The following is a 104,156-nucleotide window of genomic DNA, read 5'->3' as shown; positions in this document are numbered from 1 at the left end:
ATTCTACTCTACTACCTTGTCTCTTTCTATTTTCTTTTTCATTCAAAAATGAAATGTGCATGTGTGCGTATTCATGCGTGTGTGTGTGTGTGTGTGTGTGTGTGTGTGTGTGTGTGTGTGTGTACACAGATGAGTCTTTTTGGACAGAAGCTTGAACAGATGATATAGGACACATTTAAAATATTTTGGGCTCAAAGTTGATGTGGTGGGAGATGCAGGAGGGCCTAAGGCTGCTGAGGTTGTTACTTCTTTCCTCAGTTCTCCCATGTCTATGGAAGATACTCCTTTAACTGGTCTCCAGGAGGTACAGGCTGGAAGAGTTGGTGCTGCTCATTTTGCCAGAATGCTTTGGGCAAATGGAGTCCTGGGCATCTATTTATAGTTTATGAACCACCATGAGATCATAAGGCCCGATACAGAGCTGTGGCTAACTCTTACCAGCACTACCCCTTTCATGGTGGGTCCTGCATTAACTGTGACAAGATCCCTAGTGGTCTACTCTAACTTCAGAGGAGCTGAAGGATTCCCCAGTCACATTCCACTTCTGAAGGGTAAGTGTTTGAATATGGGTCAAGCAGGGCTGAACAGAGACATTTGAGCCTTCTGGTCAGGCTAGTAATTTGATGTCCTTTCATACTGAGATCTAAAAAAGTCATTCAGTGTTTATTAAGTGGGAATAAGAAAAAGCAGATTTTCTATTCAAAAATATTTCGGTAACAGACTCACTTGTTAACTTCCACTGACCAAAGCAGAATCAATATTGTTAAAATATTCAGCCATATGTTTAGTCTTTTTCTCTTTCCAATTTAGATGAAATAGGTCACTTGTTCTTGGTAAATAGCAGTATGATATGCAATATTTGTCTTGGGATTTTTACTGGAATACTGATTTTTAATATATCATGACCCTTTGGGTTTACTGCAAAACTACCCAACAGAAACAGTTTGATTCAGCATGGTCTGCTTTTATTTTTAATTTTAAACATGCATTTAATTGTTTTACCTCATTCTTTTGGTGCTGCCTACTTTCTTTGGTAACTAGTGCTTTGCAGAAGAGGAAGAAGAAAATGAGGTAAAGGAAAAAGGGGCTTTAGAACTGTCCAAAAGTGATATTTTGAGGAGTGAAAGGTCTAAGATATGTTCAAGATGCCCAGCCTGGTGGGTTCTATCAAGATGGAGCCTGAGGTTTGAGGAGTTTCCAGACACCAGGGAGAATCTATAAGGCAAGAAAGAAAGAATACCCTGATAGATTACATATTTCTTCTAGACACAAACTTCTTCCTAATAGTAAACTTTAATAGAAATGGATCCTTTTATAGGGACAGTGAAGTTAATATTTTTGAAATACCGTGGACAACATAAAGCTTTTTATAATGGTATATAGAAAATTTAGAAACTTCTTTCACATGGCCATTTCTTATATTAGACAAAAACTGAGAGCATAACATTAAAATGTAATTTGTTGAAGATGTTTCTTACGGGGTTCAATCCTAGAGACTACCATGTGTAGAGCTTAATAGTAATCTACCTGGTATGAAGATAGTGCTAGAGAAATGGATGGATAGTTCTTTATATTCTTTTCCTTCTGTGTTGCTGGCTTTGAAGAGGACCTGGTACTAAACAATAAAGGTTCGTCTTTCTCAGGTGTTATTGGAGCACTGGTGTTCTGAGGTGCCTACTGAAAAAGACCCATATATTTTGTAGACCAAACAATCAGATAGAGAGAGCGTAGTTCACTGCGAAATCTTCATTCTTACCAGATGAATCCATCTCTGCAAAACAGGGTCCACAGGACTGGTTGGTGAACATGATTAACTTCCTTATCAAGAAATAGCTTTGAAACTATTTGGAGGAACACTTAATTTGTCCCAGAATATGCCAACGAATATAGCCTACCTTATTTTTGGCTGTAAAGCTATAGGATGTTAAAAATCTAGAAAATATTCTTGTAGTACATTCAATTAATCTTGCACTTACCACATTGCCAAACTTAGACATGACATATAAATATTTATGAGGTTACTAACATGGAATCTGGGATAATCTGTATAAGGACAGGACATACTGTCATCTAAAATTCATCTACAATCTCATAGTATTAAGAGTGACAGGCATATCTTAAATATTAAGAGAATAAATTGTCAATACCTTCAAAGTTCATACACCTACATTTTATACCAATAATTAACATACCTCTCCCTTACCTCCTCCTTGGAAGTAAACTATGTACAAATTAGCAATAAATGGTTAATATGTAAGTTACACATTTGCCTTATGTTTTCATTAAGCAGGTTCACAACAGATGTCTATCAGGCAACATCTTTTTTTTTTTTAACCTTTGATCATTGACTTTATTTGTGGAGTTTTTTGTATACACAAAAATTTTAATTTTCATATATTCAAATATGCCTTCACATTCTTACCTAGCTTTGGGGTTTGCAGTTTTAATTAAACAGGCGTTCCTAACTCCTATATTGTACATGTAGTTTTTTAGATTTGTCTACATTTAACTCTTATTAATTTTCAAAATTTTCTAAATTAAAAAAAATGTTTAACATCTTTATTGGAGTATAATTGCTTTACAATGGTGTGTTAGTTTCTGCTGTATAACAAAGTGAATCAGCTATACATATACATATATCCCCATATCTCCTCCCTCTGGCATCTCCCTCTCACCCTCCCTATCCCACCCCTCTAGGTGGACACAAAGCACCGAGCTGATCTCCCTGTGCTATGTGGGTGCTTCCCACTAGCTAGCTATTTTACATTTGGTAGTGTATATATGTCCGTGCCACTCTCTCACTTCGTCCCAGCTTACCCTTCCTGTTCCCCGTGTCCTCAAGTCCATTTTCTACATCTGCCTCTTTATTCCTGTCCTGCCCCTAGGTTCTTCAGAACCATTTTGTTTTTAGATTCCATATATATGTGTTAGCATACGGTATTTGTTTTTCTCTTTCTGACTTACTTCACTCTGTATGACAGTCTCTAGGTCCATCCACCTCACTGTAAATAACTCAATTTCATTTCTTTTTGTGGCTGAGTAATATTCCATTGTATATATGTGCCACATCTTCTTTATCCATTCATCTGTCGATGGACACTTAGGTTGCTTCCATGTCCTGGCTATTGTAAATAGTGCTGCAATGAACATTGTGGTTCATGACTCTTTTTGAATTATGGTTTTCTCAGAGTATATGCCCAGTAGTGGGATTGCTAGGGCATATGGTAGTTCTATTTTTAGTTTTTTAAGGAACCTCCATACTGTTCTCGATAGTGGCTGTATCAATTCATATTCCCACCAACAGTGCCAGAGGGTTCCCTTTTCTCCACACCTTCTCCAGCATTTATTGTTTGTAGATTTTTTCATGATGGCCCTTCTGACCGGTGTGAGGTGATACCTCATGGTAGTTTTGATTTGCATTTCTCTAATGATTAGTAATGTTGAGCATCCTTTCATGTGTTTGTTGGCAATCTGTATATCTTCTTTGGAGAAATGTCTGTTTAGGTCTTCTGCTCATTTTTGTATTGGGTTGTTTGTGTTTTTAATATTGAGCTGCATGAGCTGCTTGTATATTTTGGAGATTAATCCTTTGTCAGTTGCTTCATTTGCAAATACTTTCTCCCATTCTGAGGGTTGTCTTTTTGTCTTGTTTATAGTTTCCTTTGCTGTGCAAAAGCTTTTAAGTTTCATTATGTCCCATTTGTTTATTTTTGTTTTTATTTCCATTTCTCTAGGAGAAAAGGATCTTTCTGTGATTTATGTCATAGAGTGCTCTGCCTATGTTTTCCTCTAAGAGTTTTATAGTGTCTGGCCTTACATTTAAGTCTTTAATCCATTTTGAGTTTATTTTTGTGTATGGTGTTAGGGAGTGTTCTAATTTCATTCTTTTACATATAACTGTCTAGTTTTCCCAGCACCACTTATTGAAGAGGCTGTCTTTTCTCCGTTGTATATTCTTGCCTCCTTTATCAAAGATAAGGTGACCTGGGCTTCCCTGGTGGCGCAGTGGTTGGGAGTCCGCCTGCCGATGCGGGGGGCGCAGGTTCATACCCCGGTCCGGGAGGATCCCACGTGCCGTGGAGTGGCTGGGCGCGTGAGCCATGGCCGCTGAGCCTGCGCGTCCAGAAGCCTGTGCTCCGCAATGGGAGAGGTCGCGGCAGTGAGAGGCCCGCGTACCGCAAAAAAAATAAATAAAAAAAAAAAGATAAGGTGACCATATGTGCGTGGGTTTATCTCTGTCCTTTCTATCCTGTTCCTTTGATCTATATTTCTGTTTTTGTGCCAGTACCATACTGTCTTGATTACTGTACTTTGTAGTATAGTCTGAAGTCAGGGAGCCTGGTTCCTCCAGCTCTGTTTTTCTTTCACAAGATTTCTTTGGCTATTTGGGGTCTTTTGTATTTCCCTACAAATTGTGAACTTTTTTGTTCTAGTTCTGTGAAAAATGCCATTGGTAGCTTGATAAGGATTGCATTGAATCTGTGGATTGCTTTGGGTAGTATAGTCATTTTCACAATGTTGATTCTTCCAATCCAAGAACATGGTATATCTCTCCATCTGTTTGTATCATCTTAAATTTCTTTCATCAGTGTCTTATAGTTTTCTGCATACAGGTCTTTTGTCTCCTTAGGTAGGTTTATTCCTAGATATTTTATTCTTTTTGTTTCACTGGTAAATGGGAGTGTTTCCTTAATTTCTTTCTCAGATTTTTCATCATTATTGTATAGGAACGCCAGAGATTTCTGTGCGTTAATTTTGTATCCTGCTACTTTACCAAATTCATTGATTAGATCTAGTAGTTTTCTGGTAGCATCTTTAGGATTCTCTATGCATAGTATCATGTCATCGGCAAACAGTGACGGTTTTACTTCTTCTTTTCCGATTTGGATTCCTTTTATTTCTTTTTCTTCTCTGATTGCTGTGGCTCAAACTTCTAAAACTATGTTGAATAAGAGTGGTGAGAGTGGGCAGCCTTGTTTTGTTCCTGATCTTAGTGGAAATGGTTTCGGTTTTTCACCATTGATAAGCATGCTGGCTGTGAGTTTGTCATATATGGCCTTTATTATGTTGAGCTAAGTTCTCTCTATGCCTACTTTCTGGAGGGTTTTTATCATAAATAGATGTTGAATTTTGTCCAAAGCTTTTTCTGCATCTATTGAGATCGTATGGTTTTTATTCTTCAATTTTTTAATATGGTGTATCATGTTGGTTGAGTTTGCATATATTGAAGAATCCTTGCATTCCTGGGATAAACCCCACTTGATCATGGTGTATGATCCTTTTAATGTGCTGTTGGATTCTGTTTGCTAGTATTTTGTTGAGGATTTTTGCATCTACGTTCATCAGTGATATTGGTATCAGGCAACATCTTGAATTAAAGTATTTTCTGAAACTAACAAATAACTGTAAATAATTTGAAGTACAAAAGTAGTGATTTAAAAATATACAATTCAAAAAAATATACAATTCAGAGTTTTTACTTTTTCATGTATTTTTTAAATGAAAAATTTTCCTACCAATACTTTAGTTCTATCCTAGAAAATTTATTGTCTAAATTCTTAGAATAGCCTCCCAACTAATCTCTCTGACTTCACTGCCCATCCCAATATAATCCATTGCAGTATTACTACTCATAGAGTATGACTCTCAGAATTTTTCTTGAAAAATAATTGGATTACCAAAAAACTATACATATTTAAAATTTGATGAGTTTTGACATATGTGTACATCAGTGAAACCATCACTACAATCACATAATCAACATATCATCACCTCTAAAGATTCCTATGCCCTTTGTGATCCCTCCTTCCTGATTTTCCCAATCCTCACACCCCTGACATTTTCCCCCACCTCCCAGGAAACCACTGATTTGCTGTCTTATGTCACTATAGATTGGATTGCATTTTCTAGATTTTATAAAAATGGAATCATACAATATGTACTTTTTTTGGTCTGGATTCTCTCACTCAGCATAATTATTTTGAGATTCATTCATGTTGTTGCTTGTATCAATAGATCATTCCTTTTTATGGCTGAACAGTTTTCCATTGTATAGATATACCACCATTTGTCTATCCAGTTACCCGTTGCTAATCATTTGGGTTGTTTCTAATTTTTGACTATCACAAGTAAAGCTGCTGTCAGCATTTGTGTACAGTCTTTGATGGACATATGCTCCCATTCTTTCCTCTATTTTATTTTGTTCTCAATCTACTTCTAAACAAAAAGGGATACATTTATAAGAATCACTTTTGCTAGTAATTTACCCTGTTGGAATTAGCTAATTGATGGAAATGGACTGTTAAATTGGCACTGAGTAGACTTACAGGGATAAAAAGACTAAGCACCCAAGCTCTATCTGTCAGTCGCATGAAATCTGTGAATGCAGCTCCTGACAGAGAAAATTCATTTTCTACTCTCTTGCACAGAATCCACCTACATTTTTCTTCTTTATGAATCTTTTACATAATTAGTAACCAAATTACCTCTCATCAGGAAAATCTTTTACATGCAAAGTTATTTTTTTTTAATTTTAAGAAACATGTTGTTTGGGTTTTTATATACCATAATCCCTCTAGCCAAATGTTTGAATGTTATTTTTACATATTTGTGAATCTAGGTTTTTTTATTTTTCATAGCAAAGACCTAAAGAATTTCTAACATTGATTTTACTAGTGCATATTTAATAAATGTCTTCAGTCGCTTAAGTAATGTTAAATCTCAGCCTTTGTTTATATTTCATGAGGGAATGATGCTTTGGTGTGTTTTGCCTACTTAATGAATAATGGCTGAGATAGTTAAGCACATGCCTTTTAATGAAAAGGAATTGCATTTGGGGATTTTAAAATAGTGTTTGATTTTAAGTGATGTGTAATTAAATTAATAATTAAAAAGTCCACAAAATTCACCTATGAAATGAATTTTTTTTTAAGTTACATTTGTAATTCTGTAAAATCTGAGTTGCCAAGAAGAAAAGATCAAGCCAACTGGCAAAGTATTCTATTTCAGTATATTTAAAAATGGAAGTATTTTTAATATTTACAAATATAAGTGAAAGTAGAAAGGAGATAAACATGGATTCAGACTATAGATCTATCTTATTCTTCAGTCCTCAGCTTAACTATTTCCTTCTGAGGCTTTGCCTGAGTTTCTTTTTATTTTTTTATATAATTTTAAAGGTTACTTTCCATTTACAGTTATTACAAAATATTGGCTATATTCTCCGTTTTGTACAATACATCCTTGAGCCTATCTTACATGCAGTAGTTTGTACCTCCCACTCCCCCACCCCATATTGCCTCTACACACCCTCTCCAGTGGTAACCACTAGTTTGCTTTTTATATCTGTCTCTGCTTCATTTTTGTTATATTCACTAGTTTGTTGTATTTTTTAGATTCCACATATAAGTGATATTATACAGTATTTGTCTTTCTCTGTCTGATTTATTTCACTTAGCATAATGCCTTCCAAGTCCATCCGTGTTGCTGCAAATGGCAAAATCTCCTTCTGTTTTATGGCTGAGTAATATTCCATTGTAAATATATACCACATCTTTTTTATCCATTCATCTGTTGATGGACACTTAGGTTGCTTCAATATCTTGGTAACTGTAATTAATGCTGCTATGAACATTGAGGTACATGTACCTTTTCGAATTAGTGTTTTTGTTTTTTTCGGATATATGCCCAGGAGTGGAATTGCTGGGTTATATGGTAGTAGGTCCCTTCCTTTATTCTGTACCACAACTCTCTATTCATTGCTTTCATAGCATTTTTTTCAATTTGCAATTATGTATATTTTTAGTTTGTTGCTTGTTTATGAGATAAAATATCACTGTTAGGTTTTGGAGGTAACATGGGCAAAGATTTGTCATTGAATCTAAATTATATTGGGTACCAAATGTGGGTGGGGTCAAATGGGCATTTACATCAGAAAGAGTATTTGGGATCAAAGAGTTACAGAGACCAGAGCTCTTGGCACAGCTGAGGCACTTGGCATCATAGATGCTGCTGATGTGTAGATTATTGGGAAGAGAGATTGTACAAGTAATATATAAGCCTTTTTTTTTTTCTCTTTTTTAGAAGACCTTTAGGATTTGGGAATGGAATGAATTTTGGTACTCAATTTTATTTTCTCCTTTATCCTTTTTTCTCAGTTAGGATGGAAAAATCAGTCCTTTAAAGTATAAAACAGCTAGATCCCTTGTGTATGAGCAAGCACTGCTATGTGAAATAGTTCACATTTAGGCACAGGCAGAGGTGGGCATAGTGAGGCCTGGGTAGCTGCACTAGACTGCTTTCCCAAATTGTTCTTCTTTATCTTAGTTTAACAAATTCCAGGCCAAAGAGGGACTTGGGTTCTGATCTGTCCAAAGACTTCTGGAGTTGTCCTGCCCTCCAGTCCCATCTGTTCTCATATTGACTCTGAACTGTGGGTTGTGGATTTCAGGAACACAGACTGTGGATTTAATCATTGAGGTATGGTAGAATCTTATTAATAAAGAGATAAAGAGGAAAGGGGATTATGTAGCAAAAATGTTGTATTCTTGGGTCCATGATAGACTAAAGTCTTAAAGAATTTTACAAACCCGAGGGTTAAGAGAAGATTTAAAAGGCCTGTTTATGAAACATTGTCTACAGGAGTCAGGTTTATTCAGAGACAGTGAGAATAATGACACACGTATCAAGAAACAACAGCTTTAGGTTTTGCTTCAAGAAAAAGTGGAAGATGACAGAGAAGATGCATTGATCAAGACACAATGAAAAGATACACACTCTCATGAAAAGGACTGTGATTTTAGAGTCCAGGGTAGTTGCAAATGAAAGGGAAAAGAAAATGTATGCATACCAAAATGTTCAGAAAGCTAGAACTAGGAAAGAAGATTCAAGATTTTAGAGGATGACCTAGGGGGACTTCTCCCCCCCCCCAACCCTTTTCCCCCACCCCTCCTGCACAGAGGGAGCCCGGAACACAGTAAACTATTGAAGAATGCTCTTGAAATCTGCAGGCAGGGAGTCAATAATAAAAAAAATTGGGGAGCCTACCCTTAGTGACTGGGACAGCCGCTAGAGGTTATATAAGTTTTGGAGAATTTGATATTGGAAGGCTGGGAAAGTCAGCAGAGAATACGTCAGTCATTAACAAGGGAGTTCTTAGGTGCTGTGGTTAGTACGTGTGGGGAAGCAGATTTGGTTCTTGCCATGAGGGAGCATGTTTAGGAAATTTATGGTGATAGGACTCTTAAAAGAGATGATGAGATGTATTAGATGGGAGTCAGACAGCATTTCAGTACAATGAGTTCAGGCATGGATTAGGGAGGAGACTGATGGATGGTGTACTTGTATGTGAGAATTACCCTTTCCAGGGAAGGGAAGGTGGACAGGATTTGTTTTGGTAAATGTGGAACTCATTCATCTCATCTCACTTTCTGTAAGAAATCGAAAAATGTGGAATCTGGAGATAGATGTTAGGAAAACAACCATTTCTGGGTCAGAAAGCAAAGGTCCCAGGGAAGGAAGGAAAAAAGGCATTCTGAACCAACCAACAATAATAGAGCTACATAAACCAAGAAAAATATGCCAGTAGCTAATTTTAAGATTCAGCTAGGTGTGCCCGGAAGAACTCTGAGAACAGCAGAGGAAGAAGGGACACTGGAGGGAAAATGTGGCCAAAGGCATTTAAAGTGTAGCCACTGAAAGAATGACGTATTCTGGGCTCTGAATATTCAAAAATGGTAGGAAGGCCTGGATTTACTGGGCCCTAGAAACCCGAGCTAGGGGAAATAATAGACACGTTGTTCATCAGAAATATGTTGTTTTGTGTGGCTGCCATAACATTACCACACACTGGGGGGCTTAACAAACCAGAAATTTATTCTCACAGTTCTGGAGGCCAGAACTTAGCCTAATTACATCTGAAGAGACCCTGTTTTTTCAAATAAGGTAACATTCACAGGTTCCAGGGATTAGGAAGTGGACAGGTCTTTCGGGGGTGGGCCACCATTTAACCTACTACAGGCCTGGGGAGGACTTGTGCTTCTAGAGTCTACGTGGTAGGCTGGTTCTTGTTGTTATTGCTTTCTCTAGCGTGGTGAGCACATCTGATCAGGGTTGGCTTTCTTGTGATAAATTCAGCTGTCCTCCACTGTCTTTGTTTCTTTTCTTTATTCCTGACCCTTCATGGAGGTGATAGATTAGGTCAGCTTTTGTACTGTCAAACTGGCCATCTTAAAATTAGAGGGAGGGAGGGAGCCTCTACAGGAGACAATTTTACATGGGTCTTTGGCGTGTCTGCACCTCTTGCAAGAAGAGGCACTGATATTTTTAAGGATATTTGTATAGTGAAAAGCCTTAGAAGATAAAGATAGTGCCTTCCTCTGGAGCAAAGGGAAGCTTTTTTTTTTCTTCCCTAGTACAGTAAAGATAGTCTCCTTTTTGGGCAAAGTTCAGGCAGGTTTACTTGGCAGCCCTTATTAAAGGTTGGGATCCCCTAAGCTTGAGTTTCCTCAGCTGTGATGCAACGTACTGTGTGAGCAGCATCTTTCTGGACTGCCTTGTGATGTCCCAAGGGACATGGGGATAAGAGTAACGCACATGACCATGAAGCCCAGGCTGTTTGCTATGCAGTGAAGTAACACATCTTTTGTCTCTAACATAAGAATCTTGCATGTTCTGCCAGCATCCATGACACTGTAGCAGGCTAACTTATTAGCTTGCAAGTTGGGTAAAATTCCAGAGCTTTCACCGTTCTTGACAGCATCCTTGAGGCCTCCTGGCTTCAGCTGAATTCACTCACTTGACTTGGATAGGTACTGAGTGCGTATCCAACTATTGAAATAGTCAAATTCTGGTTCCCTTTTGGCTATCGTTCCTACTTGTGTGCTTTACCTATAGAACTCCAGGGGAGGAAGGGGTTAGTGGTAGGGTTTTGGGTGACATCTGCTGTTGCAGTGTAATTGGAGCTGGGAGAGTGGGCAAAAGATTAATTGTAGCAAGTTTAAGGCTGAACAGGGAGTTTATGCAACACAAATAAAAGTGTGATTATGTGAAGACATATGTACGAGTGAGTTTATTACAGTTTATAATAGTGGAAATCTGGAAGCAATCTGAATGCCCATCAAGAGGGTTGAATAAAATATAGTATATCCATGCTATGGAATATTATGCAGCTATTAAAAAGAAAGGAGTAAATCTGCATATTTGGTCTCAGAAGATAAACTCAGCACTTTATTAAATAAAAGGAAAGTTGTAGTAAAATAAGCATAGTCTTTTCCTTTTAAAAAACCTCTATATATTTGTATAAACAAAATAAAGACTTTGGGAAGATACATACTAAATTGTCATAGTTAGCACTTATTGCTTTTATAATCACACTACTCAGTAAAAGTGTAAGAAAAAAGTGCTAATAGTATTAAAGTGAGTGGAGGCTGTTATTAAGAGAGGGAAGGAAAGAAACAGGGTGGTATATAGAGTTCAGGGAAGTTGGTAATTTTATATTTTTAAAGAGTGGAAGAGAGAAGGAATTTATGGGGAAGTAGGCCCTAGACCAGGAAATCCATTCTTCCATCTGTCCTCTCATTGTCCTTTCACCCATCTTTCATCCTTCCATCCCCCTTTGCATTCACCCTTCCTCCCTTCCTCCCGTGACATTTAAGGAGGACAAAAACAGTGCAGGTGATACAGTGATGAAGACACTAAGTCTCTGTTCTTGTGCAGCTCCATTCTAGTGGGGGAGACAAAATATACAAGTTGCCAAATGAACGATATAATTGTAGGTAGTAGCAAGGGTTGTGAAGAGACAATAAAGCAGACTGAGGGTCAGTTTATTTTAGGGAGGGCAGGGTGGGGTACCTTAGATAGGATGGTTGAGAAAGGCATTCCTGAGGAGCTGACATTTGAGCAAAGGCCTGAATGACGTGATACGCAAAATCTGATGGAAGAGGTTCCACAGGCAGAGGGTCAAGCAAGTATAGAGATCCTGACTTGAGAATAAGCTTATCACAAAATGATGTCAGCAGAGAGAGTTGCAGAGGTGGGCAGGGGCCGCTCCTGGGGTAGGCGATCTAGGTTGTCTTATGGAGATGTTCTCCTCGGGTTGGAGTTAGGCAAGGAGGGAAAACTGTGCTTTTTAATGGGGTGTAGTCAACACTGCTGACTCATTCCATAGGAATCTTTTGTTAACTGGTGACAAACTTCTGGAAATGGGTTGAAAATCCATCCTGTTTCCACAGCACATTTCCTCTATGTGTTCAAAGTAAATGTTCTGTCCTGGCAGCCATTTTTTCTTTGGCTCCATGGCTGTTGAAAGCAAACTGTATAAATAATATTGTGCCAATTTTATTTTGGTCATCTCATCAGGACTGTCTTTTTTTCCCCAGAATAATTGATATGAAAAGCATGTATTATAATTTAAATGCAAATATCTCCTTGGGTTCTGATACATTTTCCAAAGTTTGCAAGTGGAAATCGCTTCCCAAACAAAGCCAAGAGTGTATTTAGCATTAATGTGCACATGTGGAGTTCATACAACTGTATCAGCATCATTGCTTTGAGCTTCATTAAAAATGGATTAACCTTCCAGGGTGTTTGAGATTAGTTTCTACCGAAGGTCTGCATAGTTCATGGTGTTATGCACTCACCTCTGAAAAATCTGATTTTCTTTTTTATTGGCACTTAAAAAAATTGTAATTTCCGAGTGGTCATCATGAGAACAGTGTCTTATAATAAGTAGGGTTTCCACAATACTCTGTTGTAAACAAGGGGGGCCTGGTTGGAAGGACACATAGTTTGTCCAGTACCAAGAATGATACACAGCAAGGGGGTGGGTTGACATGGAAACTTTTACATTCAAATATTGAGACCCCAAAGCATCGATTAACCCAGGGATGGCTGTGGGAATGTTATAGACCCTCCAAATGCCTGAATGTTGGGAGTTTTTCTTTTGGCTGCGGTCTGGTTTATAGGTTACTTTTAAGAGTATTTACTGTTATCTATAGTTTCTCAAGCGTTATTATTTCAAACATTCTTGTAACAAAATGGCTGAGTTACGATGAGAAGTCACTTTAACATGAGCTCTGGTTTTTATGCAGTATCTTTGTAGGTAGGCAATCCCAAGTGCATTCTCAATATAATGCCATTTGGACGTACAACATTCCAGATGATACCACTGGAGATAACATTCACACTTATCCTGCTTTTTGAGCAATACCCATACTAGGCAAAAATACTTACAAGTTTTCTTTTCTTTCTTCCTCATATGCAATCATACTCTTTTGTGCTACTACCCAACAGTGCATGCTTTGTATCTCCTGGTGGGAAGAGCTAAATTCCATTTGAAGAGAACCTGCAAAGCTTCGCATTGTTGTACAAAAGCCTCAGCTGCATGGTAGCCTCTAAATAGGGTCTCTATGACATCTGGGGGTGCTCTTAACCAGGCATGAGGTTTACTAGAGCGACACAGAAGTTTCACAGTCTGTAGAGAACCCAGCCAAGAAGCTACCCTTTCCTTCCCACACCCAGGATTTTATGGAACTTCCACTGAAACACAAAGAAGACCAGGGACCTCCCCAAGTAGGCACACTGAGTCCAGCACAGCACACCCTGAGGCTGCATCATGGAGTACCAGAAGGTGAGCAGACATTCTGTAGATCCCTGCAATAGAAAATAAGGAACTACCAGAACCACACTGAACTTAGAATATGAAATTTGAACAAACTCAGGTGGAAATTCATATTTTTATATATGAATACATGAGATGAGAATCCTTATACAAATTCTCATTCATAATAACTGCTAAAATATATAAGAAAGTGCTCAGTGCCTTGCAAACCAGAGTAGACTGTGGACCGCCTTCAAACACAGAAACAGATAAGTGGAAAATGAGAATTCAAGCGGCAAAGGAAGTGAAAATCTGGACAAGACCAGAGCAGAACCATTTTCCTCAGTTGTCTGGCTAAGAGTTTTACAAATCCTTGTTTTATGGTTTATTTTATGTATAATTGTGCTAAAGTTAACTTTTACTGTATTGAATTCTTCCATAGTATTTTTTCATATATTTTTAGAGACCCTGTTGTCTTTACAAAGTGTCAAGTTAAAGCACCATTTTAAAATTTGTTAAAGAATCTGAATTAGGTGGATTTTCAGGTCCAGGAAATCAGAGTGGGTCTACATCTCTGGGTTAATTAGTTGAAAACAAATCCTCTGAAATTAATTTGTCAACAATTAGTTTATCCAAAGACATTTCACCAAATGATTAATTGGCAGGGAAAGAATGTCAAAGCTTGTATAAAAGATAGGGTGGTTTTATTTCAATTCGTTTTTAATCCAATCCACTGTCTTTAACATGTCTCTTAGTTCACAGATTTATCAACTGCTTTAAGCAAATGAATGTCTTGCATATGTTTGAGCATTGTGAGAGTATTCACTGTCTGAATTGTCAGTCATACGTGTATCTGCTGCTCCCTGGGTCCTAGCTTGGGTGACCAGTGGAGGTGCCATAACTGGAACAGAGAAGCTGAGTAGAGGCTGGTTGGGAAGATTAAAGAGTTGAGTTCGTGGTGTAATGAATTTGGGTTTGGACAGGATGAAGTTTGTTTTATGCTATTACGGTGTAGGACTTCTAAACTTGATTTTGTGCTAAGGAAACACAAAGATGTAAGTTTCAAGATATTTTGTAATTTAATGCCTTCTTGTATAGAGGGCAAAGAAATTCCATTTTCCTCTTTTTGAAACTCTTGGAGTTTATTATCATTTTTATTTTTACTTTCTTTTTTCTCATATGAAGAGCTATAAATCTTAATAAGAAGTAAACCCAAATGTATATGTCATTGCATTGTTATCTATCAAATTTTGCCTGAAATGTTGGAGTGTGTATTCTTCTTTCTCCTGGGACTCAAGTGAAAGTGCTTAGTAAAATGTAAGGTACTACACAAATGTGATCTATAATTACCTTAAATGTTATCCAGATTTTATAGTTACCAGTCAATCAGGTAATAACAAGCATTTACTAAATTCTCTCAAAGTGGAAAACATTATATTAGGTAGTTGGGGGGTCTGAGGAACAGACAGAGCACAAGACCTCAAAGAGCATTTAGAAGTGAGAGGCAGAATAAACAAACTTGTAACCAAATAGATTATTCTGTGTCTAGTGAGACCTGAGTTATGGTCACCAGGTAAGTGATTTACATGGAACTCAGTAGAGTTCTGGGAGCACTTCTTCTCCTTTTAACATTCAGAATGAAATGTTCAGCTGCAAAACAACAGCTGGAAGTCGACTGTACTTGGATACCTGTGGGATGGTGTGGCTGGATTGGAATGAAAATTCTGCTAGACCCCAAGGATGACGATGGTAACCCCCCCTTAAGTATCTGACTGAAGTTACAGTATAGACATTGATCTTTCTTTCTTTTTTTTTTTTTTTTTGTGGTATGCGGGCCTCTCACTGTTGTGGCCTCTCCCGTTGCCGAGCACAGGCTCCGGACGCGCAGGCTCAGCGGCCATGGTCCATGGGCCCAGCCGCTCCGCGGCCTGTGGGATCTTCCCAGACCGGGGCACGAACCCGCGTCCCCTGCATCGGCAGGCGGACTCTCAACCACTGCGCCACCAGGGAAGCCCTAGACATTGATCTTTAAATCTCATTTGCAGACAAATTTTGCTAAGTGCCACCAGACACCCGTGTTAGAATGATTAAACATCTGTTGATAAAAATAAAGACACTGAATATCAAATTATATCAGATTATATCATTGGTATCTCTCTAGTTGATTAATGCAAAGCCTCTAGAATGAGATGACAATATAACAGAGGCCACCATGCCCTTATGTAGAGTCACGTGCTCTGCAGATCGCTCAGAATGACTTCTGGTGGACCTCAGGCAAATGTTTTCCAGTAAAAGCTTTTTATTTATTTGAGTTGAGCATCTACTATGTGCCAGGCACTGTGCTAGGTAGTGGGGCTCTGAAGATGAATATGTTGAACTCCTGCTTTTGGGAGGTCACAGTCATGTGGGAGCAGCCACTGTTAAAAATAAGTACCAGAGACAGTGAACAGTGCTGTCACAGGGACATGGACACAAGGCTGTGGAACCACGGCGACTGGAAAGGCTGCCTGGGACAGGCAGGAAGTCCATGAGGAAATGATTTCTAATGATTTACTTAAGTGTATTTTCCTGTGTTGCCACATTTGGGTTGTTTCTGGGGGTCTCATATAATAAAGAAATATTTTAACATATTCATGCATAAGCCTCTTAAAAATGTACTTTGGATTATTTCTCTAGAAAGTATCCCCAGAAGTAAAATTACCAGACTAAAAGGTAATGAAAAAATCAAGTTTCTCGATACACATTTTCAAATTACTTTAAAAAAGTGTTCTATCAACTATCACTCCCATGCAAGTATGTAGGGGAATACACCTTTTAATGAATTCTTACCACATTGAGTAGTATAAATTTTAAGCTTTGCCAGTTTAATAGGTGAAATTTTCAGTTTAATGTTGCTTTTAAAGTGTTTCTTTGAAGTTTGGGTGCAGGAGTATTTTAAATATCTTTATTAAATAACTTTCATGTCAAAAACTCACCAATTTTAAATGTACAGTTTGACAAATTTTGCAAAATATAAAGTCATATAACTAGTACAACATAGACTTAGAACATTTCTGTTACCCTCAAAAAGATTCTTTGCATCCTTCAGAAGGCCTGTTCCCTACTCCTGGTCCCAGGAAACCACTGGTCCCTTTTCGTCACTGTAATTTTGCCATTTCTAACATTTCATATAAATGAGATCATATTGTATGTAGCCTCATGTGCCTGTTTCTTTCACTTAGCATAATGTTTTTGAGCCAAAATAGTTTTATTGTGCACTTCTTTAATTATTTTTGGAGTTGAATTCTTCTTCATGTATGTTTAAATCAGCTGTTTGGAGGAGATAATATTTTGAACTATAACATTAAAGAATGACCAAGAATTTCTTAACTGAAAACGGGGGGGAGAGAATTCAAGGTGGTGGAAACTATATTATACAAAAGGAAACTTGGTAAAAGGCTTGATATAACCAGGGAGTGGTAAGGAGTTCAGTGTCCAGGAGTTTAGAGGGTGCTTGTCGGGAGATTTGGAAGAGGTAGCTACACTGGATGGGAATGGATTGTAAAGGGCCTTAAGATGATGCTGGTTTTCTTTCTTTTCTTCTGGTTTTCTTCCCCTGTAGGCACTGAGGTTTCACAAAATACCTAAGGAGGGCACTGACATTTCCCCTTGGTTTGAGCGAGACCATTCTAGTAACGGAGGTAGAAATGGATATGGAGAAACATGAGTCATACAGAACAAATCGGAGACTGTGTAAAAGAGGCTTTATTTGAGGACCATTTAGAAAACTGAATCAGTACAATTTGGAAATCAAATGAATATGTCAGGAGAAGGGGATAAATTAAGAATGATATTGGTTTATCTAGCTTGGTAGACTGGTTACATAGTTAATTTATTAGTTGTGATAAATAATATTGGATGCAAACCCCATATAGGAAAAATGATAACTAGTTCCACGTATGCGTTGGGTCTGTAGTCTGCGGTAGTTGCCAGTTTGAATTTTGAGTCGAAAGCTAGAGCTACAGCTGTGGGCCGGAGATGTAAATTTGAGCCATTGGTAAATAGGTAGCAGGGAAATATGTAAAATCATGCAATCTGAATAAAGTGAAAATAGAGGACAACAGGCTAGAATCCTGGGGCAACTCCATCACTGAAGAGCCTTACTGATTTAGTGTAAGCTGTTTACTTGTGGGAAGATCCTGATTTTATGTTCCAGGGCAGCCTCCCCTACATGACCCAAGGGTAAATCTGGAACAACCTAAGCTTATCTGGGTAGTCCCATTCCCCTTACCAGTGACTGCTTTAGGGTAGAGCCAATGAGACATGAAGAGTAATTGGATGGAAGCTTCTGGGAAAGATTTCCTCATTCTTATAAAGGAACATAAGGAAAATTGGCTAGATTTTGCTCTTTGTGGATATAATGATTACAACTGTAACAGCCACCTTGTGTTCATGAGGGGAGATAGCAGAGACACAGCTGACATCAAAGGATGTAGAACAGAAAGATGAAAAGACTTGGGTGCTTTATGGCATCCCTTGCGCCAGCCAGTTGTGGAGCTGTCCAACTTCAGGACTTGTCAAGTGGGATAGTTGGTTTTCGTATTCATGGAAGCCAGTTGAGTTGGAATTTCTATTAGGTGAAGTTGAAAATATTTGAGAGGTTACATTATTCTAGGTAATTTCATATTTATTATGTTTGTAAAAATTTATACCACTGATGTACAGTGCTCAGAATATACATAAACATCTTACAAGTAAGATAATACTGGGAAACATCAGGACTGGGGGTAAATCAAGGCATACTACTTGACATCTTTACTTCTCTAAAATTGCATATATAAAGTTATTTTTAATTGCATTTTTATTTTAAATTAGTAACATCTACATGTATGAAAATAATTGAAGTTCTTAAAAAAGAGGCAATCTCTGTGGATACATTTTCATCATGAAGGAAGAGGAATGAACCCATTCACTGATGTGTCATCATACTTCTTGTTTTGTTCCTCTGATGAGGTACTCTCAAGAATTGCCCGGGGGTGGTGTGGGTATCATTGCTTGAGTTAAAAGTACCACACTATAGGCTTCATTCTGGTATGTAGAATCCGAGTTTCCTGGATGAATAGATAGTATCAGTCTTACTGTAGAAGACTCTAGAATGCATATCCAGGACCTTCTTGAAGAAATTTCCAAGCTGATATGAAGTAAAAAAATGGGTGGAGTGAAGAAGATCCTATCAACAGCAGCTGAGACCTAATATTAAGTCTCTGAAACAATACCTGTACATCCTTGTTGAACAGGCTAAAGGGGGTTCACTTGATAATCCTGTAAATATGGCTGCAGCAAAAACTGTAAGCACAAATTTCTGGAGGTATGAGCATGACTTAATTACATCTATGCTAATGTACTTTTTACTAGAGAATTTTCTACTTTGTAGAAATCAAATCAGAGAGATATTAGGACATCAAAGCAGCTCACCACTCCAGATGGTCGACAAAGTCTGAATGCAGTCCTTTTCACCCTGTAGTGCCATTTTCTGAAACTAGCCCTAACTTAACAGCTGTACGTGATCAAAGCAACAGAAGGGAATACTTGACATATTTATGAACAGAAAGAAAATATTTCTGAATGCCCAGGGGCACAAATGAGCATCAGAAAACTAGTGTAATGTCAGATACCGGGACAAAAGCCAATGCCAGGCATTCTATTTGTCATTCTCACTCTTACAGACACAGTATATTTTGTAACTGCACAGTAATTTTTTACCAATGACAGGCTCCAAAGGTAGTGGGCTCACTTAGATTACAGCAGAGGTGAGATGCTGATTTTGATTGTGATGCACTCTCTGGTCACAGTATAATCACTCAGAGGCCGCCATGTCCACATTCCCTCTCATTTCCCTCTGTGGTGTTCAGACCAATTAAGCCATTAGTTGTCAAATAAAGGGTTCTGAAGAAAGTCCTTTTTACAAATGAGTTTTCTCAGATTTCTGTGCAGAAGTAGCCGGGGAAATTCTGTCCAAATGCAGAAAAGAATTTCAATGTATCAAAAATGATAAAGATTATTCGCTCAGACTTGAATTGATTTCTTGGGCAGGTCAAAAGAAATACTTGTAGGAGGAAACTAGGACATGAAGAGGGGTAAATCAGGTCCAGAGAAATGTGGCAAAGCGAGGGTAGTTGTGGGAAGGGCATGGAGAGGAAACAGCAGGAACCCTGGACCAGCTGTGAAAATCTCAGCATCAGCGTTCCAGTCCCTGACTCCCTTTCTCTATCTTTCCAACTCATTCCCTCTAGAACTCTGACTCTGAGGATTTAAAAAAAAAATTATAACAGCTCCTCCAATCCATTGATCCTGTGGGGTGCTGGTAGATGTTTAACAACTGGCTTTCCAATAAAAGTGCCTAGATTCGTAGCGTTTGCCAATTTCTGTCATGTAAATACTTCCTCCATGGCTAGTTTCAACTACTAACCTGAAGTCACTGAAGGCAGGGTTGGGAAGAGGCGTGGCTCTCTTGAGCTGATGTGAGCCAGTTCGGGCACATTACTCAAGGACACTATTACCTTTTCAGTGTCTGTCACCTCCTGGCCCCCTTGACCTTGCTGCCTCCCTTACCTGGGTCAAACTTGGAGACCATCAATGTAATCATTCCTTTGCATGCTTCCACTTCCATAACACTTTGCATATTCCTCTTTATTGAACTCAGCTCATTGTGTTTTAGTTGTTTATGTGTCTATTTTCTCATTAGACAATACATTTTGAAGAATGTATCTCTTAATCTTCAAGGTCTCATTGCTTACCACCTTGCTGAGCATATAGTGATGGCTGAATATATTTTTATTGAATAAATAAGTGACTGAATTAGAAAGGTAGCTTAGGAAGAAAATGCAATGCTCAAAAAATAGACAGTAAAATACAAATATATTTAAATTAGGAGAACGAGAGAATATGTATATGGGCGAGGGGAGGATGGGAAGAGAGTGTCCAACTGTACACGGGATGGAAGGATGCTCACAAAACTAATTGAAAATATGTTGGTAAGGACTTGTAGGAGCACGGAGAATCTGAAAGGAAGGGAAGGAATATTCACATTGTTTGAGGTAGAAAATAAAATGTCAAATATTTTCTCCCATTCTGAGGGTTGTCTTTTTGTCTTATTTATGGTTTCCTTTGCTGTGCAAAAGCTTTTAAGTTTAATTAGGTCCCATTTGTTTATTTTTGTTTTTATTTTCATTATTTTAGGAGGTGGGTCCAAAAAGATCTTGCTGTGGTTTATGTCAGAGTGTTTGTCGAAGGATTAATCTCCAAACTATACAAACAGCTCATGGAGCTCAATATCAGAAAAACAAACAACACAATTAAAAAATGGGTGGAAGACCTAAATAGACATTTCACTAAAGAAGACATACAGATGGCCAAGAGGCACATGAAAAGATGCTCAACATCACTAATCATTAGAGAAATGCAAATCAAAACTACAATGAGGTATCACCTCTCACTGATCAGAATGGCCATCATCAAAAATTCTACAAACAATAAATGCTGGAGAGGGTGTGGAGAAAAGGGAACCCTCTTGCACTGTTGGTGGGAATGTAAATTGATACAGCCACTATGGAGAACAGTATGGAGGTTCCTTAAAAAACTAAAAACAGAACTGCCATATGACCCAACAATCCCACTACTGGGCATATACCCTGAGAAAACCATAATTCCAAAGGGCACATGTACCCCAATGTTCATTGCAGCATTATTTATGACAGCCAGGACATGGAAACAACCTAAATATCCAACGATAGATGAATGGATAAAGAAGATGTGGCACATATATACAATGGAATATTACTCAGCCATAAAAAGGAACGAAATTGGGTCATTTGTACAGATGTGGATGGACCTAGAGTCTGTCATACAGAGTCAAGTAAGCCAGAAAGAGAAAAACAAATATTGTATATTAATGCATATATGTGAAATCTAGAAAAATGGTACAGATGAACCTATTTGTAGGGCAAGACTAGAGACATAGATGTAGAGAATGGACATGTGGACACAGTGGGGGAAGGGGAGCATGGGATGAATTGGGAGATTAGGTTTGACATAAATACACTACCATGTGTAAAAAAGATAGCTAGTGGGAACCTGCTGTACAGCACCGGGAGCTCAGCTCGGTGCTCTGTGATGACCTAGAGGGGTGAGATGGGGGGTGGGAGGGAGGTCCAAGAGAGGGGGTGTAGGTATACATATAGCTGATTCACTTTATTGTACAGCAGAAACTAACACACCATTGTAAAGCAATTTTACTCCAATAAAAAAAGATATAATGTCAAAATGATTATAAAAATATGCGAGTGAAACTTCCAATTTGCCCTCATATTACCTCTTGGTAATTTAACATTTTAAAAGTACTTTGTTGACAGTATCATCATGATAATTAAGTTTGCAGATGATCTGAAAAGAGAATGGATGGTATACTGGAGCATAGAATTCAATATGTGTTTCAACATTTTTGAAGAGTGGGCTGATCCAAAAAACAAGAAATTAAAAAAAAAATTGAAGTATAGTTGATTTACAAGATTGTGTTAGTTTCAGGTGTGTAGCATAGTGATTCTTTTCTTTTTTTGCAGATTGTATTCCATTATAAGTTAATACAAGATATCAAGTATAATTCCCCATGCTCTACAGTATATCCTTGTTATTTATCTATTTTATGTATAGTAGTGTATATCTGTTAATCCCATATTCTTAATTAGTCCCTCCCCACCCTTCCTCTCCCCTTTGGTAACCATAAGTTTGTTTTCTATGACTGTGAGTCTGTTTCTATTTTGTATATGGATTCACTTGAATTATTTTTTAGATTTCACATATAAGTGATATCATATAGTATTTGTCTTTGACTTATTTCACTAAACATTATATTCTCTAGATCCATCCATGTTGTTGCAAATAGCAGTATTTCATTATTTTTTATGGCTGAGTAATATTCCATTTTATGGCTGAGTAATATTCATAGGTATATACATTTACATTATATAGATATATGTGTATACACACATATCTATATAATATATATATTCATATATATATATATGAATCACACATCTTCTTAAGCCAATTATCTGTTGATGGGCACTTAGGTTGCTTTCATATCTTGGCTATTGTAAATAATGCTGCTATGAACATTGGGGTGCATGTATCCTTTTGAATTAGAGTTTTCATTTTTTCCAGTTACATACCCAGGAGTGGATGCAAATTTCAAAATTTGATAGCTATGGGCGATTGTTTGCTATCACCATTCACATTGCTCTGGAGGTTATAACAAATATAATAAGACTTAAAACACTGAAAAAATTTCAGTCACCTATTGTTACATAACCAGCAACTCCTAAATTTAGTGTCTTAAAACGACAATTCATTCCTTCTCAGTTGTGTCGATTGGATGGGTAATTCTTTTTATTGGTCTTGGGGAGAAAATGTGATTGCAGGGAGGTGGCTCTATATCAGAAGTTATAGGTAGGACAGGGCAGGATGTCTCGGTGCTTGTAGGATCCTTCTTCACAGGGAGACAGCATCCACTTCCCTGTACTTGGGAAGAGCCACAGGCTGCCTGACAGATGAAATACTTTGTATAGTTTTTTTGAGCCTTACTAACATGTTCTTTTCCCATGAACTACCATTCCAGGATGTGCGACACAAAATTCATCACTGATGTGGTCTGTGGCCCAAGTTATGATCCCAATGAGACTGGAGATAAAAACCTGAAGAAGCGGCTGGTAGTGTTTCACTTTACAAAATGCAAACTGAGCATAATCAGATGATTTGACAGGTTTTGACTTGTTACAGGCTCAACAGGGAAATGCTGCAACCATCAGTAAAGGATTCATCTCCCCTTCCTCCCAGAATTAGCAGCTATTGGTCATCATGTCTTGGTCGGGTCCCGTGACAGTAAAACTTTTAACATTTTTCTCCAGATGGCTTCTGTAAGTTTGGATGGAAGAAACCTACCTCTTTAAATTCTGCTCAAAATGAGAAATTCAGCCAAGAAAGAAGTCAGGGCAACAGTGAAGGAGTGCCCAAACTTTCTCTGTGCTATTTTAAATCCTGTGGTCCTTCAGTTTCAACCTGGACATCAGCTGTCCTCCGTTAACTCTTTAACTTACTTACTCAACATTTATTTATCAGTTGTCTACTTGGTGCTAGGTGACGGTGTTATGTACAGGGGATGTGATGTCAGCGAAACCAACTTTAATCCCTGGAACTTACAGTTTAGTGTAGGAGACAGATAATTAACCATACAAATTTTACTCAAGTAAAGTTGTGAAGAGGACGTCAAGGAAGTCTTCTTTAAGGAAGCAACTTTCTGTTGTGCTTTCAAGGAAGCTTAAGGGTTAACTAGGCAAAGAGAAGAGCTAAAAGGGTTTCTAGCCTCTGTGCAAAGTTTCTGTCGTTGGAGGATGGCAATACCATTGTGGGACCCATTCATGGAAGAAATGGAGAAATGAAGGCAGGGTGACCTTGGTATGGACTGAAGCTGGAGAGGCACTGGGGCCTGAGTATGTGCGGCCTTACAGGTTAGGTTAAACAGTCTCGTCTGTTCTAAACGTTATTTTTCAGAGTAAGGAGTTTGTGACCTAGTTGCATTTCTGTTATCTCATGGGAAAGGGCTGTTTCCCTCCCTCTGTTGGAGGGAGAAATTTACCCCTCTAGCCTCCTTGAGTTCTTATGGCCAGACTAGTAATGAAATTGACACAAGACAGATTAACAGGAGAAAAAGAAACAAATTGTAATTTGTAGGCACAAGGTCCCATAGAAATAGTACCTAAGGAGTGGCCAAAGCAGGCAGCTTTTATATTTTGTTTAGACAGAAAACCAATAAATCTGTGAGGAATTGCTGGGACAAAGAAACATAGGCTTTTGGTGCTCAATTAGTGAAGAATCTAAACAGAGTTTGGGCTTGGGGCAGTCAATTAAAGATGTAAGGAGGTTTGTTTATACAGGCTTCTCAGCCCCGAATTCCCTGTCTCCGGGTGATAAGGGTGTGCTACTTCCAGAGGCAGGGAGGGCACCTTCCGCATGGGATATTGATTTCCCTTTTTCAGGGAGACAGGAGGCTCAGAGTGTCCCTCTTGCATTGGCCGTTTCTTAAGTAACTTTAAATCAAAATTATCATTTTGCCATTGAGTCATATTTTGGGTGGCCTGCCCTGAGTCCCAACACCTCACTTCCTCCCTTCCTCCCTCCATCCTTCCTTCTTTCTGGTGGCAAACTTTCTCTTTTTCCTTTAGATGCATATGAACTCATGGACTTTAAATATAGTTAGATTGAATCCTTGTGATTCTGATTTGACCAAACCAATGGTACAAATTGCTTTTAGACTATCAGGGAAATCTGATTGTGGACGGGGCGTTAGATAATAACAACTAATTATTAATAATTTTATTAGCTGTGATCATGATACTGTGTTTATGAAAAAATCTAACATTTTAAAAGAGATTCATCCTGAAATTTGAAGGCATATGTAAGACTTGGGATTTACCTTAATTACTTCAGTAAAGAAAAAAGGGGAGATAGAGAAGCAAGTATGGCAAAATTTTGACAATTTTTAAATATGGGAGAAAAGGAAATGGGGTTTTATTGTGCCATTCTCTTTTGTGTATACTTGGACACTTTCATAATACGATTTTTTAAGTTTAGATTAAAAAAGAAATCAGCTCAATTCATCTTATTAATAAGGAAAGATCACCATCATATATTAAGGGGGAAAGAGAAAGCACTGTAAATTTAAAAAGAGGAATAAATGTGGAACTAGGTTTTTTCTGTGTGTGTTTGGGAGCAACCAGCAAGAAATAAGCTGCTTAATTAAAGCATATCCTTTTCTGAGTCGTGGCAGGTGCCTTGAAGTCCAGGCATCCAGCAGATGGCGCTCTGAGCCCATTTTACGTGAGGAAGGAATGTTTCCGAGGCTGCCCGCTCCTCAAGTGTTGACGCAAATCCTGAGCACCCTACGATGTCACAGTCAACACTTCATGTTTTCATAATTGACATCTGCCTTTATAAGTGACCCAACTGTCTTTTGGAGAAATGGCCCAACTGTCTTTTGGATTTGGAGTTTATTTTCTTCTGTCGTGGCTCAGGTTTTGGTATCTAATTCTGTTAACAGGCTTCACTGGAACTTGGGCATGAGTGTGTTACAGTGGGAAAAACTCTGGCCTGAGAGTGGTGAGCTGTGTCCTTGGGAGAATTTTGTCAGTTGTTTCTGCTCTTAGAGCCTCGATTTCTTGCCTTTAGACTAAGGTTGTTGGACCAGATGATCATTACGAGTCATTCCTTTGCTCACATCCTATGATCCTGCTTCCAATTTTCAGCCTGCTCTGGGGAGGTGACGTAAAAGGCACCACAGAAGTGTCCTTAATAAAGCAAGTCAGAGAGAGGATCGCAAACCAGATGATTTGATAACAGAGAGAGGGAAAAATTAGGTGAGAGGAATGGGGAGGAACAATGAAAGGGAGAAGTGGTGCAACCCCGGGATTAGTCTTGAACTTTAAGCAAATGCAGAGCTAGCTGTGGCTTCATTCAGTGGGTGGCAGAGGAGAGATTCAAGGCCGTTTCTGTCTCTAAGGCCCAGGGCCTTTCCCCACAGCACAAAGCCCCTCCCCAGCCCCTCCCCCCTGCCACCTTCAGGGAATGCAGGTTTTGTAAAGTGAACTGAGGCCGCGGGAACAGCAGGGCAACACAGCTATTGCTTCTGGCTGCCTAGAGCTCTACTTGCATCTGGAGCCCCTGGAGTCCAGTTTTAACTGTCTCCTCTGGTTCTGTCTTCTACTATCCACCCCTCATCCAGCGTCTATTCCCCTGTCATTCTCAGAATAGCTCAGATTTAATTCTCAGCTCCTTATGTTGAATTTTTCTCCTCCCTTTTGGCTTACTCTTTCTTCTTCTCTCCTTTGTACCGTTGTTGAGATGGAATGCCAAAATGGATTAAACTAGTGTGTACCAGTTAAGGGATGGGAGGTTTAGAACGAAGTGAAAGGATTCTTGTGGGGTGACAGTAGAGTGTCATCTTGACTGTGTCCCCATATATGGTGATAGCTGGTGTCTAGGAGCATGCTAGGGGGCCTCTCAAAAAGTTGGAAAACTTGTTTATTGGAAAAATGTTTCACTGATCAAATTAGATCCTGCTTTCTCAACTTTTGTAATGTTTATAGTTTAAAGAAAAAACCCTTGGTAATTATTTTTAAAATCTTGTTTATTATTTTTTCACGTTTATGTCTCATGCCATCAGCTACTCCGTGTGCACCTCAGGGATGGAAATTCCATCTTGTTTATTTATTGCCTCATTTAGCACAGTCATTGCACACAGGAGTGCTTTTACTTTTTAAAGACATGCATACTTGGATGTACTCCACTCTAACTTTGTTTTAGCCTGCTTTTCCGCTTGTGAGCGTCACTTTAAATTCCTGGTTACTCTAGGACTGATCTCAGTTTGATGATCCATGTCCTTGACTCTTTTTCTTCCCAATTTTCACTGTTTGCTTTTTAACTATTTTGCAGCTTTCCCCAGTTTTCTTCACAGGATGAAGTTGGAAATAAAAGGAGGTGAAACCTATTGATTTCTGTTTTGCTGCTTGTAACTGGTAGAGCTTGTAGGGTTGAAGTAGAGGTTGGAGAAAGAGCTGGCAGCTGGTGAAAATGAAGTTTCTGAATAATTTGGGGTTTGTTACTCATGTTTTTTTCGTGTTGACTAAAGAGGAATGGATAAAGAAGATGTGGTACACATATACAATGGAATATTACTCAGCCATAAAAAGGAATGAAATTGGGTCATTTGTAGAGATGTGGATGGACCTAGAGAGTGTCATACAGAGTGAAGTAAGTCAGAAAGAGAAAAGCAGGTATCGTACAATAACGCACATATGTGGATCTAGAAAAATGGTATAGATGTTCTTATTTGCAAAGCAGGAATAGAGACACAGACATAGAGGACAAACGTATGGATACCAAGGGGGAAAGGGCTGGGGTGGGAGGAATTGGGAGACTGGGATTGACACTTATACATTACTGATACTGTGTATAAAATAGACAGCTGATGGGAACATACTGTATACCATGGGGAACTCTACCTAATGCACTGTGGTGACCTAAATGGGAGGCAAGTCCGAAAGGGAGGGGATATCTGTACACGTATGGCTGCTTCATTTGGTTGTGCAGTGGAGGCTAACACAACATTGTAAAGCAACCATACTCCAATAAAGATTAATTAAAAAATTTAAAAATAGGTTATGATTTATGATTCTATTATTTCTCATCATACACCAGGGCATATCTAACTCTAAATGCAAAACAAAAAGTGTCATGCTTTCATTGTCATTCTTCATTGAAAGGAGAGGCCACTCTCAGAGCCATATCCTGGATGGAGAATTTGCCTCATGGAGCACCCAGCATCTTAGTGGGTGTCCAGGGTGATGTGTCCTGTTCAGGATGGGTCAGAAGGCTGTGCAGAAAAGGAGACAGTTGTCGAGGAGAAGTCTGTGTGGTATTAGATTAGGTTTTCTGTTTTGAACCTGCACAGTAAGTTATCTTGAAAAGTCTCCCACTAAGTAGCAGTCAGAGGGCAGCAAAGGCAACCTCATAGTTTTTATGGGTTTTACTGCTGGTGAAGTCGTAGACCTTGACCATTTCTAGCTAGAATGCCAGACCCAGAATTTTAGGACAGTTACTTTTTGCCCTGTTTTCTCTTCTACTCAACAAATATTTGCATAACTATGAAATCCAAGAATCAGCCCCTTCTCGCACTTAGGGAAAATGATGTCTCATGCCCATTCCTGGGTCAGTTCTTTAAATCTGAAAATATCACTTACTGAGGGCTGTGTCTGGAGTTGAGTTCACTAGTGGGTTTGAAGTCACAGAGGGCAGTTGTATCAAAGAACAGTGTCAGAGCATATGGCCACAAAGGAGTTAATTTTGAAATTGAACGCTAAATACACCGTCCTCTGCTCACTCCTTTTCCCTTGGTACCCTTTCTCCATTGACCCCTTACCTGCCACCATTACTGTTCTTCCCCCATCTCTCTGCTCTTTGGAAGCCCTGCTTCCATTTCTGGGTGGTGACCGGGAACTTCAAAATGCTTTTCATTATGCAGAGCAATTTCATTCTCTTTGTTTCCAAATTTCCAGAAGCTCATCTTTTTGGAGGCAAATGGTGCAGTGAAGTGCTTTGTTAAGTAAAACACCATCTCCCCCAGAGGAAAATGTGAGGGGATAGAAGTAGCTGCAGTTAATTGAGCACGTGTGTGTGTGTGTGTGTGTGTGTGTGTGTGTGTGTCCACTCGGCTACCCTTACTGTGTATTAAGCCCCGTGATGGATATTTTAGAATATCATTTTCTAAAGTTTTTGGAAAGATTTATGTAAACTACAGTAAGGAACATATTTTACTTCACAATCTATGAAATATATATATTTATATTTACATATTTATAAATATATATACATATGAGTATATGTGTACAAATATTTAATATACATACACAAATACACATATTACATATATTTTACACAAACAGTGCCTTTATTGGAAGGGCTATGTTCTAATATTTCATATACTATTTTCTATTTTCTTCATTTAAAAAAATGCAAGTCTTGACCCTCTGACTTGATTTCATGACCCCCAATGAGTCATTATCTGAAATTTGAACAACACGGCTTTGAGATATTCTAAGATCTGTAAAACTGGGGCCTCTGTTCTCAAGCATCCCCGTGACAGCTGCATTATACTTTGCCCACTTCCATGCTTTAATTGGGCATGAATAAAATTCCATATCTTGCATTTAGAAACTCATCCTAGAAAGCTGGCAGCCCTCAACTTGTGTGCTCTACCTGTGCTGTCCTCATAAATAACCCAAATCAGCATTTGAAAACTTCAGTGAGAGCTCTTATTCTGGAATTTCTCAGAACAGTGTTTAAAAAATGTTTTAGTATAACATGGTGGAAAATTTGGAAAGTAGAGGCCATAGAAACATAGTCTGTACTTTGTTAACATCTTGTGGCATTTCACTGCAGCCTTTCTTGCTATGCATATCCAAACTAACTTTTTATTGTAGGCCCTTTTTGAAAAAACTGGAAAACCTGTTATTTTCCCTCAAATCTCAAGTAAGAATAAGAACCCACACATAGCACATAGGGACTCCATGTATGCAGAGAGGCTTGCTGGCACGGACACTCACACACACACACACACACACACACACACACACACACACACTCATAGAATGGAGGAGAAAAAAATTTCACTGCTTGACTTTAATATTAAATCTCACTTTTCTCACATTTCGTACGTTTTCACGCCTAGTGTCTGGCTAATCTATTTTCTAGGCAACTATCAGCAGAAAAAAAAATGTGAAAGTGATAGCTGGACTGTAATGTGTGAAAAAGCTCTCAGCACAGATTTGAATATATTTGGGAGGGCTGAGAGTGTCTTAGATTGTCAGAAAATTAAGAGATGTGTTTTAAATAATGACTTTCACATACAAGCTTTTGAGAATCTCTCCCAAAACTTTTACAATCGCTCAGCTGTAAAGTGGGGGGAAAATATTAATGTTATATCTGAGGATAGTATAAGTCAGAATTAGGTGAGATTTCTAGATTCTATCTAAAAATTGAGGCGCGTTGGATTTGCTCTGGGTTTATGTAATGTTACAGTCACGCATCTAGCATTCTTTATCTAAGGAATAGAACCACTTACTAATGACCTACAGCCCTGTTTTATAAAATGTTTTTCACCTTCACTTAGTTGATATATATATTCTTTGTAATTTGAGGCATTTGTCTCCTCAATCTTTTATACGAGATAAGGGAGAGGGGTTTTATTTCTGGGGAATGACGATCACTGCTTGGAGGTCTTAAGACACATACCTATGAGATGAGATTGAAGATTGTAATCACAAGCTGATATAAAAGGAATAACATTGTTGCAAGTGTAAAATGATGAAATTTCTTACTTAAAATATCTTCTTGTTCTCTTCCATTTTTAGTCTAAGCCATGAAGCTTACCCTTCTGTGGTAGGAGAGGATAGTATAATACACAAGAAAGTAAGATCTTGGTTGAATGAGAGAGATAGGGAGAAAGAGGGGGGCTGGGGAAAGAGGGGGGAGGGGGGGAAGGAGGAAGGGGAGGAGTGAGAGAGCAGGGAGAAGAATTATTTAATCTTCTTTATTTTGGTCTCCCTCTTTAACATATCAAGAACCAAGCTTGAGGGACCTGAAAGTAGAGATTTAGAACAGTTCTGTAGGGGTAAACAGGAGGAGAAAGTGGGAAAGGCCAACCCTCCTGGACCCAGGAATAGTGAGAAACAGAAAGAGATGTAGAAAGAAGACAAGAGAAGGAAGACGGCTCTCTGCCCCAGGCTTTCAGCCAGAGCACAGATGATGTTTTTCAAAATTTGAGGAAATACCAAAGTTAGGGATAATATGCTCACCTTCTCGTTTGGGACCCCACGAAGAGTGCCCCCTCCCGATGTGTGGCAGCCCGATAGGACAGTGTGGCCAGACAGCAAGTCTGTTTTGACTTTTGAGTCTCCCTCAATCCCCGTGTGGCATAGACGTCGAGTGGAGAATCAGAATGCCTGCCTTAGACAACCCTACGCCTGTTCAGGGCCATGGTGACCTCACAGTGGAAGCTGAGGGTGGAGTACCCACGCCTGGGGGACCACACAGAGGATGCACCAGAGACTTAGAATGGGGCCTAGCCATCGAAAGCCAAGAGAAAGGAAGCTGAGAGTTTAAAAATGTAGTGGGTTCATAGAAGATTTGAGACGCAGTACGGTCAGCAGATGAGGAGACCATAGCCATTGGAAAACTAGTTTGTTGCCCACGGTTCCTGAGAGGAAGGGGCATGCCATGGCGGGGGCAGCAACATGGGGAAGCAATGAGGCTGGTCAGGAGGTGGGCCGGGGGTAGCGCAGTGAAGGTGGGGTGGTAGGGAGGCGAAGGGAGGGGGAGGGGAGTGGAGAGGAACTATGGGCAAGAGTCCTTTTTTTTTTTTGGTTTCTATGGGAAGGAACAGGCGAGACAGGGTATACAAGCTTAGGATTGGCTAGTTTGAATAATTTCAGCAGTTCTGCATCCTAGGGGGATGTCCCTAGTTGTGTGATACCTGGCCCTGGGGTGATTAGGGCAGGTATACAGTGGGCCTGGAGTGTGAGAGCCTAATTGAGGAACCTAATAAAGGTTGCAGGTGTGGACTCCAGGTTGGCTTGTTTGTATTTGAAAAGCCTCCACTCTACAACCCCAGAAGGGGGACTCCCCCCTCCCTAGGAGGGGACTAGTGACAAGGGAGACTCAAGCCTGTTATTGTGCTGTGTAGAACAAGGTGTTTCAGCATATACACACAGGGCAGATGTTGAAGCATCAAGTCTGCAGAGGCTAGAAAGATGGTTAACACACGGCGTCAGCAGTAATCTTCTAGCAGGCCCTGGCTAAGTCAAGGAAGAGAGTCCACAAATCTACCGCTGCAGATGTCAGCATGGAGATCAGCAGAATGCCCACAGGTAGACCAGGTCACCTACATCCATTACGTGTGCCAGACCGGCCATTCCACAGTGGGACCTGCAAGCGCTTGGAGGGTACCGTGAGGAAGTGACGGTCCCTTCACTCCGCCTGCATGAGGTCATTCATTCACCCACTCATTCAACGGCTACTGTGAACCCAGAGGTCAACTTGGACAGGAGAGTGGTGTGTGTACATAAGAGAAAAGGCAGGATTAAGATAGACTGAATGTTTTACCCAAAAGATGATACCTAATAAAGGATTGCTTCGTTTATTAGATTGGATGATATATTAAATGAGGTTAGACCATTCCGCACATGGAGGAATAGTACATGGAGGCTTGGCGGGGGGTGTGACCATTTCAATTGGAAAACGACGTGCTCTGTGTTTTTGCCAGATAGAGAGGTGGTCATGAGTGAATCTGCAGTCCCATTACAGTGACTGCATCTCTTTCTCCCAGCCCCTTGGAATACGAAAGTGGTTTGGGAATTGTGTTGGTAGAGAGTTGAACAAGAGGAAACTGAAATGCAGAACTAGAAAAAGAAGTCTTTCCTCTTTCCTAAACTCATAAAGGATCATTTTAGACTTAGGCAGACGATGTTCATCCCTAGCTCCCACTGTGCTGTGGGGCTCGTGGTACGAGCTAAATCTCATAAGGTTCTGTGAGCTTGACCAATACTTGGCCTTCGTTTTTCAAGTAACTACAGGACCCCCAAGGCCCTAAACACTGAAAAGAGACTCGAGACACTCGTTACATTATTGACTAAACAGCAGCCTCAGTTCAGTCTTCCCAAGTTATTAGCCACTTTATTATTTAGGTTGTCAAAAGTCGAACCAGTTTCGCACAGTCAGATACTGAAATTAAAACACTTCGCCTCCTTTCTTAATTACCTTCAGTGAATATTGAGTGCCTTTAATGGGCTAGGCGTCGTGTTAGATACTGAAGATGCAAAGGTAAAGAAGACATGGACCTGCCCTCGAGGAGTTTATAGTATAATGAAGAATATAGAAAAGACAATTATCAAAATGGTGACAGAGGTAACTCCTCGGTTTTACAGGTGCATTTTTGGAAACTTGGGAATGACTTTCTGGAGGAGAGGCTAATTTAATCTGAGTCATAAAGGGCTAGTAGGACTTAGCTAGGTAAAGAGTGAAAAGAAAAATGTGGAAAGACCTAAGGAGAAAGCATTTAGTTCATCTGGACTGGTGAAAGGAGTACTTCTAAAACTTGTACCATGACACTGGCACTAGTAAACCGGCTTCCATAGGCTGTAGTGTTGCCAAAGATATCCCCCAAATCTTGTGTGTGACTCACTCAAGCATCTGTAATTTGGGGACAAATGGACCTAGGCTGATACTTTAGCCCTGAGACATTAAAGAATTTATTCAATATCTCTGAACCTGTTTCTTCAACTGTAAAATGAGGATAATAACTTCTTTGAAGAATTATTATGAAGATTAATTGAGATAAGTATGTGTGTATCATGCATATTTCCCTTTTTTCTTTACTTCAAACAATTGATGGAGTTTCTCAGCTTTTATGACATTTTTCCTAATTAAGAGATATTGCTAGGTTTTATCCCGCTTTTAAAGCTTAGAGCAATTAATGGGAAGGGCTTTTTTTTTTTTTTTCTCTGTGATTGCTAAAGTAAACTTTAAGAGTAGGGACCAAGGGAATGATAAACTTCCTTCACAAATGATTCTTATCTAAGACAAGAATGTGTTACCTCAGAGGGTTAAGTCATCAAAGGAGAGGAGAGCTACTCTGGAAGAAGATCAGAAATCACATAATGAGCAGAACTCATATTTGACACATTCTTGGCATTTCATGACCAAGGAAGACAGTGACAATTAATTATGACACTCTCTCCAAGCTGACATGAGGCTTCAGAGTCCTTCTTAACACTGTGTTCTTCAGGGAGAAGCTAAAGAAAGAAAGACTTCCTTGGGGAAAGAAAGATTTCCACCCAGAGGTGTCTTCTTGAGAGGGTCCCTTCCCCCTCACAGAGTTGGAGTTAGCTTCCATGCAGCACCAGCCAAGGGGCCTTCTTCTGGGTTGGGTTGCTGTGTTGTAGCCTTGATCAGATCAATGGTTGGAGCAGCTTAAGAAGGGCTTGTATTACGTCATGGGAATTTTTTGTCATAGTTGTTGTTTTTGACTTTTATATACCAAAGCCTATTTTTTCCGCTGCCTACTAAATCAAAACCTGACTTACAAATAAAGGCTTGAACAAATGTAAGAAAATTATAAAGAGTTACAGGGTTGGTCTCACGTTTCAAATCATAATTTGCCAGAAGAAAATTTCCTAAGGCAAGATTCCTTTTTTCTTTCCTATGGATCTATTCATTAAGGTAACAATCTTATAATTGTCTTTTTTATTCTTCCATGAGTGATTAGAACAGATGGCAAAGTTGTCATAGCCTGACACCAATTTATAACCTGTAGTTTCAAATGGATGTGAGTCAAAATAATTCAATGATGATTCCTCTACTATTCCTCGCAGGGCAACTACCAAGAAATTTTATAAAATCAGAAAGCGATAGAACCTCTTGCTAGTTATTTAGAGTCTTCATTTTTTGTCTTTGAGGTTACCCGAAGGAAGCTTGTAGTTATCATTCCCAAGTTTATACATTGAGAAGTGTTCCCACAAACAAAATCAGGAACTTGGGCTACTCAGAGGAAGTGCTGATCTTTTTTCCTATTTTTTTGTGGAATTCATTGTAATTTAATATTTTTATATAACAAGTGTAACCGTGCTCTCAGTGTCATCGTTTGCCTGATCCCCCATTTGCCAGGTCTGGGAAGTGGCAGGATGCTTTGTAACAGGTGCCCAGTACAGCACACATGCTTTGCACAATGAATAATTCAGCCCTGATAACGTATCTGTTTAGTGTCACGATTAAACTAGGCAACTTGCCACATAAAAGATAGTATCCAGCCTAATAATTCGGATTAAATAAGATGTGTAATTTACCTGGCAAATCTGAAAAGGTTTTATTTTTGAGAAATGCTGGAACACGTACAAAATCAACCTGATTATTACATTTTTCAGACATACCAGTTGCAAAGATGTTGATGTCCAATAGAGGAATATATCTGTGTGTATATAGTTAGGACTCATACCACCTATTGCACATTAATTATATTTTAATTAGGTTTAAAACTTTGTGTCAGAGTAGAAATATTGATATTATTTGATTTTGCTGATTTTTTTTCTGAAAATTATCCTCCCTGTTGTTATACTACATTTTTTGTTTTTTTTGGTCCATAATTGTGGGAATATTAGCATAGGTTGATTTCTTTCATTCCCTCCCTCCCTCCTTCCTTCCCTCCTTCCTTCCCTCCTTCCTCCCTTCCTTCCTTCCTCCCTCCCTCCGTTCCTTCCTTCCTCCCTTCCTTCTTCCCTCCCTCCCTCCCCCTTCCTGCTTTTTCTCTCTCCCTCTCTCCCTCTTGCTCTCTCTTTTCCTTTCTACCAAACAGAGACTTATTTAGCTTACTGTTTCTCTCGGTGGGGCTATAAAGATGAATAGGTTGACATGGATACAGACTGCTATAATGTAAGCCATAAAGTGATTGCTTTGAAAGGGTTAATGTAATGTGCTTCTGTGATTCTCAGTGTGGCAGGGTTGTTTCAAAGTAAGCTCCAAGCCAATGTTATTTAGATTATTGTCCTAGTGCCAGATTTCATGCCCTGAGAGTTAGATGACACTCTCTCCAACTTAATCATGTTCCAGAAGCAAGGCTGATGAGCTGGTGGCTTGGGTCCCAGTGTGTGCAGAGCAGCTCTGGGTGGGTGTCCACCCACAGAGGGGACAGCGGGCTGCTGGTGGTGAGAGCGGGCAGCTTGGGAAGCTCAGCGACAACCATAATGCTATGAAGCAGGTCACGCACTAAAGGGGGCAGGATGCCAGACATCGCTTAATCTCTCAGACTACGATTTTCTTCATCTCTCAGCAAGATATTCTTTTCTTTCATATCATTTATCACTATACAGTTAACTGTGTGATATTTAATAGTGTTGGTCTCTTTCACTAAGCCATAGGCTCCACATATATAGGGGTTGTGTGTGTTTTTGTTCATCTTGTGTATCCCAGTCCCTAGCACAGAGTTTTACATACAGTAGGCAATCAATAAATATTTACTGAGAGCACAAGTAAATGAATAATGGAAAATTATTCACCTGAAAGTGTTTTTATGAGGATTAACAAGTAATAACTATTGATATTCTTGAATGAATGCATGCATAATATAAGATGCCTAGATGCTCCCTGACTTGGAGTGGGTACTTAATAAGTGGGAAGAATTTCAGGTTAACTCGTGCATGAATTGTTTAAGGGTAAATAAATAAAGACTTTAAAAACTTTTCATTACTTTTTGTCTGATGTCAGTCAGTGACATATCCATATCACATCAAAGAAACCAAAATTTTCACATGTGTTATCATTAGGTCAGTATTTATTTTGAGAAACCAGGGAGAGTTTTTAGGGGTATTTGGTCTTTGGCAGGTGTAGAAATTTTCTGGATTAGAAATAGAAATCCTTCTTTTATGAAGACATAGATTGACATCAAATATTCCGTTAATGAATCATTTTACATTTCTAGTTGAACAACTTGCAGCAATGAAAGCCCAGATTCCTGCTGTATGGCTTAGCAAACAACTGGAAAATATATGTTTAATGCAGCTTTGGGGCATCAACTTCTATTTACCAAATCCCATGCACTTAGACTGAAAAATCAATTCATAGACAGAACCGTCACATAGAACATTGAAGCATCCTCTCACTGGTCTAGCAATCTTTTGGTAATGATGATTGCACAGAAGATTCCACAGAGGGCTGTCAGCTGACGTCTTTCAGCTGTCAGGACTCTCAGCAGCTGGGGAATAAGCCCTTCCATCCAACAGCAGAGTCTGGGTCACTATTGGAGGGTAGGACGGCAAGATGAAGGGTTGTTGACTGGTGTGCCTGGTGGGTGGGTGGTGACTGGTGGCTGATGGTCGGTGAGGGTGCACTCAACCACTAAGTCTTTGCTTAGTGCCACCTAAGAGAGACTAGAGTAGGTATGACTTGGAAAGACATAGATCCATGCACCCAGGCTCAAAGGAGCCATGTTTATCTTCACTCTCCTTCTTATGACTGTTATTATCATGTCTTTTTCAATGACTGGGCCAGGATGGGTACTGGCCTGAGTCCACACACCACTTGACCTGTCCTTTACTCTTTAATCCTCTCTCACAGTTGGTTTCCTTTGCGGTGGCTTTTTTCCCCCTCTTAAGTACAAAGGATTCCCATGCAGTATTTTCTCTGATACTTCTTTTTTGTGCTCTCCCTTTCTGGGTGAAAGCATTATTTATTCAGGGACTCCTGATTCTGTCCGAGTCCCAAGAGAAAACCAAAGGCATACTCAAATTAGGATAATTCTAGCAGAGTTTACTAGAACTCATTATATACGGGTGAGGGGAGTCTAGGGGAACCTCAAGGGATGGTACAGGAATATGGAGCTAGCATATATGTAGCTGTAACCCCTTAAGCCTGAAGGGAGAGGGGTGGGAGAGGTTGTTGGAACTCAGAAAGAAAGAGGGGAGGATTGAAGACCTTCTGTGAGGGGCATGACATGGCCGGCCTGAGATAACCTCACAGAGAGGGAACCTGGGCAATAAACACCCTGACCTCACTCTCCCTCTTTTCAGTCTCCTGCTTACAGAGCCCAAGGGGAAGCCAGAGGGTACCATGGCCCATGTTCATCTGCACAGGTTGGGATCCTGGAGCAAGTCGCAGGGTGGAAAAGGGTGGGGACTGGATCTGTAGGAGCAAACAAGGTATCTGGCAAAACTTCCATGTCGATAGTTCTAATCTCAACCTCTTTCCTGAGCTTGCAATCCAGGACACCCAAAATACCCTCCTCCTGAAACTAACCCTATTCACAATCTTCTTGTTTCTGTTAATGGCGTCTTAATTGCCACAGTTCCTTAGGTTCATAACACCAAGTCTTCTTTGAGGTCAACTCACCCCCTTCACTAAATGGTGAGTGTGAGGGCACAAGCTGTGCTTTTCCTGCCTTCGTGTCTTCCATTGCATTAAGCAATGTTTGAAAATACTATCTAAGGTATATCTGTTGAATTTTCCTGACTCAGTGACTTGGGCTTTATTGCTAAGTAGAATAACTATAACCCTGGAGGTTTTTGTTTTTCTCATGATTATTGTAAGATTGCAAAACTGGCAGTTGCAACAAAAGGTGGCAGTCCAGAACACAGTGTCAGGGAGAGCACTGCCGCTGCATCAGGGTGGAAGCAGAGAGGAGGGTTAGCAGGCAGAGGTGCTCGCAGAGTGGTTGGAGAATGAAGGCTTCCCCTGGCCGGTAACACAGGAGGGAGACTATTTGCTCTTTTTAAATGATTATTTGTGCTTTTACCTTAGCTTTTGTTAATATTTTAAGTACCTTTAAAGCCAGAGGGATCTCACATTGGTTGCCCCAGAGCAGTTTTGAGATAATTAGCTGCCTACATTTCTTGTGTCTTCTCTCTCCCTTCCCCCACGTCCACATTCCCTCAAAACATTCACACTGTGCAGCCCCAGCTGGACCCTCCCTAGGGTCAGTATGCTGTACCATAAACTGCTTTCTCCACTCCTACAGAAGTTGAGATTCAGTGACCAATTCCAATGCAGGCTTGCCCTGGCAGGGGGCACACAGGTGGGAAAGTAATTTAATAACGTCTATTGGTTTTTTTTTTTTTACAGTGGTGCAGTACCTACCTCTTTAAGGCTTTAGTGACCAGTAACACCTCAGTGTGAAATTACTCTCCCACAGAAAAGTTGAGCAGATAGTACAGAGAGTTTGCATATATCCCTCCTTCCCGCCCAGAGTTTCCCTATTAACATCTTGCATTAGTGTGATACACTTGCCACAATTAATGAACCAACATTAATACATCACTACAATAGAGATACATTGAGCCAATATTGATATAGTGTTACATTATGTTGATACACTGTATACAATATTATACACTGTTACATTACAATATAGACACGTTGTGCAAGTATCCATACATTGAACATAATTGATATAGCGATATACTGTCCACATTTAATCAGATTTCATTAGTTTTTACCTAATGTCCTTTTTCCTGTTCCAGGGTCCCATCTAGGATCCTGGACCCAGGACCACATTTCATATACTTGTTAAGTCTCCCTAAGCTTCTCTTGGTTGTGATAATTTCTCACATTTTTCTTGTTTTTGATGACCTTGACAATGTTGAGGAGTACTGGTCAATATACATTGTAGGATGCCTCTCTATTGGAATCTGATATTTTTCTTGTGATTAAACTGGAGTTATGAGTTTTGCGGAGGAAGTTCACAGAGTTAAAGTGCCCCTTTCATCACCTTATATCAAGGATACATGCTATCAATGTGATTTATAACTGTTGGTGTTGACCTTGATCACCTAGTTTATCAGGTGAGTCCCTTTTCCCCCCTTTTCTTCACTGTATTCTTTTTTTTTTACTGTTTTCTTTTTGACATTAAAATTTTTAAATTTTATATCGGAGAATAGTTGAATAACAATGTTATATTAGTTTCAGGTGTAAAGCAAAGTGATTCAGTTATCCAGGTACATATATCTATTCTTTTTGAAATTCTTTTCCCATTACAGAATATTGAGCAAAATTTATATACATGCTGATAGTAAGATAACTTCTTTCTAAATTTTTTGAGAGTAAAACTCTAGATCAAATGAAAGATGACATTTAAAAACTTCATTTTATTGGTGGTTTTTCTTCGTCACTGTCCTCAGTACAGGCCTAATCTGCTTGCGGGGTAGCTCAGCACTGGGCCTACGTTAATGGCCTCCGAGGAGGAACGTGTAGCATTTAACTACTATATTTGAGTTCTTAGAGGGTTGAGACTGTGTCTTATTCATTTCTGAGTGCCTCACAATGCCTATTAGCAATATTTATTGACTGAATGTATATATGCTACACCATTGATTCTAATAATTTGCTTCTGAGTTTAAAAGTAAAACTCTCCATCTTTCAAAACTTAAAAAAAAGGGCCTCCCAGTGAATGTTTTTGAATCAGTCACTCTTTTATTGTTTTGCAGTGCTAATATCCAGGGAACAAGGCCATGGTCCTAATGATACAACTGTGATTCATCCTTCACCACAGATTAATTTCTTTTAGGAGATGATAGTTGGGTGTTTGTTGTCAGGGAGAGTGGCATAATTGGGAGGTCAGAGGAGAATATATTCAATGAGATAAATAAACTTCAAGTTGTACAGGCTCTTAAAACATGCTTTCTGAAAAAGACCATGCTGGCGTTTTTCCTCTATTTGTTTTCAGCTTCTATATTCTAATTTACTGAAAATGTTGCTAGCCAAAACCTGGTTCTACCCACTGGAAAAACATTGCCTTTATAATGAAAAACAATTTTTTGCCAACTGTGCCTTTTAGATTTTATGCATGCTGTTTATCTTGATGCCCAGCATTAAAATTGGCTTTTAACTTTTATTTGAATTTGTACTCTTGTACATATACCATTTTTCTTTTTTATAAAAATCACAATTTTGTTTTCTGAGAAAGCCACTAATGGACAAGAAATTGCTTCGTAAGTATTTTGATATGAATCTAGGTTTTGTAAATAGCTTGTCTGAGTAAAAATGTACGGTACTAGTCAGGCTTCCTCCTATGTTTATTTTATTTTATTTATTTATTTTAATACTTTTTTGGCCACACCGCATGGAATATGGGATCTTAGTTCCCCGACCAGGGATTGAACCCACACCCCCTTGCATTGGAAGCACAGAGTCTTAACCACTGGACCACCAGGGAAGTCCCTCTCCTATGTTTATTTTTTTGGCGGTACGCGGGCCTCTCACTGTTGTGGCCTCTCTCGTTGTGGAGCACAGGCTCCGGACGTGCAGGCTCAGCGGCCATGGCTCACGGGCCCAGCCGCTCCACGGCATGTGGGATCCTCTTGGACCGGGGCACGAACCTGCGTCCCCTGCATCGGCAGGCGGACCCTCAACCACTGCGCGACCAGGGAAGCCCTCTCCTATGTTTAAATAATCATTTGTATCCTGTATTATCTGTGTGCCTGCAGCCTAATGTTGAGCAGTGGTTCACTAAAAAAAACCCAAAACAGACTATAACAAAGTTTTCATTGACTCTCAGTAAAATTTAGCAACTATAGAAAATATTGAATTTTTTTCCCATAAGGCTAAATTTAGTCAGTGTAAAGAAGTATCCATTATTCTGTGATTTTGATTAAATGTCGTTTGTTTCACAAAATATAGTGAGAGGAGAATGGCAACTATTTTAAAAATATGTTCTTATTTAACAAAACAAAAAGTTGGAAACCCTACAGAAGATTCTTTTCTGTTTGTGTTCTAGGCCATGAGAACCCATGGAAATTACTGTAATAAGAGTGGCAGAGACTATTCCTGATCCTAAAATTAGCAGTTGCAAAATAAAAACTGATGATTCTCTGAAAGAGATGTTTGACCAACCGTATTAGTCTTGGGCAAGCTGAAATAGCTGGTGGCCGCTCCATTCTTCCTGTATGCTGGAAATCCTCCCCAAAGACTGAGGATTAAACCCTCGTGGACATAAGCCCTGGGCCCGGCTGATGGGAAGCCCAGTCCCAGCTGGGAGCATGCTCAGGATTCACTGATGCTGAGGAAGCAGAAAAGTGGACCATATGTGCAACACAGGATCCTCTACTGGGGAAAGATGAGAACTTCCTTGAAGAGGAAAGCAAGTTAGTTATTGGCGGTCAAGTGATATTGGAAAAGACAAGCCACAACTTTGTGAGCTGGGTCTTCTTTCACTCTGGCCCAGGACCTGGGCTGGATGAATTCCCTACATATGACACTTCTGGCAGCCCACCGGCCTCAACAGTAAACAGAGTAGTGGCAGACCATGACCGGCATTATCCACGGAGGGCAATCTCCTGCATCCAATTCATTTTTTGCTGCAGTTTAAGTCCTCCTGGGAGCTGATGGGTGATCGGTGAGTAGAAGTGTAGAAACATTTCTTGTAGAAACAAGAAATTGTTCAAACTTTTAATGTTTGATTTCTGATAAGGACTTTGTTACACTGTTCCCCTATTAATTTTCTTGCTCTGTCTTGATTTGTGGCTAACTCCTCGCACAAAGCCGGCTCCCACAGAGGGAAGAGGCTTCTTTCCAGCACACAGCAATACTGCCACCCTCAGCAGGCATTCACACAAACACACCATCCCATAATGACAATGTAGTGAGGAGGGGTCGGAGGGCAGTTCAGCCCCCTGTGAAAAAGCCCAGCAGTTCATGCCTGGTTGGTGCTATGCTGAGGTGGGGATGGCAGGGGACACAAAGGACATTTAGTGCTTCTTGTGGTTCCTCCATTCTCTTCTCAGATGTTCCCTCTGTGGACCTACTGATGAAGTATCAGCTGTTCCAGTGGCCTGTGGTTGTCTAGAAGACCTTTTTTTTCTTGCGGTACATGGGCCTCTCACTGTTGTGGCCTCTCCCGTTGCGGAGCACAGGCTCTGGACGCGCAGGCCCAGCGGCCATGGCTCACGGGCCCAGCCACTGCTCCGCGGCATGTGGGATCTTCCCTGACCGGGGCACGAAGCCGTGTCCCCTGCATCGGCAGGCGGACTCTCAACCACTGTGCCACCAGGGAAGCCCTAGAAGACCTTTTATATCACAAATCCCACTTCCCTTTGGCTCCACTTCTGGTGTTCTCTAAGCCAAATACCCATTTATGATACAGACTAATGCATTGATATAACCATAGGTTCCTCTCCGTCTTAAGAAGCTTTCTCAGTTGGCCAGCCATTTGCCTGTGCTTATTCTTGGTAAAATGGGATCCATCTGATTAGGTCGAGAGAGCCAAATCCTGGCCATGAAGGCCTGGCACGACTCCCTGTTGCATATTGTAGGAAACATGCCCTCCCATCCACCTTCCCCCACAGCAGTCAACAGAGGAGTGGTCACTGACACTCCATTGCCACAAGGAGCTTCCATGACAGCACCCTCAGCTGCTCCTTTCTGCAGCAGGGCCAGTGACTTATCTGATTGGTGAGTCCAGGGGAAGAAATGGAAATTGCTCCCTTCAGACCTCCTGAGTGCCCTCAAAACTACTGGCCTGCATAGAGGTTATATTTGGGCTTGTCCTGGGGATGTGGAAAGATTACTGGGCCAGTTTGGCATAGAAAGGGTGGCCTGCGGTTTCCAGTTCAACCTATGATGGGATAGGTAAGAATGTTTCTGAAGGTAATATCAGGATAGTCGTGAAGACCACTGATTTAAAGCCATGATCTGCAATCAGCTTTACTAGAAGTAAAACTGACATTTTAATTTCCATCTGTCTGTCTCTTGGTTCTTTTTTCTCAGTTAGTTCCAAATTTGACAAAAGGCTGTTATTTAATTGGGCCCTTAAGTCCTAGCATATACTCCCAAGAAACTGAGTGACAGATGCAGAAACAACTGTTATTCACATGGTTCCATTTCCACATCATCTACATCCTGGAATTCTTATTTAAAACCTTCTGAACGTATATCTTTGCCTCTAACCATCCTGCGGGGGTCCTGGGTCTGCTTTCTACAACTGAGCTACTATATGACCTAGATCAGTGTAAGTTAATATGGACACCTTTAACCTGAAGGCCTAGAGCTGTGTAGAGGTGGCCTGGTTCAGGGGCTCATCTGGTCCTGGCAAATACACTCACAAAATGGCCTGGATCTGTGACCACAGCTGACCTAGCAGCTCCCTCCCTCTGTGAAATCTTCAAAATTTATAGCCTGAAAGGTTTCTTTTGAAAACTCCACTGATAATCTTATGAGGATTCCTTTGTGTAGGAGCTTTTCTCTTGGTGATTTCAAAATTCTCTCTTGTTCTTTGACTTTTGACAATTTGGTTATGATGTGTCTTGGTATAAACTACCATCCTTATTCTTAGTAGCCCCCAGGAGTCTAGAGTATGTTGGGTCTCGAAAGTGCTCTGAGACAGAAGAGAAAGAAGCCAGTCTTTTCTGCAACCCTTGGAAAAGTTGGAATGTTACCTGAATTCCCTCCCCATGGAGAAGCTGGGAGCTGTTTTTGTTTCTCTGGGTTTTTTTCCCTGCCCATTTGCACTGCACTGAGCTGAGGAGAGGAGCTATGGTGAATTCTCAAATACTAGTTGAAATATTGCAGTCTTTGCTGATGACTTTTCTGTTCTTACCCTCAGGTAGAAGTAGAATTTATCTTCTGTGGCCCAAATCACCTTGAATTTATCTCCAGTGTATAGCACTGGCTGATGAATCGATTGACTGATTTTTATGTCCCCTTTTGACTTTGAAAGCAGTGACTTATTAATCTTTGGATTCCAGTGCTTAGAACGGTCCTTGCCATGGAGTCAAGACTCAGGGCATGTTTGTTGGAAGTACTCAGGACTACTCAGTACACAGTTTCTCCATTCTGCTGCTCCTTTGGGGTAGAGAAAAGTCTGAAACAACTGAAACCTAGGGCACTTTGCCTTTCTCTTGGAGAGTTCTGGGAGAGGAGAAATTGTGAAGCCATTTACTTTCAGCTGGCAACTTTTCTCTGATTAACTAAAATCTCTCATGCTGGAGTGGAACATATATTCCAACCTCAGTATATTCCTCCTGGAGCTTCTTCCTCTTTTTTTGCTTATTCTTTTTTGAGCCCTATAAAATAGCATTGTTAAGGGGAGGAAAAAAAAAAGTGAGCATGATCCTGTAACTCTCTTGTCAGAGAAATGGCTGTGTGTAACCCTGGGGCCAATCGTCTGAGGCCTGTGCAGGGCAAGGGGATTATCCAGAAGGTCCACTAAGGTAGAGAAAGTGGAGAGCACTTTTTCCCAGAGTAAATACTCCAAATGAGTGCAGAGGTGAAATGTCTCAGCAGGATGCTAACACTTCGGCATAGCTGCTGTGTCATCTTCTTTGCTTTCAGAGAACAATGCCTGTATAGTTCAAGCCAGTGGGACTTCACATTGTAGAGCTGAAGATCAGCTTGCTCTAGCCCCCGGTCAAGGTGAAATCAGAGTCCTGTGTCTGTCAGCCTGCCTTCAATGTTCCCCAAAGTCTCGCATAGTCTGTTTAGGGAGGGTTAATCTTTAAACAACAACAACAACAACAATAGAACAAAACCCCAAATAGAGCAAAACAAAGCCAAAAACCTCCTTGAATTCTGAATGTACTGCAAAAAGAGAAGATTCTATTTTTTCTATTCTATGTATTCTTAAAGAAAAATTTTATGCAAAAGAGGAAACATCACTATAGATAATAACTAAAGCAGAATTCACAAACTCAGATGCCTTCAGATGACAGATATGTGACTTACAAAGGTGAAGCCCCAAGGAATAATACAAGCAAGGGGTGAGCTCTGAGGGAACCGGTGAGTGTGTGTCCTACTTAAAGATGTTCGGTTCAAACTTTCGAAAACCACCTTGTGGGCTATAACCCACAGTCTGGGAGTTTGGGATTTGCAAACTAAGACGATGCCCTTAAATCAGGCATATGATCATAAATATTACCTGAGGTCTGGTTAAATGCAAGAGTCCCAAGTCTATCCCCAGGACTTCTAAACCAGAATCTTGAAGAAAACGTCCTGGGAATCTATCTGTCTATCTATCTATCTATCCATCTACCTTCCTACCTACTATTTATTTATCTACTACCCAGATGGTACTTGGTTGGGAAATCTTGGGACACTCTGAAGTTCAATGTATAGTCTGGTGCTCTATAACCAAATGCAGAGCTATTAGACTGGGGGAGAGGAGTGCTGAATGATGGGCTCACTTGGGATGAGTGTTAAGAGAGGACAGTGAGGTCAGGGAGGACATCCTGAGTGGAGAGATGTTCATGCCATGAATGGCTGGAAGGCAGTCAAGGAGAGTGGTTAGGGCTATGGTGAGATCCTGCATGTGAGCCGGTGGGTTTACTAAGATTTCCACAGTCACAGCAACTGATTTGAGATGTTTGGAAACCTGATAAGTGGAAGTGTCTTTAAAATGTGTTTTGTCCCTGTAGGAAACATGTGCTTGGGAGCTTTGCTGATAGACCAATTGCTTTTTGAATGCCTCAGTTGTCATAAGGTCTATCTGCCATTTTTCTGGATCAAAAGATTCCAGAAGTTGTCTAATTTTTATTTTTCATTTATAAAGGTCACTGGCAATAGATCACTTGATCTGCCAACTTTTGAAGGCAAAATAAAATTCCATCTTGAAAAATCGATGACCTTCTCTTGCCTTACTGAAATGTCATGTAGGTGTTAAGACCACGATTAAAAATGCCCCTACTACAACTTGGCATATCAAAGGTAGAACAATTGTTAAGCTATAGTCACATGTCACTTTGCTGCAGAAAAATAAAGTAAGCCCATGATAAATGGAAGAATCAAACAAATGTAGCATGGTAAATAAAAATATTAAAAATCCTTGTTTTATAGGTTTCATACAGTACATAAATACAGATATTGGCTGATCAAGCTTGAAAAGTTCAACATTTTGTTTTGACAAGGACTTAAACATTAGATAGTGGAAATAGAGTTAGAGAGATTCAAGCTCTGGTTTATTGTTACTAATGAGTAATTGATAATGTTTGTAACAATATGGTGATTAATAATGTTACTCCCCTTTTTGTTAATTATAAGAGCTACGGCTATTGAACACTAAGTGTAAGTCAGCTATTGTTGTAGTCACTTTAATATTTCTCTCTCTTTTTTTTTTTTATAGAAACTGTCAGGGTAGGTATTATTACTTCCATTTTATAGAGGAGAACTGTGACTCAGAAGGGTAGAGCTAGGGTTTATAACAATCCACCTGACCCCAAAGCTCATGTTTTTACCAACCGACTGCCGAAATCAGCAAGTAATTTATTAATTGCCCACTATGAGCAAGGCACTGTGCAAGTGTCAAAGTATAAAATAAGATTCTGGGAATATGAATATGAGTGATGACAAATAACCCAAAGTGCCATACAAAAGCTATGCAAGCCATACAGACAATAAATGATGGGAAAAGTCAGTGGAGGGAGTTATCACCGAGGAGTAAAGACAGACTTCACTGACTCATTCTGGAGAGAAAGGCAGAATTTGGACAAGTGAAAAGACCAAAGGGGTGAGTGGGGCTGTGATGTGGCTTTTGAGGATTAACCTGAGTGCGGTGGGAGAATAGATTTTTCCTTCTGGAGCAGGTTATGCTCCAGAGTGGGGAGATGCTCGAGGGAGTTTGTTCCTACAGCCTCCTTCCCATGTCCACGTCATGGGCTGATGATGATCTGGAAAAGTGAAAATGGAAAAAAAGAGATGTGGAGGGCTTCCCTGGTGGCGCAGTGGTTGGGAGTCCGCCTGCCGATGCAGGGGACACGGGTTCGTGCCCCAGTCCGGGAGGATTCCGCGTGCCGTGGAGCGGCTGGGCCCATGGGCCATGGCCGCTGGGCCTGCGCGTCTGGAGCCTGTGCTCCGCAATGGGAGAGGCCACAGCGGTGAGAGGCCCGCGTACCGCAAAAAAAAAAAAAAAGAGATGTGGAAATATAAAATTATAAGCCTCGTATACTTTACCCCAGCCTTGTCTAGAAAATATATTAGAGCAGAAACGAAGATCCTTAGTTAATGGCTGTAAATGAAGAACCTCAGACAAATGAGACTGTGGGCTTCTTGGGAGAACAAGCACACAGCTAGCCATAATATATTGTCAGATAAGAACAATATTAGTGATTTTTGCACACTTGTCACTAAAAAGTTTAAATGTGGTCAATATTTATTTGTATCCCATCACTATAAAGTTATATTTCTCTCTAAACTTCTTTTATAATCAGACGAAAGAGCTTTCTTGTAACAAAGATTTTTAAATAGTTCTCCAAACTGTTGACATATAACCTTTAGACTAGAATGTTTGTTATAAGAAATGACATTTACTAGAACATTGTTATATAAAATTGTGTTCACTTGGGTTTTATTCATCACCTTTGCTATTTATTAATTTACTGTGGCATTACTAGCTTTGATAAACTCTACCTGGATAAAAGCCCTGTGATAATTCTCTTAAAAACAGGCAGAGAGCTGAAGGCATTTATTCCCCTTGAAAATGAATTCACAAGTAAAATCCAGTGTCTTTCAGACTGACTTTCAATCACAACTCAGAATTTGTTGTCAGGGTAGATTCCAAAGACCTAGGAAGGGTGCATGACTAGGGTGTGTGATCAACTGACTCCTGAGCAGAATATGCTCTGAGAGAGTTTTCTGTGTGTGTTAGCACGTCCCAAGATCTTTATCCACATACCTGAGGCAGAATGAACTGAGTCGGGACTTTTGGGTTCTGGTCCTGACTGCTCAACTCATCAATGTGGGTAAACCTTTGGATAAACCTTTGGATAAATATTGTAATATCTTGAAGAGATTTCTGAGGCCCAATGAAGTTCTAAAATGCCATAATTCATTGATTCTTTCCTTTTCTTCGGACTGATAGAATATATTTGCAGCATGGTTGTTTGGGGGTTGAGAGCAGCCCACTGCCCTGAAACAGTGCAACTAACTGGCGCTTACAGAGAATGAGACGATGATTCTGTCACCATGCTCTAACGGATTGCTTTCAAATATATCTGACAGTTCAAAGGAAGGCATTAATTGGTTCTCAAAGTCATAACGTAATCTCTGATTCCTCAGGCAACAGTACTGTGCGTTGCTGTATTTTAAAACGAGGCGGGCAAAAAGATGTCTTTGGAAAATGTAGCACTGTCATTTTTATCAAATTAAAAAAAATTTTTTTTTGTAGTATTAGATTTACCAACTGAACGTTTCATGCTCAACTCCAAACACATTTAGGCTTGGTTTCAATAGTTTCAGGGCCCACATGTGTCTCAGAGATAACTTAATACCATATTTCATTTAATGTTCGCTCACACGGTCTGATTTTGCCACACTTCCAAGTTAGCGTTCTAAATTGATTCAGAAGAATTAATCTTCAAACACTCTTGCCTCTTTCTGCCAGCTGGTCGCTTTGTAGGTTCTTTGGAAGATATTGGGTTGGTAAAAAATAAAGGTCATACTTTGTTAAGTGGTTATCCTATCATCAGAAGATCAAAACAGACTAGTCAATTTTCAGATCCATCAATTGAATCTACTTTGGTATAAATGTGCAATATGATAGCTATCTGAGAGTTATAAAACTAAGGAATAATTTATTTGGTTAAAGTTTCTTGTAAAAATGATTGTTTCTTATAGTATTTAGGACAGGCTATGTAATCAGCATGGTGTGTTTAGATACATTTGTAAGATAAAGTTTTGCTCTGCTGGAAAAAGAATCCTTCTAAATCATCATGAGTAGAAGATGCTTAGCATTAAGCATTCAGCATGGGTATTCTTCTCTTTTCTCTTTCTTTAGTCAGAACTACCATGCTATGTCATGTGGAAAAAATGTTCAAGATCTTAATGGCACTCTAAGTGGCTCCTTTGAAGTGATTGAATACCTTTCTTTTAGTGGAAAAAAGTTAGCATGAAGAATAATTCATTAATTTGCCACCAGCAAGTTCCTCCTGTCATACTATTGCATATAATGGGAAATATGAACACTTGTACTCGGATGCCAAATTTTCCTCAGAGAAAGGATTGGGAAGTGATATAGTAAGGGCAGGCTTAAGGAAATGTGCCTGTCCCTGATTCTATAAAAATTTCATAGAAGTCCTATGAATTTGAACTAAACATTTACTTTGTAAATTAATAAAATATGAGGAATAAATGGGGGAAGATGAGCAATGAGGGTAAATATTGCCTGTATTAATTAGGTCCAGTCAGGAAAACAGAAACCACTTTAGGTACTTCAAGTAGAAAGGAATTAATTCAGGGAGTTGGCTACAATTCCAAGTTAGAAGGATGGGAAGCAAATCAGAAAAGAGCATGTTACCCAGAGATCAGCTGCCGCCCCTGTTACTGCTACTGCAGCTGCTGCTGTTGGAACCCCGATGCTGAACTGCTGCTGCTAATTCCAGAGATACTTACTACCGGGAGGTAAGAAGAGATGAGGCATCCTGGTTGAGCATCCAAAGATCCACGGGTGAGGCGTGTGAGCAGTGGGTTGGGAGAGTGCTCTGATGATGGACTAGGGCAGGACAGCTCTGTATTTCTTGTAGATGAGAAGTGCTCAAGGAGGTAGACTTAATGGTGACTGAGACATAATACATTTTTACCCAGAGGTGTTGAATCAAGGATGTTGGCCACCTCAAGAATTTGGGAAATAGATTTGGATGTGGTAATCAGGATGTTCTGTTTCACCATCGTGGAATAGTTATATTTCCTTTAGTTACAAAATGCAAGCCCTCTCACGTACCCAAAGTCTAATCTTTTCTTGGAGTTTCTCTTTTTATATGATTCAAAGCGTGACATGACTCACTGGTTTATGAATTAGTCCTTCTTATTCATCTGCTGCAACGGTTCAGGAGAGAAGAAACTCCAACGCATCCTTGGAGACCAACAAACACATCTTTGAAGTCCTCATAACTGACTGGGCAGCCCTGCCTGTTGGTCCCTTCTGCCTCTAGTACTGTTTTCTATGGAAATCTCTCCTTTCTGGACTATTCCTTTTTCTGTTTTATCCCATATATTGGTCCTGAAAAAATTGGGCAAACACCACATATCCCTGCTCCCACTCTGGTAGAACTGGACCTAATACATTGGCGTCAGAGATAAATGCTATGAAATTGAACCCTTCCTTTCGTATTTTTTGGAGGAGGCTGAAAGGCAGCTCTATGTAGAACAAAGGAATCAGCCATTTAAACTGGCCTGACTAATTAGTTAAGCCAAATAACTACTTGTTTATTTTACCTTTGACTAAATTGACCAGATATTTGACAGAACTGAATGATAAATTAAGTAAAAATGGCCACTGCAACACATAACTTTATTCTCCCCATTTGTTACTTGAAAAGTCTTTTTATCGTAACCAGTGAATTACTGGAAACTGGTTTGGAAACAATTTGCTTTGTCCGAGAAGATAACCAGCAGAGCTTAATATTTTTCCAAAGAGTCATCCAAGATCTAGGGACTGGCTTGAAACGCAGGTCATTGGTACCTACATTTTCTTTATACCCTTCGCTTATTTTTCACTTCTTATCAACTCTTCTAAGTGCAATCTTTTCCCAGTATTTGCCCCCCATAATGTCTGTGTCTTCCTTCTGTTTTTGCCTGGCTCTACAGTTGTATTGGGTGCTTATCTGCAGGGCCTATCTATGAGCACCTAGATCTGTTCCTCATTACTTTGGTGGTGGGGGAACAGGACTTTGGGTCTACCACTATAGGAAGTAGGAGCAATCCTATTCCCATGACACCCAATTAATAAGCTCTTTCTTTTGTGCAGTTAGTGGGGTTGGTTGTAGCCTTTAAGGTCCATCACAATTGAAGGAATTATGGAAAAATGCTGTGTGTGTTTAATTGTGTTCCATAAGCATACTACCATACAGTCAAATGATCACATTCTGTCCGCCCCCACAAGTCTCTTAGGAATTGTCAGAGTGTCTATGTGATTTGAGGAAAACTTCCAGCTTCATTTGGACTAGTCCGCAGGATGGAGTTAGCTGTACTTGATGAGTCTTACAGTTATTCAATAAAGTTCGTAACTTACCATGAGACTGCACAATCAGATGCATGGCAGTGATAGGCTGGGATTTATTGTTGACACAGTATGTGATATTACACAAAGAAGATAGGGAGGGGAGGTGCAGGGCTTCAGGTCCTGTATTTTTGCTGTAAGCAGCTTTGTTTTAGACATCTTTGCTGCAAACATTGTTGCCACATAACTAATTGGCTGTAAGTCAGTTTTGCCGTGGAAGATAAAATAACCGTTGACAGTTTTTGGTTTGACAGTTTGGTTTCAACTGGTTGAAATGAGTTAGCATTTGTTCAAGTTAGTGACGTTATTAATGGCTTCACTGAAGCTGACAGATGACGATGACTTGCCCCAAGAGTTGGTTTCTTATTTTGAAACATACTACGTTGGAGGAGAAAGAGGCCAAGGTCCTCAAAGTTGAACCCACATTTTCCATAGAACTTTGGATGCCTATCAATGGACATATGACAATATGCCAAGAACAAAAGACAATGTATAGGCTTTCACAGCACAACACAGAGCTCAGGTACAAATACACATCCTAGGATTTGGAAACTGATACCTCTCTTAATGAAGGAAGACATTTTAGCGAAAAAAGAAAAAGCATCATGTTGAACCAGGAGACAAGTCAACAAGCAAAAAAAAAAAAAAAAGTACAATACATTGGGTTTTGGTGATAGGGACAAAATCTTTTCTTAAATAAATGAGAATCTATCATTATCTATCATCAATCTATCTATTCTCTTAACTATTTAATCTATAAAAGAATGTCTTTCAAATATATTTCCTTTTGGCCTAGAATAAGAAATACATTTTATATCACACACTGCTGTATGCATGTGGGCACAGCACACACACATGTATATACAACTGTGCTGTTTTCTAGTAACCAAGGGGAAAAAAAGAGGAAAAGCAACTGGTCAAGAGCTGCTGACCTGGTTTCATGGCTCTCTGGTTATGTGTGACCAGTAGCTTGAAAATACTATTAGTACATATCCTAAATAAACAAGTAAGCATTAAAAAGTCTGTACACCAAAACCCTTTATAAAAATACTTTAAAGCAAAGCACAAGACTCAGAGAAGTGTTTAACTAGAGCAGAGTTCTTTTCTGTAGGGACCCAGAGATGGTAGTAAGTTCACCCTAATTCAACACTGCCTCCTCTATGAGGTTTCTGATTGAATTGTCCTCTCTTTATTGCTGTGAGTGACGTAGAAATTAACAGCCTAATTCCTGTATCTAGTCTCTATGTTATTTTTTGACAAACAACAAGGAGATTATTTTAAAATAAGTATTTAAAGAGACTGAAGTTATTTCGTATGTGTTTTTGCATCCACATGCACGTTTGTACATGAGAAGATAACCACACACTCAGTTCTGCCTGCCCCACCCCCTTCCATTGCTCTCTAGGAATTTAGACGACGGTCTTTTTTCTCAGTCACGGTCTTGGGAGTATTTAGACATTTGCTTGTGTTGGCAATGGGACATTTCCCCAAGTCAAAAAAGGGAATCTCTCTGCCTATTTGCTCAGCTTTGTTAAAATGACTAGCCAGATTTGTGGAAATAGCGTTATCTTATACCTTAGTGGTCACCTACACAGAAACTAGCTACTAATTTCCCCAAGTTAGGGGGTCTAAACACTCGTGCAGCTCATACTTTACTACATGCTTTTTGTAACTTAAATTCTGCCTTCATTTTTCAGGAGCGCTCTGTATTCAAAATCTCACACTGTTTCACAAACCTTTCAGCAAGAATCTGTAAGAGCAGTGACATGCTGTTTTGATTATGTCTCAGCTCATCCATTTAAGAAGGCTGAAAAGTTGTTTCAGCGGATTTCCTGCAGGTGTATCTGATTACCTTGTTCTCTATTGTTTCAGTAAGATAAATGGAAAACTCAGATCTTCATGAAATAAGGGCTGGAGGGAGAAATTGTGCAATGAATTGTCTTAAGAAGCAGAGTTCCCCCTCCCTAGAAAAGTTTAATCATAGACTTGCTGGTTGCTGTTGGAGAGATATTTTGGAGAGGATGCTGATGTAGGGCTGAAAGGTTTATATGCTTGTAAGGTCTTGTCCAGTTGAGAAATTTTCAAAGTCTAGATTATGTGACAAGACAGACATAGGATCTATTGAATTTTCAATGACATTCACATGGGCTGGCATCCATGTAAGGCTGGCCCCCAATGTTCTAAGTTATCACTGGTAAAGTTTGGGTCCATCCTGACAGCAACTTCAGAAAAGTTTGTGCCGAAGTTATTCTTCAGCTTAAGATCTTCAGTCACTATTCTTTAGCCCAGGGGTCCCCAGCCCCTGGGCCACGGACCAGTAGCGGTCCATGGCCTGTTAGGAACCCGGCTGCACAGCAGGAGGTGAGTGGGGAGCGAGCAAGTGAAGCTTCATCTGTACTTACAGCCGCTCCCCATCGCTCGCGTTACCGCCTGAGCTCCACCTCCTGTCAGATCAGTGGCGGCATTAAATTCTCATAGGAGCGCAACCCCTACTGTGAACTGCTCATGTGAGGGATCTAGTTTGCACTCTCCTTATGAGAATCTAATGCCTGATGATCTGAGGTGGAGCTGAGGCAGTGATGCTAGCGCTGGGGAGCGGCTGCAAATACAGATTATCATTAGCAGAGAGGTTTGACTGCACAGAGATCACAATCAATTGCTTGCAGACGTATCAAAACCCTAACAGTGAGTGGCAAGTGAAAACAAGCTCAGGGCTCCCACTGATTCTGCATTATGATGAGTTGTATAATTATTTTATTATATATTACAATGTAATAATAATAGAAATAAAGTGCACAATAAATGTGATGTGCTTGAATCATCCCAAAACCATCCCCCTGGCCGTCGGTCCATGGAAAAATTGTCTTCCATGAAACTGGTCCCTGGTGCTAAAAAGGTTGGGGAGTGCTGCTTTAGCCTATTCTTCCTTTTCACGGAATGTCAAACTCTGGATTTGAAGAAAAGTTATTAAAGTTTAAAGATTGGGGAATCCTGTTGGTCTCAGACACGAACATTCTTTGAAGAACTTCTAACGATTCTTAAGCATTCTGGAATCACAGATCCTACCCAGAAAAGTGCACACTAAATCTTATAGGCTCAGAGGATTACCCCCAAATTAAGCATCCTTGTAAGAAAAAATGTATCCTCTCCAAAGTCTCACATTCTCACATCTTAGGGACTGGCAGAACACACCAGTTAGTCTTCAAGTTATTCTTATGAGGCACTGAATCTCTTTGTGGAAATTAAGCATATTAACAGATGTAAAATAGATAACTAATAAGGACTTACTGTATAGCACAGGGAACTCTACTCAATACTCTGTAATGACCTATATGGGAAAATAATCTAAAAAAGAGTGGATATATGTATATGTATAACTGATCCACTTTGCTGTATACCTGAAACTATTATAATAGTTTCACAACACAACATTTAAAATCAACTATACTCAAATAAAAGAAAATTTTTTAAAAAAGCCTCTACCACTTAAAAAGAACACATTAAGGGAAGTAATAAATACTCTCCCCCACCCAACAATAGGGGTGAATTATGTTTACACTGAAAATCATCTCAGAGTTGAAAAGGAGTTCATAAAGCATAAAAGCAACAGAAGAAATCACTTACAGAAGTGTAAATAGAAATAGAATAAAAGAAAGTAAAAAGGCCAATGGGTGACTACATAAAAGTGAAAGATGGTTCACCAAAGAACACCATAAACAAGATTAAAAGGAAAATGAGAAATTAGGGGAAAATAATTGCAATAAACATTTAGGATGTAAATGGCTTTTAGAAGTCAGCAAGAAAAACATTAAAAACCAATGTAACGAAAGGTCAAAGTATATGAAAATACCATTCTTTCTACAGCAGTTGTTGAGTGATTATAATGCAGCAGACATGGGGGATCTTGGGACAAACACCTCTGTCCTCAAGGAGCTCAATTCACAATAAATGAAAAACAAATGGGCAATTAACACGTGAAAAATGCCTAACTTCACTTCATAATCAAAAAAATCACAAAACCATTCAGAAACAACTTTGGCCTGTCATATTAGCAGAGACAAAAATAATATTACTGAATATTATGAAGGAGATGGGAAACAGATAGATGCTCTTACCTATTGCAGGTAGGAGGTTTCATGGTGGCAAGTTTTCGGAAAGTATCTTTGTAGCACGTGTTAAGAGTTTTCAAAAGTAAGTAAACTTTTTTGATCTATTTGTTTTCTTCTACACATGTGTTCCAAAAAAAGTAGTTAAAAATTCAGACAAATACACACAAAGTCCATTGCAGTATTAATTACAATCTCAAAAAACTGGGAGTAACCTAAATTCTATTTAAAAATATATACTACTGTCCAAATTGTAAGATAACATACATACATAGAAAAAACTAATATAGAAAAATTATATTTTACTTTATTTTTTGTTTCATCATTTCTAAATTTTCTACTTATATTATTTTTCTAATGTTATTATAATAAAATATCAGTGATAATTATCTTGGACTACTGAATTTGGGATCATTTTTATTTTCTTCTAAAGAAAATTACTTGTTTTTCAAAATCTCTACAATGAGCATTTTTATATCTCTTATAAACTTAGAGAAAAACTAAATAATATTTAAAAACACATCTTGACTGCAAGAATGTATTTAAATCATCAAATTATCATAATTCTAGGGAAGCAAGAAAGAACTTATTTATGTACAGAAGATACCAGGTAGAACCAGCTGTCTTTAGAAACTGTGATTATTTGCTTGACAACATTTATGGGATTTTGATTTATTGAAAAAAAAAAAAGACAGAACTGAGTATTTTCCACTTGATACCTGATGTAATTGTATAATTCTGAAAAGGTTATACTTTGAACCTTCAAATGATCTTAAAATGTAATAGGCATTTTTGAAGTTTAGAAATTGGTTTACGGGGTGCAAGCTTTAAGTTAAGTACTTGTATTCTTATTAAATATCATTCTCATAGATTCACAGTAAGGCATTTGAAACAACATTAAATCTTTTAATCTCTTTTTTAAAAATATTTTTCACATTAAATCTTGAGGAGTGCAAATCAGTTACCTTTTAGAAAAACCTTGCTAAGACCTAACTAAACATAAAATGTCTGCAAGTACCTTAACACACAAGTGATCTGCCAGTGCTTTATTACTACATTCAAATAAAGAAATGAATTCTTGCTTTTTCTTGACTATACAAAGCATGTGGATGAGCTTCTTGGGTTGGCAATATTCTGCGTATTATCACACATTGATGCCAGGAGGGAAACACATTCTTGAGGACACAAAAGTTTACATTTGGAACCCTCTCAGTTCTAAATTCTGCCATACGTATCTCTTCCTTTAGTTCTAATTTGGATCCTTTCATTATAATAAAACTATAATCATAAAAAGAAATGAAGAGGTTTAAAGCGATTTGTAAGCCATCTCAATCACAAAAATCTTCTTATAGTTTATTTGAGAAACCTTCCTATTTGTTAACCTCTAGATATGTATCTTTCCACACTATGACTATGGATATAAATACAAATATATATACACATAACACATGCACACAGATACACGTACAGACACACACATACACACATACCCTACATTCCTTCAAGTATTCTCCTTTCTCATAAATTACTTCATTTATTTATTCCATCAATTGAATGTTTCTTAAATACCTGTAATGTGATATATACTTAAGCACCACCAGTACCAAGATGAGTCAGACACATCTAAGGGGCTTACAGTGTCTGAGGAGCTCACAAAGTAGTGGGTGAGACAAATACACAAATGCTTTTGCTGGTTATGCTATAGTAAAGGAGCCACAGAGTAGTAAGTACCAACACAGGGATGATTAATTTGGCTTGCTTTGACAAACACATGAAAGGATGCTCAACATCACTAATCATTAGAGAAATGCAAACCAAAACTACAATGAGGTATCACCTCACACCAGTCAGAATGGCCATCATCAAAAAATCTACAAACAATAAATGCTGGAGAGGGTGTGGAGAAAAGGGAACCCTCTTGCACTGTTGGTGGGAACGTAAATTGATACAGCCACTATGGAGAACTGTATGGAGGTTCCTTAAAAAACTAAAAATAGAGCTACCATGTGACCCAGCAATCCCACTACTGGGCATATACCCTGAGAAAACCATAATTCAAAAAGAGTCATGTACCACAATGTTCACTGTAAGTCTATTTACATAGCCAGGACATGGAAGCAACCTAGGTGTCCATCGACAGATGAATGGATAAAGAAGATGTGGCACATATATACAATGCAATATTTCTCACCCATAAAAAGAAATGAAATTGAGTTATCTGTAGTGAGGTGGATGGACCTACAGTCTGTCATACAGAGTGAAGTAAGTCAGAAAGAAAAAAGCAAATACCGTATGCTAACACATATATTTGGAATCTAAAAAAAAAAATGGTTCTGAGGAACCTAGAGGCAGGACAGGAATAAAGACGCAGACGTAGAGAATGGACTTGAGGACACGGGGAGGGGGAAGGCTAGGCTGGGATGAAGAGAGTGGCATGGACATATATACACTACCAAATGTAAAATAGATAGCTAGTGGGAAGCAGCCGCATAGCACAGGGAGATCAGCTCGGTGCTCTGTGACCACCTAGAGGGGTGGGATAGGGAGGGTGGGAGGGAGACGCAAGAGGGAGGGGATATGGGGATATATGTATACATATAGCTGATTCACTTTGTTATAAAGCAGAAACTAACACACCATTGTAAAGCAATTATACTCCAATAAAGATGTTAAAAGGTAAAAAAAGAATATCGCGACAGGAGAAGTAACCTAACTCTGTATGTTTAAGTATTTAAAAGTGTAAATTGTTAGATACTCTAAAAACAAAAACAAAATAGCACTGTTGCTTTTATGCTTTCATTTCTTTTTGTTATAAAAAAATTACTAGCTATTTATATATAATTAATTTATTTTGCATTGGAGAATATTTTAATTGTTTTGTTTTTGGGTCCCAGTGAAGTTCCTTTATGATAGAACAAATTCTTACATTATCTGAATTTTTATGATGAGTGTGTATTACTTTTATAATCAGGAAATAAAAATAACTTCGGATTCAAAAATAAGAGATTATGATCAACTAAGGTACACAGACTATTTCTATTTGTTTCTCTTTGTAAAGGGCCCAAAATAAATGTTAGCCAATCAGGCACTTAATCTCTTTTAAAATTTAAGAAGGTAGCAGGAATAAAAGAAGGACGATATAGAAAATAAATAAATAAATAAATAAAAACAGCTATATTGAGATATAATTTTAAAAATTTGGCTTGCTTCGGGGTGAATGTATAAAGAAATAACATTTAAATTGGGTCTAAAGAGTGGAAGTTTGTGAGGTGGAAGGGAAAATGGTTTCTAGGTAGAAGGAATCCATACACATAAAAAAGCATGGATTTGTGAACGTCTACTCCATGTGTAGGACTGATCAAATGAATTCCAAGCGGGGAATGGCTGCTGGGGTTCGATGTTGAAGGGCCTTGTACCCCAGGCTCTATTTAAAGTCTCAGTCTCAGTGACCTGGGACCATGACCATTATCAAGCCCTTCAAGGCCAGAGGTCATCTTGTTATCTGCCTGATCAGTTATCCCAGAGTATTCTGTTTAGGTATGCAAATAAGGCCCCTCTGGTGCAGAAGGCAACCCTCCATTCCTGCTGAAGAAGCCCATTTGTCTCTTCAGGTGTACTTCACTCAGAATCAAATAGTAAACAATACCCAGAGTGCTTGATAAGACCTTTGCCTTTGCAATGCCCTAGGAAACCCAAGCTCTGCTAATCGGCAGCGGCAGTGGCAGCGAACACCTACTCAGGCTGGCAACTGGGTCAAAATGTTAATTACTCCCCAAAAGCCACGGTTTTTTTTTTTCTCTCTTCATTTGCTCTTTCACCTCTTCAGAGACTAATGGAGTTTGAATTTTCCTTACTGCTGAGACTACTATGATGTTAAAAATAAGTTAGCCCTTTGCCTGTCTCCCGGGCACCTAAGATCTCAGGCTTCCTTGGCTTCTCTCTCTTTCCAAGTTAATTATATTCAGTGTGAGCTTGAATTTTCAAATCCATCTGTTTTCTTCATCTCTGTAGACAATTTATTTATATCTACTCTTTTAAGTAAAAAAGAGATAGAACAACAGTTTCCTCATACTTTAAACCTTTTGAGTTCAATGCAATAACTGTCTCTTTAGAATAAAATCAATGGGAGAGAAATTATTTCACAGCTGCTCTGTGTCTAAGCATTGACGAAAGTGTTAGCATTTTTAATGCTAGCTGGATCGTAAACTTTGCAAGGGCAGGAAAATGTTTTGCTTGTCAATCTATATCTGAAACTTAGTATATTACTTGGAATATGCTACATGCTCAATAAATATTTATAGAATGAAGGAAGAAAGGAAGGAATCAAGATTCATAATAACTGTAACACTTCAGAGACTCACAATTGTTTTTATCACCAAGGACCAGTTTATTAATTTTTACTTTCTTGGATGCCATTTCAGTTACCTGTTGCTGCAGACCAAATCGCCCCAAAGCTAATGGTTTAAAACATCAACGATTTATTATTTTCCACAATTCTGTGGATTGATTGGGTGATTTCTCTGTTGTTTTCACCTGGGTCACTCATGTAACTATAAATGCTGGATAGTCATCTGGGCTGTTAGGTCCAAGATGGTCTCGCTCGCTTCTGGCAGTTGGTGTTGGCTACCAGCTGGAGTGCCTCAGTTCTCCTCCAGGTGACCTCTCATCCTCCACTAAGCTGGACTGGCTTCCTTACACAGTGCAGGATTCCAAGAGGGCAATGGTGGAAGCTTCAAGGCCTCTTGAGGTCTAGACTTTGGAAAGTTTTTCCTCTAAGATTCAGTACAAGGCAACGATGCCCACTCTTGCCAGTTCTGTTCAATGTAGTACTGAAAGTCCTAGCCAGAGCAATTAGGCAAGATAAAGAAATAAAAGGCAACCAAATTGGAAAGGGAGGAGTAAAATTATTTCTTTTGACAGATGACATGATCATATATGTAGAAATCCTAAAGACTCAACAAAAAACCATTAGAACTGTTAAATGAATTCAGTAGTCTCAGGATACAAAATCAACATACAAGAATCAGTGAAATTTCTATGCACTAACAACAAACTATCTGAAGAAATTAAGAAAACAATCCCATTTACAATACCAACTAAAAGAATAAAATAAGAATAAATTTAACCAAAGAGGTAAAAGGCTTGTATACTGAAAATCATAAAACATTGATGAAGGATATTAAAGGAAACACAGATAAATGGAAACATATCCTATGTTCACGGATTGAAAAGAGTAATAGTGTTAAAATGTCCATACTACCAATGTGATCTATATATTCAATGCAATCCCTGTCAAAATCCCAATGACATTCTTCACAGAAATAGAAAAAACAATCTTGAAATTCATATGGAAATACAGAGGATCCCAAATAGCTAAGGCAATCTTGAACAAGAAGAACAAAGCTGGAGGCATCATAATTACTGATTTCAAAATATATGAAAAGCTACAGTATTCAAAACAGTCTGGTACTTGTATAAAGACAGATGCATAGACCAATGAAACAGAATAGAGAACCCAGAAATAAATCCATGCATTTATGGTCAACTGATTTTTGACAAGGCACCAAGAACACACAATGGGGAAAGGAGAGCCTCTTCAATAAATAGTACTGGAAAAACTGGATGACCACATGCAGAAGAATGTAATTGGGCTCTTATCTCACACCATATACAAAAATCAACTCAAAATGGATTATAGATTTAAACGTAAGACCTGAAACTGTAAAGCTACAAGAAGGAAACATATGGGAAAGTTATCTTGACATTGGCCTTGGCATTACGTTCATGGATATGACATCAAAAGCACAGGTAATCAAAGCAAAAACAGACAATTTGGGTTTCATAAAATTAAAATGCTTCTGCAAAGCAAATAAAAACAACCCCCCACCCCCAAAACAGTCAATAGAGAGAAGAAACAACCTATTAAATGAGAGAAAATATTTTCAAACCATGTATCTAATGAGGGATTAATGTCCAAAATATATAAGGAACTCAGACAACTCAAATAACCCAATTAAAAAACAAACAAAGGACCTTAATAGACATTTCTCCAAAGAAGACTTACAAAAAACCAAGAGAAAGGAAAAGTTGCTCATCATCATTAGTCGTCAGGGAAATGCGAATCAAAATCACAATGAGATATCACTTCAAACTTGTTAGAATGGCTGTTATTGAAAAGGCAAAAGATGTGTTGGCAAGAATGCGGAGAAAAGGGAACCCTTGTGCACTGTTGGTGGGAATGTAAATTGGTCCAGACATTATGGAAAGCAGTATGGTGATTCTTCAAAGTATTAAAAATAGAACTGCCATATGATTCATCAATCCCACTTCTGAGTATATATCCAAAAGAAATGAAGTACCCAGTATACTTAAATTTATTAGCAAAAGATAGATATTTGCTTTGAATGTTTTTTCAGAGAAATAGCAAATGTATTCAGTTTTGTAAATTAAGAAAAACAACACATTTTATTTAAGGTGGTACAGAAACAACTGTATTCTCAGTAAAAATCAGGCAGTATTTTAGAAATTTTTTTTGCTTTTGATTAGGGAGAGACTTTACACTTTTCAATAGGTTTCTGATAGAAAAGAATACCTTTAAAGCTGTATCCCAGAATTACATTCCCAATAATAGTATGATGAAGCCCAGGATAGCTTTGCATCCTCAAGAAATGCAAAGCTTCATTTTTAGGATGCAATGTCAAGTTTTTCAGGTGTTAAGGTAGCAAGTACTTGTGGCTTTGTTGCTATAGAAATACAATTTATTTCAAAATTATTCACAGTTTTTTCTGTGCCTGAAAAAAAGTAAAACATTTTGTGAGATGTTTAATCAATTTTGATCCTTTTATATGATTCATTTATGTGTTTGGATTGGGCGTTTATTAGTAGCGAGGAAATCATTTGGTGGTGAATGCTTTCATTGCGTGATAGAGATGAGTACATTTAATCTTAGAAGAAAATGCATCAACGAATTGTCAATATTGTCTTTTTGCTCAATTCTGTGATGTGCATTTTCCCACGTTACTGTTTCTGAAATTAGGTACATCTTACTAGTAATGTGAGTGTTTAATGCTGTATTTTAGTTTCCCATAGGCAGTTGTTAAATCAATGGTGCACTTTACAATCAATTGTATTTTAGAGTTGAAGAATCACTGTAGATTTTTCTCTGGTTCACCCAAGAAGGTAGAGCTGATCTACAGGAAACACAGGAGACACTGGATATTCAGTTCTTGAGACTGGGTGATGTCTTAGGCAATTAAGAAAAAATTTCAGTGGAGCTCAGCATGGGGGGTAAATTGTGCTGTAAAAGCATATTAAATGATAAATTTACAAACACCAGAAATCACAATACCATTTTAGCTTAGTGTTTTGAATGGACTATAGCTGTGTCTGAGCTAATTGCTGAAAGGGCAAAGGAAACATTTGCTACTATCCCTGTTGGGTGAAGTCATATCTGTAGGCTGTTCCTAACGTTAGGCTAGAAGAAACTAAATTCTAAATTCTTCGCATAGAGAGATGTCAACAAAAAACTGGGGAGAGCAAAAGAAAATATTGTTAAGTTCTACATTTTGCTTTGGGCTCATTCCATTGAACTCTTTGAAGTGAATGGAAAATTAATCTCTGCCATCCTGACAAGAAGTCCAAGGCAATTAGGAAGAATCAGTTATTTTTTTTAAAGTCTACAACTTTGAAAACATAGTTCAATTCAATCTCGATTTACTCACTAAAGTCTCAGCAATTTGTTAAGGCTATTCAGTATCAACATTAATTTTCTTACAAGTTGTAAGAAAAACTCAAGGCCAGTTTCTTGCTCCTCGCATTAGGTACAGGTCTCTGGACACACATTGGACTGTGTTAAAAATAATTTGATCTAACTGGGGTTCATTTTATAATCTCTAAAATGTCTTTCAGGTCCAAGGTTCCATGATCCCTGTGGCTCATACCTTTTAAAAGTGGTAATTCCTGGGACTTCAGGTGTAATACAAGTGGCTAGATTTCTGAGAATCTGGTGTGATGAGTGCCTTCAGATGATTAGCCTTATTTAGGACATATTTTACTAATTCTTTTTTTTTTTTTTTTTTTTTTTTTTGTGGTACGCGGGCCTCTCCCGTTGCGGAGCACAGGCTCCGGACGCGCAGGCTCAGTGGCCATGGCTCACGGGCCCAGCCACTGCTCCGCGGCATGTGGGATCTTCCCTGACCGGGGCACGAAGCCGTGTCCCCTGCATCGGCAGGCAGACTCTCAACCACTGTGCCACCAGGGAAGCCCCTACTAATTCTTTTTTAATTTATAATATTAAAAGAAAATTTTAATTTATTTTTGGCTGTGTTGGGTCTTCGTTGCTGTGGGCGGCTTTCTCTAGTTGCAGTGAGCAGGGGCTATTCTTCGTTGCGGTGCGTGGGCTTCTCATTGTAGTGGCTTCTCTTGGTGCGGAGCATGGGCTCTAGGTGGACGGGCTTCAGTAGTTGTGGCATGCAGGCTCAGTAGTTGTGGCTCTCAGGCTCTACAGTGCAGGCTCGGTAGTTGTGGCACACAGGCTAAGTTGCTCCACGGCATGTGGGATCTTCCCGAACCAGGCCTCGAACCCGTGTCCCCTGCATTGGCAGACGGATTCTTAACCACCTCACCACCAGGGAAGTCCCTTTACTAATTCTTTTTTTTTAAATTTAACATCTTTATTGGAGTATAATTGCTTTACAGTGTTGTGTTAGTTTCTGCTGTATAACAAAATTAATCAGCTATATGCATACGAATATCCCCATACCCCCTCCCTCTTGTATCTCCTTCCCACCCTCCTCATCCCACCCCCTAGGTGGTCGCAAAGCACCAAGCTGATCTCCCTGTGCCATGCAGCTGCTTCCCACTAGCTATCTATTTTACATTTGGTAGTGGATATATGTCCATGCCACTCTCTCACTTCATCCCAGCTGACTCTTCCCCCTCCCCGTGTCCTCAAGTCCATTCTCTACGTCTGTGTCTTTATTCCTTTCTTGCACCTAGGTCCATCAGAACCATTTTTTTTTTTTTTTTAGATTCCATATATATGTGTTAGCATACAGTATTTGTTTTCCTCTTTCTGACTTACTTCACTCTGTATGACAGACTCAAGGTCCAGGCCACCTCACTACAAATAACTCAATTTCGTTTCTTTTTATGGCTGAGTAATATTGCATTGTATATATGTGCCACATCTTCTTTATCCATTCATCTGTCGATGGACACTTAGGTTGCTTCCATGTCCTGGCTATGGTAAATAGTGCTGCAATGAACATTGTGGTACATGACTCTTTTTGAATTATGGTTTTCTCAGGGTATATGACCAGTAGTGGGATTGCTGGGTCATATGGTAGTTCTACTTTTAGGTTTTTAAGGAACCTCCATACTGTTCTCCATAGTGGCTGTATCAATTCATATTCCCACCAACAGTGCCAGAGGGTTCCCTTTTCTCCACACCTTCTCCAGCATTTATTGTTTGTAGATTTTTTCATGATGACCATTCTGGCTGGTGTGAGGTGATACCTCATTGTAGTTCTGATTTGCATTTCTCTAATAATTAGTGATGTTGAGCCTCTTTTCAAGTGTTTGTTGGCAATCTGTATGTCTTTGAAGAAATGTCTATTTAGGTCTTATGCCCAGTTTTGGATTGGGTTGGTTTTTTTTTAATGTTGAGCTGCATGAGCTGTTGTATATTTTGGAGATTAATCCTTTGTCGGTTGCTTCATTTGAAAATATTTTCTCCCATTCTGAGGGTTGTCTTTTGGTCTTGTTTATGGTTTCCTTTGCTGTGCAAAAGCTTTTAAGTTTCATTATGTCCATTTGTTTATTTTTGTTTTTATTTCCATTTCATTAGGAGGTGGGTCAAAAGGATCTTACTGTGATTTAGGTCATAGAGTGTTCTACCTATGTTTTCCTCTAAGCGTTTTATAGTGTCTGGCCTTACATTTAGGTCTTTAATCCATTTTGAGTTTATTTTTTGTATATGGTGTTAGGAAGTGTTCTAATTTCATTCTTTTACATGTAGCTGTCCAGTTTTCCCAGCACCTCTTATTGAAGAGGCTGTATTTTCTCCATTGTATATTCTTGCCTCCTTTATCAAAGATAAGGTGACCATATGTGCGTGAGTTTATCTCTGGGTTTTCTATCTTTTTCCATTGATCTATATTTCTGTTTTTGTGCCAGTATCATACTGTCTTGATTACTGTAGCTTTGTAGTATAGTCTGAAGTCAGGGAGCCTGGTTCCTCCATCTCTGTTTTTCCTTCTCAAAATTGCTTTGACTATTTGGGGTCTTTTGTGTTTCCTACAAATTGTGAACTTTTTTGTTCTAGTTCTGTGAAAGATGCCATTGGTAATTTGATAAGGATTGCATTGAATCTGTAGATTGCTTTGGGTAGTATAGTCATTTTCACAATGTTGATTCTTCCTATCCAAGAACATAGTATATCTCTCCATCTGTTTGTATCATCTTTAATTTCTTTCATCGGTGTCTTATAGTTTTCTGCATACAGGTCTTTTGTCTCCTTAGGTAGGTTTATTCTTAGGTATTTTATTCTTTTTGTTGCAGTGCTAAATGGGAGTGTTTCCTTAAATTCTCTTTCAGATTTTTCATCATTAGTGTATAGTAATGCAAGAGATTTCTGTGCATTAATTTTGTTTCCTGCTACTCTACCAGATTCATTGATTAGCTCTAGTAGTTTTCTGGTAGCATCTTTAGGATTCTCTATGTAGAGTATCATGTCATCTGCAAACAGTGACAGTTTTACTTCTTCTTTTCAGATTTTGATTCCTTTTATTTCTTTTTCTTCTCTGATTGCTGTGGCTAAAACTTCCAAAACTATGTTGAATAAGAGTAGTGGGAGTGGACAACCTTGTCTTGTTCCTGATCTTAGAGGAAATGGTTTCAGTTTTTCACCATTGAGAACGATGTTGGCGCTGGGTTTGTCATATATGGCCTTTATTATGTTGAGTTAGGTTCCTTCTATGCCTACTTTCTGGAGAGTGTTTATCGTAAATGGGTGTTGAATTTTGTCAAAAGGTTTTTCTGCATCTATTGAGATGATCATATGGTTTTTATCCTTCAATTTGTTAATATGGTGTATCACATTGATTGATTTGAATATGTTGAAGAATCCTTGTATTCCTGGGATAAACCCCACTTGATCATGGTGTATGATCCTTTTAATGTGCTGTTGGATTCTGTTTGCTAGTATTTTGTGGAGGAGTTTTGCATCTGTGTTCATGAGAGATATTGCCCTGTAGTTTTCTTTTTTTGAGACATCTTTGTCTGGATTTGGTATCAGGGTGATGGTGGCCTCATAGAATGAGTTTGGGAATGTTCCTCCCTCTGCCATATTTTGGAAGAGTTTGAGAAGGAAAGGTGTTAGCTCTTCTGTAAATATTTGATAGAATTTGGCTATGAAGCCATCTGGTCCTGGGCTTTTGTTTGTTGAATGATTTTTAATCACAGTTTCAATTTCAGTGCTTGTGATTGGTTTGTTTATATTTTCTATTTTTTCCTGGTTCAGTCTTGGAAGATTGTGCTTTTCTAAGAATTTGTTAATTTCTTCCAGGTTGTCCATTTTATTGGCATATAGTTGCTTGTAGTAATCTCTCATGATCCTTTGTATTTCTGCAGTGTCAGTTGTTACTTCTCCTTTTTCATTTCTAATTCTGTTGATTTGAGTGTTCTCCCTTTTTTTCTTGTTGAGTCTGGCTAATGGTTTATCAATTTTGTTTATCTTCTCAAAGAACCACCAGCTTTTATTTTTATTGATCTTTGCTATCCTTTCCTTCATGTCTTTTTCATTTTTTTCTGATCTGATCTTTATGATTTCTTTCCTTCTGCTAACTTGGGTTTTTTTTTTTCTTCTTCTTCCTCTAATTGCTTTAGGTGTAAGGTTAGGTTGTTTATTTGAGGTTTTTCTTGTTTCTTGAGGTAGGATTGTATTGCCATAAAATTCCCTCTTAGAACTGCTTTTGCTGCATCCCATAGGTTTTGGGTCATCTTGTTTTCATTGTCATTTGTTTCTAGGTATTTTTTTATTTCCTCTTTGATTTCTTCAGTGATCTCTTGGTTATTTAGTAGTGTATTGTTTAGCCTCCATGTATTTGTATTTTTTACAGTTTTTTTTCCTGTAATTGATATGTAGTCTCATAGCGTTGTAGTCGGAAAAGATACTTGATATGATTTCAACTTTCTTAAATTTACCAAGGCTTGATTTGGTCTATCCTGGAGAATGTTCCATGTGCACTTGAGAAGAAAGTGTATTCTGTTGTTTTTGGATGGTATGTCCTATAAATATCAATTAAGTTCATCCTGTTTAATGTGTCATTTAAAGCTTGTGTTTCCTTATTCATTTTCATTTTGGATGGTCTGTCCCTTGGTGAAAGTGGGTTGTTAAAATCCCCTACTATGATTATATTACTGTCGATTTCCCCTTTTATGGTTGTTAGCATTTGCCTTATGTATTGAAGTGCTCCTATGTTGCGTGCATAAATATTTACAATTATTATATCTTCTTCTTGGGTTGTTCCCTTGATCATTATGTAGTGACCATCTTTGTCTCTTGTAATAGTCTTTATTTTAAAGTCTATTTTTTCTGATATGAGAATTGCTACTCCAGCTTTCTTTTGATTTCCATTTGCATGGAATATCTTCTTCCATCCCCTCACTTTCAGTCTGTATGTGTCCCTAGGTCTGAAGTGGATCTCCTGTAGACAGCATATATATGGGTCTTGTTTTTGTATCCATTCAGCCAGTCTATATCTTTTGGTTGGAGCATTTAATTCATTGACATTTAAGGTAGTTATCAATATATATGTTCCTATTACCATCTTCTTAATTGTTTTGGGTTTGTTATTGTTGGTCTTTTCCTTCTCTTGTGCTTCCTGCCTGGAGAAGTTCCTTTAGCATTTGTTGTAAAGCTGGTTTGGTGGTGCTGAATTCTCTTAACCGTTGCTTATCTGTAAAGGTTTTAATTTCTCCATCAAATCTGAATGAGATTCTTGCTGGGTAGAGTAATCTTGGTTGTAGGTTTTTCCCTTTCATCACTTTAAATATGTCCTGCCACTCCCTTCTGGCTTGCAGAGTTTCTGCTGAAAAATCAGCTGTTAACCTCATGGGGATTCTCTTTTATGTTATTTGTTGCTTTTCCTTTGCTGTTTTTAATATTTTTTCTTTGTATTTAATTTTTGATTGCTTGATTCATATGTGTCTCGGCGTGTTTCTCTTTGGGTTTATCCTGTATGGGACTCTCTGTGCTTCCTGGACTTGATGACTGTTTCTTTTCCCATGTTAGAGAAGTTTTTGACTATAATCTCTTCAAATATTTTCTCAGACACTTCCTTTTTCTCTTCTTCTTCTGGGACTCCTATAATTCGAATGTTGGTGCGTTTGATGTTGTCCTAGAGGTCTCTGAAACTCTCCTCAATTCTTTTCATTCTTTTTTCTTTATTCTGCTCCCTGGCAGTTATTTCTACCATTTTATCTTGCAGCTCACTTATCCGTTCTTCTGCCTCAGTTATTCTGTTATTTATTCCTTCTAGAGTGTTTTTAAGTTCAGTAATTGTGTAGTTCATCACTGTTTGCTCTTTAGCTCTTCTAGATCCTTGTTAAATGTTTCTTGTATTTGCTCCATCTGTTTCTGAGATTTTGGATCATCTTTACTATCATTAGTCTGAATTCTTTTTTAGGTAGACTGCCTATTTGATATTCATTTATTTGGTCTTGTAGGTTTTTACCTTGCTCCTTCATCTGCAACATATTTTTTTGTCATTTCTTTTTTTTTTTTTTTTTTTTGATGGTTGGTGCTGTATTCCTGTCTTACTGGTTGTTTGGCCTGAGATGTGCAGCACTGGAGTGTGCAGGCACTTAGATAGAGCTGGGTCTTGGTGCTGAGATGAGGACCTCGGGAGGCCTCATTCCAATTGATATTCTCTGGGGTCTGAGGTTCTCTGTTAGTCCAGCGGTTTGGATTCAGAGCTCCCACCACAGGATCTTGGGCCTGACCTCAAGCCTGGGAAACAAGATCCTGCAAGCTTCGTGGTGCGGTCAAAATAAAAAAAAAAGGAAGAAAGAAAGAAAACAAGGAACAGTACAATATCAAAGAATAAAAAATAAAATAGAAACATAAAAAATATATTAGGAAAAATAAAACTATAATTGAAACAACTGCAACAAGGTAAAATAAAACCACAACAGAAAAAAGAAGAAAAAAAAAAAAAGGTGGGGGGAACAGCCCAAAGGAGAGATCACTAACAAAGTATAAAGAATAAAATAAAATTAGAAAAATAAAAGATTTATTAGGAAAAAAGAAAATAAAAGAATCAACAACAATGAATCAACAAGGTAAAACAAAACCCCAATCTAAAAGAGGAAAAAAGAAAAGAAAAAAAAAAGTCTTGCCTATGGGGGCGGAGTGTAGGCAGGGGTGGAACTTAGGCAGGGTCAGGGTTTAGGGTGAGGTGGGACCTTCACAGGTTGGGGGGTGACGTTTGAGCATGGGGTGGGGGCCTGGGTTCAGGACCCACACAGCGGAACAGGCCCTGGGGGCGGGGCCTAGGTGGGGCGACGTTCAAGCGTGGGGTGGGGCCTCTGCTTAGGATCTGCACAGAAAGGGAGAGGCAGTGTGTGGAAAGGAGGGCGTCTGGAGTGTGGAGTTCCAGGGTTTGGAGGTAGGGCCCTGAGTGAGGGTGTGTGGGTGGGGTTTAGGCCCAGTGTGTTGGAGGGGGTCTCCATGTGTAAAGGTGGGGCCCTGAGTGGGGTTGTAGGCATGGGGCTTGGGTTCTGCACGGCAGAAGGGAGGCTCTGAGGGCAGAGATTAAGCCCCGGAGCCCAGCAGGCTCCCCGGTGCCTATGTGGACAGGGAAAACACTGGCCCCATTCCCTTACTTCACAGCCCTCCCCCACTGTCTCCCCCAGGGTCTCCCCCGCCCCGTTGAACACCTAACCATGGGTGGGTCCCACTGGGTGTAGGAGCGCCTCCCCTCCCCCAGCAGCCCCTCAGGGGTGCTAGTCACAGAGGTCCGGCCTTTACTTTTGCTCCCCCTTCCCTCCCTCCCGCTCCTTCAGGACCCGCGTGGCTGGAGGGGGCCTCGGTGGGCAGAGGGTCAGGCCTGGGATCTCAGCAGGTTCCTGGGGGTCCAAGTGGGCAGGGGAATCCTGGCCACGCTCCCTTTTGATCCTCTGCCCTCCCAGTGGTTCCCCAATTTCTCCCACCAGGCATGGAATCCCTTCCCTTCCCCTAGTCGCCCCTCAGGGACGTCAGTCGCATCCCACCTCCACTTTTCCTCCCCTTTTACTCCCCACATGCCCCACGTCCTACCCGGTCACTGGGTGTTCCTCCCATCCCTAGGTGTTTGTGGTCCCCCACAGGTGCCTGGTAGGTGCCCTAGTTGTGAGGAGATGCGAATTCTGCATCCTCCTGGTACGCCATCTTGATTCTGCTCCCCCTTTACTAATTCTTAGATCTTTAGTCTTTGTTCAGGAGAAAATATATTAAGGAAATATGAAATAGTATTATATAAGAAAACCTTAAGAATAGAAGCTACAGGGGCTTCCCTGGTGGCGCAGTGGTTGAGAGTCCGCCTGCCGATGCAGGGGACACGGGTTCGTGACCCGGTCCGGGAAGATCCCACATGCCGCAGAGCGGCTGGGCCCGTGAGCCATGGCTGCTGAGCCTGCGCGTCCGGAGCCTGTGCTCCGCAATGGGAGAGGCCACAACAGTGAGAGGCCCGCGTACCTCAAAAAAAAAAAAAAAAAAAAAGAATAGACGCTACAAGCTAGAAATAAATTAATATACAAGCAATTTTTATTCATTGATTTATATTAATCAATCAAAATTTAAATGAGTCACCTAAAATTGAATAAGCATAGAGGAGGGATACAGTTATGAGTTTACGTAATGAAAAATACTCAAGTATTAATTAGATATATGAAGCTGATCGTTAACTTCTCTTGAAAGTAAACATGTATACATATCATGAGCAAAAATACAAAACACATAGAGAATCTCTGACAAACCACCTCTGCAAATCTGCATATATATGCTTATGCATAGAAAAGCTATATAAAGGCACTAAAATAAACTTAATAGTCACCCTTTTTCTTTTATACTTTGATTAAAAGCTAACTTTTTTTACAACTCTTAATAAATATTAATTAAAATAATTCACTGACCAATTTATATACTGGAATTGTTTGAGGCCTATTGAAAATGTTATTTTAAAAATGTCTGTTGCTTTAAAACCATTTAAAATTTTAAAATCATAATATTTTCCGTATTAAAAAAGACAAAGAAGATAAACCCTTCAATTTCTCTTCAATTATCAAATAATAACTTCTGTTTATGACCCATCGTGTTGGGTCTTCAGATGTCAGGGTTATTCACTGAACCCTGACTGTTGTACCTTAGAGTAGCGAGAATGAAGGCCCCTGGAATTATAGCCATGGCACAGCTTTTGATGGAAACTATAAAGGAGCATACAGCCTCTGTGTGTAGCTCTGCAGACCTCAGTTACAGAACTGAAATATCTCAGATGTGCCCTGTCTCAGTTTGTAGTTCTCATGCTGTTTACACAACCTTTCATCCAGATACGAATTTTGATATTACCGTGTTCCAAAATGGTCTCTAAAAGATCTAGAACCAAATGCATTGGGTTAAAAGTCATTTGTCTTGACAACTGAGATATAAAAATGGAGATCAGGTTATTAGAAACCTGGTCTCTGTGACTCTTTTATATAAAGGGCTGATGAAAAATCAGTTTTATATGCCCATGAAGCAAGCAGTTTTATATATTTAGATGAGGGAGGTGGGTATACAGATTCATCCCCAAACAAAATAAAATATTTACCTTGTTGAGAATATAGACTCTAAAAGCATTTTTTCCTTACTATATCAAAGTGAATGTTTTATACAAGCCACAAAAGGAAAACACATAATGAACATCTGTGAAATTAAAAGCAAATTACTTTCTGCAGCCTTGACTAAACATCCACTGTATCCTAAAGAGAATGTGTCTGAGTGTACTTGACGTCCTGAAGAATACTATTATACTATTAAAATGCAGATGCTGGTTTCTATCATTTGTAGGTATGAGAACAAAGCTAAATGCAAAAGAATATGCATAAACTTATTTCTTTAAGAATATGAACTCATTTCTTTCAGACTTTAGTTCTTTTCCTGTAGGAGTGTAGGAGAAAGCAAAAGAACCAACAACAACAAAACCCAATTATTGGCCCTTTTCAGTATGATAGGTACAGGTTGCCAAGGGGCTATAGTAAAAAGACAGAAACAGGCAGACCTGGATTTCAGCCCAGCTCTTATGTAGCTGTGCAGTGTTAAGCTTATCACTTAACCTTTCTGAGCCTTAGTAAACTGGGGTAATGCTTACCTCGAAGGTTTGTTACATGTAATCTTACATGTGGTATGTGTTCAGTACATGCTAATGGTCATGCTAACAGATGGAGTTGATTGTTGAAGGCATTAAATTAGACCCTATGAAACTGACATTTTTGTAGATTAAAAAATGGCCATACTTCAGATCTCATTGTAAGGTGGTCCCCTCTTAGGAGCCTCAAGGACACTGTTACAGTGGGGTCACAGTGTAGACGGCAAGGTCAAATTCCTTGGTGAGTTTCAGTCGATGGTCAGGGATGGCCATATTCATCAGTGACTAGTTTATAAGATGCTGAAATAACATCCACAACCATGGAGCTCGGGTCTCTTCAGCTATCCCACTGCCTACTGCCTACACAGACAAATATTTTATGTTCCACCTAAGTTAGCATGTTAAACTCACTGCATTTGAATGGTTACAGCACTGTTCTAGAGTCACAAGGGCACAACAAGAATGGACACCAGCACACTGTTTTGCCCACCCTTTTTAATAACATCAATAACATAGGCAAGCCTGTCTAGACTTTTGATGATCCATGTACTCTCCTTAAAGCTCTATTTCAAGGTGCTTTCCATATTGTTGATTCCTTCTGTCACTCTCCTTTGCCCTTGAGGCAGGCGTTTCTGGAAATTTCCACTCAGCAGGATGTAGAGGAAAGGGTTGATGCTGCTGCCGGCATAGCTGAGACAGATGGAGAGGTAATAGCCCATAGAGAAAGCCAGCGTGGGCTGCTCTGTCTGTAAGTTCACCAGTTGTATCATGTGATAGGGGGCAGCACTCAGGATAAAGACCGCCACCAGCACCAGCACCGTCTTCGTCAGCTTCATCGCTCTCTGCCTTGGAACATTGGGATTGTAGCTGTAGCGGAAACATTTGGAGAGACAGGACACAAACAACCATAGAAATTATGGGACAACAATGTCCCAGAACTTTTTGGACAGTTCAGAATGGCTATGTAGTGAAATGTGAAGCTCATTTTTCTTCTTACTTATTTGGAGCACTGTGAAAATACTCTTTTCAGCCCTGTGAAAAATTGCCTGAATTTTCCAAAGCTGGAACATTTCGAGAAACAAAATAAATTACATAGCAGTGAATTATAATCCAAAGTATCAAATAAAGATATATGAATCTGTACTGATATAAATGATTGAATAACATGGGAGAGAAGCGACAAACCTTCTTTACAGAAAAATTCCAAATAATATATGTAGATACTCCCCTTTCCAGGAGACACAGCTTAACTCTCACCCTCCTTTCCCTCTTGAGGGTGGGCTATACTTAATGACTCGTTTCCAAATAATGGAATAGAGAAAGGGATAAGTAGTCATTTTGAAGTGAAGAAACCTCGTAAACACTACCTTAACCTTAGAGTCTCATTGTGATATGTTATCAGACAAACCGAGACTGGGGGACATTCTACAGGATACCTGACCAGTACTCCTTAAGTACAGTACTTAAGACTACAAGGTTATGAAAAACAAGGAAAGAGTGAGAGAAACTGTCACAGACCAGAGGAGACTATGGCGATGTGTCAACTAAATGCAGTGTGGTCCCCTGGATTGAATCCTGGAGCAGAAAGAGGACTTTAATGGAAAAACCAGTGAAATCCAATATAGGGTAGAGTTTAGTTAATAGTGGTGTACTAATGCCATTATCTTTGTTTTGACAAATGCAACACGGTAAGATGTTAATGGGGAAACTGGCGTGAGGAGTATATGGAAACTCTCTGTACTACTTATGCAAGTTTGATGTAAATTTAAAATTTTTCTAAAATAAAAAATTCTTAAATTTCCCAAATTTCATCATGTTATGTCATATTTAGACATTTACTAGAAATTTCTCTGGGACATGACAAGCAGATGAATAAGCCTGGGAAATGGCAGCTGAAAATCACTCTAAGATAATGATTCTTCTGCAGTTCATCAGAGTAGGCACCATCATTCCTCTAACTTATTGCATTTTTAGGGATAACTGGACCATATGAACTTTGTTTTATAAGATGCTCTTAGCATTTCTGAGAAAGGTGTTGGGAGCAAAGTGATCTGATTTGGAGAACTGTTTTAAACTGTTTTAAAAGGGTTCAAGCGTCCTCTCCAGCTGTCGATGTCGTAATATTCCATATGATTCCATTTCAACCTTCTCACCCGTGATACATTTAGAAGCTAATTTTTGTCTATAACTGTGGTTGCTTCTCTTTCCCATTCTAAACAGACCACTCTTTTTTTAAAAAAATATAATAGTGTTTATTTATTTTTACTTGTTGACAGTTTGCTTTATTTATTTATTTATGGCTGTGTTGGGTCTTCGTTTCCACGCGAGGGCTTTCTCTAGTTGTGGCAAGCGGGGGCCACTCTTCATCGCGGTGCGCAGGCCTCTCACTATCGCGGCCTCTCTTGTTGCGGAGCACAGGCTCCAGACGCGCAGGCTCAGTAATTGTGGCTCACGGGCTCAGTTGCTCCGCGGCATATGGGATCTTCCCAGACCAGGGTTCGAACCCATGTCCCCTGCATTGGCAGGCAGATTCTCAACCACTGCGCCACCAGGGAAGCCCTAGACCACTCTTTAATAATGTAATAATTCCAAAGAATTTAAAGAAATCAGAAAAAATGTCATGGGCCAATAGAACACCTAAACCTTTGGTACCAGGGTTTGCCACAAATTTTGACTAATGGTGGTTACATTTTTCACATATTCTTTTTTTTTAAATCTTCACAGTGTTACATATGGTGTGTGGGGAAACCCCGCAATCTTGTCTTCTCAAAAAAATACAGTAATTTATTCTAAAGACAAATTTTAATAATGATTTTTTAACCTAACATGTTGTATAATCACTGACTCATTTGAACAACCTGATATGTACAATTTCAAGTGGAAAATAATTTAGATTTATTCATATAGTTTTAGAGACAAGTATCATTAAAGGTCCTTCCTAACTTTATTGTCTTTAGGTAAGTCTTTGGTTTTATTTAGTCCTAATTAACTGTGTTCTAAGTATTCAAATATTAATGAGATCCTCCTCCCCACACTAAAAAAACCCCACAAAAATTAAAAGGTTATAAAATATACACAACATCTAGGATATTTACATATGTACACAACTCTGCAAAATGTACAAATAAAACATTTAAATAACAATGCTGATGACAAATACAAAATTATTCTTTAAACAGAGTCTTGAGTTCTGTTTACATTTTTATGAAACCATCACATCAGTGATTACAATATTTATCACTGAGAGATCCTCAAATAGCTGCTTCAGAACATGACTTATTTTCAGAAAATGCCTTATATAGACATTAATGCCCATATGTCTGAGCTTGGCATGTTTCAAGTGACTAATGCTTAAGCTTCTATTGTAGACATCTTAGATCTCTGAATTGTTCTTTTAACAAATAAAACAAAATAAGGCATACACTTACCATCTGGCAACCTTATTCTGTTGATACATCTCCCAGGTATAGCATAAAATTAAAATATAGCACACCAAAATCAAGGGCAAAGGGAAAAAGAAAGTTGTTATCGTCAAATACAGAGTATACTTGTAAAATGAGAGAGAAGACATGACTGTTACATTCACAACGCTAGGGACTTCTACAGTTGATGATTCTGTGATTTTTCAGGGCCCAGAATAAAAGTGCTTGGGGAAAAAGTTAAGGCTCTCTGGGTACTTTCACATACAGAAGGTCTGCTTTTCATTATTCATAGACAACGACTCTTCTCTAGCCAGCTCTTCTCAGTAGCCAATGCTACTGAGTACTGCAGAGTGGGTGAAGGTGCGTATTATCATTATATTTAGTGTTATTAACAACAACAGGCAACAGGTGGCATTTGTTATGTAGTAGGCACTATTGAGGGTGCTCTACATATTTTAACCCATTGAATCTGTGCATCCCCAGGAGTACAATGCCATTAGCATCTTCATGTTACGGAGGAGGAAACTAAGGCACAGAGGGGTTGAGCGGCTTGCCCAAGGTTACTCAGCTAGTAGGTGGCAGAGGTGAGATTTGAACCCAGATACTCAGGCCAGCTCCAGAGCTCACGCTTGTAACTGAGACTCCAGATGGTCTCTCAAAGGGCACAGAAGAGGACCTGTTGTCAAATCAGCCGGTCATTTTCTCAGTGCTCCACCGGGGGGAACCCTTGGGTGGGCCAACTCTGTTTCTGCCCAGACACCGGGTATCCTCCTTCCGGGGCAAAACCCTTGTGTGGAAGAAGGCAGCTGGCATTGGGTGGGTGTGGACTGGGTGGCAGAGAGAGCGCTCCGGAGCCAGAGGGCCTCTGAACGTAGCACACTAGTCCCATCTCCGTTCACCGTAAGGACTTAATTCTGGCAGGAACAACAGAGGCCAGAACCTCAGAATATCCCTTACCATAACCAACCGAAAAGAGCAGAAACAGCTGTCGCTGCAATATAGTCTCTGCTTATGTGACACAGGCCAAAGTCATGTAGTCATATAGTGAGCTTCAGGTCCTGCTCTCCTTTCAGACTGGGTGCGGCCGGGTTAATTTATCAGCCCGCGGTGATTAACTATCATTTCACCTTTAGATGAGCTGACGCTTTCTGTCTGTGAGTGGAGCCACTGCTGTTGTGAGAAATAACGAATAAACAATCATGGTATCGACGTTGCACTCCTCTGGAGATTTTTTTGTTGCTGGATTCATAGCCTTGCTGGGCCTCTACCTCCATCCCTCTCAGACTGTGTCTATGTGATGCAGAAATGACTCATCTATTTGACAAGTGGTAGACTGGGAAAAAGGGATCTGCCAGACTGACTTGCCATAATGTATGTAAAAAGCACCTAGCACAGTACCTGGCCCTTAGCAGGTGATGGAAAAATCTTAGTCAGAGATTCTAATGCTGTGTTCAAAATTTCAATCAGAAAAATTTTGACTTAATTTTTCTTTTCAAATTAAAATGTAATAAATGACTGTGTTGGTTGCTGTATTAGTTTCCTAGAGCTGCTGTAACAAATTACCACACACTGGATGGCTTAAAACAACAGAAATTTACTGTCTCACAGTTCTGGAAGCTGGAAGTCTGAAATCAAGGTGTTGGCAGGGTTGGTTCCTTTTTGGGGTTTTGGGGAGGGAGTATGGGCTCCAGGACTTTTCTCCTAGCCTCTGGTGGCTTCTGGCAATCCTTGGTGTTCCTTGGCTTATAGACACGTCACTCCAGTCTTTGCCTCTGTCTTCACATGCATCCTCTCTGTGTCTCTTCAAATCTCCCTCTCCTTATCAGGAACCAATCATCGGATTTAGGGCCCACCCTAATCCAGTAAGACCTCTTCTCAACTTGATTATATCTGCAAAGACTATTTGTAAATAAGATCGTATTCACAAGCATTGAGAGTTAGACCTTGGATATATCTTTTCGAGGGACGCGACTCAACTAAACTCCAGCTGCATATTGATAAGGTGTGAGTCTCATAACTCCTAGACCCTTTTGGAAAGTCTGCCCCTCCCTTGGTTGCTGTGCTCCTAGTGAATCTGGCTGCCATGGATCTTTAAAATCCACATTTAAATATATTTGCACCCACTGAGGTTACATGATTAAACTCAGAATCTTCTTTGAAAGGTTACCCTCTCCTTAAAATCAAACTATCAACTTGCTGGTGGGAAGCAGAGAACTAAGTGGGGAGACCGGCCCGAAGAGGATCCCCAAGGACACTCTTCGCGGTTGCTCACGTGTTGACAAGGAGCATGAAGCACGTCAAGATTTAATTCAAGTCTATTCTTCTTCAGTTTTAACAACCTACCAGAGTACATCGTCAGGGGATGTTAAATCAAAGCACAACTCTCAACGCCGTCATTAAATCTGATGACCTTCGAGTAGACCCAGTCAGGCAACGCAAGAATAAAGGAAGCTGCCCAAAGGCCCAGATTGATGCAGCTTGTCTTGTACCTTGTTCTCCAACTCGTCAGTCTCGGTTGGACGAGAGCCAAGTACCTGCAAAGCCGGTTAAGAAGGGTTTGGGAACAATCAATAAAAGCACTGAGCTCCAAGGATGAAAGGTTCATGACAAGAGTAAATTATTAGTATTATTATCCTCCCTGAAGCACACCGCTATCAGGGTGAAAGAAAGTTATATTTTTTAAGAGCTGGCTGGTACCTGTAGAGAAAACAATTCTTGACCCCGTAAGTCTGAATAAACCACTCACTGATACACAGCTGTCACTTACATGAAGACCCTGAAAATGGTAAGATTCTGCTGTGCAAACTTTTTCTTTACAGAGGTGCTTCCCTTGCACAAGAGGCTCTGGAAAACTTTGTCTCTGAATGGGGATTTCTTCCAGGAAGGCAGGACAGGAGGGAGGGTGTACCAATGTGGGATAGGAGGGACAGTGGCTGATGTAGGACAGGAAGGAGGAAAGTGCGTTGGCTGGTGGGAGAATCCCCAGCAGCATGAGATTCAGGCACCTGGGACAGACGTCTTGCTCACATGGCTTTAGAGTTAGTTCCCCAGGCTCTTGGGGGCTTAGTTCACAGAAATCACAGTGAGAATTAACAAACGTGACTAGCAGACAATACAAATTCCTCAGGAAACGTAGGCTGGAGGGGGGTTGTGGACTAATTTCATGGGGAAGGGGTTCTCTCTTTTCTTTTTTTCTATTTTGATCCAGAAAAAAGGATAATCATTAATCAACCTTGAAATCCTGATATATCAAACATATTTGGTCCTCCAGCAAATCCAAGAGTAATTGTTCAGACACAGCTGAAAGCTAAAGCATGAAAAAGAGAGCTCAGATCCAGAGGAGGTATTTGAGAAAGCACAGTTTTGCTGGCAGTCAGGGGTGTAGGAAAGCAGCACTAGTAGACATTAAACAAATGTCAAATGTGGTCAATGGTCCTTTAATTTTCTCCAAGATTTTGTAGAGCTACTTAAGGAAGATTTATGAAAATGGAAAATTCTCCGTCTCCTTGTTCTTTCAATTTTGCACAAGAGGTAGGACGTTTTGCACTCACTTAGGGGACCCCTTGCCATGCAGGGACAGGCTTGTGACCCCGGGTGCCTCAGCCACCCCTCCTTCCCCACACTGCACCTCCGTTACCTGTCGCCAAGGAGAGAAAGCTCCCTTCCCTTCCTGCTGAGGAAGGGAATGAAGTAGTGATTGTACAGCAACCCTGCCATCATTCTGTCTGGGATTAAAGATGATGGAGTCATGGCATCAATCGGTTAGGGAATCTTCTCTCATCATCTCCCCAACTGAAAACCCTTCAATGGCCTTTCTTTGTCTTTTAGATAAAATTCAGAATTCTCACCATGACCCTTGATGTCTTTCTCCCTCCGGCCCTCCCTGTCACTCAGGCTGAAGTTTGTGCCAGTCTCTCCCTGGCCTTCCTTCAAACTCTGTCTCTTTCAGCGTCAGGTACATGCTGTTCTACCCGCCTGGCAGGACGTGCCTCTCCTTCCTCCTGCTTCTACTCTGAGTCCCCATTTAGGTCTCCCTCTCAGAGAAGCTTCCCCTGACCACTCGCTCTATACGAGGGCCCATGACTATAAATGCGGATTGTGGGGCAACTCTACTTTTCCTTCTAGTAGGTATCATTGTGTGGAAATACACATTTACCCGTGTGTAATGTCTGTCTACACCTCTGGAATGGAAGCCCCATGAAGGCAGGAGCCTTGGCTATTAGTTTAATGCTGCTGTACCTCCTGTGTCTGGCATCGTTCCTGTCATACGGTCTGTGCTCAGTAAATATTTGGTAAATGAATGAATGGGGAATTTTGGCTCCTACTTACTGACTTTGTTGTTGTTCTAGAAAATTTACTAAAGAAAGTAACCACTAATGAAAGTCTAGGTAGCTTTCACCTAGAGGCAAATATTTTTCATATTTTGGATGTTTATAGAATTTTTTGGTATTGCTTTAAAGGTAGGAGCCCTCTCTTAAAATATTCCACACACTTGCAGTTATTAATTAATCAGAGAAAGAAAAATGAAAGAGTTATGGGAAACACTTGAGTTTTATGATCCATTAAATTGACAATTCAAATAAATGTATAAACAATAAGGCACACTGGTGGCACTGACATTAAGTGCTGGCATTACAGAGAAAACTTCATTTCTGTTTTACAGAATTATAGATTTTGTTGAATTTTTGTGAATTTAGTAGAGTTAGAACTGCAAGAAATGCCAGGGGCTGGGGGAAAGGTTCAGTTTTACAAAATCTTTATTTGTCTCTGGCCACGTGATCCTCTAAAGTGAGGGCAGGGAGAAGGATAAAGGCCTGAATGTCTTAATTTGAAAGTAAAATTTTAGCATTCTGTGTCCATAAGGTTAAAAGAAAAATACACACTATTCAGTTGTGTAAGATACACACACACACACACACACACACACACTCAGAAAAAACCTGTGAACATTAGGAAATGTTCTGTGGTCTGTTCTAAGGCAGACAATGTGCTTTCACTTTATTTGCAGTAAGAGGTTTACCGAAGGGGTACAGTTTCCCCTCTTTAAAGAAAAAGCCGATACTCTCCTGCCTTCGTGGTATGTACATGGTATGAAGAAGCTTTTCTCCTTCTGAGAATGGGATCACGATGGTGAGGACTATACTTTAGGTTGCTTTTCTGCAGCGGTTCCTGCCCCGCGCAGGGCTCTGGTGTTGGAACCCTGGCAAGCTCACCAGGCTTTACTCCACACACCATCAGCATTGGTGGCATCAGCTGAACTAACCAGATCGACCTACCCGGCACGCAGATTAAAAAATGTGAAGCTAAGTATAAGTTGAGAAGTATACATATTTTGATAATACTTTTGTAGAAAAGCAGCAGGATATAAAAACTGCATTAAACGTTACCATCATTATTCACGTCTGAATAATAATGATCCAGGGAAGGATGTGTATGGACCCCGCTATTCCTTTGTTTATCCATCTGAAGAACTGCTCATCCCTTCCTGACCCCAAAGGCCCACTTGGAAGGGTAAGAGAGGCAGAGCTCAGGAAAGAGTCCTTGATGGACTCAGGGAAATTTAACACAGCCCTCAAGACTGACATTCACTCATTCATTCATCAGTAGTTTTTGAGCACCCGTGTGCCAGGCACTGTTACACAGACACTAGTGAGGTGACCAAAGACCCTGCCTTTGTGGAGTTTACATTTGATGATCAGGGAAGGCTAGACAAAAACAGCACACATGCATATCTTTGTACACGAAATATATTAACATATGTAATATATTCGAAGCAAGGGAGAAAGAAAAAGTAGATCAGAGCAAGGGGGACCAAGTGTGCTGGGTTGGGCTTGGGGTGGGAAGAAGGTGGATAGAGATTTCAAGTGGGTTGCTCTGTTGTGCTTTCTACTGTTGTCTTCAGGGCTTGTTTCTGTTTGGGGAATGCTGCTAAGAGCTGGTGTGGAGGTCCTGCCATCTGGGTGATGCAGGGCACATCCTAGCTTGCATGCTTCCTAAAGAAACCAGGTGGTGAGGTAGTTGCCAGCTACCTGCCATCTCCAGAGCTGGACAGCCTGCCTCTGAACTGGGCTCCATCACTCACTGGCTCCACAGGCTCTGGCCATCACCATTATCTCCTTGAATAACATTAGCTTACATGGGTGGAGAATCTGGCTTTGGCATGTTCTGGGATACGGTCCAACAAAGTTCTAACGATGTAAATGGCAGTATTTGCATTAACCAATCATAATGATGAGTATAAAGGATGGTCCTCCTGGTATTCTGACTTCTCTTCATAGCTGTTTAAGAGCCCACTACTCCACTGATTCCTTTAAGCTGCTAGGTGATAACAAGGGTGTGTGAGACATTGAACTTACCAGAAAGAGCCCTAGACAAGGAGTGAGGAGACCTACTTCAGTTCTCAGCTCTGCCACTGACTCTCTATGTGCCTTTAGCAAACCCCCTCGCTTCTCAGGACCTCTGCTTCCTTCTTGCAAGAATGATGGGTGGTGGTGGGGCATTCATTCTGGTCTCCAATATTTCATGATTTTATGGTCTTTTTTTTTTTACATCTTTATTGGAGTATAATTGCTTTACAATGGTGTGTTAGTTTCTGCTTTATAACAAAGTGAATCAGTTATACATATACATATGTTCCCATATCTCTTCCCTCTTGCGTCTCCCTCCCTCCCACCCTCCCTATCCCACCCCTCCAGGCGGTCTATGGTCTTTTTTTTTCTTGCAGTCAACTGTAAATAAAACTGAGATAGAAAAAATGATTGGGAAAAAGGAGATGTTTAGTGTTTTAAGTTTTCCATGAAAAAATTGACCTCTGTGAAAGTTGGAAAAATATTACCTGATCTGTCCTACAATGAAACAAACAAAGGAAGAGGAACTTTGCTATTACAAACCAGCACTGATGTTGCTTAAGTTGGGATGACCTTGGGGAAGCACAGGCATCTCTGAATTATGTTAATATATTTCATAATCTCTTCAATTACCTGTCCACACTCATTACAGTCATGATGGCATTACAGGCAAACTGGTTGCAGGTATCCAGGGATGTGATGTTGGTGCAGAGAGGCCCCCCAAACACCCACTCTCCTCCCCGGGCCCACTGGTGAATAAGAAAAGGCATTCCCATGATGTGGACCAGATCAGCCACAGCCAGGTTGCAGATATAAATGTCAGGAATTGTTTTTTTTCCTGGACCTGAAAGAAATGGAGGGAAACCCGAGGATTGACATTGAAAGTACACGCCTTTAATTTATGCCATCTCTTACAGATTTTCAATTGCTAACATTATTTTAAAAGTTAAAAGGAAACCGTCACAACTGCACATATGAATGCTTGTGTATATTCAGACGTTTTGAACTATTTGATAACTAACTGCAGTGGTTTAAAAATATGTCCACAACTTCTTTGATATTGCTTTCAAGAGCGGGGGCCTAGGGCTTCCCTGGTGGCGCAGCGGTTGAGAGTCCGCCTGCCGATGCAGGGGACACGGGTTTGTGCTCCGGTCCGGGAAGATCCCACATGCCGCGGAGCAGCTGGGCCCGTGAGCCATGGCCGCTGAGCCTGCGCGTCCCGAGCCTGTGCTCCGCAACAGGAGAGGCCACAACAGTGATAGGCCCGTGTACTGCAAAAAAAAAAAAAAAAAAAAGAGCGGGGGCCTAATTCCCTCCCTTTGAGTGTGGGTTGAACTTAGTAACTCACTACTAACAAATAGGATGTGGTGGAATTGACAGTGTGACATTCACAATTTGGACATAAAGGAATGGTGGAGTTTTCTCCTTGCTCTCTCTTGTATCACTTTCTCCGGGGGAAGCCAGGTGCCATCTTGTGAGGTTACTCAACAGCACCGTGAAGAGGTCCATGTGGAAAGGAACTGAGGCCTCCTGCCAACAACCAGTACCAACCTGCCAGACCTGTGAGTGAGGTCCCTTGCAGTAGATGCTCCAGACCTAGCCAAGCCTTTAGATAGTCCTCTAAAGATGGACAGACAGCTTGACTGCAACCTTTTGAGAGACCCTGAGCCAGAACAACCCAGCTAAGCTGCTCTTGGATTCCTGACCCTCAAAACTGTGTGAGAGGGACTTCCCTGGTGGCACAGTGGTTGGGAGTCCACCTACCAATGCAGGGGACACGGGTTCGAGCCCTGGTCCAGGAAGATCCTACATGCCGCAGAGCAGCTGAGCCCGTGCACCACAACTACTGAGCCTGCACACCTGGAGCCTGTGACCCGCAACAAAGGGGGGCCGCCACGATGAGAGGCCCGTGCACCGCAGCGAAGAGTGGCCTCGCTCGCTGCAACTGGGGAGGGCCCGCGTGCCGCAGCGAAGACCCAATGCAGCCAAAAATAAATAAATAAAAATTAAAAAAACAAACAAAAAACTGTGTGAGATAACAAATGTTGATTGTTTTAAGTCACTAAGTTCTGAAGTAATTTCTACATAGCAACAAATTATACCAACTCTAAACTCACTCAGGCAAAAGACTTTGTCTTTACCTAGCCCTAGCACCAAATATAGCTGAATAGGGAAAATAAATGTTTCCATCTTGCAATGTTTTTTTTCCCCCACTGAAGCTGTAAGTTCAAATCCTAACTGAGGCCATTGTTAAAACAATTTTCGACCATTACTTAGAAATATTCCAATAAAATTTAACTCAATAGAAAAGACTATTAATTAAGACCCTGAAATCCAGAGTGTGGAGTAGAAATCTGAAACGAGTGAATTGGTGGAGGGCACTGAGAAACATCTCCTGTCAAATGTTGGGGGAAGTGAAGGCAAAATAATTTTCTGAGAGCAGAAACTGAATTTAAAATTCAGTTACTCCCTATCTTCAAAGAGTTGGGGCATTCAGTAATAAACAGGTATCATCTTTATCTGGGAGATGCTATTTATTAATTCAACAAACGTTTTATTGAGCACCAATTATATGTCAGGCATAATATTGTGCTTTGGGCTGCAAAGCTAAATCACCTAGAAAGTCTAACATCAAGGAGCTTATAGTCTAGATGTGTAATAAATGATCACATTATAACGTGATGAAAGAAAGCTAGAGAAAGCACAAAGAGCGCATACAAATGGGCCTCTACCCCCTCCTCTGGGGTCAATCGAGGCAGATTTCTTGGCAGAAGTGACATCTGTATTGAGGACAGATAAGAATTTAAGTAGCACATAAGAATTAGCCCTAAGATTGTGCCACAATTATTAGTTCACCCTGGATCCAGGTCTATTGCTCTGTTGTTTGGAAGCTAGTGTGTGTCTTCATTATTCAGGGACTGCAAATTCTACAGCCTGTGAACTTAATATTTAAGGCATCAAAGGCTCATGTGAGGCGTCAGTCAGGGCCAGGATATTTTACCCAGGCCATGGCAGCACACACTAGATGGGGGAGTTACTGTTGTGAGTCCTTATTCAGCAACCACACTTTGGGCATTGTTGATGCCACTAATACAGCAGGTTGGTTCCTTGTCCCCAGGACGTTGGTGGCTCATATCAGAAAGACCAAGAAGGAGAAGAGACTTGAGAAAAAAAACATGTCAACCAAAAGAGATGCTAAATGACTGTCCTTGGTCTCTAATCCTCGTCCTCACCAGACCATTGGGAGTAGGAGATGGAGAGGGCTCAGGGGAGAGGAACTGATATTAGAGGTCAGCTGGAAGGAGTTCCACGCTAAAAAACAAAAACAGAAGCAAAGGGACTTCCCTGGTGGTGCAGTGGTTAAGAATCCGCCTGCCAATGCAGGGGACACAGGTTCGAGCCCTGGTCCGGGAAGATCCCACATGCTGTGAAACAACTAAGTCCATGCGCCACAACTACTGAGCCCGTGAGCCACAACTACCAAAGCCTGTGTGCCTAGAGCCCATGCTCCACAACAAGAGAAGCCACTGCAATGAGAAACCCGCTCACTGCAATGAAGAGTAACCCCTGTTCACCAGAGCTAGAGAAAGCCAGTGCATGACAACAAAGACCCAGCACAACCAAAAATAAATAAATAAAAATAAATTAAAAAACACAAAGCAAAAACACAATAATAAAAAACCCTATAAATCTTTGCCTATTAAGTAGATGTTATTTCCATTTGAATTGGGGTATAAACCACAAGTGGTTGCTTAGGTCCTAACTGCAGCAATTAGATCCATGGCCCTTGCTCTCCTCCAGGTAGGCACCCATCATTTACTGATAATGAATTATGGAAATTCCTTTGTTGAGGACAGTGCATGCCATTAACTGGAAATACAAAAGAATAAAATAAAAGTGTTTCTACATGATACTCTGTATAGCAAAAGAGAATTCTGAAGCCAATGATATATTTATCTGGGCATAAGGTACTAGGGTAATAAAACTAACACATTATATTTATTATTACTTTTTTAAACTGAAAGTGACTGCATAGAAATTAAAAATAATTAAATAGAAATGGTAAAATTTCTAACTATACCACTTGCATTCTTTTCTTAGGTCTAATTTATCTTCAGATTTCATGTTGCCAGACTTCATTAGATTTCTGTCTCTCATGAACCAAACACTAAAAAAAATATGTAAATCAGTGATCATTTCAGCTAACGTGTTTTTCATATGGTTAATATGGCCATATCTAAATGCTATGATAAATTAAGGTATACCACAATCCCATACAATAAATGATAGAGTTGTTACAAATCATACTTTGGAAGAATATTTAATCAAATGGGAAAGTACTTATTAAGTAAAAAAAAAAAAAAAATCAACTATGTACGTAGTATGACCCCAAATTTATTTAGACATTTGTCTAAAAACATGCTGAAATAATATGTCACAGTAATCCCAGTGATTATCCACTTGGTAGTAGTAGTATGACTGATTGTGACTTTATTCTTTGTATTTTTTAATGTTTAAAAAGATTCTATTAAAAACATGTTTACCTTTTGCAATCAGAAACAGCAATATATGCAATGGGTTAAATAAAACTAAAAATATATATATAACCCCACACAAGCAGGATGATTCCTTGCTGATCAGCCTACTCTCAAGCCCACTTTTCACCCTTCTGCACTTTGTTCCTAGGTCTTCTTGCCAACTGGCTTTTGTTTTGTTTTGGCCAATAGGAAGCACTATTGGAGGGAAATTGGAGGGTAAGATGAGAGAAGAGGCCAGGGTATTTCCTTCCCCTCTCTGCTGTTGGCATCTCTGGCGGTGGCTGCATCCCACCCATGGCTCCACCTTCCTCCTGCAGTTCCCGCTCCATGGTCCCAGATCCCACTGTGGCTACAGCTCCCACCAGGCAGCCCAAACTTCCAAGATCTGTAAAACCACTTTTTTTCCCTCCATTCAGCTCAGGGCCAGGAGAAGGGTGGTGGTGTTGGGGCAGAGAATGGTGGTAGGACATGGTAGTACCTTCCTAATTTTGTTTATCTCTGGGTTGCCTCATGAGTCCTTGTTTGGCATTTAACTCTAGTTAAATTATATTCCTATTGTGAGTGTAAAAATTAATAAACAGAAACCTCAATTAAAATGGAGTCAGGAGGCCAGAAGCGGGGAACTCTCATGCCCTATGATAGCAGAGATCAACAGAAGAAAGACTTCTTGCCTGGCAGGAGCTTAGCCAATGAGAGACTGTCACCACTCAGCCAGTGACAAGCCACTATATTTTGAACTCTCAATTTCTCCAATGGACTCTGTTTACTACAGCCCTCCCAACTTCTTTTTCCCCCTCTGTAAAAGAATCCTCCTCTCTCTGTTGGTTGGCACTTGCATGTGGCTTGCCATAGTTGCAGATCCCCAATTGCAATACTTTGCTGATCTTGAGTAAACTAATTTATGCTTCAGAAATAACTGGTAGTTCATTTGTTTAAGGTCAGCATGAGGCAACACCAATGGATTAGTAGTGATTTCATAAAGCACTGTGCTGAGAAGAATTGTGAGTCATCACACAGGCGCTACTAAAGGACAGATCTGTGTGATTAGACATGACTGCCAAGGGTGGGAGAGTTTAGAGTAGAGTGACGTATTTGCCAACCCTGCTCTAGATACACAGTGTAAGATATATAAAGAGAACCTAATTGGAAATTCTAGTTTCATTTCTGTGCCCTCACTTATTGTGTCCTTGGGGAAGACATTCAACCCCTTTCTACTCCAGAGCTGTCTTGGTGCATTGGACCATAGCAACAAGGGTCTCCAATCAACTTTCCAGTTCATTTGAACAGATGTGACTGGGAGGTTTTGTAGCATCTAAAGCATAGGGTATGTGTACAGCAAGGGTGTGGGTCAACTCCAACTCCAGCTGGCACCCTGAGAATGGTATAGGGCTGGGTCAGAGGGAGCACTAAGCTGACTGGGAAAAAAGAAGAGGCCTTGTTCTAAGCATTTCCCATCTCTGTCTTAGCAACTGGTATTCCATCATTAGACCATTAGTATTCCTTCAGGAACACTCACTCTTCTTCCTGTAATCTCTGTATAAAATGTAGACACCATGGGGAGGGGTTAAAAAATAAGATGTTTCAGTAATTCATGATTTAGTGTAAATTAGTTGCCTTGACAGCCAGTTGAGGGCAGGGAATGAAAGAATGGGAACGTTTTGTTTATAGGGAGACAAGGCATCCTTTAGAGAGCCTCTGCCCACTCAAAGCCGTCTGTCAGTAGACAGGAGAAAGATATGTCCAAAACATGGGGGTGGGGGACTGACGGAGAGAAACATCATCGCCTTTATTGAAGGAGTTTCCCAGGACCCACTGTGGCCATGGACAATAGTTGAGTAATGGGGCTGAGTTCATAAGTCTCTCTCCCAAGAGCAAAAGGGGAAAATTTTACATTTTAATTGGCCCAGTTTTCCTCCTACATTTTAAAATCTGGCTTCCTTTAGACCTGCTGTGAATTTAAAGTATGACTGAGTAGTAATATCTGGCTTCACTACTTTATAGTCACCCTCCTAATGCACAAATCGATTCTTAAAAAAAAAAAAAGTCACATAGGACACCTTATTCTGGAAGCTCCACCTTCCGTAAATCTATTCTTTCATACATTTTTGTAGTCTTCCTTTGGCAAAGTCAGAAGTTAGTTCATTTCTTGCTTTCCAGCATCACTAATGATCTTACTATTGTTCTATTCATTCTCTTTTGATATAAGTATTTATCATAAATGGGAAAGTCCTAAATCTTCTTTAAATGCATCTAGTTCTCCTTATTTTTAGTGTAGTCTTCATAGTTTGAGCAATCTATATGTTAAGAAGGTAACAAATAAAAGATCATGGCATAGCCAGACTCATCAAGAAAAAAAGGGATAAAACTCAAATCAATAGTTAGGAATGAAAAAGGAGAAGTAACAACTGACACTGCAGAAATACAAAGGATCATGAGAGATTACTACAAGCAACTCTATGCCAATAAAATGGACAACCTGGAAGAAATGGACAAATTCTTAGAAATGCACAACCTGCTGAGACTGAACCAAGAAGAAATAGAAAATATGAACAGACCAATCACAAGCACTGAAATTGAAACTGTGATTAAAAATCTTCCAACAAACAAAAGCCCAGGACCAGATGGCTTCACAGGTGAATTCTATCAAACATTTAGAGAAGCGCTAACACCTATCCTTCTCAAACTCTTCCAAAATATAGCAGAGGGAGGAATACTCCCAAAGTTATTCTATGAGGCCACCATCACCCTGATACCAAAACCAGACAAAGATGTCACAAAGAAAGAAAACTACAGGTCAATATCACTAATGAACATAGATGCAAAAATCCTCAACAAAATACTAGCAAACAGAATCCAACAGCACATTAAAAGGATCATACACCATGATCAAGTGGGGTTTATTCCAGGAATGCAAGGATTCTTCAATATATGCAAATCAATCAACGTGATACACCATACTAACAAATTGAAGGAGAAAAACCATATGATCATCTCAATAGATGCAGAGAAAGCTTTCGACAAAATTCAACACCCATTTATGATAAAAACCCTGCAGAAAGTAGGCATAGAGGGAACTTTCCTCAACATAATAAAGGTCATATATGACAAACTCACAGCCAACATCATCGTCAATGGTGAAAAACTGAAACCATTTCCACTAAGATCAGGAAAAAGGCAAGGTTGCCCACTCTCACCACTATTATTCAACATAGTTTTGGAAGTTTTAGCCACAGCAATCAGAGAAGAAAAAGAAATAAAAGGAATCCAAATCGGAAAAGAAGAAGTAAAGCTGTCACTGTTTGCAGATGACATGATACTCTACATAGAGAATCCTAAAGATGCTACCAGAAAACTACTAGAGCTAATCAATGAATTTGGTAAAGTAGCAGGGTACAAAATTAATGCACAGAAATCTCTGGCATTCCTATACACTAAGGATGAAAAATCTGATAGTGAAATCAAGAAAACACTCCCATTTACCACTGCAACAAAAAGAATAAAATATCTAGGAATAAACCTACCTAAGGAGACAAAAGACCTGTACGCAGAAAATTATAAGACACTGATGAAAGAAATTAAAGATGATACAAATAGATGGAGAGATATACCATGTTCTTGGATTGGAAGAATCAACATTGTGAAAATGACTATACTACCCAAAGCAATCTACAGATTCAATGCAATCCTTATCAAACTACCACTGGCATTTTTCACAGAACTAGAACAAAAAATTTCACAATTTGTATGGAAACACAAAAGACCCCGAATAGCCAAAGCAATCTTGAGAATGAAAAATGGAACTGGAGGAATCAGGCTCCCTGACTTCAGACTATACTACAGAGCTACAGTAATCAAGACAATATGGTACTGGCACAAAAACAGAAATATAGATCAATGGAAGAGGATAGAAAGCCCAGAGATAACCCACACACATATGGTCACCTTATGTTTGATAAAGGAGGCAAGAATATACAATGGAGAAAAGACAGCCTCTTCAATGTGTTGCTGGGAAAACTGGACAGGTACATGTAAAAGTTTGAAATTAGAACACTTCCTAACTCCATACACAAAAATAAACTCAAAATGGATTAAAGACCTAAATGTAAGGCCAGACACTATCAAACTCAGAGGAAAACATAGGCAGAACACTCTATGACCTAAATCACAGCAAGATCCTTTTTGACCCACCTCCTAGAGAAATGAAAATAAAAACAAAAATAAACAAATGGGACCTAATGAAACTTAAAGCTTTTGCACAGCAAAGGAAACCATAAACAAGACCAAAAGACAACCCTCAGAATGGGAGAAAATATTTTCAAATGAAGCAACTGACAAAGGATTAATCTCCAAGATTTACAAGCAGCTCATGCGGCTCAATAACAAAAAAACAAACAACCCAATCCAAAAATGGGCTGAAGACCTAAACAGACATTTCTCCAAAGAAGATATACAGATTGCTAACAAACACATGAAAGAATGCTCAACATCATTAATCATTAGAGAAATGCAAATCAAAACTACAATGAGATATCATCTCACACCGGTCAGAATGGCCATCATCAAAAAATCTGGAAACAATAAATGCTGGAGAGGGTGTGGAGAAAAGGGAACCCTCTTGAACTGTTGGTAGGAATGTAAATTGATACAGCCACTATGGAGAACAGTATGGAAGTTCCTTAAAAACTAAAAATAGAACTACCATATGACCCAGCAATCCCACTACTGGGCATATACCCTGAGAAAACCATAATTCAAAAAGAGTCATGTACCAAAATATTCATCGCAGCTGTATTTACAATAGCCAGGATATGGAAGCAACCTAAGTGTCCATCATCGGATGAATGGATAAAGAAGATGTGGCACATATATACAATGGAATATTACTCAGCCATAAAAAGAAATGAAATTGAGTTATTTGTAGTGAGGTGGATGGACCTTGAGTCTGTCATACAGAGTGAAGTAAGTCAGAAAGAGAAAAACAAATAATCTATGCTAACACATATATATGGAATCTAAGGGAAAAAAAAAAAAAGGTCATGGAGAACCTAGGGATAAGATGGGAATAAAGACACAGACCTACTAGAGAATGGACTTGAGGATATGGGGAGGGGGAAGGGTAAGCTGTGACAAAGTGAGAGGGTGGCATGGACGTATATACACTACCAGACGTAAAATGGATAGCTAGTGGGAAGTAGCCGCATAGCACAGGGAGATCAGCTCGGTGCTTTGTGACCGCCTGGAGGGGTGGGATAGGGAGGGTGGGAGGGAGGGAGACACAAGAGGGAAGAGATATGGGAACATACGTATATGTATAACTGATTCACTTTGTTATAAAGCAGAAACGAACACACCATTGTAAAGCAATTATACTCCAATAAAGATGTTAAAAAAATAAAAAGAAAAATAAAAGATCATGGCAAGGCATGATAAAAATATTAATATAAATTGTCTTACATTTTTTGGAGAGCAATTAAAAAAACTGTTAGATAAATTCCAAGCTGAAAAAAATTAAAACTAATTTACTTTCAAATACTTTTGAGAGATTAATAAATTTTTGAAGAGTAATTTGCAAAGAAAAATATCAACATTCTAGCAATAAAAATAAAAATTAAGTTGCTTCAGATGTTTTTTGAAAGATTAAAGGATTCATCTTAAAAGTTCCATTAACATATATCTTCTTACTTATTATCTATAAAATTGTAATGGTATGAAGAAGTAGCAGATTTTTTCACAATCATTGCAAATAAATTTGTCAGTATTATGGCTCAGGTTTTCTCTCTTTTTTTTTTTTCCCAGTTTAATGACTATTTGCTTTATGTTGAGAATCTGTCTCTGGGAATTATAGCTCAGTATTGACTTTTAGAAGAATTCACATTCCACATTTCTTTTTTTTTTTTCAAGCTTTGTCTCCATATGAGTGGGTGGAATCAGGCCATTGTCTATTGGTGTAACTTGAGGAGGACCAAGAAATTTCTCTGGCTCCAGATATTTCAACAGCCTGTCACAGGGCCTGAATTTCACACTGACCAGTCTGCATATAAAAGGTGTCTGTAAAAATGCAACCATTTCTGGAGGGCTACACCTTCTAAGGACTTGGTTTCTCAACAGTGGGACCAAGCCTCTCAGGCATGAGGCACACTGCTTGTATCTTTAGGAGGGGACAGCAAAAATACTGAGGGGCAAGAGAGAAAGATGGAAGGAGAAGTGAGCAGGTGCAACAGACAAACAGGGTGAGCTGGAAACATTCCCAGGTCTCTGACTGTTAACTTTCTACTTCACATTATTGCCTCCTGAGGCTTTCTGAGAATATTTGATTACTTTCATCTCTGTTCCTGGAACTTGTTCTTTGAATCACCTTTTTTCACCCACTTGTTTTTAATATCTTGTATTATTTTTCAAATGAGTTAATGTATTTAAATCTTGTCTTCTCCAGTAAACCATGAACTTTTTAGAGTCAGATGCTACCATATTTCTTTGGTATTTGCATAACTCTTAGAATAGTTCTGGGCATGCAATAGGTGTTTAGTAATACATATTGAGTGGAACTGCTTCTAGTACTTACAAAATAATTTTAAATGCTTGATATTCACAAATGGTTTTACAGGACACAGTAAGGAATGTCTGAATTCATTAAGAGTAGAATTCCAGTATACCAAATAAATCTTCAATTATGAATGTCATAAAAAAATGCCATTGATACACTACACTTAACTACAGAGATAATGACAATAAAAAGTTGAGAAGCCAGCTGGGGAAAGTGACCAGTGATGAGCTTTCTCAGGGATAGTGAGTGTCATCCTGTCACTCTCCCGAGGGCTGCTCCTGCTTTTAATTGGTCCTGTGAGAATTCTTCCATCCACATGGTAACTCCAACCATCTTTCTAGTTTTGATGATTTGTTTGATGTTATTATTATGGAGGATATAGCCTGGAGTTTAGAATCATGGGATCTGAGTTCAAGTGCTAAGACTGTTACTTACCAGCTGTGTGATGCTAGACAAATTATTTTCTCTCCTGGGCCTCTTTCCTCAAATGAGTATTGCCATTTTGAGGAGTGAATGAGTTTACAACTGTGCTCTGTAAGTGTAATATGCTACACAAAGTTTGTTTCAGTTATGTGTTAATATAATGCTGAAAACACCTTTTTGGTAGTAAGTTAGAATGTGTTTTATAATTTATAAATATGGACAAAAATCTTTTAAAATCGTGGCTGTAAGTATGATCGGAGACCAGGACAAATTTTTTTTAACACCTTATGTGTATTAAAACAAGTAAACCTTAAATGTGAAAATAATCAGGATAGCAAAGGTATCATGTAGTGATGGGGCATGTGTACACTAACTCTAAATTCATTTTTGTCAAGCCAGTAGAGGACGAGTACAATGGTCCCTCAGTATCCATGAAGGATCGGTTCAGGACAGCTGCCCCCCACCCATACCAACATCCACAGATGCTCAAGTTCCTTCTATAAAATGGTGTAGTGTTTGCACATAACCTATACACATTCTCCCTAATATTTTAAATCGTCTCTAGATTACTTATAATACCTAATACTATGTAAATACTCTGTAATTAGTTGCAAATACAATGGAAATGCTATGGAAATAGCTGCCAGGGCATGGTAAATTCAAGCTTTGCTTTTTGGAGCTTTCTGGAATTTTTTGCCACATATTTTTGACGATTGCTTGAAGCCTCAGATGTGGAACCCATGGAAACAGAGCCCATGGGTACTGAGAGCTGACTGTAATCTGTTCTTATGCTCCAAGTTAAACCTTAGGCTCTAGGTTTGAGGGGAAGCAGGAAATTAGCTGAATGAAGTGGGGGACATGAAGCAAAGGCGAGAGTTACTAGCGAGCAGGTGCCTCTCAGTTTGGCCCGCACTGGGTGGTCCATACTGAGGGGAGCAGCCCACCACGTATGACTGCCTGAATCTTTGGCAGTAGATCAGGTAGAGTAGCTCTCTTGTCTAAGTGAGTACAAAAGACTCTCTTTTACCAGTCAGGCCAGGTCAGCCTCTTAGGGTAGCTCTTATTGCCGGAAGATAAAATGGTTGCCTTGCAGTTTCAGTTCTTGCCTGGGCTCCACTGCCAGAGATTCTGAGTTAATTGGTCTGGGGTGAAACTCTGTATTAGGATTTTTAAAAGCTCTGTGGTGATTCTTTTTTTTAATTTTTAAATATTTGTTTATTTTTGGCTGCATCAGGGGCATGTGGGATCTTTTGTTGCGGTGTGCGGGCTTCTCTCTAGTTGCGGTGTGTGGGCTCAGTAGTTGTGGTGTGCGGGCTCAGTAGTTGTGGTGCACGGACTTAATTGCCCTGCGGCATGTGGGATCTTTGTTCCCCCACCAGGGATTGAACCCGCGTCCCCTGCATTGAAGGCAGATTTTCAGCCACTAGACCACAAGGGAAGTCCCTGTGGTGATTCTAATATGTAGCTAAAAATGAGAATCACTGCTCTAAAAATTCACTGACTCAACAGTAAGCACTGACATTTTGACGTCTGCGACTCAGATGTTACTTAATACATGATGAAAATATCTGTAGAACTTCTTTAATTACCTTAAGCAAATATTTCCAAAACCTGATTTCATTAAGAAAAATCCTACAGGGGGAAAAGGACTCATTGAAGGAGTATAGCATGTCCCTAAATTACAGAAGAGAAAAAGAAGCCCTTACCTTATTATAGTGAATACAATGAGGATGTTGCCAACCAGCCCCATTGAACAGATAATCCCAACCATGGAAGGGAGGATGGCTGTATCCACCATGCTGAGGGTTTGATAAGCAAACTCTGGATTCCAGGATTTGTTCAAAAGTTCAGCAGAGATGTTACAACAGGGTGAGTGAAGTGAATTCATTGTTTATGAACTTCCAGAGGTTAAAGCTGTGAAGGAATAAGACGTGATTTATTTAATGAAAATTTGAGGCAATTCCTTCCATACAGATTTTCTTTCATTCAAAAAATATTTATTGGGGCTTTCTTTGCACCAAGAATTCATGCAACATAAGATTCCAGGGTGAGTATCATTGCTCCCTGTCCATATGATGTGACAGATTACTCAAATTATTGAACAGTATACTATGATAGTGTGCACATGTTCTCCACCTGATTGTAGTACACGCTTCGAGCATAGCTAATACTTACTCAGTACACACCAGTCCTGGTTGTTTACAGCTGGCATCTGTTCTTACTGGCCTGCGTGTCTAGTCATATTAGCTAGCACCCCGACAATACTTAGGTTGTTAAGTATACCTTTTCTGTCTGCTATAAAGTGTATGGGGGACACCAACTATGATTGTTTAGGAATGCAGTGGGATAAGACTTCCTAAGATGATTCCTGGTCTGTCTTGAAGGATGAGGAAGAGTTAGATCAGGAAAGGACACTGTGTGAGGGAAAAGTGTTGTAGAGAGTCAGGGAACCATGCACAAAGAAGAATTATGGCACAGGAAAAAATGCCCACCAACCAACCTAAAAATAAACAAGTAAACAGATGAAACCGATGGAACTGGAAAATTATTTGCTTGGCCAACCATCTTGATAAAAGACATTTAAAAAATGCCATCTGGGCTTCCCTGGTGGCGCTGTGGTTGAGAGTCCGCCTGCTGATGCAGGGGACACGGGTTCGTGCCCCAGTCCGGAACATCCCACATGCCGTGGAGCGGCTGGGCCTGTGAGCCATGGCCGCTGAGCCTGCGGGTCCGGAGCCTGCGTGTCTGGAGCCTGCGCTCCGCAACGGGAGACGCCACGACAGTGAGAGGTCCGCGTACCGCAAAAAAAAAAAAAAAAGTCTTAAACTGAAAATAATAAAAATGCCCATTAACAATGGGATGGATAACTAGACTGTGATATATTGATACAATGAAATACTGCACAGCACTAGAAGAGAATAGACTATAAAGACACACAGTAACATGGATGAATCTAATAACTTAAGGTTGGGCAAAAAGCAAAAGTTCATGAAGTATGATTCCATTTAGAAAGAATTTTAAAACACAGGCAAAACTAATCTATGTTATTAGGGATACATATAATAATGATAAAAATATAAAGAAAAACAAAGAATTGATAACTGGAAACGTCAGACTGATGGTCACCTCTAAACAGAGGGTTCTGCGGATGGCTCTGCAGGTTATATTAATAGAAAAATAGCTTTTAAAAAGCAGTCTAGGGCTTCCCTGGTGGCGCAGTTGTTGGGAGTCCGCCTGCCGATGCAGGGGACGTGGGTTCGTGCCCTGGTCCAGGAGGATCCCACATGCGGCGCAGCGGCTAGGCCCGTGAGCCATGGCCGCTGAGCCTACGCGTCCGGAACCTGTGCTCCGCAATGGGAGAGGCCACAACAGTGAGAGGACTGCGTACCGCAAAAAAAAAAAAAAAAAAAAAAGCAGTCTAATACAATTTTATGAATGGTGTGTGTGAGACTAATTATGATGAGCTCAGGTGTGTGTACTGTAAAGCAGGACATTGCTACTTGAATAAGCAAAATTGCATCTAAATGACAATCCACACAATGAATAGCTAGTGGCCATAAAACATCTTCCCTAATCTTAAAAGTAAATAAATAAATAAACAAATAAATAAATAGTCTAACATCTGACCATGTGGTTTCAAGGCAATAATCTAAATTTCTGCTCTTTCTTTTTTATTAATACTTATCTTCCTCTTAATTTTCTGTTCTCTTTTACTTTTCTATTCAGTTACTTCAAACCTTAAAAATCAGCTAATATAAATGTTAACTTTGTGTTTTTGTTATGCTGAAATTTGATGCCAAAATGTATGTAAAAAATTAGCAAGAGAGTTATTTTCAGGCAAAACAGCTATACGTGACTGACGGGTTGAACTCACTGAAGAATTTCATACAGAAAAACAATTACAGTCAGTGACCTCATGTTGTTTTTTTTATTTTTGAATTTTATTTTATTTAGTTTTTATACAGCAGGTTCTTATTAGTTATCCATTTAATACATATTAGTGTATATATGTCAATCCCAGTCTCCCAATTCATCCCACCTCATGTTGTTTTATAAAAAACAAACGCGGCTATTTGAAAAAGTCAAGATGATTAGTTTATTTCAGTCTTCATTCTGTTATTTAGATCATGAAAAACCATGATGTTTAAGACTAATTTGGGGGGATACACAAAATCTAGTGTTCAAGAGGTGAAAATTTAACTTTTATGACAACTGTTTTTTAGCATTTCCACAATTTTCAAAAAGAAAATATGGATTATATATTCAAATTAACAGGTTTGGCGAACACATGCACTTTTGGAAATGATGATTTAAGTTTAAGATATAGGCAAACTTTTTCCAGTGAATTACGTATAGCAATCCATTATCTCCCAAATCATTTATGTATTTCAGTATCTCTTCTCCAAATATAATCTACAGGAATATAACTCCCCAAGGCTTAGCCAACATTCCTCTGTGTGTTTCTAAGACTAACAGCCTCACATCTAAGATTTGGGAGTATAATCTATTATATGGCTATATGTTAATTTTTTTTAACATGTAACAAATGTTAAAAATGTTATTGACGACTCCTGGGCTGTTTGGATCTCAACCCAAATCTTTTCAGCCTCACCCTTCCATCTCTCTGTGTCTCTTGCTTTATTTATCTCCCGGCTCTCAACTTCTCTGAGGAAGATGGGAACTTCAGAGAGTGGGAAAGGAAGTTATCTGTAAAATAATACTATGTGTGGAAAGAGCTCTGAAAGTAAGCTGTAACCTTTAATCTAAAACCTTTACTCATGTCACTAAAAACCTGACAGAGTAAGAGCCCTGTTACCTTGGCTGTGACTGTTTTTCCTGGTATCAATCAAAACCTCATGCTTAGCATCTGCTGTAAATGTTAGAATTAGAAGTAAAGACAAATTGATGCATCTATGAAATTCTGTCTAAGTAAAATTTTGTGAATCCCTCTGTCATATTTATAAGAAATTTCTTATTTTATCAGTTCACTTAATTTCAGACTTGAGAAATTAATCAGTTGAATAATAAATCCATGTCAAGGAAAATAATCTCCTCGTTCTTCATCTTGTCTTGTCAGCTGTGGCAGGTAGTGGCCTGCTTGCCCTCCAGGTATATGACTCCTAAACATGAAAAGCTAGTGTCCAACAATATTTGGTGTTTCACTAGGTTTACAAAGTACTATATACCTATATTTCTGTCCTTAATAGACACTACTCATTAGTTAAATATATAGGAACAAAATATTAATTCACTGATGGCTGCTATATATAGCTGTTGAAAAGTTTCAAGCATTATTATTAAATTGTTCATATTTTAAATGTTACTAATATTTACTCAGAAGGTTATTTTTAAGAATCTTTTAGATAAAGAATGTCTCAATTGTTAAGTATGATTTCATTATATCTAAGGGCCATTTTCATCCAGGTCAACTGCCCTCTAACTTTACAACAAAAGCCAATGCTTAAATAAGACTAACAATAAATACTCTTTTGCAGGAAACCCCCTGTGCTACCTCTGTCTGTCTTCAGCTGGTTCCTCCGGAGTGAACCCATCCACCCAGGTAATAAATATTTTCCCTTGAAAGTTTCTGGGTATAAAACTATTTCTCACTTATTAAATTGCAAGTTTTGGCACTTATTTGGAATATAACCCCAGAAAACTGGTCTTAAATAGTTGAGAATGCCTTTTTGTGGAAGGGTTTTTTTTCTTAAAAAAAGGAAATTTATGCTTGTGAGGTTGGTGTTGAAAGAAGACTGACAGTGTCAGTTTAATGTGTTCTGCTTCCCATCGTTTATATACACTGGTGCCTTCATACATACACAATTTATTCATGATGACTAGGACAAGAAAAAGGAGGAATGAATTTCAAGGAAATTAGTTTTTTTTTAAGAAAAAAGAAAGTGTTAAGAAGTCCGAAAAGTGATAAGAAAACGTATATGGCAAAGAGGAGCATGATGTAGAGAATAAATCAAAAGAACTAACAGATGATGAGTGTATTTACATCAGAGTGATAATATCACACAATTTTGATATTTTAAGAAATAAGTCCTAAAATAATAATCCTCAACTACTTTTCAGTAACCATAGCCATGATGATGGAATTAAATGAGCCAGATTTAGGGTTACTTGTTACTATTTTCAAGTTAAATATCAAAAAAAAAAAAATCATCTGGGGAAAAAAGCCTGCTGCTAATAACTAGTAAAGTCATTAAGGATGTTTCAATAGCCACAAAGCACAAAATATAACAATTATGTATACCTGCCTTCACCCCTGCCCATATATCCACACACACCTATGAGTCCCAGTTGTATAGATTTGCTCTCCAAGTTATGGCCCAACTAACTGGAGGATCTCATTGTTTTTCACCTGATCCACCCATCTCCTTCCATTCTACCAAACCTCTCTGGGGAATCTCTATCTTAATGATCTCTAGGCATGCTCTACTTTAAGTCATTCATTCACTCAACAAACATTATAGTGTCTATAGCAAAGAACAAAACCAACAAGATTTCCACCTCCTGGAGTTACATTCTAATGTTTAAGGGTTTATGGTTATGTAAGTGTACCGCACTCTGCCACTTGCAATCTGTGACTTTGGTTAAGGAATCTAAGTCTCAGTTTCCCCATTGGTAAAACAGTAATAAGAACAGTACATATCTCCAAGTATGGTTGTGATGATTAATGGGATAATATGAACAAGTGCTAAGAATAATGTGTTCTAGTAAGTGTTCAATTAATATCAGACATCATCATCATCATCACCGTGCAGGAGAGTTTGCTTACTGGGGTATAGGACACTGGGATGGGGATAGAGTGGGAAAAGTTGTAGGAATACGAGTTGTGAACCAAGACAGGGCTGAGGCTGCCACTTTCAATCTTTAATCTACAGTGAGTGGGTTTAGAAACTTAACACATAAACTGAGGCATATTAACTTTTTTTTTTTTCAAGAATTTATTTGAGCAAACATCGATTCAAATCAGGCAGCACCAAACTGACAGTGGTTAGGAGTGCTCCACTGACAGGAGCTAGGGATTTATTTTAATAGAGAAGATGCAGAAGCAAAGCAAGGAAATGATTTGATTGACTATAGCTGAAGCGATTGCCTTATTTGGGAAAGCCCAGTTGGCTCTTTGTGGCTGGTTGTTTCATTTTCTTGGATTCCAGTGCATTAACTCTGGCTTCGTTTTTGGTCTGCTTATGTAGGCTACCACGGCATTAGAGCCACCTCCTTGTTTGATTACTTTAACAAAAAATACTACCATCTTTTAGCTCAAAACACCTCAGAGAGTCGAGAGGACCGGAAGAAGGAGGATCACTCTCATGACCCCATATCTATCTATTGACTGTCTAGACAGCAGCTACAATAACATGATGTAGACATGGGAAAACCAGGCTTGGTCACCTCTCACAGGTAGAAAGAAAACTTCCTGGGGATCACTCTACCTCTCACTTCACAGTTTTCAATATACCTCTGAGTGAAAAGGAGAAGTTGGAGAGAAGAGACTAGTGAAGTTTGTCTTGATGAAAACATCATGATTTGATGATGCAAAAATACGATCAAATTGGCTGGGAGAGTGGTTTTTTGTTTTTTAATTAAAGTACAGTTGACTTGTGATATTATATTAGTTTCAAGGGTACAACATAGTGAATTGATTTGCTATTTTTATGGATTGTACTCCATATAAAGTTATAAAATATTGGCTACATTCCCTGTGCTGTACATTACATCCTTGTAACTTTATTTTATACCTAGTATTCTGTGCATCTTAATCCCCTTCACCTACCTTGCCCCTCCCTCAACCCCTCTCTGCTAGTTTGCTCTCTGTACCACATGACCCTGCAATTGCACTCTTGAGTATTTGTACAAATGAAAACACTAATTCGAAAGGATACATGCATCCCAATGTTCATAGCAGCACTATTTACAATAGCAAAGATATGGAAGCAACCTAAGTGCCCATCAACAGAGGAATGAATAAAGAAGATGTGGTATATATATACAATGGAATATTACTCAGCCATGAAAAAAATTGCCATTTGTAACAACATGGATGGATCTAGAGTGTATTATGCTTAGTGGAATAAGTCAGACAGAGAAAGACAAATAATGTATGTTTTCACTTATACGTAGAATCTAAAAAATGAAACAAATATAACAAAACAGACTCACAGATACAGAAAACAAACTGGCAGTGTGTTTTAAACATACCCATCAGTTTATTTCTGCTGCTCACCCATTTCCTTAGGATAAGTAGTAGCTGAACACTGTAACCGATGTAGCCTAAACAACTGAACTTTATGCTGACCTTTGATACAAAGCCATTTCACTTTTAATCCCAAACATTCACAGCATCCTTCACTTAAATTCCTTTGCTAACTAAGCAGAGAGAAGTTTTTCTCCACTGAACGAATGCAGGAATTGGATCTTACATTTGGTGGGGTGGGTAGACAGTCCAGAGCTGAGGCAGGAGATCTGTAGGTCCTTAAGTCTATACGATGGCGGAGATGCTCTTTAAGAAAAACACAAAGTTACAAACGACTGCAAATATTTATTTAGAATGAGAAAAGACAGGATAGCACATTATAAATTTTAAATAGCTAAAAATACCCCAAACAGAAAATCCAGGAAAATAATGTGATTTTTTAATTCATTTCCTAACAAACTTCTAAAATACTCTTCTTCTGCGTGTTTTGGTAGCATAAATTTAATTATCTCTTCAAATGACAATGCTTATAATATATCATCTATTCTCCGAGTTGAGAATCTATAGCCTTAGGAAACCATGTGATTTTTCACAAGTCTCAATCTTTTTATGTCTGAGTATTTTCACCCTATATGAAAACAAGTTATAATCTGGTGGACGCCTACTCTGTGTGGTTTTGGGGCATCAACAAATGGCATTAGTGCCCTAGGAGATGAAGCCACTGCTGGTGATTGATGGGGTGAAGGGGCAGGGCTGCTCCAGGCTCTGCTTGTGTAAACAGGGCTGCCCTGCAGCTCAGTCCTTCAAACCACCGCCTACCCAGGCCCTTGTTCAAAAAACGCTACCGCAGAGTGGCTGCTGCTAACGGGCCAAATCTGTCAGCTTTAAGGAAGGCTCACCTGTGGCTTTCTGACAGCGCTCCCCAGCTACGTCATGTTTGCCGACGCACCCACCTGACCTCCAGGTGTTTTCAGGCCCCTGTGTCTTACTTCAGCTCACCTTCTGGCAGTTTCTTTTACACCAGCACCTTCCAGTCTCTGCACATGGACTCCTCAAGCCTTGCTAAGGTAAGAGGTGCTGGCTGGGATCAGGGCATGTTGCTCAAATTCCAGTTTTGCTTTTAAGAGATGTGCCTCCTTCTTGCCTCTGACACTTGCTGGCTCCTTGCCACACACATTTCTTTGTTAGCAGCTCACACATTCCACCACATCCAAAGCGATCTTAGGCTTATAGAATCCATAGTGCTGATGCTTACCTGACGTTGATTTCCTTTTGACTTTTTTGAATCATTCTTTTTTTCTTTTAATTAATTAATTTTATTTTTGGCTGCGTTGGGTGTTCATTGCTGCATGGGCTTTCTCCAGTTGTGGCGAGCGGGGGCTACTCTTCATTGCGGTGCACAGGCTTCTCATTGCAGTGGCTTCTCTTGTTGCGGAGCATGGGCTCTAGGCGCACGGGCTTCAGTAGTTGTGGCTCGCGGGCTCAATA

The 104,156-nt window shown here is 39.5% G+C and overlaps 1 protein-coding gene and 1 long non-coding RNA gene across 2 annotated transcripts; one reads left to right on the top strand and one right to left on the bottom strand.

Annotated features, from left to right (window-relative positions):
- Positions 1-420: 420 nt before the first annotated feature.
- LOC137205026 (uncharacterized) lies at positions 421-100,022 on the top strand. The gene is made up of 3 exons (XR_010933963.1): positions 421-551; positions 41,496-42,113; positions 99,958-100,022. It is a non-coding gene; the product is annotated as an uncharacterized lncRNA (long non-coding RNA).
- MCHR2 (melanin concentrating hormone receptor 2) lies at positions 73,752-96,350 on the bottom strand. The gene is given in 7 exon segments (XM_067702957.1): positions 73,752-74,055; positions 76,617-76,735; positions 78,950-78,987; positions 78,990-79,144; positions 83,591-83,795; positions 94,042-94,046; positions 96,169-96,350. Coding segments are annotated over 7 exon segments (1,008 nt in total).
- Positions 100,023-104,156: the final 4,134 nt, after the last annotated feature.

The sequence above is a fragment of the Pseudorca crassidens genome, chromosome 13 (assembly GCF_039906515.1).
Source record: "Pseudorca crassidens isolate mPseCra1 chromosome 13, mPseCra1.hap1, whole genome shotgun sequence".
Taxonomy (NCBI): domain Eukaryota; kingdom Metazoa; phylum Chordata; class Mammalia; order Artiodactyla; family Delphinidae; genus Pseudorca; species Pseudorca crassidens.
Note: the sequence above shows the minus strand (reverse complement) of the source record. Positions and strands in the feature narration are given on the sequence as shown.